Source organism: Anolis sagrei, chromosome 2, assembly GCF_037176765.1.
Source record: "Anolis sagrei isolate rAnoSag1 chromosome 2, rAnoSag1.mat, whole genome shotgun sequence".
NCBI classification, from domain to species: Eukaryota; Metazoa; Chordata; class Lepidosauria; order Squamata; family Dactyloidae; genus Anolis; species Anolis sagrei.
In genome coordinates this window covers 194704283-194848461 of record NC_090022.1, presented here as the reverse complement: position 1 = coordinate 194848461, position 144179 = coordinate 194704283, and the positions used below count along the sequence as shown (strand labels likewise).

Sequence of the window (144179 nt, the reverse complement as noted above, 5' to 3'; positions counted from 1 at the left end):
CAATGATGGATCTGGATCAAACTTGGCACGGATACTCAATATGCCCAAATGTGAACACTGGTGAAATTTGGGGAAAATAGACCTTGACATTTGGGAGTTGTAGTCGATGAGATTTCCAGTTCACCCACAATCAAAGAACATTTGGACCCCCCCCCCCCCCCCAAGATAGAAATGGGCCAAATTTCCCATCCAGAACCACCATGACCAAAAGAAAATACTGTGATTTCTGATTGTCTTTGGCGACCCATCTGACACCCTCTCGCCAACCCCCCAGGGGTCCCAACCCCCAGGTTGAGAAACACCGACTTAGACAGTATTCATGGGTTCAGTAATAATCAGCAGAATGAAGCAAGTGGAGAAGAAATGGTTTTGAGGGACAGGACTGATATGCTGATAACTGTGAACCATGTGTGTTTGAGACATTTCTTCTGGACTTTTCTTCTACCAATTATTCCATCTCAAGTCTGCTCCACAAAGCCAACTTTCTCTCTCATTTACTGAGTGTTCTGTATCTGGCTGGGTCAAAATATTTCAGCAGAAGAGCAAACAGAAGCAGCAGAGCACAGAAGGTGGGGATGCATTCAGAGCACAATTAACATTCCATGCCACTTCGGATGAACTGCATTTGGTTAGCTAACAGTGCAATCCCTCTGGAAATATCTATTTAGGAGGAGTACCGGTAAGTCTGAATACTGTAAAAGCACCAGATCCTGTCTGATCTCAGAAGCTAAACAGGGTTAGTCCTGGTTTGTACAGCTTGAGTATCCCTTATTTGGAATGCTTGGGACCAGAAGTGTTTTGGAGTTTGGATTCCGCCCACCAGCCCAGATTTTGAAATACTTGTATTTGCATATACATATATAGTGAGATATCTCAGAGATGGGACCAAACTCTCAATACAAAATTAACAAATTTTTGTTTTCTATGCACATATCCTGAAGATTAATTTATACACAATCTTTGCAATAATGTTGTGCATGAAACCAAGCTTGCGTGCATTGAGCCACCAGAAATCAAACGTGTCATTATCTCAGTCAGCCCATGTGCACAATTTTCAATTTTGGAGTATTTCAAATTTCAAGATTTTGAATAAGGGATGCTCAATCTGTAGCTGGAGAGGAGACCACCAAAAAATGTCACGTGCGATAGGCTATATTTCAGAGGAAGGAACTGGCAAAATAATTTCTGAGTATTCCTGCCCTAAGAAAAACTGTGAAATTCATGTAGTCACCATGAGTCAGCAGCTGATATGAAGGCACATGCCTCATTGAATTGATGAAACTGACCATTGACTTCTACAGCAAATCAAATCTGAACTCTCCCTAGAAATAAAAAATGAGTGAGCTTAACCTATCATATTTAGGATACACCATGAAACTACAATGTACATTGAAAAAGTCAATTGTGCTTGATAAAGTTGAAGGCAATAAGAAAACAGAAAGACTGCATTAAAAATGGCTATCCTAAGGCACCATTAGGCTACCCAGCAGTAAACTGTATTATTTGAGTCTACACTGACCACATAATGCAATTTCAACTACATTATATGGCAAGGCCTTAATTAAGAAAGCTATGGTCCTAAACAAAACCCTGAGCAGGCTGTTGTTGATTAGGGACCTCATCACATTGAGCCAAGAAGCCAGGGGACAGCGGGGGAAACCAAGGGGCAGAGTAATGCTGCGTTCCCTTACCATCATGGGATCCTTTCCCAAAATGATTCCCTGGCTTCCTTCTGCTTCCCCCATGGCTTCTTCTATGAGGAGTCAGGTCTACACCCTACTCTACTGGGCTCCGCTTCTCTGTGCTGCCAGCATGCTGCTGGCATGGAACCCAATGGAGCCACACTGGAAGTAGCCCTGCATCATCTGATGGGATCCGGGGGACTCTGTTGGCAGCACAGAGAGGTGTAGAGAAGATGTTTCTCAATCTCAGTGTGATGAGGTCCTAGGTCTCTAGTGGGTTTCACATTCATAGGGTCACCATAAGGTGAAGCTAAGGTGGTAGCAAATAACAACAACATATGTCTGAGATGTAATATCATCTAAGATGTGATATTATGCCTTCTTCATGCTCCAGCACAGAATAGTCTGCAAGTTTCTCGCCATTCTGATTTCCTGCACAATTTGTACTTGCAGGGAAGGATCATAGCAAGTTTCGACTCACCCAAAGAAGCCTATGTTCCCTGAACTCGACCTCGGAAATGCAAAATGGGTTGTGAAATTGGAATAAGTAAAAAAACAACAACATTGTCTTTTAAAGCTAATTTTGGGCCTGGAAAAATAACAGGAAAGTATATTAAAAATATCCTCTCGTCTTTAAATCCATAGTGCAGATCATGTTGATGTGATCCTGTCTAACTCTACACAATTTGGCATAGGAATGTTTCAGCAAGCTGTGCCTCACTCCAAAATGCTGGATGAGATCCTCTCCATCCCTACCTTTAGCCATCCCAGCAAACAAACCAGAAATAGAGATGGGGAGGGGCACCACTTACTTTTTTCTGAAGCTCATTATATTGAATTATTTGTGTCTGGAGCAGAGTTAGGCAGAATCATTTTTCGGGTGTACAATTCTATGAATCCCGGAAGCTTGCTGTTGCAGTTTAAAAATAGGAGTTTGGAGTTCCACTATTCGACAACTGGCACAGCTGTCGGCAAAGGAGAACTAGTAATGTGCTTCAGTTCCCATGTGTGTTGTGAGGTCAGCAATTCCCTTTGAGTGTATAAAGCGCCCTTTCCCATTATAGATTAGCACAAGATTCTTCCTTCTGCTATTAAATATGATGCCTTCCATGCTATGTGCCCTGTTTTATGAGCAACCATCTTCCTGGCAGGGGGTTGGACTGGATGGCCCATGAGGTCTCTTCCAGCTCTTTGATTCTATGATTCTATGGTGGGTCTGATCACTTAATTATGCCATAAGTTCTTTAATATATATATATATATTATATCTTTGTTATGAATGGTATATAATTCATGTAACTATGCAGTACTGCCTTCAGCCACTATATATGTTCCATTCAGGAACATATATAGTGGCTGTCAGTAGACCACTGTCAGTAGACCACTGTCAGTAGACCACTGTCAGTAGACCACTGTCAGTAGACCACTGTCAATAGACCACTGTCAGTAGACCACAGTATAACACACACACACACACATATACATATATATATTTACAAGCTCAATGTTTCCAGTTGCCAAACTATATGTGTGAATTAATAACATGTATTGTTTATAGACCCAACTACCTGATGAAGACCCCTGTGAGTCGAAACCGGTTGAATGTTGGAATCTACTCCTGTGTAATAAAGAAAATAGGACATTTGCTGTGCAAGGACTTGGAGTCTACTCGTCTGTAATAAAGACACAAGTACTATTTCCACACAAGTGAAGAAGATTTTTTTCATCTTTTCAAGAAAAGAACAAATTATTTCCGTTAAATGTGAATGTAACAATCCTATGTTTTACTGACATTTGTATTTGTATGTATACATCGAGCTTCTATGTGTTTAGATACATTTGCATTACTGCAATTAGTGGATCCTGGTCTTTTTAGTTCCAAGGGAACCCATTTTTCTTTTCACAATGTCTTTAATGTCATATTGATTTATCATTCATGCCAAGCCAGTTGAATCCCTTCCCATTTGAAGTCAACTGGAATTGTGACCAAATAAGCACTGAATGTACAGTATTTGACCAAACTTGATGTCCTTTGCAAGGCCATTGGCCTTTACTTGCCATTTGGGAATGCTTGTATTTTAATTACAAATAGGTAAATGTAAAGGTTTACCCCTGACATTAAGTCCAGTCGTGTCCTAATCTGGGGGTTGGTACTCATCTCTATTGCTAAGTTGAAGAGCCGGTGTTGTCCGTAGACACCTCCAAGGTCATGTGGCCAGCATGACTGCATGGTGCATCATTACCTTCCCACCAGAGCAGTACATATTGATCTACTCATATTTGCATGTTTTTGAACTACTAGGTTGGCAGAAGCTGGGGTTACAGCGGGAGCTCGCCCCTCTCCCTGGATTCGAACCAGATACTTTTTGGTCAGCAAACTCAGTAGCTCAGCAGTTTAACCCACGGTGCCACCAGGGGCTCCAATTACAAATAAACCCAGTGGGTTTGAGTATATTGAAAAGACATGACTCACTCAATAAAGCACTCAAGCTGGGTGAGGAAGAAGGTAGTAGGAAAAGAGGAAGACTGCATTCCAGATTGATAGACTCAATCAAGGCCCCGAGTCTGCCAGATCTGAACAGAACTGTTGATAATTGGGTGACTTGGAGGTCTCTCATTCTTGGGGTTTCCATAAATTGAAGTTGACTTGATGACAGTTAACAGCAACAATGGAGAGCAATCAGCCAGCTATCAGCTCTTATGGAAATACCTTACCCATGGTTTGTCTCACAAAAGAAAATACTAAGCCAGACCTGGCCAACTGGTTTGATCACTTCAGCAGTCTTTTATTCTGTTTAGATGATTATATCAGAATAGAAGGAAACTTTTTGTGTCATATCCGGGAATGCTAGTATGCAAAGGGATCTTGTAGTGCCTTTGAGACTGAGCAGTGCATTTGATAAAGTCTGAAAGATTATGCTATCTACAAGGTGTTGCAAGAAACCTTTGCATACTGATATTCCAGACTAACATGGTTCTGTCTTTGAATCCAGGAATATGTATAATCATGCTGCTAACAAGGGGGAGGGGGAGGCAATGGTTACTATTTAGATGGATACTGATTTTTTTTCTGTGTCAGGAGTGACTTGAAAAACTGCAAGTTGCTTTTGGTGTGAGAGAATTGGCTGTCTGCAAGGACATTGTCCAGGGCAGACACCTGGTTGTTTCTGATGTTTTACCATCCCTGTGGGAGGCTTCTCTCATGTCCCTGCATGGGGAGCTGGAGCTGACAGAGGGAGCTCATCCGTGCTCTCCTCGGATTCGAACCTGCGACCTGTCGGTCTTCAGTCCTGCAGGCACAAGGGTTTAACCCACTGTGCCACCAGGGGCTCCTGATGGATCAGTGGATACAGATTATGGTGGTATCCTTGAAGTGACTGGCTTGACCTTGAAGGAGCTGGGGGTGGTGACGGCTGACAGGGGGCTCTGGCATGGGCTGGTCCATGAGTTCACGAAGAGTTGGAAGCGACTGAACGAATGAACAACAACAACAACAATGAATATCAGGTGCTGGATGCTTTATTTCAGAGGAAGGAACTAATAAAACTGCCTGTGAGCATTCCTTGCCTAAGAAACGGCACATAATTTATGCATCGCCATACATCAACAAGCAACTTAGTGTTGTTGCTGTTGTTGTGTGCCTTCAGGCTGTTTTCAACTTAAGGCAAACCTAAGGTGAACCTATATCATGGGGTTTTCTGAGGCTGAGAGAGTATGACTCACTCCACGTGAGCCAGTGTGTTTCCATAACACAAGGGGAATCAAACTCAGGTCTCCAGAGCCATAATCCAACACTCAAACCACCATACCACACTGGGTTACACACACACACAACCTCTCTATCTGCTAGAACAGCTTCTCTGTTCCATCAGCATATAAGGAGTTGTTCCAGTGCTTTATTTTTCATGCAGCGAGATTTCTAAAAATTCCACTAGCGTAGTGAAGCTTTCACTAGAATCCCGTATCCTAGCATAACTGAGACATAGGATTGAACTCTGAAGCATTTCTCAATTTATTTTTGCTTGTGTTGAGATGTCAAAGAGGAAGGGAAGAAGAAAGGAAAAGGAGGAACGTTTGCTTAGTCAACACAGTTCATAACTTTCCAAATTCATTAATGCAGCAAGTTTGAGTGTGACAGTGTATGGTTACCAAGTTTATAATTGAACTTATGGATGCCTTCCAAATTAGATGCCCTTCCTCTGTCATTGTAATATGTCAAGGGCACATTCTCAGTGACAGTATCTCTTAGTCAGCAAAAATTGAGACAATTTGTTGCCATCCTAATTTTGGACTGAAAGACTCTCATTAGCTGCTAAAATCTGGAGGGGGTTCACACAGCTCATTCCACTGAAGAAAGGATTCATTGTTGATGCCACAGGACCAACAACTCCCCATGTTTCCTGCGAAGTAATTCCAGAAGCCGATCCTGATGAAGTTTGTGTTGTGGGAGACATGCGGAGCTCAGTCTGAAAGCAGGACAAATCTCTGTGAATATGATTCAGAAGTCTGAGGGCGCTTCCAGACAGCAGGGTTAAAGTAACCCATTTTTGCCTGCACTGCTGTCTGCACGGGCGCTAAAAAGAAGCGAGTTTTCCCATTGCTTGTTCCCGTTGCAGCACGGTAAAGATCATGCTGGAATGGGGACAACCCAAATCTTCCCACTACTAAAACTTTTAAAATAAAATAAAATTTTACCAGGCTACCATTATGCCTCTCTGGAGGCTCCTGGCATGTACCAATGTTGCATCAAGAAGTACCAGGGGAGCGATTTGCTCCCCCACTCCTCCTAGGGGGTGGAAAGACCCACTAGGCCAAGCTGAAACTAAGGGCCGTTCCACATAGACATATAACCCAGAATATCAATGCAGATAATCCTGGTGGCACAGTGGGTTGAACCACTGAGCTGCTGAACTTGTTGACCAAAAGGTCAGCGGTTCAAATCCAGGGAGCGGGTTGAACTCCCGCTGCTAGGTCCAGCTTCTACCAACCTAGCAGTTCGAAAACATGCAGATGTGAGTAGATCAATCTGCGGGAAGGTAACGGTGCTACATGCAGTCATGCTGGCCACATGACCTTGGAGGTGTCTATGAACAACGCCGGCTCTATGGCTTACAAATGGAGATGAGCACCACCCCACCAGAGTCGGACACAACTAGACTTAATGTCAGGGGAAACCTTTACCTTTACCTAATCCACAATATCTACTTTGAACTAGATTATCTGAGTCCACACTCAGATTTTATACAGCTGTGTGGAAGAGGCTTAAATTATAGGTGATGTATTAGAAGGCACGTGGGATAAATTTATTGCAATGGAAGTCATACTGGTGTGGGAACCTATTCCTATTCTTGCCATTCATTTCTGCTTCTCTTACCAAACTTTCTGTTAAAGAAATAATGTCCAGGAATACATCTTAACTGAGGAATATCTGTATAGGAAATACTATTTTTTTGCCATCGGAGAGGTTAAGAAGTGTGTCTCCTTATGCATTATGTTTTTCCAAGCACTTGGTCCCACATTCCTACTTTCTCCTTCTGTGTATTGCCACAAGCAGACAGCAGTCCATGGCATGTGTTTGGCAGTAGAAAGAGAGTGGGTGTTGAGAACCAGGAACAGTTGGACCCAGGGCTGGATTTATGGGTGCAGAAATCTGAGCAAATAAATAAACCAGCGTTCTGGATTTGAGACTGCACATAAAAACTAATATTAGGTCCCAGGGAATGAGAAACAGCTTCATTCAGAGGGCACTCAACAGATGCTCTATGGCTATGTCTTGCTCAAAAGAAGCTGCCAGAAATTTAATTGGTATGATCAACCCTTCTTTGGTCTCTGGGTGTGTAAGTTTGCACAAGCTGCAGAAGGAAAAAAAAGTTTTTGACTACTTTGGTAGCCGGAAGAAACAGATTCTGGCTTTATCTTGTTTGTTTGTTTGAGAAACTGCAAGTCGCTTCTGGTGTGAGAGAATTGGCCGCCTGCAAGGAAGTTTCCCAGGGGATGCCCGGATATTTAGATGTTTTGCCATCCTTGTGGGAGGCTTCTCTCATGTTCCCACATGGGGAGCTGGAGCTGACAGGGGGAGCTCATCCGCACTTTCCCTGGATTCAAACCTTTGACCTGAGGGACTTCAGTCCTGCCGGCACAAGGGTTGCACCACCAGGGCTTTTGACAGCAAAAGAGAACCAGACTGTATTTGGAAGCAAGCACATTTCAGACTTAACCATATGATACTATTTTAGTAAATTGAATCCCTTTTGTGTTTGTTTGTTTGTTTGCTTTTGTTTAGACTGTTAGGGGAGTTAGAGAAGAGCTCTTGGAAAAAGCAAATTCTATTTACATGTACTTTTATTCATTCCCATTACTGTGCATGAATGTGAAAAACATCACATGATCATTATAGCACTCAATATTATTTCCCTGTAATGCCAAAGTGATGGATGAAGCTCTTAATCATTTTGTAGGACCCATAATGCTAGGAAGGTCCAGCTCACTGGAAGCAACGATGGGCATTTAGTTAAATGCCGGTGTAGTAATGTAATCTGGAGAAGAAGAAAGTGGGCACGTGGAAGCCGAGCATGTGATGTTGGCATTCAGTGGTAATCTTACTCTCATTACTACTGCAACAGGTTTGCAGTGTCAGAAGGTCTGGCCTCCTGCGGTGAGAGGGCCGGAGGATAAGCCACTAACCAATTTTAGATTTGGTCTATTGAAAATTCCCGTCAGCCTATCTGTTATTCAACAACATTGCCTGGATACCAAGGGAACCTGTTCCCTTCACAAAGGGCAGCACTTGGCACCACTTGCTAGTCTGTTCCTTTTAACAGATGACCCAAAGAGAAAAGCCCCTTGAGTGGCAGATGCTTAAGGTTCTGGTAGTAATTTGAAACAATTATTGGGTGCGGGGGCGTGTAGCCCTCCAGATATTGTGTTGTCGATAGCTTTCATGGCCAAAATCACCGGGTTGCTGAGAGTTTTCCAGGCTACAGCTATGTTCAAGAAGCATTCTCTCCTGACGTTTCGCCCACATCTATAGCAGGCATCCTCAGAGGTTGTGAGGTCTGTTGGAAACTAGGAAAATTGGTTTTATATATCTGTGGAATGTCTAGGGTGGGAGAAAGAACTTTTGTCTGCTTGAGACAGGTGTGAATGTTGCAACTAACAACCTTGATTAGAATTTAATGGCTTTGCAGCTTCAAAGTCTGGCTGGTTGATGCCTGGGGGCATCCTTTGTTGAGAGGTGTTAGCTGGCTGTGATTGTTTCCTGTCTGGAATTCCCCTGCTTTTTTGAGGGTTGCTCTTTATTCGCTGTCCTGATTTTAGAGGTTTTTTTAATATTGGTACCCAGATTTTGTTCATTTTCATGGTTTCTTTCTTTCTGTTCAAAGGAAGAAACCATGCTAGTCATTCCTGCTAGGACTGTCTGCGAGACTGTTGAAAGGAAGAAACCAAATTGTCCATGTGCTTGTGAATTTCATATTATTTGAGAACACAGAAATGCTGGACCACTCTTAAAACTACCATGTCAGACTACACCGAGAAACCGCTGAAATCCATACGTCTGTGGACAACTTCAACAGAAAGGAGGAAACCATGAAAATGAACAAAACCTTTGAGGTCTCAGGTTATCTGAAAGTCCATAATTTCCTGCATGAGCCTAAGAGGGTCCTGAGATACTTGGTAGAGGCCCTTCTCTCAGGACTTCATCCCACGGTCTTTGGGTTGTGTTTTCATACACATGGGAAGTGGAGCTCCATGGGAGTATCCTGGAGGTCATCAGACAACGTAAGGACACTTCTGGTGGGACTCTGTGGTGCTCCCTTTCCCAAGAACATGGAAATAGAGTCTAAAGACTGCTATTGAGAGTCAGGTGTCAATTGACTCCTGATAGAGAAAGTGGAGGAAAGACGAGAGAAGACGGGAGAAGGTATTTTTTTTAATGCTGGTAGTTTAATGACATTTCAATGACATTCAATGACAGTTTAATGACATTTCAATGACAATCATGTGTACGTTTATATCTATTGTATATTGTGTTGCTTTTGTCTGCTATCTTGAGCCTTAATTCCAGTAGAAAAGTAGGATATAAATAGAGGGGAATCAACGACTGAACTGGAGCCCTTGGCGCTGCAGTGGGCTAAACCCTTGTACCGGCAAGGCTGAAGACCGACAGGTTTCAGATTCAAATCTGGGAAGAGCACGGATGAGTTCCCTCTGTCAGCTCCCACTCTCAATGTGGGGACATGAGAGAAGCCTCCCACAAGGATGGTAAAACATCAAAACAGCATCCGGGCGTCCCTTGGGCAACATCTTTGCAGACGGCCAATTCTGTCACACCAGAAGCGACTTGCAGTTTCTCAAGTCGCTCCTGACATGAAAAAAATGACTGAACTCTGTTCTAAACCACCTACATGGCACAATCTTGTCACACACTTCAAACCCTTCTTAAACCACATCTATTCCATTAAGCCTTTGACTTAAGCCCTTAGTCTTCTGCCTAGACAAAATGAAAGGATATGTTTGCACGCATTTATCCCATTATCCTTGTCTTTCACTTTCTAGTCCACAGGGCCAGGCCTTGTTACTAGATAACCATGTCACCTGTAAGGTGCAGGTGGAGATTTTCTGGCCCTCTACATGTCATTGGACTGTGACTCCCAGCATTTAATACCATTGGTGTCAGTATCTGGAAGCTCTTGGAAGAAAAGCAAGGTCACAAAGGACAATCTTTGGAAACAGATTTATTCCATCTTACCACAACCATAAGAAAGACAGTTCTAAAGGTTTCCCACCAAACACCACCAGAATCCAAGGAAGCCCCTTGGATACTAAACCAGTATCTGGCTGCTGTGACGATCTGGATAAGGACGAACAAGCTGAAGATGAATCCTGACAAGACAGAGGTCCTCCAGGTCAGTTGTACATCTGACCGGGGTATTGGGTGGCAACCTGTGCTTGATGGGGTTACACTCCCCCTGAAGTCAGAGGTCCGCAGCTTGGGGGTCCGCAGTTATAAACTGTCTTAATCTTCTTTCCTGTGAAGCTTAGGCTGGTTATAAGGTTCTGTTGTCCTTTGGACAGGTGACATAATAATATTGGTAAATGCAGAAGGTGCTAAGAATGCCTGTTTTGGATTGCAATGCCTAGGATACCAGACAACATCCAAGCCTCTAATTCACTGTTGCTCTGCTGTAGAAAAAAGGAGGAGTGCAGGGAAAAGGAACAGACCAACTAAGATTGTCCTCTGGCGGGATTTTAAGCTCCACCCAAAAACTAATACAAAAGAAGTTATCTACACTATTGGGAAGGCCTATAAACAAGGGGAACTAAAGCAGCCAAGACTTCACAGTAGATATGTGAATGCCAGAACAATATGAGGAAAAGTATTTGAGAGGGATTTAAAAGCAAAGTTTCCCTCAAAGTCTTCCAAATAATTACCAAAGAAAAGCATTTAACAATAGTTTCTTCTGTAAAATAATGGCCTTTTGATTACTGTAGTTAAGAGTTTGGATTGTCGCAGCTGATTGTCTCTTGCCTCAGCCTAGAACATTGGGTGACAGGTCGGATTAAGGAAAACTCAAACATCATAGTTGCAGACAGAGAGGGAGGAAGTCATTTAAAGCATTTCTACAGGCGAAATTGAGAAAAGTAGTTGTCCCACAGAGAGCATCACCGAGGGGCGTAATGCTCACCAAACATATAGAAAGGGGACACCTCTTTTGATCATGGAAGTTGCAGCAAACAGTTCCTGTTACCAAATAAAGCCCCGGAGGCCATGCCTGTCTCTTATGGAACCACAACCATGTTCAGTGTCTACAGAAATAAATGGGATTTTGAGTCCTAAAGGGAATGTGACAGTTCCTGTGAGTTATAGTAGTGTCAAGATTGCACAGGATCCTTTGAGTTAAGGCAGGGAGGAGGGCAAGGTTAAAATTCTTCTGTGGGGAGTGTCCTGGTAGGAGTTCCCTTTCCCTAAATCTTTATCCTGAAGGGGTTGAGAACCTTGTCATTTGACATCTAATCAAGTTTCTGTCTTTAATTATATCAGAAGCAAACCAAGGGTACAGTTGTAATGTATTTTAAAAACACAAAGTTTAAAAAACTTGGTATTATACTAAATATCCTTTGACCAGTAGCTGGCTACTTGGAATTCCTCTGGTGTGGCTGTAAGAAGGTCCTCCATTGTGCATGTGGCAGGTTGCATTGTAATAGGTGGTCTGTGGTTTGCTCTTCTCCACACTCGCATGTCGTGGATTCCACTTTGTAGCCCCATTTCTTAAGGTTGGCTCTGCATTTTGTGGTGCCAGAGAGCAGCCTGTTTACAAGTTTTCTGTGTGCCCAGGAGGGAGTCTTTCATTCGGTATCAGCCATGGCTTGAGATTCTGGGTTTTAGCCTGCCACTTTTGGACTCTCGCTTGCTGAGATGTTCCTGTGAGTATCTCTGTAGATCTTAGAAAACTATTTCTTGATTTAAGGCATTGGCGTTCTTACTGATATCCAAACAGAGCATCAGCTGGAGATGTCACTGCCTTGGTACTTTCATTATTGGCTGCTACTTCCCGGCGGATGTCAGGTGGTGCAATACTGGCTGAACAGTATAATTTAACCAGTGGTATAGGATGTAGACATCCTGTGATAAATGCAGCGTGTCTCATTAAGAGCCACATTCACTGTTTTAGTGTGGTGAAATGTGTTCCACACTGGGCATGCGTACTCAGCAGCAGAGTAACAAAGCACAAGGGCAGATGTCTTCATTGTATCTGGTTGTGAACCCCAGGTTGTGCCAGTCAGATTTTGTATGATATTGTTTCTAGCACCCATGTTTTGCATGATATTCAAGCAGTACTTCTTATAGGTCAGAGCACGGTCCAGGGTAACTCCCAGGTATTTGGGTGTGCTGCAGTGCTGCAGTGGGATTCTGTCTGGGGTCCTGCAATTAACATCTGGCTAGTGGCTACTTAGAAAGTCAACAGAAGCCATTTTTCTCCCATTAACTATAGTGGAGCCAGAATAGTGTAGTGATTTGAGTGCTGGGAGTCCTTCCACACAGCTGTATAAAATGAAGTTTCGAAAAGTTTTGAACATTTGTTTCTGTGAAAATCGGAATTGACTTTAGAATCAAACCACCAGCGCCCCCTACATCCAAAACGAGTTTTGAACCATTTTTTTAATCAACCTTTTTTTTATCAACCTAGCTACTATTGAGTGATGGACAGGATATGGTTGGCCAGCTCAACCTTTGCCTCAAATAAACTACTAGCCAGTCCCACTGACACAGGCATCATGACCCTGGTATGTCCCACTTGGATGTGGGCTGCTGGCAATTAGGGAATGAGTGAGTACCATCACAGCAGATAGATTTGGCTTGGTGGGCAGGAAGGAGTAGGTGCACGAAAATGCACTTTTCTGGAGCTTAAAAATGTCCGAGATTAATGAATGGAATTCAGAGTCCTGGGAGACAAAAGGGACTGTGACAGTTCCCATGAGTTATGAAGGTCTGGCATCCTTCCCAGTGTCCTAATGTTCGCACACCTCCTGGAATGAGCCGAAAGAAGACACGCAAGAGCCCATTTAACCTGGCTAGCTGCTGGTGAATGCGCTACAGAAGTATTTACTTGGCAGCAAAAACAATGGGCCTTAGCAAACCCACAGAAGCAGCAGAGTTCAGACTTGCTTATTATACTGCTGTTTTAATGACTTTGGGGCTCAAATAATTAAACCTCTTTGCTTTCCGCTGGAATGTTGACAAGCTTTGCCCCAGGAATCCCGTCTCAAAAGCCTCTTGTGGTTTTTTCTTCTTCTCAGTCATTGAACCTGGCTCCTAAAAAGCCACCAAGACCATTAAGTCACAGATCCCAGTGGCCACAGCCCATTGTTTGAGACTTAGCACAGACCCATTCAAACCAGCTTGGCGGTTGAGCACATTTTCCTTTGAGGGGAAATCAGTGGGGTTTAAGCATTTAAGTAGTCATTCGCTGAATAATCTGCATTTTGAATCTGAAAACAGTAATTTGAAGCAAGGAGGGAAATAATTAAACATAATTTGTACAAGTATTCCTCTATGTATTCTGTACTGTGCTTGACCAGGGACCACTTTGACTGGGGACCACTTTGACCGAGGACCACTTTGACCAGGGACCACTTAACCTGGGACCACTTAATCAGGGACCACTTAGCCAGGGACCACTTTGACCAGGGACCACTTTGACCAAGGACCACTTTGACCAGGGACCACTTTGACCAGGGACCGCTTAACCAGGGACCACTTTGAGCAAGGACCGCATCACCAGGGACTACTTTACCAGGGACCACATTGACCAGGGACCACTTTGACCAGGGATTATTCTCCAAGATTAAGGGTTACAAATCAGTTTTTTGGTCAAGTTGAGATTCGGTTTTGCTTATTTGGAATGCTGATTCAGAAAATTGTATTGGATAGACCACATCAGATCTAATTTCAGATACAGAAATACATATGCCATACAGGAGTTGCCATTTGCTCACCCTCAGAAAACCATATTTAATAATCTATCGCTGATGTGGTAGTAGTAATCTTTCGTGGGTAGTCAGCCCCTCCCCTCCCGACATCTCAGTTGCCTCGGCACTATAAGAGGGTTTGTGAGACCAGTCACTCTTGTTGCCACATGGTTTTGAGGCAACAGTGTAGTAATGGTGAGGCCGCAGACCATATTTTCATTCTTGCAGACCACTGGTGGTCCATGGACCACAGTTGGGAACCAATGATTTAGAGTTTAGTTTTTGTTATTTGCCATCACGTTGGCTTTTTTGACCTTTTGAATAAGAAATAGCCTTCAAGGCACCTACCTCGAGCCACGAGGAGAGGCAGGTAAGAAATAAAAGTATGTATTATTATTATTATTATTATTATTATTATTCTCAGAAATAAGCCTCTTGTTTCTAAAATGATAATATCTGGTAATTGCTGTCATATATATCTATCAGATTTTCACTAGTACGACTACATAAGCAACGAGATGCATCCCTAGTAGAAGTGATAGCTGGAATTCACTATTTTAGTTGCAAATACTTAACCTACCATAGTAGTCAAAATGATACTACATAGTAGTCAAAATGATACTAAAATGAGGTAGAATTTTAATTTTTTCCGTCCATAAATGCTACCATACATCTGAAATACCTTGCAAGCATTATCTATGCAATTTAATGTGTTACATAATTGGAAGCATCCTTTTACTTTAATCTTCAATTATGATAACCTCTTCCAATTAATTTCTTCTTTTGAAGTAGTATAGGTTGACCTTTTCTTATCTGAAATGCATGAGACCAAAAATGTTTGGGATGTTGGATTCCCCCCGTTCCCAGATTTTGGAATACCTATATTTATATAACAGGGGTCGTGGTGGCGCAGCGGCTTGAACTTGCTAAGGTGCTGAACTTGCTGATTGGAAGGTCGGCGGTTAGAATCCATGGGATGGGTTGAGCTCCTGTTGTTCGGCTCAGCTTCTGCCAACCTAGCAGTTCAAAAACATGCAAATGTGAGAAGATTAATAGGTATCGTTTCTGCAGGAAGGTAATGGCACTCCATGAATCATGCCAGCCACATGATCTCAGAGGCGTACACAGACAATGCCTGCTCTTTGGCCACAGCGTCGGTCTCAACTAGACTTAATGTTGAGGAGAAACCTTTGCCTTATATTTATATAATGAGGTATTTTGAAATTGGAACCCACATCTCACCATTAAATTAATTTGCATTTCATATTCCTTATATACACAGAGCCTGAAGGTAATTTTATGCAATATTTCAAAATGATTTTCTTCCTGAAGTAAAGTTTGTGTACACTGAACTATCAGAAATCAAAATTGTCACTATCTCAGCCACACTTTTGAACGATTTTGGATCATTTTGGCTTGCTTCTTTGATATGCCTATTCCTTAATTTTTTTTTTAAAAAAATGAATACATAGTAGCTCCCCCTTCATTTCAGCTAAGCTCAGAGAAAGGTTCCTGCAATGCAATTTCTCTCTCATGCTGGCATCCCTGAGGGAGCCCCCAGTCCGTCTTGTCTTCTGATTGGACCATTTCTGACACTGTAAAAAAACGAATCTTTGTAAACATCTTTGCGAGGAGAAAAGCAAACACTGAGGAGGGTGTGCACAAAAGGGAGACTTGGAATGTAAAGCCATTCTCAATCATTGCTTGCAAAGCAAATAGAAGAGGATGAAATTGTTGGCAGACAGACGGTTCAACCTGTTTGTCTTGTTAACACACACAGCAAGTGGTAGATCCATAATGCTTTATGTGGCAAAGTTCCTAGCAGCATTTTAAGACTCTCTCTCATATGAAGCACATAACACACTCACCCATGAGCATATATGTGCACATTTGCATCACAATGGTGTCTAGAATGAAGTCTAAACAAAGCAAAAAGTGTCCAGTTATGATTGTGTTCATGCCAAAAGCTTAGTGCCATTGCAGATGCATTGTAATGTACCAAGCAGACATTTTCTGGTGGGAACGAGAGACAGGGCCTTCTCAACGGTGGCCCCTTGGCTGTGGAACTCCCTTCCTAATTAGATCAGATCTGCCCCTTCTCTCATGACCTTCTGGAAGAATAATATTCTATAATTTATATATTCAACTGGTTCTCTTTTCTCCATGCCCTTGCATACAGATTTTGAATTTTATTGCACCAGTCTGTTTCGTCACAATCATGTTCTTTAAGAAGATGGGAACATACCATTGATATGATCACTTTACACTTCGTTCGTGCAAATTTCTGTTATAACAGGCTGTGTTTTTTTATTTAATTTTAGTTTGTTAAGTTATAATTCATGTTTATATGTTGGGTTGTTTAAATTTTGTTAGTATGGATGTATTGTTGTTGTATTCGGGCATTGAATGTTTGCCTTTTATGTTTGGAACCTGCCCTGAGTCCCTGGGGAGATAGAGTGGAATATAAATAAAGTTATCATCATCATCATCATCATCATCATCATCATCATCATCATCATCGTCAATCTTCTGCAGGTCCTCACTTCTTACTCATATTTTCCCAGGTATATTGTATTTTTTCTATTTCCCCTTTCTCACCTGTTTTGCTGCTATTGTGCAGTCACACAGCTTTAGGGTTCTCGTAAGATCTTACTTTGCTTTGAAATATGGGGACTGCAGTGGAAGGTCATTATCGCACAAGGAAGAGAGTAAAAACAATTACACTATTGGATTCATAGATGAGTTTTTCCTATCAATGAAAAGAAATAATCCACAATATCGAGCAGAAATCTCTATCCAGAGATGGAATTTATCCTGCTGTAATTGCACCATATCAGCTTCAAACATGTGATCCAGTCATTCACCACATTCCTTGTAAAAACTGTACCAGAAGTCTACAGAAGAATATGTGTTTATAGCGGGCATGGGCAAACTTCAGCCCTCCAGGTGTTTTGGACTTCAACTCCCACAATTCCTAACAGCCAGCTGTTAGGAATTGTGGGAGTTGAAGTCCAAAACACCTGGAGGCCTGAAGTTTGCCCATGCCTGGTCTATAGGTACAGAAATTGGAGTCTCCTAGATCAGTAATATCTGCTTTCCTACACTTGAGTGGCTAGCACCGCATAACTTTATCCTGTTGTGATTCAGGAAGGAGACACAGAAGATTGTGTAAGGCAGTTCTACAGGTGTGGAAAGGAATGAATCAGTCTTAACTAATCAGCTGCAAGTGGTTTTGTTTTCCGATATGCAAAGGACTGCCAAGATTTGAAAATCTAGATTTCATCACTTGGGAATTGCATGTGTATGTCACTGCAACAAGATATGCAACTGCAAGATTTGTAGAAACCCTGCCTTACTTGGGCAAGCAGAGTGCTAGTAAAGGCTACTTGATTGCTTCCACTTGAGTGGCTAAAAAAACCATGGGGATTCAAATCATGCAATACAAACAGACAGGAGCAACCCGTCTCTGAACAAATCATGCCAAGCAAAACCTATTGCCACAGGTCAGAAATAACTTGAAGTCACACAACAGGAGCCCCTGGTGGAGCAATGGGTTAAACCCTTGAGAGTACCAGATATTAACCATAATTCTCAAATCAGGATTAGACCTAATTTAGTAGGAAATTTTCCTTGTCACCATTGTGCCATATGTCCGCAATTTAGTCAAACTAAGGTTTTTCAAAATGCCCAAACTAAGAGTATTTATCAACTGCAACATTAAAATGGGCAACTTGGAAGTCCCTGAACAGGCTCAGAAGTGGAGTGGGCAGGACAAAAGACAACCTGGCAAAATGAATACCTAAAAGAATCCCACACCTTATGTGACTGTGGAGCAGAACAGACAACTCCGCATCTGTATGCTTGTCCACTATGCCCTGCCTCATGTACAGAGGAAGAATTGTTGGAGGCTACAGACAATGCCATTGCTGTTGCCCATTTTTGGTCAAAAGGTATTTAGCCACCTGCACTCCTATTTGCATTGGTTTTATACTAATTTATGCAATGCTTTTGATATGAAATAAATAAATAACTGCAACATTTTGCTACATGCATCACCAAAGGTGTCATTTATGTCATTATCTGTCCCTGCTCCCTGATGTATGACCTGATCATGGAAGACTATCCTACTCGTCCAACGAGGGATCGCCTAAGTAAGTAAGTACTTTGTACAAGCTGCTAGTACATTGAATGCTGGAGTACCATAGCATAGATATGATATACATCTTTATGATTATATAACTGTATTACTTTTTGGTGTCCAGTGGCCTTTTGCTCTTGGCCAATTCTCTCACACCAGAAGCAACTTGCAGTTTCTCAAGTCACTCCAGACATGAAAAAAAAAGCAACAACAGCACATAGAGAATCCATCATTTGCTTTAGGTTTGTGTTTTCAGATGACACAAACTATGGAGCGAAGTTTGTTGAGCAGGAAAGCTGAAGCACTGTATCAGGATTTCAGTCATTGCAACCAGTAAGGCAAGGTTTCTAAAAATCCTTACTTAATGTATTGTGTTAACCAAGTCTATATACTGAAAACAGAAAGAAAACCTTGCCTTCTCTTTCAGTTACGCAATAGCACCCCAAGCCATTATATTGTTATTGTGTCCCTTCATGTTTTTCCTGTCTTATGGCAACCCTGTTGCACAGTTTTCTGAACTTACAAGTATGAGACTTGCCACAGGGTCATTTATGACCTTATCACAAAGGCCCTTTCGACTGGCTTTGCTGACAAAAAGGAGGGGTAGCAGGGTGAATCCATCGCCCCACAAACAGGTCCCTCTTGGGAATACTTCCCCCATTACACGTGGGGAGCACTGTGCACCCAAGCACCAAGGATCCGCTCTGGCTCCATCGGAGCCGGCCCAACATGGGCAGGCTCCCGTGTAGGAAAGGATGCATCATACGGCACTTCCACTCCAGTTGTGGGTAAGGCCTCCTCCAGAAGTCCAGCGACATTGTGGGACGCACAGCATTCCCATCCATCATTGGACTTCCATGGAAGCATCCTAGGACACTTAAATTGCCCTCTCTGATGAGGTTGCAAATGCTTTTCATTGCTGTGCAGGGATTTCAACCTAACTGCAGCAGGGAAGAGCTCCTTGCCCCACCCCAGCCATTCCACAGACATATATAAACCCATTGTCCTAATTCCAACAGACCTCTACCTCTGAGGATGCTTGCCATAGATGCAGGCGAAACGTCAGGAGAAATGCCTCTAGAACATGGCTCTATAGCCCGAAAAAACCCACAAGAACCTAGATTTCAACCCTGTTCTTCAGAGTGAACAACATTCAAACCACTACACTAGAAGTCCCCATACTAAGGTCCGCCAAGGTCATTTACCTGGCCCCTGCCCTAAACTTTACACTTAAGATTGCCCTAAATCTGAAACTACCTGAAAGCACATAACAACAACAATCCTAATTAACTTGACTATCTCATCAACCAAAAGCAAGCCCACACTTCTAATTGAAATACTAGTAAGTTTGTGTTGGTTAAAACCGTTTTCAGCTGTGTTAAATCACTACTACTGAATGAGTTCGAAGCCAGTCCCGGTCAGAGTGAGTCCCAACCATTAATAGTCTAGCTTGCTGTTGACCTATGCAGCCTGAAAGATAGTTGCATCTATCCAGTAGGAAATTTAGGTATCACCTTATGCAGGGAGGCTAATTTAGCTAATTTGCAACGCCATAAAACCTTCCAGCAGTGTGTGTAAGAATGAGGAAGGACTCGGTGTCACAAGTGAATGGTAAAGCGGAAACTCCCCTATGACCAGAATCGAGTATACCCTCATGAAGCTGGAATGTTAAATTGCCTCTGTATCTGTCTATATATGTTGCATGTCTATGGCATTGAATGTTTGCCATGTGTATATGTGTATTGTAATCCGCCCTGAGTCCCCTGTGGGGTGAGAAGGGAGGAATATAAATACTGTAACTAAAAGTACATAAATAAATATTGCATTGTTCTTTCATGCTTTTTTGCACTACAAGTAAGACATGTGCAGTGTGCATAGGAATTATTCATGTTTTTTTTCCAGCTATAGTCTGGGCCATCAGCAGTCTGAGGAATCATAAACCGGTCTTCTTCTTTAAAAGTTTGAGGACTCTTGCACTACACCATGGGGTTGCATACTTTTAAATGCTTGATACCAAACAAATTACTTGCCTACAGTAGAGGCTGATTGCTTTCGTGTCAGTGGGATAGTGAATCTTCTCTGGTAAATGTAATGGTAAAAACTTTAAAAATTTCTCAAAAATCAGTGGATTGATGAAACACTCTGAAACTTGGCAGGCTTGCAATTGTATATGTGGCCTACAAGTAAGGTGAGTTTCATGTTGATATTCTTAAAAATAATGAAGAAAAAAGCCTCTACACTTTCCCCATTGACGCCAATGAACCAAATCTTACCGAAACAAAAACAGAACCCCACTCCCGATGTTGGGAATTTCCTGGTAAACAGAACAGGGGTGTAGCTAAAATCAGGACCAAAAATGGCACGGGTTTTTTCCAAGTTGCCCATCCCTAGTGCATATGCAGACTGTGGATCCCTAGCTCGAATTGCTAGAAGAGCCAGACAATTACTATTTACTATTTATTTACAACATTTGTATCCCGCCCATATCAGCCTGAGAGGGACTATGAAGCCTGAAGAAGCACAGCAGGTAAGAGAGTCAAATAATGTCACTGAAGTCATTTCTGACTTGGAGAAAAGAATGTCCCTAGCAGCGAATCAAATGACAATCTCACAGGTAGGAAGTGGGGTGGTGGTGGAATGAGATCAAGGTGATCAAGCAATACCAGAATAAAATATAAGTAAGAAGTTGTTCAGTGCCATACTACATCAAACAAAGTATTGCTTAAATAATTGCTTTGGTCCTTTCTTTGGTTTAAACCAGTGGTTCTCAACCTGTGGGTCCCCAGGTGTTTTGGCCTACAACTCCTAGAAATCCCAGCCAGTTTACCAGCTGTTAGGATTTCTGGGAGTTGAAGACCAAAACATCTGGGGACCCACAGGTTGAGAACCACTGGTTTACAAGAAAGGACTGAAAACATATTAGAAGATTGTTTATTTTTCTGTGTGGAGACTAATACAGGGGGAAAGAAAACAGTCTCATGGGCATCAGAGCACAACTGGATCAAGTTAAAAGGCCATCTGTTCCTTCTCTCTCACCCTTGCAATGGCCATGCAGATGCCTTTCGGCATATCATCAACTGAGCATTGGGGAACAACATGTCCATAATGAGAGATTTATTGCCACAAACCACAAAGGGCAATGGTCTAATTTAGCTATCAAAATGCCCCCAGAATTCTTCTCCATGCTGGATGTTAAGCAAAACGAGAAACAGATCCTACATGGTTTTGTGTTATACCGATGGCCATTACTTGACAATGAATTCTATTTCATTTATTCACTATGTCAAAATGTCTTTTTTACTTTTCCTGTAACCATTAATGATATAGGATACAAGACTGGCTCAAAGTGTTTTATCCCTACCTCATATATGTCTTAACTGTTCAGTGAAGAACATAACCATAAAAGGTAAAGATTTTCCTCTGACATTAAGTCCAGTCGTGTCCAATTCTGGGGTGGTGGTGTTCATTTTCTCCATTTCTAAGTTGAAGAGCCGGCGTTGTCCATAGACACCTCCAATATCATGTGGCCAGCATGACTGCATGGGGCACCATTACCTTCCCGCCAGAGTGGTACCTATTCATCTACCCACATTTGCATGTTTTTGAACTGCGAAGTTGGCAGAAGCTGGGGCTGACAGCGGAAGCTCACACAGCTCCCCGGATTCGAACCTGCGACCTTTCGGTCAACAAGTTTAGCAACTCAGCGGTTTAACCCATTGTGACACCGGGGGCACCATAGCAAACTGAACAATTAAATTGGGGCTACAATTTTCTCATTTGCATTATATTTTACTTCACTGTTTCGTATTCTTTGTGCCTGTGTTTATACTCTGGTGGGGATCAAGAGGCTTTGATCACGTTCTCTAGAAGACAAAATGTGTCGACCCAGCTGGCTTTGTGCAGCTCCTTCCCAAAGCACAAAGTCCATGTCAGTGTTTTCCCAAAACATTTACACAGTTGGAGAAGAATCCAGAAGTCCAAGAAGTCCATGAGGGCTTTAAAGGTCGAAACCAACACTTTGTACTTTGCCTGGAAACTAATTGGCAGCCAGTGGAATAACTTTAGGATAGGTGTGATATGTTCACTTCTGGATGTTCCTGTAACCAATTTGGCACCAGCAAGGCTTTGCCAGGCAGCTGCTTGTTCCTGGCAAAACAGGTGTGTCTCTTGACATGTGGATACTGGACTGGGCTAGATCCAACATGATCCAGTTGCCCACACCTCAAAAAATACTGGGATCACCCCAAGCTTCATAGAAACTCTAGAGTAAAGTGCAGTTCACCTTGCACCAGATTAATGGCTGGAACCACATTTCTGTTGAGAGACCAGCTGTATATCATGTGGACTCCCTGCAGCAATTACAAAGCCCATGTAGAAACAGTCCAAGGTAGTCAAGTAAATATCTAAGGATTTTTCTTATTGGTCAGTTACCTGAAGTGAAACCCCAGTGTTTATGAAGAAATTACCCTGAACACCTTAAAAAGCAAGTATTTGTGGAAAAAACCTTTCCAACCAGCTGAAAGTGTGATACCTTTTCCATATTGCCATGATGCTGAGGTTGTTTTATAATCCCACCATCCAAACTGCTGTATGTATGTTTTTGAGCTATTTTAACTGTTTTGTATTGATTATTGTTATTGCTTTTGTTTATTAATGTATTGTGGGCTTGGCCTCATGTAAGCCGCACCGAGTCCCTTGGGGAGTAGCGGGGTACAAATAAAGTTTTTTTAATTATTATTATTATTATTATTATTATTATTACATTAGAAACTGGAAACTTGAAAATCTCCTCTTCCTTTTAAGTATGGAAGAAATATTGAAGTTGTTTATTTACCTGCTTGGTGTTATGTTCCAGAGCAAACACTTGCCAAAGAAAAGGAAAAAGGCAATTCAGCGGAGTTCCTGAAAAATACACTATCTACAGTATATTACAACCACACATTTAGTTTGATCTTATTTGCAGACAGGATATAGGTAAGCCAACTATGCCAAATGCATCAAATGACTATTATATTCAGAAAGCTCTGTTAACAAGCACAAACTGGAGAACTGAATTGGGCTGCATTGCACGTTTCAGGAGATGATTTTAGGCCAAAGACTTGACATTTTACTGATGGACATGAGGATCAGAACATGTTAATGGTTACAGCTTATGTGTCTGTGGTCCTTTCTACATTGCCATATAATCAGTTTCGATTCTCTGGTCCCCAAGTGTATCAATTCTGCAATGTAGGTGAACCTTATAATATAGTCATCTATATTATGAGAGGACTATTTTTTAATTAATTTAGAATCACAGTCATTAGGAGAAACTAACTGGAGTTGCTGCAACTGTCCCTGAAAACCACAGGTCTGGGGGCAATACCCTGAAGATAATACATTTTTCCTCCCATTATAAGTCAATTTATTACAATAGCACAGACCAAGTCATGTTGCCCTGAGTCCTGAGTAGGATAGTAAAGGTAAATGTTTTCCCTTGACATTAAGTCCAGTTGTGTCCGATTCTGGGGGTTGGTGCTCATCTCCATTTCTAAGCTGAAGAGCCAGCATTGTCTGTAGACACCTCCAAGGTCATGTGGCCAGCATGACTGCATGGATCATTGTTACCTTCCTGCCGGAGCGGTACCTATTGATCTATTCACATTTGCATGTTTTTGAACTGCTAGATTGGCAGAAGCTGGGGCTAACAGTGGGAGCTCACACCACATTCTGAATTTGAACCTGTGACCTTTCGGTCAGCAAGTTCAGCAGGTCAGTGCTTTAACCCACTTCGCCACCTGAGGCTCCTTCCTGAGTAGGATAGACCCCATTAAATCAATTGGATTTATGTCATCCCACCAACATGAGTCAGGCAACAGTGCTATTATCTAATATATAATTACAAACATATGATTACAAATTAAGGCTGTTAGTCATAATGTTACATAATATTCCCTTTTTTCTGCCTCTCCCTTTCCTTCTCCTCACTCTTCTTATTCCTATTCTTCTTTTTTTGTTCTGCCGAAACACATCGCTACCTTTCTGAAATCTCTCCAGTTCTGTTGGCTTCAGAGACAAGAGCAGGAAAATACTCCCTTTGGAAAGGTAGCCTTTGATTTTTTCCTGAAAGTCCACGGTCCGTTCTGTTTCTGAGGGAAAGGTTGCAAAACTCTTCTCAGGAAGGAGTACTGACATTCATTATTTTCCTCCCAAAATATTTCTGGCCAGACTTTAATGCCCTTAGATTATATCTCCGAGAGGGAATGGAACCTGAGGCAGTTCTACTGAGAGGCAAACTGGACTAATAGATCAGAAAGGGAAGAAAATGGTAGTAAGGAGAAGTGTTCAACTTTCCTCCTGCCAGATCTGGACATTTCTGCAGATAGGGGAAGGCTAGCTGACATTTTCTTGGACTGTGCATTAGGGTCTGATGCCAGTCCTTTCAGCAGGTCCTTTGCCATAAACTTGCATGTCTGAAATAAAAAAGATATTATTTATTTATTTATTTTGGGTACTTCTATCCCGCCCTTCTCAACCCCCTAAGGGGGACTCAGGGCGGCTTCCAACCGGCATACGTTTGATGCCTACAATTCAACATAATAAAATACATAGTAATGATAATTATAAACAGTTAAAACATTACATTAATACAATAAAAAGCCAGCCTGGTGGCCATCGTTTTGCCAAGTCCGTAATTAATAAATTCATTCCGCTTATCATATTCCGTTTCCAAAGCTTTAGTCGTCATTGTCCTTGTCAGTCTGCCAGATTACCCAAAGTCCTGGTCCCATATCCATGTTTTTAATTTCCTTCTGAAAGAGAGGAGGGATGACGATGATCTAATTTCCCTGGGGAGTGAATTCCACAGGCGGGGGGCCACCACCGAGAAGGCCCTGTCCTTCATCCCCACCAATCTCATCTGTGACAAGGGCGGGGCCGAGAGCAGGGCCCCTCCAGAAGATCTTAAATTCCTAGGCGGGACGTAGAAGGAGATACATTCGGACAGGTGCCGTATAGGGTTTTATAGGTCAAGACCAGCACTTTGAATTGTGCTCGGAACTGAATCGGCAGCCAGTGGAGCTGACATAACAGAGGGGTGATATGCTGTCTGTATGATGCTCCAGTGAGAAGTCTAGGTGCCGCCCGTTGGACTAGTTTAAGTTTCCGAACAGTCTTCAAAGGCAACCCCATGTAGAGCGCGTTGCAGTAATCTATTCGGGATGTAACAAGAGTGTGCACCACTGTGGCCAGTTTGACACTATTTTAACTGACAGAGCTCAGTGCTTTAGAATAATGAGAAAAGTGGTTTTACAAGATCGTTTAGCCTTCTCTGCTAAATAGGAGAGACCCCCCCCCCCCCGCAGGATCATGACACATCTGGGCTTCCCTTGGGCAACGTCTTTGCAGACGGCCGATTCTTTCACACCAGAAGCGACTTGCAGCATGTAACCAACTCTTGTTCTGGTAGTTCTAGGTGAATGATATGCGGAGTGTGCTGGGTAACATGGATCACAGGACATGTCTTAGCGTGTGCAGGCAATGGTGACGAGTAATGGGTGTAGTCTTCAACAACATTGGAAGAGTCACTTCTGATGTAAAGAGTGTGTGTGATAAAAGTCAAACAAACCACAAATTATGGTTTACTTCTAGTTCAACATCTCATGTACAGGCCCATGTGCATATAAAGATGTATCCAGACAGATCAGTATGGTATACCTGCAACCAGTAATCTTCATGGAGATGTGCATCAAAATGATTGTCTCAAGGGTAATGTTTGTGAATTTCTTTCATAATGCTTGTTGATCTTTCATTGGTTCAATGTTTGCAAAATATTTTGAAAACTTAAGACAATGATGATAAAGAGAAAACAAAGTGTTTGATTTGGATCCCAAATCCCCCCACCGCAAAAAAACCCTTTAAAACAGATAAAATATAGCAAAAATATAAGTATACCTAAAATATACAAAAGGTTAACAGTAAATTATATGCTTTCAATCACATTAGAAACAATTTAAAACATTCAGTTAAAAATCTTAAGTAAAGTTTGACAACAGCACAGTTAAAAGCTGTACATGGTCCTATCAAAAACCCTTTCTTTAAAAATAGTGAGCTTTTGAAAGACTGTCACAATAAAAAAAAAATGCCTGCCAACACAAGAAGATCAAGAGTCATTTTAGCCTTCGGAGGGGCAGTCACTAAGGAGGACTTGCCTCATGTCCCTACCAGACATGCATGTGAGACTAAAATCCCTTTCCCGAAGATGTTAGGGCCTGGGCACATTCATATAGAAAGTGCAGTTTATTATACTGGGCTTAAACCATATGCAGCTTTGCAAATTATAACCAGCACAAACTAGTAGTCAATAGAGCTGCTATAGCAAGGAAGTTGTGCTCCCTGTAGTCAGACCTACATAACAATTTTGATATCAAGAAATTGAACCTTCAAATTATGAAATACTAGTTGTCCCCTGCCACGTGTTCCTGTGGCCATCTGGTGATCTGGAAATTAAAGTAATTAGAAAGAGTTAGTTTTTAATATATGTAATTTGTTTATGTTTGTGGGTAAACAGTATTTCTTGCTGTGTCTTTGTCAGTGTTGATGTGGAGATTGTCTGGTTTGCCTACCCTGGAACAGGCAACATGTAATTGTCCTTTTTTAGGGGTCCCTTTCAAATCTATGATACTATATCTGTGTGTGTGTGATTCATATCTATCTATCTATATCTATGGCTGAATGGCTCTTTGTCAGGAGGGCTTTGATTACGTTTTCTTGCCCTGGTGAAGGGAGGTGGAGTGAATGGCCTTAAGTATTTTCTGTTGGTCATGGGGATGCTGTGTGGGAAGTCCCCCCAATTCTGTTATTGGTGGGGTTCAGAATGCTCTTTGATTATAGGCAACTACAACTCCCAATTTTCAAGGTCTATTCCCCCCAAACTCCATCATGGAATATTTGTGGAATATTCGTGCCAAGTTTGGTCTAGATCCATCATTGTTTGAGTCCACAGTGTTTGAGTTCACAGTTGGCCATCGGAGTCCTGTATGCCACGTTTGGTTCAATTACATCATTGGTGGAGTTTAGAACGCTCATTAATTGTAGGTGAACTATAAATCCCAGCAACTACAACTCCCAAATGACAAAATCATTTTTTCCGTGATGGTAATTCCTTGGGTTAGTAGGTCTCTTGTGGCCAAATTTGGTGTCAATTCATCCAGTGGTTTTTGAGTTCTGTTAATCCCACAAACGCACATTACATTTTTATTTATATAGATATTATATGAAACAGAAACCCTGGTTCCGCAAAACCTAGTGAGCCTGTGCCTTTCACCTTAATCAGGTGTATAAGTTATCTCTAGAATGTTGTCTGGTCGCACCTAAACCTGTAATTTCCATAATCCAAAGACAATGGACGTATGTTTGAGTTCCCTAGGTTCATTTCCTGCTCCCATTGATAAGATTAGGGCTATCTGTGAGGAAGATCCAGCACCCATGCCCCAAGCCGATTTCACCCATTGAGATGGTCCATCTGCATATAACTATTGTGTACACTGGATAAAACCTATTGTATTTACCAGAGCTGATCCATTAAATCCATCAAAGACTTATTACAATATTGGCACACATTCCTTTGGGATCATATCCCTTTCGCAGACAATTAAATGGACTGACACTGCAAACGATCTAATGACAGTTTATTGAATTTCCCGCCATATGAAGAGGCAATCAGCAAAGTAAGTCAACAGACTCCTGAGCCACTTAGGACACAGATCCAGCCGGAACGTTTTTCAGCCAATCAGGAGCTTGGACAGGTTTTTAAAATACTTATCAAATGAAATAAAAATGCTATGTATTTGCAATTGCGGTATATCAGTACTTTGGATGCTTTCTTGGCTGACATCTTCTCTGGTCAGTGAGAATAAACCTCTGCTTTTGCCTTCTACCCCATTTAATTTGGCCTTCTGGATAGCAAGATATGCTGGGCTTCTGAAACCATGATTTTAGCAGGTTCAACAAATTGAGCAGATCTTTGATCCAACTAAAGTTTCTGTGAAATTTCCGAATACATCTCCACATGAAATGCACGATGATCCAAACAAGATGTGACTAAAACATGTGTTTCCATGGCTTGGTCTGACGTCTCCAGGACAGAGATGTCCATTTATTCAAAGTTGAAGGTTTTTATAATTTGTTTGTTTCACCTGAAAATGCATTTATGCCTGAATTCAATTACTAGTACTAGTAAAGTATATCTATTAACTCAATAGGTGAAAAAGTCAACAATTATATAAAAAATTTACTGTACTTGATGGATTTACTATAGCTGGGAATTGCAACTGGATTTGGAGCAATTTGCTCGCGCATCTTCTGCTGTAACCATAGGAATTTAAAACATGATTAACTGTGGCTAGATCCTAGCCCTTAAGATAGGTTTAGCAACTAGTTTAACAGATAAATCAAGGCAACCTTGGAGCAGGACTTTTTAAAGCCGTTATCATACATATAGCATGCAGGTGTCTGGTGGCACTCTGTTACCTGGAGTTCAACAGCCTGCTGCATGTGATTTTTACTACTACATGTGATTTTTAAAACAGCTGATTTGGTTTCATAAGACTATGTGCTACCCTGCTTCATTGAGTGTGTGTGTTTTCAGATCCCCTTTATGTAAGAATACAATGTCCAGAGGCTAAATCTGGGTTTCTCCAATGCAAAGATAATGGAGGAACATCAGAAAAGTCTCGCTCAGTCAGACAAAGGTTCAATCCAGATTAGCATCCTGCTGAAGTGGTGTTAAATTTGTGGCCCTCTAGGTGTTTTGGACTTCAGCTCCCAGCATCCCTGGCCATTGGACAAGCTGGCTAGGGCTTCTGGGAGTTTGAATCCCTAGCTAGCATGAGGGTGCAAGTTTGATACCTTTGCTTGTGATTAACCAAATGGTATGTGGTTTAATTCAGGTACCCTTAAGCTGTTTGGGCCCCCAACTCCCAGAATTCCTGACCATTGAACAAGTTGGCTAGGGCTTCTGGGAGTTGGGGGCCAAAACAGTTGGAGATCCATGGTTTGAGGACGCCTGGTGTAATTCTTATGTAAGTTGTAATTTAAATCATAGCTGTTTCTATCAGCATGTTTTCATAACAACTGTGTATTATCAGTACTGTGTGCTAGACTTGGGCCCGAATCACTGTTAATGAAAAGATTTGTAGTTTTCAGAGGGCTGTTTTTAATTTCCAAAAACAAAGGGGAAGAGAAAGACTAAAAGACCACCGAAACAGATTCAGAGAGATGAAATTTTCAGAAAGAGTTAAGTCCACAAAATACCTGGGGCAGGGGGATCTGCAGCATCTTTTTCTCTCCCTGGCACAAGAAGCCTTCTCCATTTTTTTTCTTGGAAAATTACCTCCTCCTCCAGAGATGGCCCCAGGAGGATTGAGCCTTTAAAGTTTCCCATTGTAGCCAATGGCTGAATCTTTGCCAAATGAAACTGAAAACACCTCTCCCCCTTCGGGTAACTTTTAGGTAAACAAAATGAGGGGTCAGACAAAAATGGACCCAAAAACAACACCGGGATTGTGGCGCAGCTGGCTGAGTGTCAACTGCATTAAGATCACTCTGACCAAAAGGTCATGAGTTCGAAGCCAGCCCAGGTTGGAGTGGGTTTCCAACCATTGTGTAGCCTGTTGTCGACCTTTGCAATCCGAAAGACAGTTGCATCTGTCAAGTAGGAAAATAAGGTACCATCTTAAAAGTGTGGGGAGGCTAAAATTAACTAATTTATGAGGCCATAAAGAAGCACTCCAGCGGGGAAGCATGCGAGGAATGCGGAGGTACTTCATCAGCGTCGCAGATGGACGATGAAAGCGACAGCTCCCCTGGTGGCCAGAAAAAGTTAAATAGCCTCTGTGTATGTCTGTATATGTTGTAAGTCAAAACTGGCATTGAATGTTTGCCATATATGTGTACACTGTAATCCGCCCTGAGTCCCCTGCGGGGTGAGAAGGGCAGAATATAAAAGCTGTAAATAAATGCAGAATATAAAAGCTGTAAATAAATAAATAAATAGTAAACGCCTTTTGGCCCAAATGCACATGCCTAGTGTGTGCCATGAGGTTGGGATGGAGGTGCAGAGAGACTGGAAATATGTACTAGACTAATTGGTGTTGTTACAGTAAAGGCTAAGACACACAAAGTGAAAACTATACTATATAAACCTGTAACCTGAAAACTGGCAAGAAGATGTACAAAGGAGATGGATTAGTGCAATAAATCAAAACATAAGCGGCTTCATTTTTTAGTTTAGGTTATAAAAATATGTTCACAACCAATTGGACAACTCAAATGAAATTATCTTAATATTCAGGACAAGATTCTATATTACATAGCGAAGCATAGAACAAATGTGACAGACATGGAAAATCTATGCTAAAATCAGTACTCAAACACAAAGCTCACTGGATGACTTGAGCCAACAACATGTTGTTTATCTCGCTCTCTAGATAAAATAGGGTTGGTCTAATCTAAGCAAAGGGGAAGAATAAAAATGTAATCAACGAATGAGTGCAAAAGGCTAAACCAACTGTTTACGAATACAAACAAATGCTATTCATTAAGATATTCAAATATTCCAAAATGTGACCTGAAACTTCAAAATAAGAGTTTACAGTCTCTTCCAATAATATGCTTATTTAAAATATACACATACACAAAAAAGAGTAAAAACTTATTTTGGTCATAGGAATGAGCTAATAAAATATTCACATCCAAGTCCAAGGTACATTGTCTACTAAATAATTAAGGAAATATGCCTAATCTCTTACATTTTTACAACAGAGGTAGAGTGGCCCTGAATAAGTCACACCACATCATGTGTGTTAGCTGAACTTAATGAGACAAAAAAGTGCCTAATTTTGGCTTGGCAGAACCCTAAAACAATTTTGGGGAAAAAACCCATGAAATGATGTTAATTGGGTTTAAGATGGACAAAGTAATCTGTGATGTTGCATCAAACAACAAACAAAGTTATTGAGTACTAAAAGATGGTAAGGCTCATTTTGTTTGGCAGTCAAGCATAAATGGTACATTTAAAAAGGGCACATGGTGCTTCATTTCTTAGTTTAGCTTATAAAAAATATCTTCACAACCACTTGGACAACTTACATTAGACTTATTATGACCAACAGAGAGAGGCATAAAAATGAACAAACATTAAAAATGCTGGTGGCAAATTTTTAAATTGATGGAAATAATCTTCCGAAGTCCTTGCTAGTTTTGGATAAGGTCCTTAATTGAGCATAACTCAGATATAGCCTATCGAAACCCAGGCATCTGTGGTACAGGAGCGCCCCCTATTGGAACAGAGGAAGGGACTGTCATCAGCTGTCCATCATACAATGTCTCATTCACTCTGAGCTCACATCCATCCTGGAGCATACGAATTGCTATTTGTGCAATGTTCCTAGAATCATCAAGTCCACTGTGAGGCCGGCCGTCATAGTCCATTCCAAGCTTCTCAAGCATGGTTGACAGTTTCGTTTGGTTTCTGGGAACCTGACAAAAAGAAACAAACCATTTTGAAGTAACCATTCTGAGAGGAGAATGGGCCTATATATGCACATAATTCGGTTGTCTCGCCTTAATAAAATGTAGGCTTATACAAAAATAGGTAGGAAATCGATCTCTAATACTGGACAGAAGGAAACTGATGCTGGAGTCACAGGTAAGACTTTACAACCTTTTATAGCATGTTGAATAATGGGGGTCCTCTATTTTAACTCGAGTCTCCATTGGAACAGAACATAGGAAATTACTGTAAGCTAACAATCTCTTGAAGATTCCTTCTCATTCTTCCTTCCTGGAATTGCAATGACCTCTCTTTGTGGGACTGATGAAGTTTTATGAGTGCCTGAAGGAGTTCTGATGGCATGGAATTTATAATTTAAATGGCTCAAAGTATTACTCAATAGTAATAATAACAATAACAACAATAATAATATTTAGTTATATCCCGCCACCATCTCCCCAAGGAGACTTGGGGCAGCTTACAAAGGCACTCCAGGGTGTAGAATATAACATAAATGGCACATCAGTATAAAACAATATCACATAGAAATGATAAAACAATCACTATAAATACATATAGCACAATTTTAAAACGCAGACCAACTGTAGGTAAAACTAGTTGCCATCAATTCACAACTAAAGTGCAGAGTGTCAACCTCATATGGACCCTTTTCAACCTACTCGAGGTTAAAAGCCTGCTTAAAAATATGAATTTTTAGGATGGATTGGAAAGATTCAAGGGTGGGGGCTAATCTAATCTCTTTTGGGAAAGTATTTCAGATACAGAGGTGAGGGGGTGTGGCTTGGGACTTAAGCAACAAACATAAGCTTGTGCTTGCTCCCAGATGGACTATCTAAGATTGTATTGCCTTGGCATCAGGCAAGACTTGAAAGCCTCCTCTTATTCTCTTTATGACCTTGCTTCTGTGCATAGGTTGAGGTGTGTTTTCTTGTGCTTCCCCCACTTTGACCTGAACTTGGTCTGTTGCAAGGTACTGCTTGTAGGTGAACCAAAAGCTTCTTTGGGCAGCAGGCACTGGAATAGAGGTAATGCTTCTAGTAAACTACATTAACAGAGCTGCAAGTAGACAGGCAGACATTACTTATAAGCTCTGGTGCCTACTTCTGAAAGACTGGTCTAAAAGGTTTTCATTCTCAGGCAGAGCTCCCGACCACACTAAGTTTTACCATCATTGAGCAGATATGTAAAGCTTTCATACATTTAGAAGGCACAGTGTGAGAGAAAATTCTGGTTATGTCTTAACTTATTTTACTACTTCACAAAATGCATTATGTGAAACTCACGACATAAAATTGTTTGTTATGATTAATAAATTAAAAATATAAGTGCTTCCTTTTGAAACAGTAATTAGAAATATATCCTGGACTGCAGAGAGGAACAAGCTACTTGTGTCAAAGACATATTGTTTTAAGCCAACTGGAAAAATAGATGGGGATAAGATTGGAAATAGAAATCATCCACAATGTTGTAAACAAAGTGTGTTTCTACTGCCAGCACTATGTAGTAACAGATAAAATTCAAAAGATCTGCATCATCAGTAATATGACAATGGGATAACTGTACATACTACAAGAAATGTTTAATCTTCCCAACTGTTTCAAACTCTTTGAACAACAAATCATGTGTTTATTATCATGCTAGTACTGAAACCTTGTTCTACCAGGTGTCTTGTTCTCAAATGCCTGTAGTCTTAGACAAAAGGTAAAGGTTTCCCCTTGACATTAAGTCTAGCCGTGTCTGTCTCGGGGTGTGTGTGTGCTCATCTCCAAGCCAAAAAGCCGGCATTGTCCTGAGATGTCTCCAAGGTCATCTGGCCAGCATGGCTTAATGGAGCACCGTTACTTTCCCACTGAAGTGGTACCTACTGCATTGATTTACTCACATTGGAATGTTTTTCAACTGCTAGGTTGGGAGAAGCTGGGGCTAAGAGTGGGAGCTCACCCTGCTCCCCAGATTCAATCCACCAACCTTTTGTTCAGCAAGTTCAGCAGCTCAGTGGTTTAACCCACTGAGCCAGTAGGGGCCCCCTGAAGTCTCAGACAGCATGCTCAATGATCAGGGAACCACTATGGCAATGCTGAAATTACTTGTCTTATATAATTATTAGAAACTATATGAGACAAGTAAAATTATAGAACATCTAAAACAATGTTTTAAACGCTGCCATTTCATTTTGTTTCTTATTCAGAAAGGTTCATAAGAAATGTCTCTCCTTCCAATTAGCAGTTATTCCACAAGAAAATTAAGGGGAAGAGAGTACAGTAAGGCACAGGTTCAGAAAGAAAGAAAAAACATCATTCCACTTCCTTCCCAAGACATGCCATCTGTCAAATGGGAGCTCTCTATATGAACAATACCAATTGTGGATAATACACAAAACAATTTGAAATAAGGTCAGGGGCACGACTTTTTTTACTTCTGTGCACTCTTAAGTAAGAGTTTTCTGTTTCATATCTAGTGACTACTACTCTGGAAATAAAGAGTATAATCAGAACTGAACTATTTATTTATTTATTTACTTTATTTATATACCGCTTTTGTCAGCCCTCAGGTGACTCAAAGCGATTAACAACAGCAAAATTCAATGCAAAACATCATAAAACGATTATGGGACAGTTAAAACAATAGCATCATCAACAATTAAACATCAAACTATGATATGCCTAATAAGTTAGGAATGCACAAAATTCATCCTCCGTATGTCTTAAACTTCTACAATCTCCAGCCTGCATGGCAAAAAAAGAATGCTGGAAATTAACAGGCTAAAACATTTACAAGGGCAACCAATCTATAAACTTGCAGTTAGGCTCTTTGCTCTGCCTAACAAGGAAAAGAAACTTAGTGGACTTTGACATTTTGCATATATTGAATGAAAAATAAGTGACCACGACACAAACCTTGTAGAAATTCCCATAGGATTTGCGAATATTAATCCACTTCTTAGCAAACGCAGGATATCTCAGACGGTTTACACGACACTGGATATTTAAAAATTTACTCATATCCCAAGACCTTTCAAAAGAAAAAGGGATATTTTAGATATTTAAAACAATGGAAATTTTAAAATTTACTTGTATTCAAAGAACTTCACTTGATAATGAGACATTCTTCCACTTTGTTGTATTTCTGCTATTTTAATCATCATACTTCTTTTGTACAATAATTTTATGTCTAATTAACTAGTAAGTGTGATTTAGCATGCTGCAATCTTGAAATCCACAAGCATGTGGATAATTTCAACAGAAAGGAGGAAACCATGAAAATGAACAAAACCTGGCCACCAATATTAAAAAACTCTAAAATCAGGACAGTAAATAAAGAGGAACACTGAGAAAACAGGGAAATTCCAGACAAGAAATAATCAGGGCCAGCTAACACCTCTCAACAAAGGATTCCCCCAGGCAGGAAGCAGCCAAGCTTTGAAGCTGTAAGGCCATTCAATGCTAATCAAGGTGGCTAATTGCAACATTCACATTTGCTTCCAATGGACAAGAGTTCCTTCTCCTACCCTGGACATCCCTTGTCTAGTTTCAAATATACCTCTCAATCTCTGAGGATGCCTGCCATAGATGTAGGTGAAATGTCAGGAGATAATATTTCTGGAACATAGCCATACAGCCTGGAAAACTCACAGCAACTCAGATACAATATGTTCTGTTCAAGAGAAGCACTGCATAGCAAGGACTGTATGGATGGGTGGGTTGATAGCATACAGCAAAATTTTGGGATTCCTTTTACTTAAGTATCACTTACAGAATCTTATATACTCCAAAACTGAAGAAACTGTCTGCGAGAAATTTTGTAATGCAATTTTGTAATATTTTTTAAAAATAAATAAATAAACAAGGTATCATCACTGAACATGTGTATAATGTTTTCATTACATACCCATCAGTTAATATGGCATAGCTATATCTGCTTCCTAGTTCTTTCTGTTTCATCCAATCTATGACTGACTGCAGAACCTTTGGGAATTCATCAGCTTTGTCTACACGTTCCTGTAAATATTTAATACAGCTGGTAAATGAAAATGCAGATATTATAGACTCAGAACCATTTAAAAAAAGATTGAGAGAAAAATACTTAGATGAAAGTAATACATTTCAGATACATTTCCAAAAACAAATAATCTCCATTCCTTTATTACATTCAGTGGGCAATATGTATTTTCAAAGACCCTCTGTATTGTGACAGACTAATTCTTCAAGAAAGATCTGCGTGCATTATCGAGTATTTGTTGAGCCAGAAGGGGACCTATACCTCTGTCAATGAGAACCATCTCTCCCACATTCTCCCTGCAGCTTCTCCTCTACAACCCACCTTAAAAGGAAATAATCTCAGATGTGTAAGCATTCCTATTTTTCCCTAAGTCTAGTTCTTATTTTTGGAGGGGGAAAATAAAGCTGGCGGGCAACACCTGATGACAAAGTGGACCCACATAGTATCAGGATTGGTGGTTTCCTAGCTATCTTGGGCAGGGAGGAAGTACACTCTGCTGCAGTTTCCTTTCCTAGTTTTATAAACATGTGTCCTTTATACTCAGGACAGTAGTCAAACGTGGATAATGTTACCTGAGAAATTCCTGTCAGATTAATGCAGAAATCTGAAAGCTGTGGATTAATCACTGGTTTCACATATTGCTGAAATGTATCTTCCTACAAGTTAAATAAGAAAGCATCACTTGACAGCCCTGCAGAAGCAACATGTAACATGTATCCCTTACATAACACAATGTTGCAATTTCCATGCAACTTTTAGAATAGAGAAGTCCTTACATACCTGTTTTATGGAGAAGAAATTCTTAAAGCTTACACCTTAGTTATCTTAGCTGGTTCAAATGCAGTCTCAAGATCTTGATTGTACTGCAGTCCTCAGGGGACCATCTATACCAGGCATGGGCAAACTCCAGCCCTCCAGGTGTTTTGGGCTCCAACTCCCACAATTCTTAACAGCCTACCGGATGTTAGGAATTGTGAGAGTTGAAGGCCAAAATAGCTGGAGGGTCAAAGTTTGTCTATGCCTGATCTTTACTTTCTCATGACCCCTGTGTGCTTGCATATCCAAATACATGTTTCCTGTCCACTGTCCAGAGCAAGCTATACAATGTACACAAACTATACATCATGAAGCTAAACCTTTTTGGAAAAAATTAGGCAAATCCTCAAGATGAACAGTTTGAACAGATGAGTGGCAGAATGGGGTAGTTAACGCTTCGCTATCTTCTTTTCAACACAAAAATGTTTCCCTTTTGTAAACTATTTTCTTCCAGTGGTGTTCCAGAAACCCCCTGCAAATTTACTCTTGTGGCTGAAGCAAGAATAACACTGTTGTTATCAGCTAGACAAAATTATTTTCAACTGAAAATGAATACAAATTAAACATTGTTTTCCTTTGAATGTAATTACATTTTGAAAAAGGTACATGCTGCTCATATGTTACTCTTGGTTCTTGATACCTAAAAGCAAAGGAACAGGATCACTTACTATTTCTAATGTCCGGGTGTTTATTAAGACGATAGGAAATTCAATTATTTCATGTGTAAAGTCAAGCTGATTTCCTTCTTCGCACGTTGCTTCAAAGTCAATAACACAAATGTAATCATAATAATTCTCTGCATTTGAAGGTTGCTTCTGCATTAATTTTTCTTTCTTATAGTGGTTTTTCAATCTCTTTTTCAATACATCCTTTTCTCCTCTGTCAAAGGAAACAAAAATATCAGTGCTTATGTCTGCATGCTATTTAAGAAACTGAGATAAAGTTAACTTGACAGTACTGAGTTAATGAAGGAAAATACTATTTACCATTTCATATACAGACAGTCCCCAAGCTACAAACAAGATAGGTTCTGTGTGTTTGTTATTAGGTTGAATTTGTTTGTAAGTTGATATATAGAGGGGGGGGGGGGTTAGCATTGGAAAGGGTTAACACCTTTGTGGTGTTCCCTGTTCAAAAGATTTCACTTCACTTTCTGTCCCTGGGACAATTGGATTTTGTAAAATTTGATTTGTGGAAACAAGGAATGATGATAAAGCTTCAGTGGAGACATCTTTTCCTCATAGCAACTTTTTCAGGAGTAAATTTCCCTTTCAAAGCCTATATTTCTCTCATTTCCTGTTGTCTTGCCCCCATTTGTATGAGCCGTTTGTAAGTCAGATGTTTGTAACTTGGGGACTGCCAGTACTGTGTGTCCCTTGAAAACTTTATTGTGGTTTTGATACATTTACCTAGAGAGAATTACCATAAACTTCTTGGATGTAAAAGCTCGTAAGTTGTCCCTAATATAAAATTTCTCCTGGGAAAGAAATTAGTCTTCAAAGAACACTGAAAACAACCATTTGATCCAAATAAATCTGATGAGGTCTAAGGGCAGAGAGTACACAATATAAATTACAGAAGTAATAGAAATAACATTAATAATATACCTTGGCAGGCTGACATTCTATTCAGAACCCGACTGGCATGTCAACCAGAGGGCCTTTTCATCAGACCAGTGGTGGTGAACAGATGGCACACATGCCAGAATGGGCATGCAGTGCCCTCTCCTGGCACGTGAGCCATCGCTTGCTACATGCCATCTCCTGCTGCATGGCCGTCCCCCAGTTTGGGCAACCCGTTTCTAACTGTGCAACCCATATACAGCGTAGTCAAGGAATAATAGATTATGTGAATATTGTATTATGCTAAGGATCCCAGAACACATCCCTTGTGTAGGAAACATGTAAGAAGGAGAGACCACATTACCCATAGCTGTCAGATAATTCAAATTCTTTATCTCTGAGAAAGACAATCTCAAATTCTTTATGTCCATAAAGCTTTTAGTGTTATTCTAATCATACTGTATTCATGGTAATTCCTAACTTCTACTCCAAATTGGAAATGCTTTTTTGAATTAGCCCCACACAGAAGATAACAATACTGGTCTCAGCTTTACATATGTAAATAAATTTATGTTCTCAAAAAAGGGACACCTGAGAAATACTCACCTAGTGTCAAGCTTGAATTCAGCAAGTTTAGCTCTAAGTTCAGGTCTGCTCATTCTATTGATGTGACCATTTGTCAGAGAAATCTCTTTGTAAACTGGGTCACTGAAGTCACTTGAACTCGACATGGATTTCTTGTGATTATCGTCTTGGCAATCCAATCTACATCGCTGCTTACGTTGGTAAAAAGGCTAGGCGATAGGATTTGGAGAGAGAAAAAACCCACAAAAAATGATCAAAATGGGTATGTTTCTTGCCTTCAAAAGCTTAAAATAATTTTACTGAAATCACATACTGATGTGTTGATACAAAAATAAATACAGTAAACCAAGAATATGCAGGTTCCCAATTCCAGAGGGTCATATAAATGATCCTGACTTTTCTAGAGTGTGTTTTTAGATGACTGGAAGGAATGACACATTGCCTTATGTCAGATTTCAGAATGCTTTGGTAGATTTTTGGTTACCTGGGGATGGAGAGCTCAACAAAATGTTTTTCAAAGTAATTTCCTAGTTATTGGGATGACAAGTGATATTTTCCAGACAAAAAAATGGTGTAGGGAGGTGTGTGGGTGCTAGGGCTTTGGGGGGTGGGGGGGGGGGTGGATGCTGCTGGTGAGTTTAAGTGGTTCCTAACCCTTTCTTGGCCCTACCTCACCTAAGCATCTCTAAAATCCTGATGCCCTTTCATCCCCCATGACATATAAATCTTATTATTCAAAAAGTGAAGTATTCATGTGAAGGAAGCCTAAAAGGCTATTAACTTGGTCTAAATAAGCTTCCATAGAACATGACATCCGTGAAAGAGAAAAATAAAAGAACAAATTTATTTGAGTCATTTAAATCCAATTCAGGGTAGCTTAAGTGTTCAACTTCATTGTGTATATTTGGAAAGAATATGAAGGAATGACATTCTTTTTTTGCGGCAGATAATATTTTTTTGCAAAAAATTGCATACAAAAATATTGGCTTACCTATGCAATTAATAATTGGGTTTTTCACAGATTTCTTGCTACATTCATATGCAGAACAAGAAGACATTGTTATATATTTTGTATAGCCCATAATGTTTAAAAAAAACACTGAGGAATGAAGGGTTTGGAATGAAAGTAGTGCTCATGCACTCTTTCCTTAATTCTATGCTCTCACCACTTCTTCCTTTCTATGAGTGGCTTCCTCCTCCATTGTCACCTGCTGAGTACCCTGTACATTCTGATTTTAATTTTTTTAAATGTATATGTCACAATATACTGTTGAGAGACTTCCAAGTTGCATTACCCCTGGAGGCAGACCATCATGAAAGGGGAGGGACAAGCAGCTGGGATTGCATGATTTTGCTGCTACAGGGATACTCCTCCTATTGCTGGGAGAACATTTAGAGGAGTGGTGGTTCTCATGAAACTTTTCCTTGATTTAAGTCTACTGGGAGGAGGCTGATAGCGATAGTGGGTGGCTTTCACAGTGTTCAACCTTATTTCTCTCACAATTGGTAGCAGCTTCCCATCGCACATCAGGAGGCCAATGCCAACTAGCTTATAAAGTCTATCAGCAAGTGTAGGTTTAAGGCATCCTGTGATTATTCTACATGTTTCATTCAGTGCTATCTTCACCTGCTTCACGTGGGCAGATTTATGCCAGACAGGGCATGAATACTCAGCTGAGTAAGACAAGGCCAGGGCTGATGCTCTTATTCTTATGTCTCTGATGATACTATAGACATGTATGGAACTAACTGAGGTGAAAGTATGATAGCTGGGTCCGGAAGCTCCGAGTGTTACGCACATTCTGCAACGGCGGTTGTGAATAAGAGAAGGGGAGAGCGGCATACTCAGGGTGGGAATATACTCGGTAGTTGCATTTGGTGGAAGAATAGAAAGGAGGGAAGGGTTAGGATACGGTTTAGGGTAAGGGTTAGGATTACGATTAGGGTTAGGATTAGAGGTTAGGTGGAGGAGGATTATTTTATTTTTCTACCCTGTCTCCATCTCCCTGAAGGGACTCGGGGCGGCTTACATGGAGCCAAGCCCAGGCAAAGTACAATTAAAAACAAACCAAAAGCAAAAACAATAACAATTTAAAACAGCAGACATTAATAAACAAGTATCAAGCAACAACAAGCTAATTATGGGGGGGGGGAGGGGAGAAGAGAGAAGGCCACTGTGTGAACTAATTCAAAGATAAGTGGTTCAATAAGGTGGATAGAAACATGTAACAGAATAGGAAATAGCATGGAACAGAGCAATTTAAAACTTAAATTTCAACTTAAAACTTGGAAAATGTACATAATAATGTGATATAGGAATTCAAGGACGGGTTCAGATCATGACTCAATCAAATGCACAAAGGAACATTCATGTTCTTAATTCCTTGCAGAATGTGGGTAGGGAGGGTACCAGCCTAATCTCCCTGGAGAGGGAGTACCAGAGATTAGGGGCCACCACTGAGAATGCCCTCTCTCTTGTCCCCACCAACTATGCCTGAGACGGTGGTGAGAGCTTAGGGTTAGGGAAAAGTTTAGGGTTTGGGTTAGGATAAGGGTTTTACCATTAAAGAACTCTTACATTCCATCTATAATATCTGTGTTCCGTTCTGCGCTGCACAAACAGCGCTCCCGAAGGAGCGAAGCAGAAACAGCATAACGCTCAGTTTCTGGACCCAGTCGGCTGTTAGGAATTGTGGGCGTTGTACTACAACCTCTGAGGATGCTTGCCATAGATGCAGGCGAAACGTCAGGAGAGAATGCTTCTAGAACATGGCCATACAGCCCGAAAAACCTACAACCACCCAGTGATTCCGGCCATGAAATCCTTCGACAATACAGTAAATAAATAAGGCTTATACATAAGCCAAGGCTAACCGACGGCTGGCTCTTCCACTGAGGGAACCTTCTCCTCTGAAGGGCGGCAAAAGCAAACCTTTCCTGCGTAAATCTCGCGATAGGTTCGCCTTGGGTTGGGAACAAAAGTGAAGGCACCAAAATGCGGCCGCCCAGCAGACAAGGGGCCAGGAGGGAAGGCCTATCGTTTGGAAGGGCGCCTGACTCACCGGCGACGCGCCCGAGCCAGCGCCTCCTTCGGACTCCTTCGTTTCTCCGGGAAACTCAACGTTTTCCTTCTGCTCCTCCATCCTTTTCTTCCGGGCGGAAAACTGAGCGCGCGCACTCCCCCACGACTTCCGGGTTCCCTCTCTCTCTCTCACACACTCACTCACCCGCAGCGGCGGTGGGCGGGGCCTTGAATGGAAACAGGAGGGAAGAGCGCATGCGCAAGGTTGCTCTCCTTCTTGCTTGCTCTCTCTCCAATCCTTTCCCTTTCAAGTTTAAGCCTGCCTTTTGGGACCGTTGGAAGCGCGCGCCCGTTCGCTGGGCGCCATTCCTTCTGCGGCCCCGCCCACTTTGCCTATCGTCCTGTCAATCTCCTGACACACAAATTCTCTCAGGAAGAAAACAATGCATTCTCAAGGCCCTTCCACACAGCCATATAACCCAGAATATCTGCTTTGAACTGGGTTATCTGAGTCCACACTGCCATATAGCAGAGAATGTGGGATTTTATTTAGTTTTATGGAAGGGGCCTGAGGCTTTCTTATCTAAGACTCAACCTGCAGCATTCCAACCACTTTAGGTCTCCAACTCCCAATATTCCTGGCCATTCAACAACCTGGCTAGGACTTCTGGGAGTTGGAGGCCCAAACAGCTGGAAGGCCCCAAATTTATTTATTTATTTACGACATTTATATGCCACCGTTCTCACCCCAAAGGGGACTCAGAGCAGCTTACAAGATATATATATATATATATATATATATATATATATATACATACACACACACACACACATATATACATACATATATATAATATTATTAGCATAGTGCAATATCAGTATTAAATATTACTATATTGTATTATACCATTGTATTGTAATATATTAGTAGTATTACATGTAATATAAATATATAATTATAATATATTATTGAGGATACCTGCTCTACACTGTCTAATTAATGCAATTCTAATCCTTCTGTTCAATGCTGTGGAGTCCTGGGAGTTTTAGTTTAGTGAGGCGCCAGCACACTTTGGCAGAGAAATGTAAAAGACCCAATAAAACTACAACTCCCATGATTCCATAGCATTGAGGCAAGCTGTCAAAGTAGTGTCAAAACTGCATTAATTCTACAGTGTTGACGCAGCCTTAGGTGTCTTTCAAAGAAAAGGATTAAGGCCTAGGTTTTTACTATTGTGGGACAATATACCGTACTTGCCCTAAATAAGTGAAGGTATGTTGGTAGTGAAGGTAGTGATGTGGGGTAATAATACAAGAGTTTTTATTCCCATCCTTCAACCCCTGTAGCTAACTGTCTCAAGTCACTTTCCACTTATGCCAACACGATCGAGACTCAGTTGCCTGGAAAGAGGTCTTCTGGATCATTGGGGCAGTGATAGCACTCCCAGGCTTGGGTCCCATCTCCATTGACATTATTATTATTTCATATCAAAAGCATTGCATAAATTAGAATAAAACTGATAAAAATAGAAGGAGCGCAGGCGGCTAAATATCTTTTGACCAAAAACAGGCAACAGCAATGGCATTGTCTGTAGCCTCCAACAATTCTTCCTCTGTACATGAGGCAGGGCATAGTGGACAAACAGATGCGGAGTTGTCTGTTGTGCTCCACAGTCATACAAGGTGTGGGATTCTTTTAGGTAGTGCCATTTTGCCAGGTTGTCTTTTGATCTGCCCACCCCGCTTCTAAGTCTGTTCAGGGACTTCCAAGTTGCCCATTCTTGGTTTGCTCCTGGAGGAAGACCCTCGTGGGGGGCCATCCAATTGGGATTTCCTGGTTTAGCTGCCCAGAGCTAATGATAAAGCAGATTGAACTGGATTATGTGGCAGTGTAAACTCGTATAATCCAGTTCAATGCATTATATGAGTTCAAACTGCATTATAGGGCAGGGTAGATAGAACCTTACTCTAACTTTTAAAGAAGCTCTCCAAGATGTTCAGCTTTATCTCCAAGCCAGGTTCAGCACCTTGGATAGCTCCTTTGTAGGCTGAAGCTTATATGAGTTCAATCTGCATTATCATGGCAGTGGGGATGGGGCCCAAGCCTTGGAGTGCAATCACTACCCCAGTGATCCAGACCTCTTTCCAGGCAACCATGATAGCCGCTTTCCCCCCTCTTTCTCCTGACTCCCAAATTTTGGTCTATAGCTGGAATCCAGCAGAAGTCTAACCTATTTTTTTAAGCTGCTGAAAACAGAAAAGCCAAAGACAGAGTATCAGGAGGCTGAAAATGTTTTCAACTGATGAGTTCCTAGGAAGGTGTCTACAGATGCTTTGATGTCAGGTCAAGTCACAGGAAAATTTACCAATGGTTGATGTTCACCATTGGCACCTCTTTGGCTAACTTTCATTGGGAAAACTTTTAAATGCATTTTTCTTGACTGGTTATGAAGTTCTAATATATCCTCCAGTTTTCCATAGAGATACTTATAGAACAATGCATAGAGATGATCTAGAAGCATCAGGTTTGTTTCTGCTATTTTTGTCTGTTGTCTTTATATTAGTAAGTAGTGCATTGTCTATAGCTGGAACAGTTGATCCATTTCCACTTTGGGATAGGGAATCTTCTTGCTGATTGTTCAGCACTGGTTTTCCATCTGCCAAATAAATAAAATAATTTGTTATGGTTTACTTGGTTTTATAGTCTCCACTGACTAGTTATCTATCCTTTATTTTTTTAAAACTGCCCTTTTTAAGACACTGAAAAAACATAGAAATTAAAAACTCAGAAGTTGCATTACCTGTTTAATGAAATGATTGGGTTTTTCATAATTGTTTGTTTGTTTATTATAATGTTTATTAATAAACTCTGCCAAAAGCCAGGGCAAGTTTGACAAATCAGTTCAGCCATTGAAAATCTGATAAGTATTTGGCCTCCCTACTAAAAGAATTTCATAAAAAGTGCCTATATGTGAACCACCAGCCTAACTTCTCTGGAGTGTGGGGTATATATAACTTTGGAAATAGTTCTAAAATATTAGCAACATGCAAAAGGACACAATCGTTTATGTCATTCCTACTCCCACAAAAACCATTTAAGCATCTTTAATTGGGCTGAAAAAGAAATTGAGGTCAAGTGAATTCGGTTCAAGACTAGTATTATACAATTTGTGAAATGCACAGAAGCCTAATCATGGCATTCGATTCCAGCTATAGTTCTCATATACTTTTCAAGGCAACCTGTTATCTGATTATAACAAGAAGTGCTTTTTTTGTGTCAGGAGCTACTTGAGAAACTGCAAGTCGCTTCTGGTGTGAGAGAATTGGCTGTCTGCAAGGACATTGCTCAGGGGAAATGTGGATATTTGATGTTTTACTATGCTTGTGGGAGGCTTCTCTTATGTCCCTGCATGGGGAGTTGGAGCTGACAGAGGGAGCTCATCTGTGCTCTCCCCAGATTCGAATCTCTGATCTGTCGGTCTTCAGTCCTGCTGATACAAGGGTTTAACCCATTACGCCACCAGGGGTTCCTATAAATGCTTAAGACATGGATCACTGTGGTCAGATGTCACTTCTCCAGAAAGGGATGGAATGGGAATGGGAGCTAAAGGCAGGCTTGCTTCCCAAAGCCACGTAACCTTTCGAGAGCAATGCTGGATCTGAGAGCACCCTACACAGGGTAATCTGATACTTTATCAAGGATAGACTACATTTCCACTCCAGGTTTAGTTTATTGGGATGGCTCCCAACATAAATAAATAAAATAAAAAAATAAAATAAAATAATTAATAACACATCCAACCCATATAAAAACAAACAAGATACAGCACAAACAAGTAAACAAAATTAACAGTAAAATTGATAAAACATTAGATTAAAAACCCAATCATTCCTATGAGTTGAAAGGGGCCTACTACTTGAGTTACTCAGCATTAATGTCTATCAGCTGTTTTGCAGTGATTTCCAAAAAATGGATAGTATTTTGTGTGTGGTATTTTGCTTTCTATGTTAAAAATGCTCACCTGTTTTAAATATTTTCTTTGGGGAAAGTGATTCATCATAGACAAGACTTGGCTTTGTAGTTTTGTGGTGGAAAACCTTAAATAAAACATCAAAGAAGTAGTAGCAAATACTTTTATGTTTATTTATATTATGTTACTTATATCATGCCTTTTTCACAATGCAAGACTAAAGTGGCTTACAAAGGCTAAAAAATAGCATGCAAAAGTCAAAACTGTAAAATAAGAATAACATTAAAAAGAGATCAAAAGCATAAGTGCTTAAGAAGAAAACAACAAAGAGAATAGCACATTCTGAAAGGCTTGCAGAGGGTATTGTTCTGCTTATGGAAATATAGCAAGGATGGTAACAGTCCAATCTTCTGGGAAGGGAGGCTCCAGAGACCGGGAGCAACCATTGAGACAGCCCTCTCCTTTGTTCCTACCAGGTGTATCTATGAGATTGTGGGACAGAGAGATGTTATTTTTAAGTATGGAAGATTTTGTTCCTTGTGGAAACAGGACGTGTGGATATTGTGCAAAATAGCTCGCCAATTATTGCACATTCTATGTAGAAACAGCATATTCTGCACAGATGATAGTGCAGTTGACAGACACATTCTGTGCAAAACAGCAATATATGAAATTTGCACAGAATGTGTCTATAAACTGTGAAGATTTTTATCAATCCAGGATTCTTCTCATTAAGGCTTCTCATCACTTGAAATGCATTTCAACCAGTTTTAATATTCTGTCCATGGCTATTTTGTAGCAGGTTCACTATATGCACAGAAAACACTGTAATGGACAACTTGTTTAGAGCAAAACCCGTCCCATATTTATAGTGACTTCATTTGTACATAATAGTTAACTGGATAGGTGTGGGAACCCTGGCTTAACAATCATGAAAGGCTTCAATAATGCCCATTTGGTCCTATAAGCAATAGGAATAGCTAAATAAGCCACGAAACGTATGAATTATCTTGTCACCCAAACCTGATAGTGATCAGCACTCTGGTTTGTTTGGAGATAAACAAACTTTCCTCTAAACAAGCCAGAGGGAGAACCCTGATTTGTTTGCAGGTTCTTTCTTTGGATTTTTGATGGGGAGTCAGATTCAGACAACACAATAAGCAAAAGTGCATTGCTTATTTATCTTCACAGATGTCATTTCTGCAGTTCTCTATATGATGATGATGATGATGATGATGATGATGATAAATAAGCAATGAAAACAGTACAAAGAGAAAAGCATATTTAAAACACATTAAAATATTGTTTAGAAACTCCCAAAAGCAGCCTAAAAGAATCCTAGAATCTAGGTTTGAAACACATAAAACAGGAATGCCAAGCAGAACAGTACTGTTGGATTGTTTCGGATTCTGGGGGTGGTGGTCATCTCCATTTCTAAGCCAAAGAGCTGGCGTACTCCATAGACACCTCCAAAGTCATGTGGCTGGCATGACTGCATGGAGTGCAGTTACCTTCCCGCAGAAGCAGTAACTATTGATCTCCTCACATTTGCATGTTTTCGAACTGCTAGGTTGACAGAAGCTGGGGCTAACAGTGGGAGTGCTCCCCAGATTCGAACCTGTGACCTTTCGATCAGCAAGTTCAGCAGCTCAGCAGTTCAACCCACTGCGCCACTGGGGGTGTTACCCATGTTTAAATGCAGTTGGCAGTGTGTTCACATCACTTCCTTGGATTCATGAAATGTTGTGCCCTGTTTACAGGTTTATATGTATTAAGCAAGGATAAAATGTTTAGATGGCCCAAAATGGCTGTGACATGCAAAATGTACACTCTTACAATGTGCAAATCTGAAAGAAAGCATCTCCCAGGACATTTTCTGTTGTTCTCCTTATTGCCACCAGGGGACAAGCAACACACTGGTGTATATACAATCAGACATCAGGATTCATAGATTCTGCACTCCGGCTTGAAAATATCCCTCTCCTCTCCAAAATAATTCAAAAAGCAACTTTATATAAGAAACTCATTTTGTTATGCCTTTGTATATAATGGGACTTGAGCATCCATGGATTTTGGTAATAGAAGGTGCTGGAACCAAAACCCAACAGATACCAAGGGACCACTGCATGTGCCTTCAACCCACGTGTCAATTTACAGCAATCCCATTAATTTCGTAGGGTTTTTTTTTAAAGCAAGAAATATTTAAATGTGATTTTGTAAGTTCTGTCTTTGAAAAAAAAATCCTATTACAGAGGATATTTATTGGCAATCTCCCATCCAAGTGCTAACCAGAACTGAACTTTCTTAGTTTCCAAGGTGAGGTGGGATCTGGTTCCTTTGGGATATTTAGTGGGTTTTGAAAAGTTGCAGTACATCCTGTCTTACATTTTTCAATCCAGTACCTCCTTAGTGCATTTATAATAAAAAATAAGTTTTATAAAATAACATTTTTTTCTTTGCAAAGAATGGCACTTACTTCTGAGTGTTTATCAAATAATCTGTTTTTAGCATCAGGATGGCAGTATAGATATCTGCATAAAAAGAAATACAAATTATACAGTTAGCCCTTTACAGCGATTAATAACCCATTTTCCCAGCAACGGTCTACACATTCTTGTGCTGATTTCAGAAATGGTGGAAAGTGCAATTTGGTCTTTGCTATTCGACAGAGCTTTGATTATTTATTTATTTATCTATCATGTCAGAAGCGAATTGAGTATACAGTTATAATGTATTAAACTACAAACAAGGTGAAAACTTGGCATTCTACCAAATTCCAGAAGCTGGCCACTTGGAATGGCTCTGGTGTCACTGTGAGAAGTTTCTCCATTGTGCATGTGGCAGGGCTCAGACTACATTGTAGTAAGTGGGCTACGATTTGCTCTTCTCCACACTCACATGTTGTGGACTCCACTTTGTAGCCCCATTTCTTAAGGTTGGCTCAGCATCTTGTGGTGCCAGAGCTCAGTCTGTTCAGCACCTTCCAAGTCGTCCAGTCTTCAGTGTCCCCAGGCGGGAGTTTCTCATCTGGTCTCAGCTGCTGATTGAGATTCTGGGTTTTAGCCTGCCACTTTTGGACTCTTGCTTGCTGAGGTGTTCTTGTGAGTATCTCTGTAGATCTTAGGAAGCAATTTCTTGATTTAAGACATTGGTGTGCTGGCTGATAAGATTTTAAGATGAGTACATGCCTGAATTTACTTACTTTCACTGTCCCCCTACTTTTCTTCTTAATTTTATATAATGTCTTATAGATCTTGAGCCTAGAGAGAAGCACCGTCATATCTTTGATAGTGTTCAGAAAACTACGTCTTTTGTAAGGGATTGAATAACCTTTGCAACTAAGCCCTTTTATACACTTTCTGCTGCTGACAAAATTATAAACCCCGGGATTCCATAGGATACAGCCTCGACAGTCAAAAAGGTAGGAAAGTGCTATGATACAGTGTAGAAGGGGGCAGACTCTGTTAGGAAGAAAAGCAATTTAAAGACACGGTTTAGGCAGGTCTAATTTATGTTTGGAGCTATGTGTTTCCAACATAAAAGCACTTACCTCTGGAAATAGGAATTCACCGTCAAAGGCAGAGGTAAGTAAAGTTTCTGCCCTCCTTTAGGGAGCCATCGTATAGATGTGTCCACTCCATATTCAACACGCCCTTGACCTCCTGAAGAAATTGGCATCACTTCCTCAATTAGAGAATGCTGCACAGGAGCGTATCAACCACATTTGTCCATTCCAAACATTTTGGGGCTATTCAGTTTTTGTTCTTAGTGGATGTACCAGACAGTATTCTGCCATCGAATTACAGAGTAGACATTCACTTTCTTCCAGTCCCACTGAAGTACTATTGTAGAGTTGTTTGTTGTGGTAGCTATGGAGGCAATGCCTGAGTGACTCATATTTCATTTGAAAAAGATTTGGCTACCAAGGAACTGAAAATCATATTAATCTTCAAAATTCCACTATTTGGAAGGAAAGCTGGGGTTTTATTTATAAGCTGTAAGCTTCAAGAAAAAAAAAACCACTCTACAAAAGCCAGAGTTATTTGGACTTCTGTTTGGTGATCAGAGTGAATCTGGTGGCAGCTCCCCAGGAAGAGAATAAATTTATTTGGACTAACTGCTCTGTCAGAACATCTGCATTCAATTATGAAATGGGAACACAAAACAAAATACATTCTTCATATTATAGGTGTAAGATGATCACTGTATCCTTAGCAACCGCTACTGTATAGGCAAGGTCATACTATAGTATTCTGTTTCAACGTGTTATTTGTTGGAGCATGTAAAAATCAGTTGGTGAGTGTGTTAACTGAAAAATGCAAAGCACAAAGCTGATTGGTTGGGCTAAACCCGAGAAGCTAGCTGAGCCTGGGAGTTTAGGCAACAGTTAGATTTTTAGGTTTTCTTTGCAGTAGCTTACCAAAACAGTTTGTATTTTTGCTTCTTGGCTGCTGGAAGATCGTTCACATGGACACCTAAGGATCATTTGAATCTCTCTCAAAGGATATTGTGTGAGTCAATGCAACTGTTCACATGATTGTATATATTAGGCATCCTCAAACGGCGGCCCTCCAGCTGTTTGGGCCTTCAAGTCCCAGAATTCCTGACAATTGAACAAGCTCATTAGGGCTTTTGGGAGTTGGATGCCCAAACAGCTGGAAGGCTACAGTTTGAGGATGCCTGGTATGTATGTTGGTCTGCATAACAAAGAGTAAACACCTTATTGTTTACTGATCATCAGCGTGGCATATCTTTTCTCTAGCAAGACAGTATGTGGAGTGGTAAAGACATGAACTATGCATGATTTCCATTCCGTCGCATTATTCAAATTTTTGTTGGGGTAATTTCAAAAAGGATAAAGCATTTCTAAAGTAAAGCAGCAGCAACAGCAGTAGTGGCAGTTTAGCAGATCAGAAACTTCTTGAGCCAGCAGTAGAGCAAATGAGCTTCAGCAATACAGAAGCAGAGTCAAGCTTTTAAAGTTATGAAATAACTTATTCAAACAACTACATTCCAAGATAGGAAAGTAAAGGCTCTATCTAACTACTCTCTGGAGGCATCTTGTCTCTCTCCATATTCAGGAACAAAACGGAGGACTCTGAGGCTTGCCATGCGCTCAGATATCTGTATACAAAGAGTCCCTAAGAAGTGTCAGTCTAACAAACAAGGTATAGGAGGAGAGTATAAAGAGGCATGCAGGCAGAGAGGGAATAGGGGAAGAGCTGCCATCTAACTCATCTATTTTCTTGATGCGGACTATAAAGGTCCTATTTTGGATCACATACTCTGATAGTGAATTATGTTGCTATTTGTGAGAGGTACTTTTGACTATTCGGTGCCTCATCATTAGGTGCCCAGAGTGTTCTAAGAGAGGAAGAAAGCCATGACAAGGTTTCCCTAAAGCAGGAAAATTGGAAAACAATCTCAATCTATTATACACAAAGTGGAAAGGATGGTAATTAAGGTTCTATCATAAAATCAGGGAAAAACTTTTTAAAACTGCAAAATTTTTGTTTTGTGGAACATCCAGCAGCACATTTTGTTATGATTTTTCAATGAATCTCTCACTGAGTCTCAACCAATTCAACATAAGTTTGTGGCCACAAAGTTTCGGGAGTGTAACAATTACTTTCAAATTAAGTTCTGCACAATTAAACAGGAAATAACACTTTTGAACCAGGAACAGATTTTTTTTTCAGATTTAATGGGCATGTTTGATTCTTGTTTCTATGAGAACTATGAGAACCATGTATCTTTATTTGATTTGGAAACTGTTTTATAAAGTTCATTTTTGTGATAATTATTACAGTGTTCTTTATTACACGGTTACCTTAAATCTGGCCTCTTTTAAGCTAAGCTTCCAGTAAGCTCAGCTCATTCTAAATAGACAAATCAGATGCAGGATTAACCTACATAATTATTATGTATGTGATGAAAAATTGTATGAGTGACAGCATAGACATATGCAGACCAGCTGGGATATGGGCATGGATGAAGCTGCCTTATTGCCTTGTCTATCATTTCCCTGAACAATGCAGGAGTTGATAGTCAACAGCAGATCTGCAGCTCTCTATCGAAAGCAAAAAAGGCCATCTGGTTAAGAGAGGCTGAACCAGGAAATACGGCACAAGGGCCTGCATTCACTTAGCAAAAGATATTGCTATTGGCCTCCTCTGCCAACGAGTTCACCAAACTACAAACCTCAGGATTCCATAGTTTTGAGTCATGGCAGTTGCTGTGGAGTCAAACTATATTAATTCTACAGTATAGATGCACTCAGAGCATTAACTACTTTGAATGGTTGAAACTGCGGTTCTGAAAAGATAACAATGAAATTCATGGTTTCCCTAGCAACTTGTTTTTCTTTACCTAGGCAACGAAGAATGCCGTTATCATTTGCTAAAACAACCTCACAAAGATCTGATAATTTTATAGCATTTACTGCCTAGTGCCAAAACAGATCCTACTTGTGAGACAAATAGAGAAAACCAGTTTATTAAAAAATAAAAATAAAAATAGAAGGAATCACTTGGAATGGTTTTGTGTGTGTATATAATATATAATGCAAAAGAATTATTATTTTCTGAAAGATTGCTGCTTGTAAGCATAATAGCTGTGTCTCATAATCTATTGACTAGAGAATTTAACATGTTAGATTAAAATTAAATTGGGGCTCAACATAAAAATACTTGTTTCCTTTGGAGAAAAGTGCACAAAGTTATGCCTTTCTGATGTGGAAGCAACTTAGAGAAAATTTAGAAAGGTAAACATCTAGCTAATTTGTGAATAACAATCAACTATCTACTTGTACTCAATTTATTTCCATATATGTCTAGAACTAGATCTTCCAAAAAGAAATACAAACAATCCATGAAATATTCATACCCTGGCTGCTCTTCCAGCAGTCACCAGCCAATCCCTCTCCAATGCCAGAAATACAGCTTAATGGTGTAACGTTAGAAAATGTTGACCATTTCTGCTATCTTGGCAGCCATTTCTCTAAAAAAAGTCAACATTGACATTGAAATACAACACTGAGCTCTGCGAGTGCAGCTTTCTTCTGAATGAAACACAGAATGCTTGAGGACCAGGACATTCGTAAGCATACCAAGGTGCTTGTTTATAAAGTTATTGTCCTTTCAACCTTGCTATATGCCTGTGAAATGTGGACTGTCTACAGACGTCACATGCAACTCCTGGAATGATTCCATCACCAAGAACTGTGAAGCCCTGGCCCTTGAACGCTCTAGCTGGAGGTCAGTTGCGACCAGCAGTGCTGTAGAACTTGAAGAGGCAATTTGCATTTTGAAAGACCCAGATAGCTGCCTCCAAAGTCATGTCGCCAGCATGACTGCATGGAGTGCCGTTACCTTCCCACAGAAGCAGTACTTATTGATTCACTCACATTTGCATGTTTTTGAACTGCTAGGATGGCGGAAGCTGGCCTAACAGCAGGAGCTGACTCTGCTCCCCAGATTTGAACCACCTTCGGTCAGCAAGTTCAACAGCTCAGCAGTTTAACCTGCTGTGCTACTAGGGGCCTTGGTGGTGCAGGCAATGCAAAGGCTGGCTTTGAACTGGTTCCAGGATCCACAGTATACTGGAACCATTATTTTAATTTTTCCCCTCCAGTATGCACATATATGCATCAGTGTAGTGCTCTGCCAATTTTGCCGTGTGATGTGGTTTATACTACAGCGTGCTGATGCACATCAAGGGCTTCATTTTTAACTTCCCCTGACTTTGCTTGTGTCGGATTTCTGTGCCTAAAATACGTTGCAGCGTGCTTTTGCAGTGTGTGTAGTCTTTCCTTTGCATTTTGAAGCTGCATTAAAAGGTCAGTGTAGATGGGTCCAAAGACAGTGAAGATCAGATGTATTTTTCCCCTAAACCTTTGTGTTTTAGAAACCAAAGCCAAAATTGATCCTTAAAAAAATGACACACACAATTGTGAGTAAATGAATGGACAGAAATGACTCAGATTTAAGATATTTTTTTATTCTCAGTGTATTGTTTGGGTTGATCATTTTTCTTTTTGTAAAAAAATGCCTGTGCTGTCATACGGTAACAGACCGCTGTTAAATATAGTGCCCCCGCTGCCCACTGCAGACCAACATCCTCCTCCATTTTTCTGTCCTCCCAGGAGTGAATCACCAAGGTGGGTCATAGTGGAACTTTTTGAGAAATAAAAACCGATAATGACACATGTTTAGTTTGGCAGCACTGTGATACAATTCTAGAAAACAGCTTTTCCTGTCATAGTAGCTAGGCTCAGGAAATGTGACTGCTTCCAAGGGCAAGTCTCCAGCAGTTAAGAGGAATGCCTGGAATGACGCTTCACTCAGCAAAATCTCACCCTCTCTTCCTGGAAGAACAGATAGAAATCCTTCATTGATTCTCTCACAACCGGGTCTTGCCAAGATGCACTGCCAGCCCAAATCTGCATGTCTGCCTGATGCATAGCAAATGAGAACTTTCTTGGAAAAATGTACTTGCTCTTAAAATTCACAACACAAGTAAAACAATTATTTGTGTTCAGTCTGTACATACAATGATACTGAGCATTCTTAGTTACTTTCCCAATAACAGAAGTCCATCTATTGTCGAAGGCTTTCACGGCTGGAATCATTGTTTTCCGGGCTGTATGGCCATGTTCCAGAAGCATTCTCTCCTGATGTTTTGCCTGCATCTATGGTAGGCATCCTCAGAGGTTGCGAGGTCCTTATTTCACCTGTTATTCCTCCATTTCGTATTTTAACAAGAATTTATATAACTTAGCAATTAAGTGGTCATCTCCAGAGTCAATCTCTGAGGATGCTTGCCATAGATGTAGGTGAAACGTCAGGAGAGAATGCTTCTGGAACATAGCCATACAGCCCAGAAAACTCACAGCAGCCCAAAAGCCCATTTGTTTGTGGGCTAATAGCAGGAAAGGTTCAATGTCCAATTACTTTTCCACTCCCATTGATTACACCAACTTTTCAAAGGGAAACTCAAACCATAGAAGCATTTTCTACAAAATCCAGTGCTCCATGGAAAGTTACATCAAAGATGGGATGCAATTAGACATCTCATCTTTAGTCACTATCTGCCAGTATTCAAATCCTGTAACCACACTTGTTAGCACTGCTGTTTTGGCACTTTACCACAGTATGATCCTGTTTACCGGAAACCGTTTAAGGCAAACTTAAACACTACAGTTCTGAATGTTAATCTATTTTACTTTTAAGTAATGTCAAAATCGACTTGTGAACTTTTCTTAGCCATCTGGAGTGTTAATCCGGCACTAGGTTTACTCCAATTAAATCAACCCTAGACCAGAGAGTGCCAGCAAGATCCATCATACAGAGAATTCCTGCAATGTCCCCAACTAAATGTTTTGTACAGAGAGCTGTCCATTGGACTACTCTAGAGAAAACACCATAGCCTTCAAAATAAACATGCACACCTGCACATACAGAAGTCACTGGCATTAGAAATTCACGCATGACACCAGACACAACACCGGCTGACACATATCCCCGCTTTCCATACTCTTTGTGATGTATAAATACAAAACGTAATCATTGTGTAAGTTTTCCTCTGAACCTCATATCTCAAAATTACATTTTAGAATTCAGGCAGAATTTTGCATATGATGTTAAACGTAATAGTGGAAGCTCCAAAACTATGGGATTTTTTTCTGAGCAAGGGACACTAGCTGCCTCCAAGTGGTTACTGTTCCCAAGGTATTCCAGCAAAACTACTGGACTATTGATACAGTTTAGGGCAGATAGTACTGCAAAGAATAACGTGCAATTTACACCTGCCCAGCCTGGCAGTTGTAGTATGTATCCAGCATATGATCTGTTTTGAGCTACTATTGGTACGGTTTAGGGCAGATTGTATTGCAAAGAATGACACATAATTAATTACACCTGCCCAGCCTGGCAGTTGTGGTATGTATCCAGCATACGATCTGTTTTAACCTGCTGAGCAGAATTTATTAACATCAGGGTAATAAAGCAGCAACCACTAAATGGGAGTAATTATGCTGCCTGTGTTAAAATAAACTGGGCTCCAACTAAATCTATTCCTTTGTTTTCCAAGCTGCAGTATACTGCAAAGCTTGCACCTATCATCTTCCCAAGTTTGATTGAGGTTTATTCAGAAGTTAATAATTACAGGAGGAAAAAACCTATATGGAACTGAGAAGGTTAAAAAATCCATTGCAAGATTGCATTGTTCTTAGCATTTAATGTTAGCACACTGAACGTAAACCAGTGCTGCTTTTACGTCACACAATTATAGCACTATGATCCCACTTTTACTGCAGTGATTCCTTCCTATGTAATCCTGGAACTTCCGTTTAGGGAGGAACATCTAGAATGATGTCCAAGGGATGTTGTGCCTCAACAGACTATAAAACCCAGGAGTTTACCAGCTGCAGCCATGGCATTAAAAGTGACCAAAGAGATGAAAGGAACAAGACTTCTCTACCAATAAAGGCCAATTGCTGTGATATGTTTCCACCAACAGTTGAAACACACTCTTGGGTTGGATCTACACTGACATATAATGCAGTTTCTGAATCCAGATGATCTGTTTTGAACTGAATTATATGAGTCTACACTGCTGTATAACCCAGATCATCTGGATTCACAACCTGGATTATATGACAGTACAGACGGGGCCTTAGACTCCAAGGTTTTACCATAATGAGCTCTGCTGCTTTCAAAGTATTGATATGTATCTTTCCTTGTGCACTTCCTTGCTTGATTGGTTTCCTGCCACTTTCCCTGACTTACCATTGTTTATGAATAAAGAATCCCTAGCTTGATTTTCTGCCATCCAACACGTTTTTAAAAATTTGAAACTACCTTCTCTCATCCCCCAAATATTCCTCCACTGCAAAGGAATTCCAAGAAGAATCTATGCTAGAATTTTAGGTGGGTTTATTATACTATGGAACTGCACCGTGAAACTGAAGTATATATTTGGTGTGTACATGTGACAAACGTTTTACGAGTGAGGATACAAACATGCATTATATTGATGACAAAACCATCAAACCAGCTGGACCCATGCAGAACTTTGCACCCAGTGTCAACTTAAGTCTAAACTGCATAGATAATTAAAAACTTACAAAAATAAATATAAACATTTTTTTCTTTTTTTAAAAAAAACACAAATTACTGAACAGCAGTGAACTTCAGCAGTGATCTCTCTTTTCACATTTGACAGACTTGGAAACGGAGTGCCCCCGATATTGCTGTCGTTGAACTGCAGCTGTGGCTTTGAAACTGCACACTAAACATAATCCCTGAGAAGCTTTTCAGCCCATTCTGTTGGCAAGCAGCTCTTTGCGAGAGAATGATCCTGAGGCTGAAGGGTCAAGCAATGAATCCTTTAGTCCCTCTTTCATCCGCAAGTTAATATATTACTTTTTAAACCAGGTCAGTTTGGAGTTTAAGTTATATTTCAGTCCCTGGGAAAAGTGTCCTTCAGAAGAGGTATTTTCCAGTTTTGTTTCTGCTTCCTTTTCCACAGCACATCACAGCCACAGAATTTTCCATTTCTTGAGGAAACTAAAAAGAAGAACAAAAAGTTGTTTACATACAAGGAGTAAACCACAAACACGTCCCAACCAACATTATCATAAGTGAAGTGCCACTTGTGAAGAGTGTGATATTTCACTGGTTCTGTTCTGAGAGATTGAGAGAGTCCAGGTGAGCATAAAATGAAGTATCTGAAAACAAAGCAGTTTAAATAATGTATCAGTAAGGCCTTCTTGCGGACCACCATAAGAATGGGGGGGGGGGGGGTGAAGCCCCTGAAGTCCCCCCCCCCCCCCCCCGGCTACATGCCTGGGGATGGTTAACTTTATTGGAAATAGCAACCTTCCAAGCCTTCACTATATATATATATATATATAGAGAGAGAGAGAGAGAGAGAGAGAGTGAGTGAAGGCCTGGAAGGTTGCTATTTCCAATAAAGTTAACCATACCCAGGCATGTAGCCCGGGGGGGGGGGGGGCTTGAGGGGCTTCACACCCCCCCCCCAATTCTTATGGTGGTCCGCGAGAAGGCCTTACTGATACATTATTTAAACTGCTTTGTTTATTCATATCATATATATATATTTGCTAACCTATATATTGATTTGCCAGTTTGACTGAGCTTTTTGGTGTGGGAGGGGCTACAGGCATGTGATTATACTGAGCATGTTCAAACTCAAGACTCCATTTTGTTATCAGTATGCTTTTGGACTTCAGTGGAAGCAGATTGCATTTTGGACTTATGCAGGGATAGTTTACTATACGTTTGCTTTGACAAGCAGTGAGTACAGTTATACAGTTTGGACTTTCATAAGATATGCAGAGTAACTGACATAGGAAAACGGAGCGACTAGACAATGAGTCCGGCGAATATTTTTAACAAGAGGACACTATGAATTTATATTTTATTGATTTGTTTAGTTTGTATTATATGTTATGTTTTTAATTGTATTTATGGCATTGTAAGCATTGAATTTTGCCCTGTTAACCGCCTTGAGTTGCCTATGGGCTGAGAAAGGCAGTATACAAATAAAGTAAAAATAATGCACACACACATACACATATACATACACACACACACACACACATACTTAAAGAATTTAAGTGGACTACTTATTCAAAACAATGTCCTGTATTCTCAACACAGAGAAACTACATCCTATTTATAAATGTGCCTGCATGCTGAATTAACACAAGATGTTTATGAGTGAACAAATTATGTTACTTTTTAAAGAAGACTTTGTTTTTTTGTCTATGAGTGCGTATTTTTAAACTAAGAAGTTTCAAAGGACAGTATATGTTTCAGACAACTGCAATTTCAACTTGAAATAAACTTTTCAAAACTCTCCTAGCTACGTATATTTTTTTGTATCAGTAGCATGTCTTTGTCCCTGGCAGTTCAAAGCAGTTTAACAGCTGAGTTACCTGTGTGCCATTACACAAATGATTGTGAACATTACTTTTTCAAAGGGTTGACTTCCAACAATGTGGTTTTCAAAAGGTGCTCTCCAGATGTTGATGGAGATCCACATTTGTCAAAAGGACATGACATGTTTTTTTTCTTTTCAAAAAGGTTATAAATGCAATTTCCCCCAAAAAAGTTCTATTACCCTATTAACAGGTGGTTTTCCAAAAGGTTCTGGAATATCAAAACAAATACTCAATCAGATATTGAGAAAACAGGTATGAAATCTGGATATGAGAAGGGGAGAACTATCCAGAACTTTCTCAGTATAGCTTCCCTATCCTTCCACTGACACTCACAACCACTAACCTAACATTGAGTGAAACTAGAATTGGCTATGCTCAGTTTTCATGCTGGCCACCGCCTTCATGCATTCTTTCCCCATGTATAACTGGGTATCTATCCATTGGGATGGTAGTTTTGCATGCTGCTAGCAACTAGCACTGTATTGTCTTGCAGGCCTGGAATCGCCATGCCCTTAATTGACTGGAAAGAGCAGACAGCATCTAGCCAAGTTTCTCTTCTTGCCCATAATGCTATCTTGGTGACCAACATTTTCTGGATTTCCACAGTTCAGCAGCCTCATTAGAGTCAAGCCATTACTGCAATTAATTCACGCATGCTCCTACAGACACCAATAATGGAAGCCTTAAGAACTAAACAAACCAACAGTAAAAATAGGAGAGGGGAGAGTGGCCTACCCATTGTTGCCTAGACTTTTCCAAAAGATTGCCAATATAAAGGAGCCAGTGCTGCGACATCCTTGATTATCTTTCTGGGGCTTCATCATGAAGTGTTACAAAAAGTGAGAAAGGAATTGCAAGAGAAGGAACTCTCTAAAGAAATAAAGCTGCCCCCCTCCCTCCTCTCCTTCAAAAAACAACTGGACCTACTTTTGCTCACTAGCGTATGGAGAGGAGGAGGAATAAATAGATGGTTGAGAGATCACTGCAGGGCCTCTGGTTGAGAACAATTTGTATTTGGGCTTTCCTGGTCCACGCCAGTCCAATGTTCTCATTTGACTACATAACCAACCCATACTGTTTTGTGAACCCTTGGTGGCTGTTGTACATAATGTGGTTGTTTTGTTTAGATTTATGTTATTATAGAATTTTGTCTGATTACGTGTATTTTAATTTATTGATGTCAGGTTTAATTTACTGATGTTAGGTCTTACTTTGATGTTAGGCTTTAATGTTATTTTATATGTGGGGTTTTTCTGAGATTTTATGTTAGTATCATGTGTTTTCAAGAAATAAAGCCTGACTGCTCATTGGAGGGAAGAATAGTAGAGGCCAAGATGAAGTACTTTGGACACATAATGAGAAGAAAGGAAAGCTTAGAGAAGACAATGATGCTGGGGAAAATGGAAGGAAAAAGGAAGAGGGGCCGACCAAGGGCAAGATGGATGGATGGATGGCATCCTAGAAGTGACTGGGTTGACCTTGAAGGAGCTGGGGGTGGTGACGACCGACAGGGAGCTCTGGCGTGGGCTGGTCCATGAAGTCACAAAGAGTCGGAAACAACTGAACGAATGAACAACAACAACATCATGTGTTTTATGTAGGCATTGAATGTTTGCCATTACCCCGTCCTATACTAAAAGCCATACTGTTTATTCTTTTTGGCTCCCCTCAATTATATATTTTCTTTCCTACCTCATCCAGGATTTTATCATTTTACCTTGTCCATTTGGCCTGCACATTCTGTTTGATTTTATAATGTGTTAATTTGCTTTATTTATTTTATTTTGCTACTGCACGTATTTTATTCTGATGTAATTTTTTTATTGTCTGCATTCTGTATTTTATTTTGCTGTATTGTATTTTTGGGCTTGGCCTCGTGTTAGCTGCCCCGAGTCCCCTTTGGGGAGATGGTGGCGGGGTATAAATAAAGTTTATTATATTATATTATGATGATGATGCTGGAATCTGCCCTGCGTCCCATTGGGGAGACAGGGCAGAAAACAAATAAAGTTATTATTGTTGGGTTGTTGTAGGTTTTTTCGGGCTATATGGCCATGGTCTAGAGGTATTCACTCCTGACGTTTCGCCTGCATCTATGCCAAGCATCCTCAGAGGTAGTGAAGTCTGTTGGAACTAGGAAAAAGGGTTGTTATTATTATTATTATTATTATTATTATTATTATTATTATTATTATTAAGAAGAGGAGAGAAAGGATTGCCGGGGAAGCATTTTTCTTGCTTCTTAGGCAAAAAAACAGAGCAAGTGTTTTCCTTTCCCAAAAGGAGCTCAAGGAGCTTTTACGAGCTTATAATCAATATCCAGCTGATCTCTAATCCAGGCTTTCTTAGTCAGATTTTGTGGTGTTATAACTCTGGTATGCCAGGATTTATCCAGCTCCTCTACCCCACCAACCCATTTCCAGTCTACTGAAGCAAACTGAGCTGGAGTCAAACTTCAACTTGATGTCAAAGCAAATCTACAAAATTGCCACCCCTTTTCAAGACAAATGAATAAATAAGAACATGGTTTATTAGGTAAAGGGGTCAGAATGTACTCAAAATTCAAGATGCCTGGGTAAGAAGAACTCTGAATCTCATAAACTATGAACAACATTTTGTGATGCTGCTCCCTTCTCTGGAGCAAGTTACTATTTATTGAATATGTTTGGGAAAAGAGTTGGCTGGCACCTTGCTAATGACATGCACTTGCATGTGTATTTTGATAATTGTAGAGTCTGGTATTATGTCCCCCTTCACAATAACCTATGCAGACCTTACTATTTCAATGTCTAGAGACACAAAAATTTCTCCCTCTTCGCTGCCTAAAGCCAAAGCACTAAATGTTTTGAATCATAGAAAAGCATGGAAAAGATGAGGAATGTAGGTCTGCATTCTCCCAGAAGCTTGTCTGTTCATTCTGTTTCCACCATTTCCAGGAAACATCTGATGGGAAAGTCGGACAAGGCCTTCTTGGTGCCTTCTTCAAAGCTCTAGGAGCATTGAATGGTGTTTTCCTTGCTGTCCTTTCATTCGCAGATAAAGACTTTAAAAATGTCAACAGACTTTTGGGAACCGATTGTTTTTCAAGTTTAGTCCTAAAGAGAGTGTTGACTTTCAAAAGAAAATACTTTTATTTTAAAGTATGTTTTAAATTGGTTTAATGTAATGTTATTACAGTCTGATGTATGTGTATTTTAATGTTCAAAGCCCATTTCTGGGAGAAAAAGTAGATTATAAATATCATTATTTCTTCTTCTTCACTCATTTGGAGAAGCTCCATTTTGAATATTACAGCCTTCAGCAATGAAGCCAGTTTCCCCCAGGAGTTGGACTCTCCTTGGTGAATTTATTACAAAATTATCTCCTGCACAAGTCCTACCAGCTATTCTATACTTGGTAATATTTTATTTTGCTTTTAATTTTGCTATGGGGTGATTTTTTTATCATGTTAGAAGCTAATTGAGAATATACTGCAAGTCGTTTCTGGTGTGAATGAATCAGCTGTCTACTGAGACATTGCCCAGGGGACACCCAGATGTGTTACCATCCTGTGGGAGGCTTCTCTCATGTCTCCACATGGGAAGCTGGGGCTGAAAGATGGGAGCTCACCCCATATCACGGATTTGAACTGCCAACCTCCAGGTCATCAGTTCAGCCAGCACAAGGGTTTAACCCACTGCACCACCATGGCTCCTTGCTGGGTGATAAGTGTGCTGGCTTTGCACTGAATTTAATTTAGCTAACTGTCCTTCTGTATTTTTATAAGACATGGGTGTCACATCTTTAAAAAGTGGAAGAAGCGCAGCCTGAATATATACTGTTTTATTCATTTTGTGCAAGTATGCAATCATAATAATCAGATGAATGTTCTTCCACTGACAATGACATCCTATATTTACTGTAGTCTACTGAACAGATGGCAAGCGTCATTTTATTAAGTAAGATTTTTTCCCACACTACCGTTCCCACACACAGACACACTTCCTATTAACTGTGATTTAAAAATGACATTTAAATTGTTCTCCAGGACAAAAAGATATTAATGTATGACTGCACTTAGCAAATGTTTCTAATCCCCAATCCTGAACAAAACCGAGATTTATGTTCACAAAAAATGAAGCTAGCACAAAACTACCAGATAAGACTCTGAACATCAGCAAGGGAACACAAAACCATCACAGAAGTAGCTGCCCTACAATTGTGTTTCATGTGAGCTCCTTCCTCTACATATTCTCTTTTTCTGATGATGCTAATTTGAAAATCAATGTCTTGATATTTCCACTATAATCACAAATGGACCCAAACAGTACTGTTTAGATTGACTTTGGGCAACATGTAAAGTTCTACCTGTGGTTCTGCTAACTGATGCCAGCTCTTTCATGCAGGCAAGACCATCTCATAGCGGTGGACATACATGTCTAAACCAATTGCACGCATACTTTCTGTACATCATTTGCAACTATGGTAAACACACCTATATCAGTATCCAACAAGGGTTGCGCACTTGGACTGGAACCCATAGAACATTTGCTACTATGGTAAACACACTATAGTTTATATCAGTACCCATCAAGAGTGGTGCACTTGGGCTGGAGCCCATAAGATACAGCGCAACCTTTAAACAGCTGTTCCCATGGCTCTCCTGAAGTTCCAGGGATTGACTGAGAGACTGAGGGCCCTTCCACACAGCCCTACATCCCAGAATATCCAGGCAGAAAATCTCACATTATCTGAGTGTGGACTCAGATAACCCAGTTCAAAGCAGATATTGTGGGATTTCTGCCTGGATATTCTGGGTTGCATGGCTGTGTGGAAGGGCTCTAAGAATCAACAAAGGGAACATGTTGGGTAGGTCTCTTGTCTGCAGAGGAAGCCAACTACAGTGCTCCAAGAAGTCCTAAAGTATACCTAAATATAGTGATGGATTCAAAACATACCTGCATGGGAACTTCCCACAGAATTAACAGTTTCTTTCCATCAGCTATTTCTTCAGGTACATCTGAATGGTAACCGTGGTGGGAAAAAAAATCTTACATTCATGAAAGGGTCCAAACAAGTACACAAGACAGGTCCAGAGAGTTCTCAGACTCAGTGCACTGCTGTGAACCAGCAACGCTCTTGTTTGGGTACTTGTGAAGCACTTTAAAACATCCAGAGCTTTCAGATCGTAGTGTGTCCAAGTTCAAAAGTAGATCGAAATGGGGTTACTGTGTTTCCTGCTTCAACGAGCCAATGCAGAGAGTTCTGAGGAACAAATGCTCAGTCCCAGCCGTGGTCAGGATCAATTTGGGCAGACTGCAGACTTGTGCTCAGCTTTCGACACATCTGCTTCCATTAATCTGCATGTTAAAAGAACACAGAACAGAAGCCTCTAAGATCACAATGGTTACAATTCCAAATATACATTATCTTATTAAACCCCAGAAGAAAAAAATATAGAAACATTAAGTTGGTAGATGAAGCATTTTATTTGCCATAGGAATACAAAACTAACCAGCATTCATGATTAGACTAAACATTTGGTTTCAAACAGTGGCTAACCATGTATTTATTTATTTGATTTATTGTATCAGAAGCAAACCAATGGTACAGTTGCAATATATTTTTAAAAAACACAAAGTTTAAAAACTTGTAATTATATTCATTGTAATAGGTGGTCTGTGGTTTGCTCTTCTCCACACTCGCACGTCGTGGACTCCACTTTGTGGCCCCATTTCTTAAGGTGGGCTCTGCATCTCGTGGTGCCAGAGCGCAACCTGTTCAGCGTCTTCCAAGTTGCACAGTCTTCTGTGTGCCCACGGGGGAGTCTCATTCAGTATCAGCCATCGGTTGAGGTTCTGGGTTTTAGCCTGCTGCTTTTGGACTCTCACTTGCTGAGGTGATCCTGCAAGTATCTCTGTAGATCTTAGAAAACTGTTTCTTGATTTAAGGTGTTAGCATTCTGGCTAATATCTGAACAGTGAATGGGGTGAAGATGTCACTGCCTTGGCCCTTTCATTATTGGCTGCTACTTCCCGGCAGATGTCAGGTGGTGCAATACTGGCCTAACAGTGTAATTTCTCCAGTGGTGTAAGACATAGATATCCTGTGATAATGCAGCATGCCTCATTAAGAGCAACATCCACTGTTTTAGCATGGTGAGATGTATTCCACACTGGGCATGCATACTCAGCAGCAGAGTAACAAAGCACGAGGGCAGATGTCTTCATTGTATCTGGTTGTGATCCCCAGGTTGTGCTAGTCAGATATTGTTTCTAGCACTTACATTTTGCTTGATATTCCAGCAGTGCTTCTGGTAGGTCAGAGCACTACCAGAAGCGACTAACCATTTAACCTGGGGAAATTTGTATGGGTGGTGATGGTCATCTTCCAAATCTCACAAATACCCAGCATCTATCATGGTAAATGCACTCACTGAGACTATTCTCCCATGAATCTCACTCAGGAGTGTCTACAAAACAACAAACCGATTTTGATTGTATCTATCAAAAACTCAAAATGCAGTTAGGAACATTCCTCACTGCTTGGCCACTGTGACCATTAAGAATGAATAAATGGTATTGCTTATTCATTCACTGATAATTTTATTAAAATAGTTTTAGGGGCTGGTGCCCCCAAAACAGTAATCATTAGTATGAACTCTGATGATTTTAGCAAATGACTGGTGAGAAATGTTTGATTTCATGAGTCAATGCTTTGGACTCAAAAGTCTTTAATCATAAATGAATATGCTTTAATATATATATGCTCAGTGTTACTGTTTCTTAGTACCACTTACATTTACTCAAGTCTAATGCACCATCGAAACGAATGTGCATCACAATTTTCAAAACTCTGAAACCAAAGAGAGAGAGAGCAAAGAATTTGTTGCTGAATGTAATGCAATTTGGCCACAAAGGTGCACTTTACAGTTGCTGCCTACATAGGTTTCTTTCTTTAAAAACAAAAGTGTTAGGATACCAAAGCTTCCAATGACAGAAAAGAAAACTTTGGGGTGCATCTATGCTGTAGAATGAATCCACTTTAATTGCCTTGGTTTAATGTTGTGGAATCCTAGGGGCTGTAGATTGAGAAGGCCTTGAGTCTTCTCTGCCAAAGAATGCAGATGCCTCACCAAACTACAAATCTCACGATTGCATAGCACTGAGTCCTGGCCATTTGGTTAAAGATAACATCCCTCAAAGAGGAGCTCCAGGTGCAACTCCTGAAGCATCTTCCCCCTTTGCTCTGGCTCAGAATTAGGATTACTGTATGACACGAATCCAATGCGCAACCCAATTTTGGCAAGAATATTTAACCAAAAAAGGTAAGCATCAGATTTGAGTAAATATGGTAATTTAGGGTTGTGTGTGTGTGTGTGTGTTTGGAGCGAAATTGCAAGTCGCTTCTGGTGTGAGAGAATTAGCCGTCTGCAAGGACGTTGCCCAAGGGATGCCTGGATGTTTTGATGTGTTACCATCCTTGTGGGAGGCTTCTCTCATGTCCCCGCATGGGAAGCCGGAGCTGACAGAGGGAGCTCACCTGCACTTTCCCTGGATTCGTACCTGCGACCTGTCGGTCTTCAGTCCTGCCGGCACAAGGGTTTAACCCATTGCGCCACTAGGTACATTTTAGTGGGATGCCACAGTTTGCTCATGGTTTCTTTGTGCGCATTGGGATATACTTCCTATGGAATTTAAGGAATGTGTGCAAAACAGAACCATGTTAGGAACAATGAATCATTCACCACTTAGGTACATCCTCTTCTGGCACCTACAATTTGCATCGAATATGATATGCAGGTGGAATTTCAAACCATATTCAAATCTGCTAAACATGCACATATCATTGCAGGACTACACTAAATGCTACATTAAAGTAGTCTATTTACATGTTGTGCTTTTATGGTGTAAATTCCATCAAAGATGACACAATATAAAATACTGACCCTCAATTTAGCTCCATCATAGAATCTAGCATAATACAGGGTGTTTCAAAAATTCAAAGCAGTGTATTTCACGATGGCAGCAAGTTACAATTACACAAAGGCCAGGCAACAGAGACTGGAGGCCATTGCTTACAATATCTATATCTCTCTCCTCTTATTTCCCTTAACAGTGTGTTTTCTTTTCCAGTCAAAAGGGAGGGACGGAGGGAAAGGAGATTTATTTCATGTCCTCCTTGTTTGTATGGCTCTCTTTCAAACCCACCCAATTTCTTGGCCTTTTTTGTGTGTATCTAAATATATTATGTGATATATAGAGCTTGCAAATATTGCAGGGGAAATGCGCGCGCACACACACACACATCTAGAAAGATATAAATATAGATATATAGGGCTTGCAAATAATGCAAGAGAGAAATGCACACACACATATATAGAGGATTTGCAAATGTTTCAGTGGGAAATGCATTATGTGAAAATAGTTTATATAATTATAGGTCTATATCTAGCTCTGCATTGTTTATATAGGCATCGAATGTTTGCCTGTTACTATGTTGGAAGCTAGCCTGAGTCCCATGGAGAGATAGGGCGGGGTACAAATGAAGATGTTGTTGTTATTATTATTATTAAGTTATTGTTGATAGCATATTATTTTTGTCAACCCTACTTTTCCACTTACAGAGCTAGTTTGCTGTTTTTATTTGAAATGTGGTAAATATTCAAAAACATTTAAACTACTGATGCCTCAATTGATGTAATTGTATTGGTATCTATTTTTATTTTGAAATTTACCATTAGCTGCTGCATTTCCCACCCTTGGCTTATTCTCTGGTCGATAAGTTTTCCCAGTTTTTTGTGGGAAAATTAGGTGCCTTGGCTTATATTCGGGTCGGCTTATACTCGAGTATATATGGTATATCTTTTAGCTTTGGATAGCATAGGAAAGGGTTAACACACCTGTGGTGTTTGTTTTGCTGTCTTTGTCCCTTTTCAGAAGACTTCACCTCACTTTCTGCCCCTGTGAGAATTGGAGTTTGAAATATTTGACTTGTTGTGGAAAGGCGGCTTGGTGGTAAAGCTTCAGTGGAGACACCTTTTCAGGGGTGAATTTTCCTTCTGAAGGGGTCGATTTATTCCAATTTCTGTTGTCTCACGCCGGCCCCCTTCTCAGGGACTGCCTGTATCACATTAGGCCTTATCTTGCAAATGGTTGTGGTGGGGGGGGGCTGGGGGCTAGGAGAGGTATCTGCTGAATTCCTTTGAAGTTCTATGCCCCACTTTTTCAAGGGGGAAGGGTTTCATTCACGGTCAGTTGTGCTTGTGAAGATATAGTGATTTCCAGTCGGGTCCATCTTTTTGAAACACTCTGTATAACAATACCCCATTGCAAATATTCACCATTCACAAGGGAAACAGCCTTACCGTACCTTTCTTTCCCAAGCTGTGATGTCCCGGTGCCACAAATCATCACAACCATCTCTGGGCTGCACATCTCCAAAAACGCTGCGCAAGGGCTTATTTGATTAAGGGGTGTTTGGTGTGTCCTTGTGGAAGGGCGAAGGCAGGAGTCCTCCAGAGGTCACTTGGAACAAGGGCTGATCACTGTTGGCGAAGGGGGGTAAACTAAAGCCACATTCACTCGCTCGTTCCCATTCCTTGGGCAAATGATCTCTGTCACTCCTTCTGGCCTCGGCTGACTCAGCAACTCTCCTGCAAGAAACAGGAGAAACACAGAGAGAAGATGTTAAAATGGTAATGGCACATTCAGCTTCAATAATAATAATAATAATACTTTATTTATACCCCACCACCATCTCCCCAAGGGGACTTGGGCGGCTTAAGTGAGGCCAAGCCCAATAGTACAGCCAAGCAAATATACAACATAAAATATAATGAAAATTTAAAAAAAAATACAGAAAACAATACAAATGAACACACCAAACAATATAATTGAATCACACACACACAAAACAAAACACAGTGGGCAGTGGGCAGGGCAAACTGCAAAGATTAAAAATTTAAAAACACTGGGTGAGCAGGCCATGTAATTAATCTAGACAGAGGATTAGAGGGACGAAAATGAGGTTTAATTGCACTAGAAGATGGGATAAAGTGCTTCTGAGGGCATTTTATGCAGGGCTTGGTCAAAGTCAGGGATTATTGTTCATTCATTAAAGGCACACTGGAATAGCCAAGTTTTCAGGCTCTTCCTAAAGACTCCCAGGGTGGAGGCTGGCCTAATTTCTCTGGGGAGCGAGTTCCAGAGTTGAGGGGCCACCATGGAGAAGACCCTCTCCCTCGTCCCCACAAGTTGCACTTGCAATGGGTCTTTATTTGCATGGAAAATACGTTCCCTGTTCATAGGGAGAAACCACAACTGAAGATGCTGTTAACTCTTTTTTTTCTTGTCAGGATCAACTTGAGAAACTCCAAGTTCTGGTGTGAGAGAATTGGCTGTCTGCAAGGACGTTGCCCAGGGGATGCCTGGATGTTTTGATGTTTTATCATCCTTGTGGAAGGTTTCTCTCATGTCGCTGTGTGGGGAGCTGGAGCTGACAGAGGGAGCTCATCCATGCTTTCCCCGGATTCGAACCTCTGACCTGTCAGTCTTCAGTTCTGATGGCATAAGGGTCTAACCCATTGCGCCACTGGGATATAAAGTACATACAAAAATGTCACCAGAAGCATGTTGGGAAGATTATAAACATGTCATTTGTTTTCTTCTTCCCATCATATGCACCTTTCAGACACAGACAGGCAGATGGACAGATACATTTTTTCCTAAATACGAAATATGTGTGATCCCGGAGTCTAATGAAAAAATGGCTAGCGGGGCAGAAGGAGATTGCAATCAAGAGTCAGGGCAGATGGGCCTGGAGGTTTATCATAGAAGCCTTTCAACAAAGGCTCGTATAAATAGGTTTAACTGCAGCTGTCAATAACAGAGCTGGAAAGAGTAGCAGGCAACATACACATATTTTTTAGGTCTGTCTAGAGGCAAACTTAGGATTGTTTAATACTTAAGGCATACATTTGATTGCACCTTTGCTTAACAATGTTGGCATCCTGTTAGATCATACCAAGAACACTTATCAGGATACAGTACAGCTTTCTTTGCAAATCCAAGCAAATGTTCAGCCTGTCAATGATAGCCCACGCTATTTGAATTATGATGTCAGTTTCATCATGTAGAAAATGCCTGGGGGGGGGGGGGGGGAGCATACAGAGTAACTGTCACATTGTGAAAGGGGTCAATGAAAATCTAATGGGAGGCATGAAACAAGCCCCACTTTTTAATTTATCTAGGACCCTTCCATACAGCCCTATATCCCAGAATATCAAGGCAGAAAATCCTACATTATCTGAGTGTGGACTCAGATAACCCAGTTCAAAGCAGATATTGTGGGATTGTCTGCCTTGTTATTCTGGGATATAGGGCTGTTTGGAAAGGCCCCTAGATGTGGGCACTTTCTAGCATAATTAAAAATGGTATATTCTGGGATATTGTTGTCCCAGGCTGGAACTCTCTCATTTTACACAGTAACTGGCACGTGTTTGCTAACTTATGTGATGCTTATATGATGCTCAAAGCATCAGTTGCCATCTTAGAACAAAGCCTGAGGGCCCTTCCATACAGCCATATAATCCAGAATATCAAAGCAGAAAATCCCACAATATCTGCTTTGAACTGGGTTGTCTGAGTCCACACTACCGTAATATTCCAGTGCAAAGCAGAAATTATGAGATTTTATTCAGCTTTGTGGAAGGAGCCCCAAGTCTGAAATCAGGAGTTCAGAGATTGTTGTGCATTTTTTTCCAGTTCCACTGAAGCAGTCACCAAGAACATCATAAATATAGAAGCACTATTTGAACACATAAAACACAGAAGTCACTTACACCAATCGGACCAGTAACCCATCCAGTCTCTAAAAATGACCACCAGTTATGGGGTTTTTTTTTGGGGGGGGGGGAATGTAATTAAATGACTTGTGTTCACCTTGGTGCACAGTCAGGTCTGATGGGACACAGCATCTCCTTAGTGAAACTATCATAAAATGAGTCATAGAACAAATGCCTATAGAACAACTGTCTACATATCCTAAAGGTGCCTATATCCTAAAGGCACATCGAACGAGTGACTATAGAGGTAAAGTAAAAGTAAAGGTTTTCCCCTGATTTTAAGTCCCGTCGTTTCTGACTCAGGAATGTGGTGCTCATCTCCATTTCTAAGCCAGCGTTGTCCGTAGACACCTCCACGGTCATGTGGCCAGCATGACTGCATGAGCACCGTTACCTTCCTGTAGAAGCAGTACCTATTGATCTATTCACATTTGCATGTTTCTGAACTGCTAGGTTGGCAGAAGCTGGGCCTAACAGTGGGAGCTCAACCTGATTTGAACCTGCGACATTTCGGTCAGCAAGTTCAGAAGCTCAGTGGTTTAACCTGCTACACCACCAGGGGGGCTATAAAATGAGTGCCTAAATTTCCTAAAGGCACCAGATCCTGTCTCATTTTGGAAAGCAAGAGGAGTCAGCTCTGGTTGGGAGACAACCAAAGAGTTTTCAGGTGTTGTGGGCAACATGTCAGGAATCTAAGAAATGGGCAAAACCAGCTCTAAGTATTCCTTGCCAAAGAAAACCTTATGAAATTAATGGGGCTGCCTTAACTCAACAAAGCACCTTTATTATGCACATTCAAAGAGCGTACATATCTAGCCTCCTTCCTAAATCTGTAGACTGCAGGAAAAGACCTATGGTTAGTTGTAGAGGGGAGTGGAGAAGCGTACTCTTTCTACCATTTCTTTCGTCCTCAGAGAAGCTTCCAAGACGTCCTAGGGTTCCTGGGTTCAAAAGCCACAGTTCCAAGCCCCCTTGAATCCCATCTTGGGAGAAAGCAGGGGTACACATTCAATAAATAAATGCATGCATATTACTCACACCCTTGACCATTTTACATTAGAATAACAGGTGTAGGGCAGTGAATTGTAACTGAGGTGGAGGACTTCAAGGTGAGATCACAGTGGTCACCAAGGATAGATTCTCGATATCAGTAGTTCAATTGGCACAATTTAGCTCAGTCCTGCTCAGACCGGGGTACCTAATTCAGTGGGCGGAAAGCATAGTATGCTGTAAATCTTCCCCAGTCACTTCCTGTGCTTTCCAGAGTTCCTATTATTTATTTTTATGTTGACATACCAGACTGTATCAAATGAGGTACAGGGCTAAAAACGAGTTCTCACTTGAAGATTTTCCTGCTTCACTCTATTTTGAAATTTAAATCCTATTCATTCATTTAATTTCTATGCTAAAATAGCTCTCTCATGCACAAAGCGGAACAGATTGTCAATTTCCTTAATCCAGTCTTGGTCTCCACCCTTGAAAATCACAATCTCACTTGGGTTTGTCAATGTCTCTCAGTTCAACCTTCCTCACAAATGATCCCATAGGAGAAAACTGAAGTGAGAGAGGAAAGGTAAGAAGGGTGAGACCACACTCAAAATGCTCTCCTGAGCTCTTTAGAGGAATACTGGGATAAAACTGTATTAAACAGACTTGTTTTTAAAACAGAAACCTTTCTTCTTCTGTATAGACCACAACGACAACGATGGCAGCATTGCCCTGAATGAAGAGTGATGTCACCCGAGTCTTGAATATTAAAAACAGAAATTGCCAGACAGTTTTATCTGATGGTCTATACACATTAGACAGGCGTCCTCCATAAATCTTGCATCTAGCCCACAACTTCCTGGCTGAACCAGTTAAGAAAACACTGAACAGCCATTTTAAGGATTTCAAAGGATGGAACATTGACAACACCTATCTATTTTTCCCTAGAAGGTAAATGTTAATTTGTCCAGGTTTTCCATAGGTTTTCATTTTGAGTCACAGTAATTATGTAGTTTTATTTATTTTATTTATTTTATTTATTTGCATTTTGACGCTTGGAATGAATCATACTGTTGTAACTCAGCAGTCACAACAGCTAGGGGCTGATGGGTTCAATGATGAGTTTCACTCAGAAGGGATTGTGTGCTTTCCTGGGATTCAAAGTGATACAGGCCAAGAAAATGTGATTGCCTCAGATAGCGATACAGGCCTAGAACGAGAGAATGCAATTCCCTCTGGGCTCCAAGGTCAATCACAAGAGAGAGAAACAACATCCCTGGATAAGGGCTCAGTGAAGACGAATTGGCAGAAAACTCTCACAGGACAACTCCTGGCAATACAGAACAAAGCAAAGAATTACGTTGCAGATTAGGACAGATAGTCAGCTTCGAAGATCAACAAGGCTTCGTGGGAAACAGATAGGGAAAGTTCGTGGCAGACGCAATGACTTCATATCTGTTTATGGTCAGTTTGTGTGAACCCAAGTTCAGTTCAGGAAACGTTGGCTTTCAAGCAAAAAGTCAGGCCTGGGTTTCCTAGTCAGTGTCAAGTTACTACAATGCGCTCTACAAGAGGTTGCTTTTGAAGACTGTTCGGAAGCTTCAAATAGTCCAACAGGCAGCAGCTAGATTTCTCACTGGAGCGGCATACCGGGAGCACACAACTTCACTGTTAAGCCAGCTCCACTGGCTGCCAGTCTGCCTCTGAGCACAATTCAAAGTGCAGGCTTTAGCCTACAAACCCCTAAAAGGTTCCAGCTCAGTTTACCTGTCCAAACGTATCTCACTCTATGAACCATCAAGGAGGTTAAGATCTTCTGGGGAGGCCCTGCTCTTAGTCCCACCTGTTTCACAAGTGCAGTTGGCGGACCCCATATATACAATATACACATTGCTTCATATAAACCATATGCACATTGCCTGAAGATATTGCATATATTTAGTATAAGCCGACCCGAATACAAGCCGAGGCACCTAATTTTACTACAAAAACTGGGGAAATGAACTGGCTCGAGTAAAAGTTGATGGTAAATTTCAAAATAAAAAATAGATACCAATAAAATTACATTGATTGAGGCATCAGTAGGTGAAATGTTTTGAATATTTACATAAAACTGTAATTTACGATAAGACTGTCCCAACTCTAATTAAATCATTATTCTAACCTTCTTCAGTGTAAATGTGCCTACATATCCTTCCAATAATCATAGTTTATTTTAACTATACATTTTGGGGAAAATGCTGTGCGTACATGAATAAGGAAAATTGGGAAAGACTGGTGCTGAGAGAGGAGGAGAGAAAGGTCCACGCTGCACCGAGAGAGGAGGAGAAGAGGAAGGCACATCCTGTGCGAGAAAGGAGGAGAGGAAGAAGAGCTGGGTTGCTGTGCGGAGAGGTGAGGGTCCTGGCACAAAGGCGTGGGGATGAAAGAAGCTCTGCTCTCGCTCCTGCCCCCCTCACAGGTGCAATTGGAGGGGACAAGGGAGAGGGCCTTCTGGAACTTACTCCCTAAGGATATCAGACAAGCCCCCACTTTGACAGGAGCTTGAAAATGTGGCTGTTCCAGTGTACTTTCCCTGAATAAAGGAAATAATGGCCCTGATCTGACCAATTTTCTACTATATGTCCTCTGAAGCACTTTCTTTTACTTGTTGGATTGATCTCCCTACATCATTCTCTTAAACCCCCTGTCTAGACTTACCCTACTCTGTGCATGCCCAGTGTTTTTAAAATTTTTAATCTATTACATCTGGCCCGGCCATAGTGTTTTAAATCTCTTGTGTGTTACTGCTTATATGCTAGTTATATTATTTGTATTGTTTTATTTGCTTACTTGCTTTGTTGTTGTACTGATGTATTCGTTGGGCTTGGCCTCATGTAAGCCGCCCTGAGTCCCTTTGGGGAGATGGTGGTGGGGTATAAATAAATTATTATTATTATTATTATTATTATTATTCTTTCAGCCCCATTCTTTCCTGTCAGGACCCTCACCCGAGTATAAGCCGAGGGGGACTTTTTCACCCTAAAAAAGGGGCTGAAACACTAGGCTTATACTTGAGTGTATACAGTAATTTTATACACAGTATTTTGAATAATGTTGAGTATGAAGCAGGTTTGGGTGCACTGAAGAATGCTCAATGTGAATCTGTCCCTGAAATTACTACAATCTATCTCACCATCATCACACATCTCTGTTTACCTGCTTCACTTCCCCCAGTAACCTTACAGGATATCTCTGGCCAAGACTCTGAGAAATGCCAGGACAGCAGCGTGGCCTGGGATGATCAACTGATCAGTGATTACATTTCCGAATAGCTTTCTGCAACCTCATTTGTTTCTCTCCCCCCACCTTCCCATGACAGTATCAAATCTACCACATGCCCAAGTAATCAGTGCCAAGCATTATATAAGCTCAGTCTGAAAATCAGAACGGGGAGGGGGGTGGGTCATTTTCCCTATCCATCCAAATTAAATCCCAGCAGAGTTCCTGTGGAATTAGTCATGCCTTGCAGATCACAGTCAGGAAGGTCGCAATGCCAGAGCAAACCCCCAGCTCTTCTTCCTCTCAAAGCAAAAAGAGGGGAAATGGAGAGGGAGATTTCAAAATCCTTTAGCTGACTCACTGCTAGTTAGACCTCTTTCAACCAGGACATGTTTGGATAAAGCATTCTTTCTGCGCCAGGTCACATGTCATGAGAAAATCCTCCTCTAGGCCTCAAGCCATTTCATAAAAATAAGAGATAATAAGTTAGTTGTGCTTTATTCCCGGAAAATATTTATTTTGAACAACACAGAAGCACTGCCTGCAAGCAAATATTGTTCTTCCAGTGCTAAGAGCATATGGTTCTACAGCTTTAAAGTGTGGAACTGTTTACAAAACCTCAAAGGCACCAGATATCATCTGATCTTGGAAGCTAATCAGGGTCAGCTCCAGTTAGCTAGGTGAGTTGGGCTACATTTCAGAGGGAAGAACTGGCAAAACCATCTCTGAAGATTCCTTGCCTAATGAATAATTTTTAAAAGTACAGAAACTTTTTGGAGAACCCTCGTATAACTTATTAATGCAGTAATAAACAACACACATGCACACCTACACACAACCGCATTTCACAACAAGTAAACACAGACAGAGCACACCAGGGGCAATCCTGCAGCCTCAAATCCTTCTGGCTTAGCCCAGCATGTTCAAAGTGCCTTCTCTCATCTAGCACTGCCAGAAAAGCTCTAGATTGGACATAGAGATAATTGCCAGGGCACACAATTACTAGAATTAACAATGTGCTATGTAAGTGCTTTAAAAGAGTACTGTGACACTTAATGCCAGCGCCTGAGAACATCCACCAGAAATCTTCCACTCACAGATACCTCTGTTCTGTTGTAATTTCCAAACAGAGAAAAAAAAAAAAAAACAGGGAGAGCTTAAGATTTGCATAGTTGTTGGTGTATGTTAGGATTAATTAACTTCTTAATCAGAGTATTGTTTTTTCTGGTGATTTTGTTGGTTGGGTCCTGTTTGTCTGATTTTTTCTTTGTGTTGTTCTGATTTCATGATCATCCTCTGAAGAGGCCAGCCACAGATGTAGGTGAAACAGCAGGAGAAAATGCTGCTGGAACATGGTCATACAGCCCGGAAACCACACAACATTCCAGTGACTTCGACAATACATTGAACAGAAAGGAACCTTATGAAAGATAAAACCACTGAAAACAGCAGTATTTCCAGATGATTTGGGAAAGCTACATAATCAGGAAGCCTTTCCTAGTGTCTTTTATTGAAACTTAGGGCCCTTCCAGACAGGCCTGATATTCCAGGATCAGATCCCAGGTTTTCTATTTATGCTAGATTATCTGGCAGTGCAGACTCATACAATACAGTTTAAAGCAGAAAACCTGGAATCGGATCCTGGGATATAGGGCGTGTCTGGAAGGGCCCATAGATGTATTTTGCCTACTCGTGTGCTACTATTGCACTCCAGGCCAGGAAACTATCTACTGGCTCATTAATTTTTGCAGCTGGCCCAGGTGTCGAGTCTTTCTCAGGCTCAAAGCCTTGGGAATTCTCTGATAGCAATTCAGGCCCAGGAAACAGACCATCATCCCCAAACCCTTCAGGAACATTCCCATCAGAAAAGCCACTTTGAACAGGAAGTCGTTCTCTGCATCTAGAGCAACCTCATCATTAGACACATGAATTGCATTGTCACCCCCAACATCCAAAGTACCCTGATCATTAGACACAATCACAGTCTGAACTCCAACAGCTACATACATACAAATTCGTTCAATCTTTTATTCCTATGTCTAAATCTCAGCCAAAACTGCTAATGGATTAACATGGGGGCACTACATAAGTAGACATCTCTGGGACACACACGAAAACCACAAACAAAATTTTAGTAATATTTGATTGAGACATACTTGAAGGACATGCATAAACCAGCAGGTGCTGAGCAAAGAAATACTTGTCAATGAGGAAGTGCAAGCCAGCAAGTTAACTAAATAATACAGATTTATTCCTGATATTGTTATGCAGCTTCACAGCCAAAAGATTTCCTTATGGTTTCCTCTGTTGGCAAGTCTTCCCAACCCCCTTGAAAGGGAAGCTGATGAAGAATGAATGGAATTTGGCCTTTGCCACGCTGGGTACAATCAGGAAGTCAGGTTGGTGAATCATGGATCTGACTGAGAGCCCTTCCATGCAGTCAAATAACCCAGAATATCAAGGTGGAAAATCCCACAATATCTGCTTTGAACTGGGTTATCTGAGTCCACACTGCCATATATTCGTGTGGTTGCCTTTGAAGACTGTTCAGAAGCTTCAAATAGTCCAACGAGAGGCAGCCAGGTTAATAATTGGAGTGGCACACAGGGAGCACACAACTCCCATGTTATGTCAGCTCCACTGGCTGCCTGTTTGCTACCGGGCACAATTCAAAGTGCTGGCTTTGGCCTATAAAGCCCTAGGTGACCAGTCCAGTTTTCCCGTTCCGAACGCATCTCCTTTTATGAACCACTGGAAAGACCCAGATCTTCTGGGGAAGCCCTGCTCTCGGTCCCGCCACTGTTACAGGCGTGTTTAGTGGGAACGAGAGATAAGGCCTTCTCAGTGATTGCCCCCCGGCTATGGAACTCTTTTCTTGGAGCCCCCTCCCTCCTGTCCTTCAGAAGGATGGTGAAGACCTGCCTTTGGGACCAAGTCTTTGGGGCAATGCAATGAGGTAATAATAGAATGGTGTCCTGAGATGGCCTTTAAGCAACTGATTTTAAAGTGTATATAAGTGATTTTAATGTGTCTGTATATTTATAGTTTTATGTCCTGGCATTGAATATTTGCCGTATATATGTTGTGCTCTGCTCTGAGTCCCCTGCAGGGTGAGAAGGGCAGAATATAAATGTTTCAAATAAAGAATAAATAAATATTCCAGTCCAAAGCAGAAAATGTGGGGTTTTATTCATCTGTGTGGAAGGGGGCTTAATTAAAAAGAAATGCATTTCTGTTTCATGTTCTGACAGCCAGGCTGCTATCTAAGTAGTATGTCTTTAGTGTGGTGGTTGCAGGACTTGGGACCTATGCTTCTAGAGAAGTTCAGTTCTTCTTGTCCTTGCATGCCTTTCAGAGACAGTCCAGCCTTTTAATTGCTTTGAACAGGCAGGATTATTTTTTATATATATACACATATAATTATTGTGGTAATTTTTATGTTGTTGTTGTTAATTTTATGTTTGTGTTGTTTACTCTGTATGTTTTGGTGATACTTGGAAACCGCTCTGAGTCCCCTTGGGGAGATAGAGCAGTATATAAATAAAGTTTTATTATTATTTATTATTATTTAATCACAAGTTAACAGTATTCTTGTTTCTTAAATTACAATAAATTATCACTGTCATTTGGCATTCTTTTTACATATTTAATAATATATAAAATGTACATGCTATGTCTTTATCCTAAGTTTTTTTCAATTTGAAGCCACTGTGGTTTAACATAAAAATGATGAATTTGAATATTTTAAATAAATTTGGTTATTGAAAATGGTGCAGTGTTGAAGATATGCTCCTTCCTTAAGGAAGCTGATATTATATAGAGATTCTCGTTTCATATTGCCTGATCTGCAGTTGGTAGCTTGCTTTATTATTGCAGTCTTCATCCAAGATAATTTATTCAGTAAGAATTTTCTTCTTTGCAATATTATTCTGATTAAGGTGCATCTGAATCCAAACCGAGGTTAGTGAAGTTTGTTAGGGCCCTTCCACACAGCCATATAACCCAGAATATCAAGGTAGATAATCCACAATATCTGTTTTGAACTAGATTGTCTGAGTCCACACTGCCACATACCCAGTTCAATGTGGATTTTATACAGCTGTGTGGAAGGGGCCCTAGAGGCATGACTATGTATTTCCTAATCTGAAACCATGATTCATCATGTGACAAAGCTTCAAGTAATGTAGAGAAAGGCCAGTGAAAATTAAGAGAGTGTATGTACGAGTAAAGACACCAGGATGGATACTAATAAATGACTAAGCAAGGCAAAGCTTGTATTTTAACTAGTTATAATGTGTTGGTCAAAGGCTTTCATGGCTGGAGTCACTGGGTTGTTGTGAGTTTTCTGGGCTGCATGGCCATGTTCCTGAAGCATTCGCTCCTGATGTTTTGCCCACATCTATGGCAGGCATCCTCAGAGGTTGTGAGGTCTGTTGGAAAAGAAGGCAAGTGGGGTTAATATATCTGTGGAATGTCCATGGTGAGAGAAAGAACTCTTGTCTGTTGGAGGCAAGTGTGAATGTTGCATTGGCCTGCTTGATTAGCACTGAATTGCCTTGTGGCTTCAAAGCCTGGCTGCTTCCTGCCTGCGAGAATCCTTTGTTGGAAGGTGTTAGCTGGCCCTGATTTGTCATGAAACAGAAGAGAGGTTGTAATTGCCATCTTCCTGTGTTTATCTCATGACACTCCTTCTTTGTCCTTTGTTTATTTATACATGGTAATCCCAGCCTACTTTTCGGGATAACTAACTAAAAGCTGTAAGATCCAATGGTACATATCAATCTACAAAGGTTAATAGCTTCTGGAAAAATGCCAAATTACAGTATAATTGTCCACCGTGCCTCTTTGCCTTATTTTTCAATTCAATTCCATTTTCTGCAACTGTTCTCAGATCACAAGGCCTTCAGGACAGGCAGAATTTCTCTACACCTTCTCTGAGCCTGGCTAGATAGAACATAAAAGACAGAATATGAGTTCTAGATCAGTGCTATTCAAAATTATTTCACCAAACCTAAATTCTTATGAAAGCATGTACGCCAACAAACCAAGTGGTTATTACTGAAGCTAGAGACACAATTGCTACATTTCTCCCAATTCCATGGAAAATGGCTCATGGCTCCAAATCTGACTTTACAACCGTGAAAAAAGTATCCGCAACAAGAAGTTGGGGAAGTCAAGAAAGTTTCTGCAAAATCAGCTCATAGCTGCATTTTAAAATTATGTCGCTATCACCCAGAGAGGTGTGTAAATTATACCACAGGAAAGAACAGGAATCACTTAGAATATGGTATAAGAGAGAGTAGAATTCATTTTTATATTACAATTTTACCTTTTTCTTTTTTAAGAAAAAAGGAAGATCCAAACCCTTATGTTTCTAAAGCATATCCTTCAAAATACATGAGCAAAGACTATTCAAAATCATAAGTTCAACCTGGTGACTGAATAAGATAAGTGATTTGGGGAAAAGAGAGCATCACTAGTTTTGCTCACTACCTTTCTCCTCCTCCTATTTATCAGAATAATTTATCCTAGAATTTTTGCCATTTGCGAATTTTACACTATGTAAGACATCATACAAATTTGCCATTTTTTTTTTAGAAACTAAAGAATTCAACTTTTTGTCTTGTGATGGTCTATACCAGTGGTTCCCAACCTGTGATCCATGGGCCACCAGTGGTCTGCAAGAATGAAAATATGGTCCATGGCTTCACCATTATACTGTTGCCTCGAAACCACGCAGCAACAAGAGCAACTGGTCTTGCAAAACCCTCTTACAGTGCCGAGGTAACGGGAATGTCAGGAGGGGAGAGGCTAACTACCCATGAAAGATCGCTACTACCACATCAGTTCTAGATTATTAAATATGGTTTTTTTGTGGGTGAGCAGATGGTGACTACTGGATGGCATATGTTCTGTATCAGAAACTAGAGCTGATGTGGTCTATCCAGTGCAAATCACTGAATCAGCACTCCAAATAACCAAACCGAATCTAAAGTTGACCAAACACTGATTTGTAACCCTTTGGGTACTAATGTAGGAGAGTGGTCCCTAGTCAAAGTGGTCCCTGGTCAAAAAAAAAAAAAAGGTTGGGAATACATAGAAGCTGCAGAAAACTGAGGTGGCAGGAAATTGTGCTGTATATCAATTTGGATTCTGTGCTGGAAGAAAGATGGGAAATTAATGCCGTTAATTGTATTGTCGAAGGCTTTCATGGCCGGAATCACTGAGTTGTTGTAGGTTTTTTCGGGCTATATGGCCATGGTCTAGAGGCATTCTCTCCTGGCATTTCGCCTGCATCTATGGCAAGCATCCTCAGACCATGGCTATATGGCCATGGTCTAGAGGCATTCTCTCCTGGCGTTTCGCCTGCATCTATGGCAAGCATCCTCACTACCTCTGAGGATGCTTGCCATAGATGCAGGCGGAACGCAAGGAGAGAATGCCTCTAGACCATGGCCATATAGCCTGAAAAAACCTACAATAACCCAATGCCATTAATTGATTAATTAATTAATTGTGCTGCTGTTTATGCAAAGGCAATTCAAATATATTCTGGCATCTGAGGTAGAGAAAGGAAAGCAGCACTTGTTCACAATAGCAAAACACATATACAATGTTCTCTTCTTTAAAGGGCACCCCCCCCCCCAAATTTGTGACTTGTGGCAGGTCCCTCCTTACTGTGCCTCATGGCACAGGTGGCTATGAATAGTTGAACAATGGAGACAAGAGGGAGAGGATGAAAATGCCTCTGTTATGATGTGGTTTTTTAAAGGTGGAGGCTTGTGAATGTGATCCCTCTGTAATCCTGAGCACATTAGCAGGAGAGACAAATCAGTGCTGTTATCTCTAGCACCAACATCATTGAAACAAGTATCATCTGAAAAGTAAATCAAAGTGTCAGAAAGGCCTTTGATGCCCAGAGACACAGCTGTCCCTTTCAGCTTTGGTCAGTTGAGGCAAGTATCATCAGAAGGACATCATTTATGACTTAAGTCTCACCACCCAGCTATCTTGTTATCACCGTAGGTAAACTGAAAAGGCACAATGATAGAGAGAACGATGATGCTAAATAAAACTGGCAGAACTTCTGGTTCTTAAGCAGTGGCAGCCGTCAAATGCAATGATGATTGGTGACTTGTAGTTGACCATAATTACTCAGACACATGCAAGGAGTAAAAATATCTGTCAGCATCAGGATTATGGGCACATATATACAAACTATATTAACAGAAGGCTATTTTGAAGCTATGGTTCTGCCACCATATACATATACATTATGTTCCAAGACCCCCTGCAGATACCTATAACCATAGATAATAGAAAATCTTATATTTTGCCTAAACATGGGTCAGAAGCATGCCACGGAATCTTACTTGAGGACCTAGAGAGACCCACAAACACTTCCAGAGGAAAAATATTTCTTTGGATTGTGGGTAAATGAAACCATGGATATCTTATCTGTGCAAAAAGGGAGTGTCATAATACATTTTAAGATCAATTTAGCAAAGACTCAATTTTATGCTTTCTATATAGTCACTAAGAACAGCATTACAAATCCTAAACTGCGCTTTCATATGGCTTCAAACAGAGGTAGGTCTTGCAAGGACATGCTCACATCAATAAAGATTTTGGAAACTATAGTTATAGAGGCAGGACTAGATATGGAAACTGTTCAATATTTTACCATAATTCGCTTGTTCAAATGTGTGGGATGATATATGGACCCTGATTTTCACAGTGGATGTCCATCTGTTTCTGAGATGGCGTTGGGGATGGAGAAGCTGTAAATATGAATCTGCCTGAAGTTTTCAGACAGAAACTAGTTTACTCCCTCAGTGGGAGCCTGCTAGGCTTTCAGATATTTCTATGTCTCAGTTTTTTAAAAATAATAACCATAGGTTCCTCAGAAAGCTACAGAGTTTCCACTTTCAGTAATAGCTTTATCATACCAGCTTCTAGCCTGTGGTTGTCAAACCATAAAGCTGTATTTGGGTGGAATGGAAAGTGATTACTATGATTTCCAAGCTGGTCGATTATCCCTTTTGTACGAGTAATGGGGAAGAGCACTTAACTCATGGGAAAATGTGGAAAGCCTTTAAGTGGCACCACAGTATTATCATACACATTTGGCTTGGCCTACAAAGCTAATGGAGCAGTGTAATGTGGCCTATTTCTGGGACAGAATGGCCTCACTTTATGCTGATGTTACTTAGAAGCTTCTATAGGTCCAAAGTAATTTATAAGTGGAATTGTGAGTGGTCCGGACTGCAAAGGTTCTCCAAAAGCAAATCAGCCCTAGTTGATAGGCAACATTTCTTATGGGCTTTTGCTTGAGTATTCTGCCATAAGACACAGAAGACTAGGAAGGGTCAGGGAATGAATGCAGACCCTTTTAATGGTATACAACGATAGTGCTGCGATTCCATTTTAACTGTATGTAGTGTTCTAGTTTGTTCTTTGGAATAAACAATGAACTGCAAAGTTGCAGTTCAACGAGGAGTGTTTAAAAGTGTCACCTGAAGAGTTGTAATGTTTTTCCCAACCATAAATGCCAGGATTCCATAGGATTTGTCATGACAATCAAACTAATGCCATAGCGCAATCATTGTGTGCAGTCATCCTGCTGCTTTTGCAGGTTCCACACTTGTGTTTTGGATTATTTGCAAGCTTGAACCACCACCACACTTTCCGAAGTTGAGGATGCCATGAGAACATTCCCATAGCAGCCCTCTCCTCAAGAGGTTGTTCATGAAGTGACCATGCTGCTTGTTCTGTTTTCCCTACTTCCTTATTTATTTATTTACTTACTTAAAGCATTTATTTACTTACTTACTTAAAGCACCTGTCCTTCTCAACCCCTGAGCGGGAACTTAGGGCGGCTTACAATGGCAACATTTTGATGCTAATACATACAAAAACACAATACAACATGATATAACAGAGTAGAAAAAAACATTAGGCTGAAATCCCTTTAATTATTATCAACCATATTGCCATATCTCAGACCGATTCAGCGACCAATGACCCAGTCCAAAGCCTGTCCACAGTCCGTTCTAAAACATTGTGATTGCTGTCAAGCCTGTTACCCAAATGCCTGGTCCCAAACTCATATTTTGGGCTTCTTCCTAAAGGAAAGGAGAAATGGAGCAGACCTAATTTCGCTGGGAAGCGTGTTCCACAGGAGAAGGGGCACCACCGAGAAGGCCCTGTCTCTTGTCCCCACCAAACACGTTTGCGAAGAAGGCAGGATCAAGAGCAGATCCTTCCCAGGATGATATTAAACGCCGAGGCAGGATGTAGAGGGAGATACGTTCAGACAAGTAAGCTGGGCCGGAACCATATAGGGCTTTACAGGCCAAGGCCAACACTTTGAATTGTGCTCGGAAGTAGACCAGCAGCCAGTAGAGCTGGCACAACCGCCGGGGGGGGGGGGGGGGGGATGTGTGCTTCCTGTATGTTGCTCCAGTGAGTAATCTGGCTGCCACTTGTTGGACTACCTTCTTTTCCTTGCCTGCAGGGAAGAGGAAGAACCGGCCCCACACACCACTTCATCTGGCTCCTCTTTTCGTGTTATATATATCTATTTTGTCCAGACAAAGGAAGGGGAATTATTGGAGGAATAGAAAAACACAGGACTCAGGAATAGGAAGAGGAGCTGGATACGCAAGGTGTGCTGTAGGCTGGCTCCTCGTCCTTTTGTCCATGGGCCATGGTTGGTACCTTCCCCAGGAACCAACCATATATCCCCCTGGAAATATTTGGAGTTTTCCCACTTTACATGGGCAGCTGTACTTCTAACTTCTGTGAAAGGTCTCAAGCAGATTTTCCAGGGTGTTTCATATTTCTCACTTTTAGACTGGTGTGATACATTCTTAGGGAAGCATAGTTGTTAGATTGTCTCTCATGTTAGATTGGCTCTCAAGTGCCAATAAACTATATAGTAACATGCTAGGCTGTGAAAGGTTAAGTAGAGGGAGAGTGTTGCAATATCACTGGTATACACGCCCTACACCACTGGAGAAATTACACTGTTTAGCTGGTATTGCACCACAAGTAGCAGCCAATAGTGAAAGGACCAAGGTAGTGACATCTCCAGCTCACCCCCTGTTTGGGTATCAGCCAGCATGTCAACGACTTAAATCAAGAAATTGTTTTCTAAGATCTACAGAGACACTCGCTGGAACGCCTCAGCAAGTGAGAGTCCAAAAGTGGCAGGCTCAAACTCAGAACCTCAACCAATGACTGATACCAAATGAGAAACTCCCCCCTGGGCACACAGAAAACTGGGCGACTTGGAAGGCGCTGAACAGACTGCATTCTGGCACCACGAGATGCAGAGCCAACCTCAAGAAATGGGGCTACAAAGTGGAATCCATGACAAGCGAGTGTGGAAAAGAGCAAACCACTGACCACCTGCTGCAATGTAATCTGAGCCCTGCCACATGCACAATGGAGGACCTTCTTGCGGCAACACCAGAGGCACTCCAAGCGGCCAGATACTGGTCAAAGGACATTTAATCAACTACCAAACTTGCAAACTTTGTGTTTTTTTATCTGTTTGTTTGTTCTGTTCTGTTAGAAATGTAATACAATGGTCTGGTTGCCCCTGACACGATAAATAAAAATATTTTAAAAAAACTGGTACACATTTATTTATTATTTATTTACTGCATTTATATCCCACCCTTCTCACCCCTAAGGGGACTCAGGGCGGCTCACAACAAAGGCACATTTCGATGCCTTGAGTACATATAAAAATAAAACAACATATACTTTAAAATCACATAATTAAAACAAATCACTTAGAACAATTACTTAAAATCACACAGTCCAAAAGCATATTCCAGGAGCCATTGCCATTGTCACTTGCATTATTCATTAGTACACTGAGAGATCATTGTTGCACTGGGAATCACTGTGTAAAGTCTTGATCCCACAACCATGTCTTCACTTTTTTCCTAAAGGTCAGAAGAAAAGGAGCTGATCAAAGAGCATAATTTAGCAACAGGAGAGAAGAGATGGCTAGGAGATAAGGATGCTTTGGAACTGACAGAAACTAGCACAGTATTCAGTAACAGCTCATGAATTCTCACACTAAACACATCTTTAAATTTTAATGGAACTGTTATTTAAGGACTGGTAAAATAATACCTGCTGTCACTTACAGCATTTCACCTTTTCCTCATGAAGCAGCTAGTTAATAAGATGTCCTTGTTCTCATTTGCAGTGACTATTAACATAGAAAAGCAGGGTGTAGTAGCTTGAGTGTTGAGCCAGGACACTGGGAGACCAAAGTTTGAAACCCCCCCCCCCCCCCCCCGCCATGGAAATCCACTGGGTAACCTTGGGCAAGCTACACTCTTTCAGCCTGAGAAGGCAAAGGCAAACTCCCTCCGAACAAATTTGATTAGGACAGTGGTTCTCAACCTGGGGTCCCCAGATGTTTTTGGCCTTACTTACTTACTTAGGCGATCCCTCGTTGGACGAGTAAGATGGTCTTCCATTATGGATTTCCCTGTGGGTCCGTATGTGGCTGTGGAGCCCTATTCTTCATCTGCATCTTCTTCCGCAGTGAGGGCATTGGTTTCCAGGTGGAAGGCGTTCCCGGTCGGGGTTGGCTTGACGCGCCTTCCTCCTGGCACGTTTCTCTCTTTCACCCTCCACTCGTGCCTCCTCGAATTCTGCAGCACTGCTGGTCACAGCTGTCCTCCAGCTGGAGCGCTCAAGGGCCAGGGCTTCCCAGTTCTCAGTGTCTATGCCAGAGTTTTTAAGGTTGGCTTTCAGCCCATCTTTAAATCTCTTTTCCTGTCCACCAACGTTCCGTTTTCCGTTCTTAAGTTCGGAGTAGAGCAACTGCTTTGGGAGACGGTGGTCAGGCATCCGGACAACGTGGCCGGCCCAGCGGAGTTGATGTTGGAGGACCATTGCTTCAATGCTGGTGGTCTTTGCTTCTTCCAGCACACTGACGTTTGTCCGCTTGTCTTCCCAGGAGATTTGCAGGATTTTCCGGAGGCAGCGCTGATGGAATCGTTCCAGGAGTTGCATATGACGTCTGTAGACTGTCCACGTCTCACAGGCATATAGCAGGGTTGGGAGGACAATGGCTTTATAGACAAGCACCTTGGTCTCCCTACGGATGTCCCGGTCCTCAAACACTCTCTGCTTCATTCTGGAAAATGCTGCACTTGCAGAGCTCAGGCGGTGTTGTATTTCGGCGTCGATGTTGACTTTGGTGGAGAGGTGGCTGCCAAGGTAGCGGAAATGGTCCACATTTTCTAATGTTACGCCATTAAGCTGTATTACTGGCATTGGAGAGGGATTGGCTGGCGACTGCTGGAACAGCACCTTGGTTTTCTCAATGTTCAGTGACAGGCCGAGCTTCTCGTATGCTTCTGCGAAGGTGTTGAGAGTGGCTTGTAGATCTTCTTCTGAATGCGCACAGACGACATTGTCATCAGCATACTGGAGTTCTATAACAGATGTTGTTGTAACCTTGGTTTTGGCTTTCAGTCTGCTGAGGTTGAATAGCTTGCCATCTGTCCGATAGATTATTTCCACTCCGGTGGGAAGCTTCCCATCAACAAGGTGAAGTATCATAGAGATGAAGATGGAGAATAGAGTTGGGGCGATAACACATCCCTGTTTGACACCGGATTCCACCTTAAATGGGTCACTTTGGGAGCCACTGCTGTCCAAAACTGTTGCCATCATGTCATCATGGAGGAGCCGCAGGATGTTCACAAATTTGTTAGGGCACCCGATTTTGTGGAGGATGGTCCAGAGAGCGCTGCGATTCACTGTGTCAAATGCCTTTGCAAGGTCGATGAATGCCATGTACAGGGGTTGGTTTTGTTCCCTGCATTTTTCTTGGAGTTGTCGTGCAGTGAAGATCATGTCCACGGTTCCTCTGGAGGGGCGGAAGCCGTTCTGGGATTCTGGGAGGGTGTCTTCTGAGAGGGGCAGGAGGCGGTTTGCAAGGATTCTTGCGAGGATTTTCCCAGCGGAGGTTAGAAGGGAGATACCTCGATAGTTTCCGCAGTCTGTTCTTTCCCCTTTTTTGAAGAGGGTGATGATGGTGGCGTCCTTGAAATCTGCTGGGATTTTCTCGGTCACCCACACTTTTTCTATGAGCTGGTGGAGTTGGTGTGTTAGCTCAGATCCTCCCTCTTTAAAGATTTCAGCAGGGATCCCATCTGGTCCACTGGCTTTGTTATTCTTCTGTTGGCTGATGGCATTGCTGACTTCTTCCAAACTAGGCAGTGCTGCAAGCTCGTCCCTGGTTTGTTGTTGTGGGATTTGTGAGAGGACTTCTTCGGCCACATTGGAGCTGCGGTTCAGGAGGCTTTGGTAGTGTTCTTTCCAACGTAGTGCAATTGAGTTTTGGTCCTTCAGGAGTTTGGTTCCATCTGATGAGCGTAGAGGCTGTATGCCATGGTTTCTTGGTCCATAGATTACCTTTGTGGCTTTGAAGAATCCCTGAGCATTATGGGTATCTGCCAGGTGTTGGATTTCTTCGGCCTTCTTTGTCCACCAGATGTTCTTGAGTTCTCTTGTCCTTCTTTGGACCTCAGCTTTTGCACTAGCATAGATCTTTTTCTTAGCAGCACAGTTGATGTCTCTCTGCCATGCTTGGAAGGCTTTCCTTTTCTTGTCAATTAGCTGTTGGATCTCGATGTCATTTTCATCAAACCAGTCTTGATGTTTCTTGGCTTGGTATCCAATAGTTTCTTCGCAGGCTTGGATGATGGAGGTCTTCAGTTTGTTCCAATGTTCCTCAACATTTTCGGGGTGTTCTATGGGTAGATGGTCCTTGAGTGCTGTTTGGAGATGGGCTCGTCTGGAGGGCTCCTGAAGGGCTTGGGTGTTTATTTTGCGCCTTGTCTTCCTTCCTTGGAGTCTGCGCTTGGGGGCGATCTTGATAGCCATCGAGGATCGAATTAGCCTGTGGTCAGTCCAGCAGTCGTCAGCACCTATCATGGCTCTTGTGAGGAGCACGTCACGGTGGTCTCTGGCGCGTGTGATTACATAGTCTAAGAGGTGCCAATGCTTTGACCGGGGGTGCTTCCATGATGTCTTGAACTTGTTTTTCTGGCGGAAGAGCGTGTTGGTGATGACCAGGTTGTGCTCCGCACATTTGGTGAGAAGCAGGATGCCATTTGAGTTGCTGTTTCCAACCCCGTCTTTTCCTATGGTCCCTGGCCACAGGTCGAAGTCTCGCCCGACTCTTGCATTGAAGTCCCCCAGGAGGATGATTTTGTCCTCCTTAGGTATCCCCGATAGGACGGTGTCCAGCTGACAGTAGAATTTCTCCTTGATGTCTTCGTCAGCATCTAGTGTTGGTGCATAGGCACTTATGATGGTTGCCCGTTGGTTTTTGGCAAGATCGATTCGGAGGGTTGAGAGACGTTCGTTGATGCCAGTGGGTGCTTCGGACAGATGTTTCACCAGATCATTTCTGATGGCGAAGCCAACTCCGTGCATTCTTTGGTCTTTTTCGGGCAGTCCCTTCCAGAAGAAGGTGTAGCCTCCTTTTTCTTCCTTCAGCTGTCCCTCTCCTGCTCTCCGGGTCTCCTGAAGGGCTGCTATGTCGATGTTGAAGCGTCCCAGCTCCCTTGCAATGATGGCAGTTCTGCGTTCGGGGCGTTCACTGCCACTGTTGTCCATCAGAGTCCGTACGTTCCACGTACCGAAGTTCATTTTTCTTTTTTGGCCGCAGGGTGGTGACCCCACTGGACGCGGCAGTCCAGTCAGGGATGAGTGAGGCAGACTATGTTTGGGGCACCTTTTCTAGCCCCCTCCCCATGTGGGGTGAGCAGAGTGGGTCCTCAATAGGGCTGCTCAGTCGCGGATACAGCTGCCGAACTACTCAACTGCCTCGGACCTTGAGGTAGAACGACTGAGTCCGTACCCACCGCCCATGTGCCAGTCTGTGACTAGGGGCTTCCAGATTTCACAGTCCTGCCCCCGTCGCCACTCGCTGATCGCCATGGGACTTTGGTTGGTTGGTTTTTATTTTCTTTGGAAGACGCCTGTGCGTGGATTTTTTTAATGTGTGGAGGTCAGTGCACAACTGATCAACACACAGACTTCACAGAGTGAGGTTCCACTGGTGATGTAGTTTAACACAATGACCGTGGCTTCTCAGTCTGTTGCAGCCTTCTTCCGCCTTCGCAGCCGTTGTAACATGTACCATGTTATCCTCCGCCTGCTCCGCCGTTGAGGTCTTTGGGTCTTCAGACTGTGCTTGGTCTGGAACCTCCCCCGCAGCCACTCCTGGGAGTGCACGACTCCAGTTGTTGTGCCTACAGGTTCATCGGAACACGCAAGCCCCCTCACCACGACAAGGTGACAGTCCATCGAGGGGGTTTGGCCTACAACTCCCAGAAATCCCAGCTAGTTTACCAGCTGTTAGGATTTCTGGGAGTTGAAGGCCAAAAACATCTGGGGACCTCAGGTTGAGAACCACTAGGTTAGGAAGATACCTTAAGGCAGTGGTTCTCAACTTGTGGGTCCCCAGGTGTTTTGGCCTACAACTCCCAGAAATCCCAGTCAGTTTACCAGCTGTTAGGATTGCTGGGAGTTGAGAGCCAAAACATCTGGGGACCCACAGGTTGAGAACCACCATCTTAAGGAAACCATAAGTCTGAAATGACTTGAAGGCACACAACAACAAGGGAAGAGATAGATTGTAGGTCCAGAAGGTAAGGCAGAGCACAGCTGCCCTTCTTCCAACTCCCAATGTCAAGGAAGAAGGATTCAAGAACTGTGTTTCCACATGACACGAAGAAGAGACAAAAAAAGACAGCCTTGAACAGAAGCAGACAGAATTACACCACAGGTTTGCTACAAGCACCTTTGAAACACAGCCAAGTGATGGGGAGAAACTTTGACCAGGGGGAAATGCCTGATCTAACCACACATTTTAGCTGGTTCTCAGGGCTAGCCAGCATTTCTAGGCCCTTGCAGATAGTTCTGAATGCATTTTAGAGAACATTCCCAATTTGTGCAGTCCATCCTCCTACAGGGGTTGAATGAAAAGTAATGCCTCGACCTTCATTACTTGTGTTTGGATGGGAATATTTTAATAAATTGAACACAGAAATAACCCTTAGAATGTGCTCTTTAACTACCACTTTTCATTTTTCCACATAATCACAAGACAATTAGATACATTTCTGCCAACGATGAACAAGTTTTCTGAAGCCATGATGGAAGAAGTCTGTGTGCTTTCATTTCAGGCGTCAGCATCTTGGGTACCCATTGTGCACAGATCTTCTGACAGCCAAGCAAAGCAATAATGTGACCCACACGTTCTTGCAAATTGCCAATTATGCTTGAAATTTCTCTCTGAGTGGTATGACAATTGTCCTGAATCAATTAAGTTGCACTGACCAAACGTCTGCGCAGGGTTCCATACTTCACACTTTAACAACACAATCGTTCAATGCTGAGGCTTCCCGACAAAATGGAACTGTAGAGGAGAGCCAGTACTTGCCGCATACCAGTACTGGCATCTGTTGAGGAGTTACAAAGGTGGAGGCGTTACTTTTCATTCAACTCTCGTATGATGTACCGAAAGACACACCCACCCAGGGTTCTCTGCAACACAGAGAGACTTGCATGCCAGACACTTCTTGGGTGTTCTGTCCATATGGGAAAATGCAAGTGTAGGAGAGTTCAAAGGACTCTAGTAGAGCAACCTCCTTCAGTTCTATGTACTTGATTTAAATCAGGGGTGGGCAACAGTGTGGAGGTTGGGTCCAATTTCACATAAACTAATTTTCTTCTCATTGGTCAATTCCTGTCACCATTTTGAGAGACACAACAGGGGAAATGGAGGGTGTGTGTGTGCAGGGGCAGTAAACGATTCTGAAATGCTTGTGGGCATGGTGTGCGGGTATTTTTTAGTGTTTTCAAAACACGCAAAGTGGGATCCATGAGTCACATGCACCCCTTCAAACATAAATAGGATAAAGATCGTCAAGACAGTAAAACATTGAATTAGCATGTTTCAAAAATAACATGTTAACAGAATAACAAATGAGTAGCTTCAAATAAATGCACAGGATGCAGTAATTATATCAAAATGTGGTGCAAAAGACAATTTTAAAAAAACCTGCTTCTAAATATATTTTCTCCTGTCTAGGATATTTTTATTCAACCTTGACTGGAAAAGAAGAAAAAAACAACCAATAGGGTTTTTGCTGTCAATCACTGAAAGCTAAAGGACATTTCGAAAAAGGGTTCCTTCATATGCCACTTCCTTCATATATTTTTTTAATGAATTTCAGTTCAAATAGGATCCTCCAAGGTAAATTTCAATTAACTTTCAATTTGAATCCAATTAAAAACTAGAGTCATATAATTTTTGGTCCAGAAACATCACCCACTTATTTCAGAAATTCATCACACTGCTTCTAAACAGCATATGCTGCCTTGAGAGCAGTAAGAGACACAATTCCCACATTATCTTTTAAAATGACTGACTGGCAGCATTCACACACAACAGTAAGCCAGGATCCTGACAAAAAATGACTTAATGTTCTCTCCAGATGTATTATTCCTCCTGCTGGCTAGCAGAAAGAGAAAGTGTCCCAGAAATAATAGAAAGCATATGATGATCCTTGTTTCTTGCTTACAAACAAGTTAATTGTTAAAAGAGACATGCTAGGATCCCATGTTTTGATTGACTAATGTGTCATTTTGATTTATAATTTGCTTAATCTAAGGGTGAGAAATGAAATGTATGAGGGTACATTATATCTCATGAAAAGCTTTCATTTATATATATTTTACTAGCTGTCCTCTGCCATGTGTTGCTGTGGCCCAGTCTGTGTAGATGAGTTTTGTGTGTGTATATATCTATATAAGTAAAAATGTAATGTTTGTTTGTGGGATTAACATAACTCAAAAACCACTGGACAAATTGTCACCAAATTTGGACACAATACATCTATCAGGCCAACAAGTGACCATCATTCATAAAAACACTGAAAAACACAGCAGAAGAGACTTAAAAGGCTAAAAAATAAAAATCACATTACAACATATGCACAAAACCACATATATATATGCATATATACAGATATACATACACAAACATATACACATATATACACACACAAAACACATATACAAAGCAACACGTAGCAGGGGATGGCTAGTATATATATGTATGTATATGTGTGTGTGTGTATGTGTGTGTGTGTGTGTATATATATATATATATATATGGTTTTGCACATGCATTGTAATGTATTTCTTTGGGGGGGGGGAGGCTTTTTAAGTCTCTTCTGCTGTGTTTTTCACTGTTTTTATGACTGATGGTCACTTGTTGGCCTGATAGGTGTCTTGTGTCCAAATTTGGTGTCAATACCCCCAGTGGTTTTTGAGTTCTGTGAATACCACAAACGAACATTGGCCGTCTGCAAGGACGTTGCCCAGGGGAAGTCCGGATGATTTGATGTTTTTATCATCCTTGTGGGAGACTTCATGTCCCTGCATGAGGAGCTGGAGCTCATAGAGGGAGCTCATCCGCCTCTTCCCCGGATTCGAACTTGTGACCTGTCGGTCTTCAGTCCTGCCAGCACAGGGGTTTAACCCACTGCGCCACCGGGGGCTCCTCACTGACTTAGGTTAAACAAAAGGATATAGTCAAATCTAGCATGGTTAGGTGGAATAAATAAAATTCAAAGGTGGAGAGAAGACTATAGAATTATAGTTTCACAATATACGTGGAAGGGCCCTTCCAGGCAGGCCCTATATCTCAGGTCTGATCCCAGTTTTTCTGCTTTAAACTGGATTATACACTGCAGATAATCTGGGATATAACAGAAAACCTGGGATTAGAACCTGGGATATAGAACCTGTTTGGAAGGGCCTCCAGTCTCTCTGATCAAACACATCATTTGGCTTGAGCATTTGGTTTTTAGTCAATACACCTCTCTCAAATGAAAACAGGTGATGTAGAAAGTCCATCAAGAGAAGCAAAATGACTAGAAACATTGACGCTTAAGAGCAATTTAAAAAATTAGGTTTATTTATACTGGCAAAGAAATGAGTAGGAGTGGAATTCCATAAAACTATAATTGTTGAGTGCCTTCAGGTCATTTCCAAGTTATGGCATTTTCTTTGCAAGATTTGTTTAGAGGGGGTTTGTCTCTGCTTTTCTCTGAGGCTAAGGAAATGTGACTCGCTCAAGGTGACCCAGTGGGTTTTCACAGCCAAGCGAGGAATAACAGCCTATTATCCAGATTCATGCTGCAAGTCGCATGATACCAGATGAGAAACTCCCCTCTAGGCACACAGAAAACTGGACGACTTGGAAGGCACTGAACAGACTGTGTGTGTTGGCACCACGAGATGCAGAGCTAACCTTAAGAAATGGGGCCACAAAGTGGAGTCCATGATATTCGAGTATGGAGAAGAACAAACCACAGGCCTCTTACTACAATGCGGTCTGAGCCCTACCACTTACACAATGGAGGACCTTCTCACAGACACACCAGAGGCACTCCAAGTGGCCAGCTTCCGGTCAAAGAACATTTAGTATAATGCCAAGTCTTAAACTTTGTTTGTGGTTTTTCTATACATTATAACTGTATTCTCAATTCGCTTCTGACACGATAAATAAATAAAATCCAGATGCATAGTCCAATGCTCAAACCATGGGAACATGCTATATAAAACTAATATAGTACACACCACTATTTTAGCTTTACAGGTATTCCACACATACTCCATGCAATATAGGAACCTTTCTGCACTATGAGGGCTTCTCAAAGTATCAATTACTCTTCTTCATATTTTTCCAGCTGAGATTCTTAACATACTCTTCGTAGAGGTTATCTTATCCCTTAAATTTAATTATGTTGATAAGTGCTTCACCCACACATACTAAATTCAGCAATGATCTTCATTTATTTATTTATTTATTTACTTCATTTATATACCGTCCCTCTCAGCCCACAGGCAACTCGGGACAGTTTACAGTTGGTACCAATACCATAAAATACAATTTCAATATAATAAAACAATCAAATAATAAAACCACAACAGAATCAATAAAATCAATAAAAACATGTATCATTAGGGTCTCCTCGTTAAAAAAAATTGTCCAATCACATCATCAAACCATTCCATTTTCCTATGTCTGATACACTGTATTTGCAAATGCCTGCTCAAAAAGCCAAGTTTTAGCTCTCTTCCGAAATGTTAAAAGAGAGGGGGCCGATCTGATGTCCTTAGGGAGGGTGTTCCATAGCCAAGCGGCCACCACTGAGAAGGCCCTGTCTCTCGTCCCCACCAGCCGTGCTTGTGATGAAGGCAGGACAGAGAGCAGGGCCTCCCCAGATGATCTTAAAGTCCTGGAAGGTTCATAAGGAGAGACATGTTTGGACAGGTAAGTTGGGCCAGAACCTATATTAGCATTTACCAACCTGGGATTGATGTCTCAAATATCTGAAGGAGCCCACATTGGGGAACGCTGAAAGGCAGCTGCACAAAGTTGTTTTTGTGTAACAAAGGGAGGAGAAAAAAGTATTCTCTGGTTCCTGTACACTATAAATTAGGTTATAGAACTAAAAAAACTACAATCATAAGAAACATGCTACAGCTAATTCTATAGCCAAATCAAAGCCATTAATTCTACTTACTAAGGAATGAGGAGTGGCCAGCCGTAACCATAAAACTACTTAGTAATGTGTTGTCAAAGGCTTTCATGGCCGGAATCAATGGGTTGCTGTGGGTTTTCCGGGCTGTACGGCCATGTTCCAGAAGCATTCTTTCGCCCACATCTATGGCAGACCTCCTCAGAGGCAAGTGAGGTTTATATATCTTTGGAATGTCCGGGGTGGGAGAAAGAACTCTTGTCTGCTTGAGGCAAGTGTGAATAGTGCATGTGGGCAATTTCAACAGAAAGGAGGAAGCCATGAAAATGAAAAAAATATGGTTACCAGTATTTAAAAAATAACTCTAAAATCAGGACAGTAAATAAAGAGCAACACTAAAATAAAAGCACAGGGGAATTCCAGACAAGAATCAATCTGGGCCAATTAACACCTCCCAACAAAGGATTCCCCCAGGCAGCAATCAGCCAGGCTTTGAAGCTGAAAGGCCATTCAATGCTAATCAAGCTGAGCAATTGCAACATTCACACTTGCCTCAAGCAGACAAGGATTCTTTCTCCCACCCTGGACATTCCACAGATATATAAACCTGATTTGCCTAATTTCCAAAAGACCTCACAACCTCTGAAGATACCTGCCATAGATGTGGGTGAAATGTCAGGAGAGGATGCTTCTGAACATGGCCATGCAGCCCGAAAAACTCACAGCAACCCATTACTTAGTAATGCCATATGATGTCAGTGCCCTGTTCACACATTTCCAGAAAGAGTAAAATGAATGAGGGGGGCATATAGGCATTCAACTGAAGATCTATCCTATATATGAATGCCCAAGTCCAGATATGTTAATTAACTTTCAGTTTATCTGTGGGTTATACATGAGGTCTACTTATACATGCATATATACAATATACAAATTTTATACAAATCAGGCTTCCCCATAATGTAGGATTTTACATTCAATTAAATTCAAATCTAATTCATCAGCATTACCTCACTAAGATGACTTCCGTAAGTCATTATTTCTCGGATTCAACCCTTGGCTGTTTTTGTAATAGAATATATTGAAATATGGTATGTGAAGTGTTTTGAATGCTAAATACATATTCAAATGTCAATTATTACTTCCTAAAAAGGCTACCAATTATATTTTAAACTTTTACTGATCCATTCATCTACTTATGAGTTAAACCCTTGTGCTGACAGGTTGCAGGTTTGAATCCGGGGAAAGTGTGGATGAGCTCCTTCTGTCAGCTCCAGCTTCCCATGCAGGGACATGAGAGAAGCCTCCCACAAGGATAGTAAAAACATAAATAAAGATCTGGGTGTCCCCTGGACAACGTCCTTTCAGACGGCCAATTCTGTCACACCAGAAGCGACTTTCAGTTTCTCAAGTCACTCCTGACACACACACACAAAATATTATTATTTTATAATAATATTATATACCATGGCTGCAATTTATACCTGTCCTTCTGTCATCCAAGCAAGCATGCTAAAATTAAAACAGGTTATGTCATTTCCAGAAAAAGCCAAGATCAGAACTTGGATAACCTCCAGAGAAGATCACTTGAGAACGAGGTAACAGCTACTGAGGAACATACGTACCTTTGGGATTTTTGAACTGAAAGGCACTTTTCTGAAAGGTGCCCTTGGCAGTCTGCTTGCAACAGAAAAAGAAGAGGTTTCTTCAGCATACACTAGGGCTGAGGAACCTTTCGGTGTGAAGGGCCACATCCCTCCAAGGTAATTTCTGGTTGAATGCTTGCTGCCAGAGTTTAAAGCCAAACATTACAATGAGCAGAATGTCTCTCTCCCATTTTACTCTCTTTCTAAAGACCCTTTGTTTTCCCATCCCAGATGAAGATCTCCTCGGGATAGAGCATCTCTTTCTCACTAGCGATCTGAATGTTTGATTTCTATACAATGTTTATAAATAGGCTGAAGGTGAGGGGTTGCCCATTCAGGTTTTTTAAAAATGACAGCACCAACAGCAGGGGTAGGGAAACTGTGTCCAGACAAGACAGAGGTACTCCTGGTCAGTTGCAAGGCCGAACAGGGCATAGGGTTACAGCCTACGTTGGAAGGGGTTACACCCCCCCCCCCCCCCGCCCGGAAGATGCAGATCGGAGCTTGGAGTGATCCTGGACTCATCGCTGACCTTGGAATCCCAGGTGTTGGCGGGAGGGGAGCATTTGCACAGTTTAAACTTGTGTGCCAGCTGCGCCCGTACCTTGGGAAGTCTGACTTCGCCATGGTGCTTCACACTCTGGTTACATCCTGTATAGACTACTGCAATGCACTCTACGTGGGGTTGCCTTTGAAGACTGTCCAGAAACTTCAAATGGTCCCGTGTGCAGCAGCCAAGTTACTAATGGGAGCTGTGCTCAGGGAACATACTACTCCACTGTTGCGCCAGCTCCACTGGATGCCAGTTTGCTACCGGGCACAATTCAAAGCGCTGGCTCTGGCCTATAAAGCCCTAAATCAGTGGTTCTCAACCTGTGGGTCCCCAGGTGTTTTGGCCTACAACTCCCAAAAATCCCAGCCAGTTTACCAGCTATTACGATTTATGGGAGTTGAAGGCCAAAACATCTGGGGACCCACAGGTTGAGAACCACTGCCCTAAGTGGTTCTGGTCCAGCTTATCTATTCGAACGCACCTCTCCCTATGAACCTTCTAAGAATTTAAGATCATCTTGAGGAGGCCTTGCTCTCGATCCTGCCTGCGTCACAGGCACGTCTGGTGGGGACGAGAGACAGGGTCTTCTTGGTGGAGTCCCCTCGGCTGTGGAACTCCCGCCCCAGGGACATTATATTGGCCCCCTCCCTCCTGACCTTTCGAAAAAAAGTGAAGACCTGGCTCTTTGAGCAGTCATTTGGAGCTTCAGCATGATCCGTTAAACACAAAATTGTAATACAAACACAGAACGGCTAAGACTATGTAAACGGATGAGGAATTTGGACTGGAAGACATTGGGGTTTTAAAATTAATTTTTACAGTTTTTATAGATTTTATGTATTATGATGTGTTTTGATTGCTTTTAACTGATATGTATTCATATATGGCATCTAATTGTTGCTGATTTGTGCGCCACCCTGAGTCGCCTTTGGGCTGAAATGGGTGGGATAAAAATGACGTAAATAAATAAAATAAATAATTTTTTCTTGCCAAGAAATCTCACCATGTTTTTTCTGAGCCATGTATCTTAAAAAATCATTCATTAAAAATCACAGAGATAACATATTATCCTCACAAAAACCTTGCATTGAATTTATTTGTATTTTCAGTCATAAATTACAGTTCAAATTCTAATCCAGACTGCTGCAATTGCACATAGGTTGCCTGCCACTTACTCTTGCTTTCAAACAGAAGAGCAAGCAATTTTTAGGTCTGTACTTCACCATCACCCTTCCCAGGTCATCCCTGTGCCATCACTAAGCTGTGATGTTCTGCTTGCAAAATGCCGAAAAGAGAAATGCATCAAACAAATCAAATTTCTTTCAAATTGAGTACTCATTAAGCCAGTCTTCAATCTACAGGTAATGGCAAATGGATTAATGATGTCATGCATTACACAAGCACAGCCACAGCAATACAGAAAACAATTCAGAGGCAAGTTAACATGATCTCTCATCTCTTAACTGCATTCCCTTCAAATAATGCAGATGATGGAAAGTGGTATCACATGACATGCTCAGATCCAGCCTCCTTTGGAAACTGCAATAATGACATATTTATGGGATGTTAACTAAAGCTTAGACTGACCTACAGAAAGCGTTGGTAAAGCACAGGCCTCTAGACAGCAATACCCATCACTTCTCAATTTTTGAGTTCAACTCTCAACGTGAAACAGCATTTCTGTAATCAATGTTGCAGGATATTTTTTCAGCATTTCTCCAATAAGTCACCAGAAAGACCTTAAGATAGAGGTAAAGGTTTTCCCCTGACATTAAGTCCAGTCATGTCCGACTCTGGGGTTGGTACTCATCTCCATTTCTAAGCCGAAGAGCTGGCATTGTCCATAGATACTTCCAAGATCATATGGCCAGCATAACTGCATGGAGAGCTGTTACCTTCCCGCCGGAGTTGTACCTATTGATCTTCTCACATTTGCATGTTTTTGAACTTTTAGGTTGGCAGAAGCTGGGGCTAGCAGTGGGAGCTCATGCCGCTCCCTGGATTCAAACCTGCAACATTTTGGTCAGCAAGTTCAGCAGCTCAGAGCTTTAACCCACTGTGCCACCGGGGCAGACCTTACTTTCATCTAAACAACCAAAAAATGGAGGAAAATAGGCCAGTGTGTTAGAATTAAAAGACATTATATTACTTTTTAAAACGTCCATTACTTTTATGCCTCAAATAATGACAAGTTAATTGCTGTTGAGGATACCAAATTTAGAATTACATTGTAATCCACAGTTCTGTGTTAAAGTAGCCCCAATGCAACATTTTCAAATATACTTGTGTGAAATAGACTTTCTTCCTCCAGCACCGCAAGGCTGCTCTGCAGCATGGATCTGCTTCGATGGGATAAGCCCATCTTCACAGTTGATCAAAGTCAAGGCACTCAAAGGTAAACACAGAGCTAAAGCACTTTTGCCAGGAAGCAACTCATAAGCTTCTGTGTCAAATACAAAAGGTTTCTGAGTTAGAGGGATATGTTCCAGATTAACATGGACTATCTCCTATTTACCATGAGAGCTTCTGCCAGACGAGGACTCGCCGCACACACTGATCACTAGTTTCCATTCTACGCAATGAAAAAAGGGAAACGTGCCTCTACATTTTGTGAGCATATTATGGCCCTGTACTGTTTGGAGAATTTGCAATCAAATAATTATTTGTTTTAAATCACCAGATTTAAAATAACTTGCAATCAGATCTCAAATGCATCAAATAACATTTACTGCTCCAGTCAGTGTATGATGATAATAGACTCGGGAGAATGGAGAAATGTATTTTTAGTCCCTTTCAGAGTATCCAAAATAGAACAACATGGAAAACTGGTGAATCAATGTTTGCACTAGATTCATGCCTCGCCACTTGATAAACAGTCATAGCAAGCTCACAGAATGCTGCAGGATTAGGGTTTTCACAGAATTGATGGATTCTAGGAGTAATCTAGGATCAAACTCACAAATTTCTTCACCTGAACTGCTTTCACAACCACAAGGAGCATGGGATCACCTATGTCTATTTCTACTTTCCCTATCAGGATACTGTAATTTACCCTTCCAAATCCAAGGGCTTATGACTTGGGACTCATTCCAGCTTTCCCAAATTAAACAGCTTACCAGGTTTCTTGCCCCTAAGTAAGATGAGATTATAAACATTATCTTTCTGATTCCCTTGGACTGAAGAGATGCAAAAAAGAAACTTCCCAACCAACCGCTCAACATCCATTGTGGAATTACAAAAGAAAAGAAGCCCATTTTTTGCAGGCCTCTTAGTCTCTAGTAAAGCTAGTCTCTAGTAAAGTTCATCTTTAGGGCTTTGTAGCTTGTGAAGTGCTATTCTACAGGACTGAAGAAAGGGACAGGAACATATCTAGGGTTCTTCCGGACAAGATATGCTCTTATTTAAAAAGCAAATTTTCAGCCCTTTTGACTAAGAAGATAGACTTGAAAACACACAGGCGATTTCAGAGGTAGGGTCAGAGACTGGGTCAAGGTAAAGCTCCAATGCCTTACAAAGTTCCTATTTCATGACAATTAACTACCATATATACTCAAGTATAAGCCAACTCGAATATAAGTTGAGGCACCACACACAAATTTTACCACACACAAAAATTGGGAAAACATATTGATTCGAATATAAGCCGAGGGTGGGAAATGCAGCAGCTACTGGTAAATTTCAACAATAAAAGTAGATACCAATAAAATTACATTAATTGAGCCATCAGTAAGTTAATGTTTTTGAATATTTACATAAAACTGTAATTTAAGATAAGACTGTCCAACTCTGATTAAATCATTATTCTAACCTTCTTCAATGTAAATATGCTTATCTATCCTTCCAATAATCACCATAGTTTATTTATACATTTTGGGGGAAATGCTGTGTGTATATGAATAAGGAAAAATGGGAAAGACTGGGGTCAGAAGGGAGTGAGAAAAAAGGACTGGAAACGTAAAAGGTTGGAATGGGAAGGAGTAGTTGAAAAGGTGGGAAAAAGAGGTGAAAGGGGGTGGCTGGAAGAGTAGAACGGATTGGGGTGGGAAGGGGGCAACTGCGGAAGGGGAAATTACTGAGGTGTGAAAGGGGGGCTGGAAATTGGGAAGGGTTGGGAGTGAAAGGGGGACTGGAAAAGACCCCAGTCTACGGGGGATTTCTTTCTTTCCCTCCTTTTTCTCCCTTTCTTTCCTTATCTTCCATTCCTTCTTTCCCATCTTTCCTTTCCCCCTAACTTCCCTCCCACCTCCTTTTCTCCCTTTTCTCCGGTTCCGGTCATGGCGGGCAGCAGCAACAACACGGAGCTGCGCCCCAAAGAAAAGTAATCCAGGGGAATCCCTGGAGTACTCACCCCCTACGACCACCAAAACAGGGGGAGCGTGAAGGCCAGCACATCCTTAAGCCAAGAAGACCGGAGGTCTGGAGATCGGAGCACAAGGGAAGGCAGACCAGGAAGCGGAGGCGGGGGCGGGCGGGCGAGCGCTGTGAACGCCGCCGCCGCCATTATAACACCCGAGACGCGGAGCCGCGGAACTCAACAGCTTGGCTGGGAGCTCTGGCCGCTGGGGAGCGGCGAGTGTCGTTGCTCGGCCGTTGCTGCCTCCGGCTGCCTCCGGACTGAGCTGCCGCTTCGCCGCTTTTACCGCTGCCGCCTTCCTTGCTGCTGCGGCCGCCATCTTGGAGTCCACTGTCGGGCCGCTCGCCGCCGCTGCGGAGGCCGCCAGAAGGAGCAGGATAGCTTCCTTGGGCCCACCGCCGCTGCTGTGGAGCAGAGGAGAGGTCAGCTTCCTTACAGAAGGAGCAGGGGAGAGGACAGCTTCCTTGGACCACCTTCCTTGGGCCCACCGCTGTTGCCGCCGCCGCCGCCGCCGCCGCGGCCATCTGGCTCGTGCCACCACTGCGGCCACTGCTGGAGGCTCTCTGGGCTGTCTGCCGGCTCGCCGCCCACCGCCCGCCGCCGTTGCCGCCACCACCGCGATTGACCCCGTGGTGAGTTGTCCAGCCGCCTGGTCGTTTGAGGCGCTGAATCGCGGCTGAACTGCCGGGCCGGGCTGCCTGGTGTCCGGCTTGGTGGGCTTGCTGCTGCGGCCTTGTTTGACCGGGTCGCCTCTTCGGCCTAGGCGTGGTCCGTTGCGGCTGCCACTGCTGCCAGGCCTCTTGGGGCCTTGTCGGGCTTGGGCGTCCGCCTCTCCCTCACCATTGCCCTCCTGCAGCCGGGCCATCCCTCACCATTGCCCTTCTGCAACTGGACCATCGCAGAGCTGCTGGACTGAGCCACCTGCTGCAGCTCCCCAGACGCCTCGCCTCTCCATCGCGACTGTCGCCTTATTACCATCCCTGCAGCGACCGGGGTGACCTCGCCAGTGCGGCCGCCCTCCATCGCGGCTATTGCCAACTGACTTGCCGCCTGCCACAACTTTGTGGCTCATTATTGTGCAGACCTTTGTGCGAAGATTGTGTAGTTCTAATATTGTGTAGACCTGTGTAACCACCTAGACCTTTGTGCTAAGATTGTGTAGCCCTAATATTGTGTAGACCTATGTAAACACCTGGCGCTGGCCTAATATTGTGTGGTCCTTGCGCTAATATTGTGTAGACCTAATACTGCGTAGACCTCGAGTTGGCCCCTGTAGGTTTTTGGGCCCAGCCTCCTCCGCATTAGTACCAACTAACTGGTCGGAAGGAGAGACCGAGGGCTCTACTGAGCAAGTGTGAATAACCACCTATGCTGCCCACTCCCGAGATATCAACTCCGGAAGCGTATCCGCTGATTTTCCAACCGTCTAAGCCCTTGGGGTCATAGCAATTTTAGTTAATTACCACCATTATCGCAGACGGGTAGTTATATAATTATCAACTAATACTGTCCGGTAGTCCTGTTGTCATTGCTATCATTGTAATAAGAACGATTTAGAACATCTAGGCGCCGGCTCCCTGCTGCTAGATTGCATTAGCACTTTCACCCCTTCCCGATCCCTCTGTGCCGCACTTTACCGTTAAGTAGAGCACTTTAGATCTAGCACTCATCACGTGTGTCGAACGTTGAGTGTGTGTTGCTGCTAAGAACTTACGATCATTCTTGATTACTGACGGACTGTTCCCGGAATTTTTGCACTTTAAGAACTTTAAGAACTGGCACTTTAAGACCTGGCGATATCTTGCACTTTAAGAACTAACTATACCGATACCACCATCCGAATCGCCGCTACTCATGTGGCCCCCTGCCCCCTTTTGGATACTGCTTACGCTGCTCTGGTGTGGTGGTGGGGGCGGAAGAAGAGGTGGCCTGGAGCCTGGGATTGAGAGTGTGGTGGGGAGGGGGGAGGAGGGGGAGAGGGGATGCTGGCAAGAACGAATAAGGTTAACAACAAGCATAGGAGAAAATACTCTTATGGCTCAGAACTGCGGCATGGAGGGGGGGAGATGTTCCACTAGCCGAGGGGCCCCCATAGAGGTCGTGGTGGGAAGGAGGAGATGCGGGAGAAGGAGACCACGAATTCGGCCTAATTCGGTCCGCTTTCCCAAATTCACTATTCCAAATAGGTCTCCTAAGGGAATTTGGTGTAACCAGGTGAGCGGGCCCTCTGGCTTGAAGGTGGTGTTGTTGAACGCCAGGTCTGTCAACGGAAAAACAACTTGGATTCAGGACTTAATCCTGGAGGAGCGGGCAGATCTGGCGTGCATCACGGAGACCTGGCTGGATGAAGCGGGGGGCGTAAATCTCTCCCAGCTTTGTCCTCCAGGCTTCTCCGTGCAACACCAACCTAGAGCCGGAGGACGGGGAGGCGGGGTCGCAGTGGTCTACAGAGATTCCATCCATCTAACCAGGAACCCCATCCCGCAGACCACAAATTTCGAATGCGTCCACCTGAGGGTGGGTGACCGGGACAGAATAGGGATTCTGCTAGTGTACCGTCCACCTCGCTGCACTACAGTCTCCCTTCCTGAGCTAGCGGGGGTGGTCTCGAGCCTGGCTGTGGAGTCCCAACGGCTTCTTGTGCTGGGGGACTTCAACATCCATGCCGAGGCAACCCTCACAGGTGCGGCTCAGGACTTCATGTCTGCCATGGCAACCATGGGGCTGTCCCAACAAATAACTGGCCCCACCCACTGCGCTGGACATACATTGGACTTGGTTTTCTGTCAGGGATGGGAGCAGGGTGGCGGTGTGGAGGAGCTGTCCATCTCTCCGTTGCCATGGACCGACCACTTCCTGATTAGATTTAGGCTCACTGCGCCCCCTACCCTCCGCAAGGGTGGAGGACCCATTAAGATGGTCCGCCCCAGGAGGCTTATGGATCCGGACGGATTCCTGACGGCTCTTGGGGAGTTTCCCGCCACCGCGGTAGGTGATAATGTCGAGGCCTTGGTCGCTCTCTGGAATGGGGAGATGACCAGGGCTATTGACATGATCGCTCCGGAACGTCCCCTCTCAAGTAACCGAGCTAAACCAGCTCCTTGGTTCACTGAGGAGCTGGCAGCGATGAAGCGAAAGAAGAGGGTTCTAGAGAGCGTGTGGCGATCGGTCCCAAACGAGTCAAACCGAACACGGTTTGTGTCCTTCCTGAGGGCATATGCCGCGGCAATAAAGGCCGCAAAGAAAACTTTCTTTGCGGCCACTATTGCGTCTGCAAAAAACCGTCCGGCGGAGTTGTTCCGGGTTGTCAGAGGTCTTTTAACTCCTCCCACGGGTGGGAGCCCTGACAACTCGGCAGCGCGCTGTGAAGCATTTGCTCGGTTCTTTGCAGACAAAGTCGCTTTGATCCGCTCTGAGCTGGACGCCACATTAGATGCAGTCTCTGTGGATGTGACACAAGCACCTGCTTGTCAGTTTTTGTTGGATTCTTTTCAGTTTGTGAAACCCGAGGATGTGGACAAGATACTTGGAGGAATGAAGCCCACCACGTCCATCCTAGACCCCTGCCCATCCTGGCTTCTTAAGGAGGCCAGAGGGGGATTGGCCGAGTGGGTAACGGTGGTGGTTAATGCCTCCCTTCGGGAGGGCAAGATTCCAGCGAGCCTAAAACAGGCTATTATAAAGCCGCTGTTGAAGAAACCATCACTTGACCCCACCAAATTGGACAACTTTCGGCCTGTTTCCAATCTTCCCTTTTTGGGCAAAGTCATGGAAAGCGTGGTGGCCTCACAACTCCAGGTATTCTTGGGAGACACGGATTATCTGGATCCGGCACAGTCTGGTTTCAGACCGGGACATGGTACCGAGACGGTCTTGGTCGCCTTAGTGGATGATCTGCGCCGGGAGCTAGACAGGGGGAGTGTGTCCCTGTTGGTGCTCCTGGACCTCTCAGCGGCCTTCGATACCGTCGACCACGGTATTCTTCTGGGGCGCCTTGCAGGGATGGGCCTTGGGGGCACTGCTCTGCAGTGGCTCCGGTCATTCCTGGAGGGTCGTACTCAGAAGGTGTTATTGGGGGACTCCTGTTCAACGCCACAGCCGTTGACCTGTGGCGTTCCTCAGGGCTCCATCTTGTCCCCCTTGTTGTTTAACATCTACATGAAGCCGCTGGGTGAGATCATCCGGAGTTTCGGGGTGCGGTGTCACCTGTACGCAGATGACGTCCAACTCTGTCACTCCTTCCCACCTGCTACTAAGGAGGCTGTCGAAGTCCTGAACCGGTGCCTGGCCGCTGTAATGGTCTGGATGAGGGCGAACAAACTGAAATTAAATCCAGACAAGACAGAGGTACTCCTGGTCAGTCACAAGGCCGAACAGGGTATAGGGTTACAGCCTGTGCTGGACGGGGTCGCACTCCCCTTGAAGGCGCAGGTTCGCAGCTTGGGTGTGACCCTGGACTCATCGCTGAGCCTGGAGCCCCAGGTTTCAGCGGTGACCAGGGGAGCATTTGCACAGCTCAGGCTCGTGCGCCAGCTGCGCCCGTATCTTGGGAAGTCTGACTTGGCCACGGTGGTACACGCTTTGGTCACATCCCGCCTTGACTACTGCAACGCTCTCTACGTGGGGCTGCCCTTGAAGACGGCCCGGAAGCTTCAGCTAGTCCAGCGCGCGGCAGCCATGTTGTTAACGGGAGCTGGACGCAGAGAGCACACAACGCCTCTGCTGTCCCAGCTCCACTGGCTGCCGATCTGCTACCGGGCCCAATTTAAGGTGCTGGTGCTTTCCTACAAAGCCCTAAACGGTTCCGGCCCAAAATACCTTGCAGACCGCATCTCGGCCTACGAGCCCACGAGGGCCTTGAGATCATCCGGGGAGGCCCTTCTCTCGGTCCCGCCTGCCTCACAGGCACGTCTGGCGGGGACGAGGGAGCGGGCCTTCTCGGTGGTGGCCCCCCGGCTATGGAACACTCTCCCGATTGAGGTTAGACAGGCGCCCTCCTTGATGGCCTTCCGTAGGGGCCTAAAAACATGGCTCTTTGAGCAGGCCTTCAACTAAGTATAGTTAATTGACACTGGAATGGATTAGGACTGCGATTTTTGGCTATGACCCCAGGACCTGACGAAGCGGATTTTTAGTATAAGTGTATGTCTGTCTGTTTGTATGTCTAGACCTGCTGTACACTGTCTTTTTGTGTTGTTCACCGCCCCGAGTCGCCTCCGGGCTGAGAGGGGCGGTCAATAAATGAAATAAATAAATAAAATAAATAAATTATCTCGCTCCTTCTCTCCCTCTCTTTTCCATCCTTCCTTCTCCCATTCCTTTCTTCTTTCTCACCTTCTACCACCAACACTCCATACATTGTGCTTTGGAATCAATAGGGAGATGCCACTTCTGAGGAGCAACCACCTTTGCAAAGGAGAAGGGTGATGTGCCCCTTTCTCTCCCACTCGGGGGCCAGGGCCACTGAGAGAGAGAGAGAAAGAGGAGAGGAAGGAAGGCATGTGAGAGAGGGTGAGAAGAATGGAGGCAAGTGTGAGAGAAAGGGGAAGAGGAAGGCAAGCGCCCAAGAGAAGAGAGCGCTGGGTTGCTGTGCAGAGAGGTGAGGGTTCTTGCGATAAGGCGTGAGACTGAAAGGGGGGCTTTTTTCAGCCCCATGCCTTCCCGCCAGGACTCTCACTCAAGTATAAGCTGAGGATGACTTTTTCAACCCTAAAAAGGGATGAAAAACTAGGCTTATACTTGAGTATATATAGTAAATATTTGCTGACTAACGAATATTATGCATAGTTGCTGTCCTGAATTTGCATACCATGTAGAATTCACATAATCTACTACACATACATAATACAGGCATCCCTCAGTTAACACGACAGTTAATAAAAAGGCTAGTCTTTAATGTCTTAACTTCAGGCTGAGTTTTGTTTTAAATAACTGTGGTCCTGAATGCATCATGTGCTCTGCGCTCAGTACCATTTGGGCACTTCTCCTATTGCTCAAAATTATATTTATGGGGACTGGTCATTGAGATTTTGCTTTTGTTTGTTTGTTTAGTCTCTATAAAGATCCTTGCACGAAAGGCAGCAAAATATTTTCAGACAATGAGTCTTGCTGTATTTCCTAGGCTATCCTGAAAAGCAGTAACAGGATTCCTGTCTTCTGAAGCTGAGCTAAACTATTCAGTACAAACAAACAACAACAAAACTTCATTGACTCTTTTCATTTAGAAGAAAACAAATGTAGTTCCTCATAAAGATGCAGCTCTTCATTAAAAAAGACAAATCCAACAAATAAAACAAGCAGCTTCACAAATGCTTCTTCTGTCTTTCTTTGATTGCTTTCAGCATGTAAACAGATTATGAGCACAAAGCTCCAATTCTGAGACATCACTACAGACACCGGTGATATACAGTTGGCCCACTATATCCACGGATTCTGCATCCATGGACTCAGCCATCGATGGCATGAACATATTTCTAAAACTGTAAAAAAAACAAACCTTGGTTTTGCCATTTTATATAAAGGATACCATTTTATGAGTAACCATGGATTTTGGTATCCATAGGATGCCCTGGAACCAAACTCCAGCAGATACCATGTGCCCTAGCCAGCTAAAATTCTTTTATTTTGTATACTGTTTCTATAAATGTAGCTGCATTTAAAATGAAACAAACAAAAATAGCTCGCATTTGGAGAACTATTACAGCAGGGCAAAGAAGACTTTTCTGTGGCTTTCTGAAAACTATGCATGATTCATCACTCTGCTTAGATTTGGGTCCCACCTCCAAGATAGCTCATTAGGTATGCGTATGCAAATACAAGTATTTCAAAATATAAAACACTCTATACTCCCAAACACTTCTGGTCCTAAGAATTTTGGATAAGGAATACTCAACCTGCCTTGTCCTTCTTCCATCTCTTGTCGGCCTTAACTAGAGTCCAATATTTTATATGCGTCAGCACAAAGCACAACTAATGTACATCATGGTTCCCTCAAAAACCAGAAATGCATATGGTTATGTTTTCACACTATATCCATTGTGCCTCAACACAGGTTATCTAACTTGATTTTATCTTATGGCAATTTTTCTAGCTTGGCTCAAGCCAACCATTCAGCCCTCAAGTCAACATAATAATTAAACTCTGCAAAACCTTATGACTAACATAAAAGAGAGCTGAACATGTTGAAAAGTGAGGCCAAGGCCTTTAAGACAGAAAGGAGAAAACCCCATAAGGCTGGGGTGGGGTTGAATATTTTTCTGCTGCAATTTTCCCACCTCAGGATCCCAGCACCTGTCTGCAATAGTAAACACAAAACCAGAAAGAACGGATTAATAGACCTGCATCGCTCCACTTAAAAATGCCCCCAAATTTCACTGCCAAGATGCCATTATTTTTCATTTCTCTCTTGCAAGGCTCCCAGTCTTCATTATAAACAAACTGCGCACAATGCAAATTTAAACCACACTCTGAAACATATTTCTCCTCTTCTTATGGAGGAAAAAGTAAACATGCTGCAGGAAGCAAATATCCCCTTCTCTCACACACTAAATGAACTACTTTGTCCTCAACCACATGTCCCAGCACTTTAGTTTTTTTAGGACTTCACTAATCTCTTCCCAGGAAGAAATTCCCTCTATTGGTAATCCAATGATGAAGGTAGCCTGAAAATAGCAGAGCCTTTAATCAGTAACCTCTGGGCTCAGAGGGCTTGCCATGTCCTTGAATGAGTTCAGCTTGAGTCCAGTTGTCCGTATGTGTGTTTGTGTGCCTATCCTGAAACCAAGATAATAATCTTCTATTAGACACAAGTGGCCAAAAGCAAGATTTCATTATTGTGCGCCTTTTGAATTATTTCAGTCTTAGGTCAACCCTATTAAGGGCAACAGAGAGAACGTGACCCATGATCACCCAATGGGGTCCCTTTTTTCATGTCAGGAGTGAGACTTGAGAAACTGCAAGTTGTTTCTGGTGTGAGAGAATTTGCAATCTGCAAGGATGTTGCCCATGGGATGCCCAGATGTTTTGCCATCCTGTGGGAGGCTTCTCTCATGTTCCTGCATGAGAAGCTGGAGCTGACAGATGGGAGCTCACCCCATTCCCAGGAATCGAGCCGCCAACTTTTTGGGCAGTAGTCCTGCTGGCACAAGGGTTTAACCCATTGCACCACCGGGGGCTCTAATGGGTTCCCATGACTGAGCAGAGATTTGAACCCTTGTCTCCAGAATTGTCCAAAGATCATGTTGGCTCTCCAGCAAGATTTCATGCCTACCAACAAATAGGTGGATGGAAGGGCTAGAACAGTCGTTCTTCAGTTTGTTGTCACTAATTTCTGCAGTAAACTTCTGAGTATTTTTGCAACATCCTTCCAGGTCAAAGGATAGACTGTACATTCTATGGGTAGAAGAGATCATCTTTTTGCCCTTAGGCCACTCTAAAAAGCAATTGCTATACTATACTGATGGTGCTATATAAGTAACAAGAGATGTACCGAGACAAGAACAAAGTCCACCAGATACTAGGTACATTCTCTGAGACAGTGTTATCTGCTGCTCCTGTACACTTATGTACACAAAGAGCAACCAGTAATTTGATTACAGGTAAGTAAACAAATCCTATGTTAATGTGAAAACGCACCATATCACAAAACTGCTTTCGAGGATACTGGAAAATCCCAGGTGCCACTTTCTGTAAACATGAATAGGATGGCTGTATTTCATACTCTGTGCTCCAGTTTATGCAGCAACCAGTCATGGGAATATTTAGTTATTAAATGGGATACATCCCAGAGGGAAAATGTCTGTTTCCATAAAGTCTGGCACATTAGCAAACCAGGATCCTGATCTTGGTATGTCTGCAAGAGAAAACTCAATGTATTAACCTAATCCTGCATAATAGGAGGAGCTTGTGACATTAATGCTTATTATGAACAGGATCACTGAGTTCTCTGAAGGTACTTGCACGTTGTTTACTTCCAAGTACCTACTTACTAGTTTTAGAATTACTAGCAGTATCAAGCTGGGTCAAAAGAATACAGCCTAAGTAAATACCTCACTAGTTAAAAAACTAATCTACAGTTTGGATAGGAGTGAAATCTGCTCAACTCTCTCCCAATCCAACTTTTCAGAACACTACTTGAGACAGTTGAAAGAAAAGTCCCATTGCTTATTAAGGTCAGGAGTTTGACTTGATTTTATGCCAACAGTACGCTCTGCTTGCCAACAACACTCTGCCATTCTGACTCAACCCTGCATTACAAAGGCATGCAAGTATCAGCCAGTTACATACAAGCAATGAATTCAAAATAAAACTGCATCAAGAATAATGTCTGCTACAATAGTCATCATCTCTTTGGGGTGGTTTATTCTCTTCCTTATTCCCATCACTAAATCTTGGCTGGAAATTGGCAATATTTGCAATTTCCCATAGTGACTTGGGGTCACATTTCAGTGGTACTCGGAGGGGAGGGCACAATGTTGCACAAAGCCCTCACACCTTAGGAAAATATTATCCCAGTAAGCTAATGCACTTGAAAAGGAAATAAATATGTTCCCCATTCTCTAGGTGAGATCCAGTGTGGCATAGTGAGTAGTAGGTTTATACTTGGAGAGAGCTGAGTTCAAATCTCTGATTGGCCATGTAACCTGATGGATGACCTTGGGCAATTCACACACTCGTAGCTTCAGGGGGAGGTACTAGCCACCCTGTCCCTGAACAACTCTTGCCAAGAAAATCCTATGATAGGGGGTCACACAACAACATTCTTAAAGCCAGAATCTTAAGCTCCATCACAAGGAGAAAACACAGCAGGATTGTGGCGATAGGGACCCCAATTCAGATGACACAGGGCCCTTCTATATTGCCATATAAAATCCAGATTATCAGCTTTGAACTGGACTCATATAATCCAGTTCAAGGCATATAATGTGGATTATCTGATTTGATAATCTGGATTATATGGTAGTGTAGAAGGGGCCACAGTCATTTACCCAACCACCCAAAATCCTGATTCCTTACTTGCCTTAATTTTTGCTACATCATGGCTGCCACCTTCTTCTCCAGGAAATTCAGTGCTGTAATTGTAGATATGGCACCATAGTTCCAGAGGTTCTCAACCTGTGGGTCCCCAGATGTTTTGGCCTTCAACTCTCAGAAATCCTGACAGCTGGTAAACCACCTGGGATTTCTGGGAGTTGTAGGCCAAAATACCTGGGGACCCACAGGATGAGAACTAATGGGTTAGAGCAGTAGTTCTCAACCTGGGGTCCCTAGATGTTTTTGGCCTACAACTCCCAGAAATCCCAGCCAGTTTACCAGCTGTTAGGATTTCTGGAAGTTGTAGGCCAAAAACATCTAGGGACCCACAGGATGATAACTAATAGGTTAGAGGGAAGCAGCCAATTCACACTGATAGGAAGCCTAGGTAGATGATCATCCTGCCATATGCTGGCACCTAAAATGAGGTAAACCATTCAAAACGTGCGGTAGAATGATATGGAGGAACAAGGCACATGAGGACATGTACTTAATCTTAAATGGGCTCAAGGTCACCATGGAAAGTGCAAGGCACACTTGGGCTTAATTATGGACAGAAACTTTTTTTTAAGGGTAGAAATGTGCCAATGTGCACACATCGATATTCTAAAGAAAGAAAAGAAAAACAGCTCCATGTCTGGTCCTCCATAAAATCTACAGAAACTGATTACCAGAAGTGAGATACATATACATCCCATAGGCAGAAAAACATAGTTCAAACAGGTTTGGGCTTGGTAGAATTATCTCCTTGTTAGGTCATGATTTCAACAAGGTGAAAAATCTGATAACATACATGTTTGTACATCTTTTTCTGTACCTTATGAAAACCATTATATATTTTTAAGATCCCCTTAGGACATTTTGTTTGAAGAGCACATAAAAACATTACAAATACAGTCAGCTCTCTGTTTTCATGAAATTGTACTCTACAAATCCAACCAGCCTCTGCTTGAAAATACCCCCTTTCCCAAAATTTCAAAAATCAAGCCTTGATTTTGCCACTTCATAGGCAGGAGGACACTATTTTACTATACCATCATTTGTAATGGGATTTCCGTATCCACAGAGTTTGATATCCACAGGGGTTCCTGGAACCACACCCCAAGGATACCGAGGACCTAGTGTACATTCACATGGCAGCCAACAGGCCTTTGCAACTTGTGAGTAACCAAGCTGGACAGCCTTGTGTTTTGGTATGCCAAGCATCCTTGTTTTTCAAGGCTCGGGAAATAACAAGAGGGGTTGAGGGAGAAGGTGCCACCATTTGGCAGACCAAAATACATGGCAGATAACACTGCAACTTTTGCAGGCCCCTTAAGATTGAAAGAGATAACATTGTGAGCACACCTACATTGAGTTAAATGTTGTAAAAGCATCTAAGGCTCGTCAGCACAAACACACAGTTCTAATAGAGATAATAATGAACTGTGTGCATGGAAACATGCAGAGGAGCCTGCACAGCTAAACAAAGACACACCCAGTCATTCTACTTCTTTCATACATCAATATGTGCTACAGCAGCACAAAAGATACAGATTAGCTCAAAACACTTCCTACTGAACAGCAAAAAATGATTTAAATACTAACAAGCAATAAAGTCCCTCAGTCTGCAGATAATTGTTTCAAAAAGATGATCAAATTATCCCAGAGTATCACAGTTCTCTGGGGCAAAAGATTGACAGCCATTTTCTAGCACAGGCTAGCCAATACCTGCATCCAATGTGCAGGAGAAGCCCCTCTTGGCAGAATAACACTGATGACCAAGCTTTGCTTTCAAGAAATCCTGCCTGATTTGAATTGTTACTTAAATGAGAATTTTACTACATATCTAGTGCAGGCGAAATCGTAAAATGACCTGGCATAGTAGTAAGAAGAACTGTACCCCATCTCTACACCTGATCAAAAACTTGGTGAACCCAGAAGTGCCCATCACAACCAATGACCAGATTGCTCTTCTTGGGGTAAATTTTCCGATTGTCAGCTTGAGATTGTTTAAATAATTTTGCCAAATAGGATGTTACAACACCTGTGGTGTAGAAAAATGGTTGGCTATATTCACCTGCCCACCATTTTATGAGGCACTTGCATATACATGAGGGAAGCTACCCCAGTTCCTTATGCATCTGTATTCCTTGTCCACCCAGTTACAAACAAACACACTATAGCTAACTAATAAAGGTTCCTTACCCGGAAAGGTGTGCGGGCGGGGTGACCCTCTTTTAAGGCACTTGGAACAGAGGACATGCACAGTATAGTACAGGCCTGGCCACTCTTGAAGCAGTACATTCAGTTCTTCCACTAGTGGGGTTATGGCTTGCCAAGCTGTCCATATATTTGGTAGCGATGCATGACTAGCAATCGACAGAGTTTCTGGCTGCTGGGTGCCTTTGGCTGGCCTGTAACTCACCACCACAGGCACCTTTCCCCGGTAGGCATAAATCTGGTATTTCCCATCCGACCGCTGGACCACGTGGCTGTTAATCTGGACACTGTAGCGGGCAAAGAGCCCAGGTGGGAAAATGAAAGGAAAGCTGTACTCAATCTCTAGTTGCTCAGCCACAAAGGACTGTCCACCCAGGTTGGTCCCATTAATCCAGGCCTCTGCATGGGGCATCTCATTCTTCACATAGCAGGGGAACTTGTACCACGCGGTGGCTCCATTCAAGGGTTTGGACTTGGGCTTATTGACACAGTAGCAAAGTCCCATCTTTTCCAACAGTTCGAGGATGAGCTGCAGGTCCTCTCTGCTCTGGATGTGGGGCTTGAGAAGCAAGCGGATAACGTGGGCCGGGAGGAGTCCATGGAGCAAGAATCCTTCCACGTAGTGGTGGAGTTGGTTAGCCTTCAGTTCATCTACGTGTGTATTGCTGAGCAGCTTCTGGAGCAAGACTGTGGCATCACGTTGGCAGAAGACATTGAGGATGTCGATGAGCCGGGGCAAGTTGTGGAAGACGTACTCTCGCAGGGTGAGATGCTCCTCGAAGTACAACAGCTTGCCACTCTCGTGCAAATAGGAGAGGGCACTCTGGAGACGGTCCTCCGTCAGGCCCGCCTGCAGGCCCAGCCGAGCCGAGTCCCACCAGGTCAACCACAGCTGCTGAGCCCGCGGCTGGAAGTGCAGCTCCTCCAGCACCTGCCAGGACCTTGGCAGCACCCGGTGCAGGTTGGGAAAGATATCCCGGTGCTCGGCCACCGAGAGGAGCTTCTCTCGCAAGCGGCGGACCTGGCAGCAATCCCAGCAGCTCACAGGCAGCACCGGGGAGAGGATCTGAGGCCGGTGGTTGAGCAGGTACTGGAACTGAGCTTTCTTGCGCCGGAGGTTCTTGTCCGACACCCCATAGAAGGCAACGTGGGGGCTGGAGCAGCGAAAGTCAAAATCTTGCCCCAGGGCTTCGTCCACTTGCTGGGCCAAAACCTGAAGGCCCTCATAGTCGCACTTCTCCTGCCAGGCAATCTGGCGGTGGATGTCCAAGCACTTTTCTTCCACCTCCCGCTCAGCACATAGGTCCGCGTGGGTGCCCACCATGCACACCACCGCATGGGGCACCTTGGCCCCCAGCCAGTGCAGGAAGTGGCCCACCGAAGGATAAAAACATTGGGGCATGTAGGTGCTCAGGTTCACAGCCAGCACATAAAGGGCTCCAGGGGAGAGGAAAAAGGGCTGGATGACGTCGTAGCTGGGGTCTCCTGCCAGCTCGTACACAATGAAAGTCAGGCCCCGCTTAGCATCGGCTGTCCAATCCGCCACCTCGATGCCCTTGCTGCCTTTTGGCGGCCCGGCTGCATGCGGAACTGGGGGTGCGAGGGGCTGTGGCAGAGGGTAGCGCCCTAAGCACATGTCCCCATTCATTTTGGGGGACGGGCACCGTGGGGCGTCATCCTGCTGCTCAGCAGCAGGGCCACCCCCCTGCCTCTGCCCAGAGAGTACATCCCACTGCTCAGCGGAGAGAAGACATTTAGGGGACAACGAGGGCAGAGGTGACGGCTCTGGCTGCTCCACAATGGGGTGGTGGTTCAGCTGTGCTTTGGGGGGCAGAGGCTGGGGCGGGTCTCTCAGAGAGGGCATGAAGCAGCCCCTGCCTTTCCCGGAAGCATCCCTCCCGGCTGCGGAGAGGGCACAAGCCCTGTGCTGTCCCAGCTCCTCGCCCTCCTCTTCCTCCATGAGGCACTTCCGGAGCAGGGTTTTCCCGGCGTTCTTGAGGCCCATGAGGACCAGCTTGAGCCGGGGCTTCAGGGCCGGACGAGAGTGGGCCAGCTCCTTCTGGTAGGCCGCAATGTAGGGGATGCCCTTCATGCACACCTCATAGGGTGGCTGGATCAAGGGGTTGTCCTTGATCTTCCAGAGGCTGACCCGGCTTAGTTGCCCAAATCCCTCGGGCAGGATGGCAATCTGGTTGCCCTGCAGCACCAGCTCCTCCAGCTGCCTCAGCTGGACTACAGCGTCCGGCAGGAAACGGAGGCGGTTGTTATCCAGCCACAGGGTGCGCAGTTGCCGCAGCTGGCTGACTCCACTGGGCAGCAGGGAGAGCTGGTTGCGGCTCAGGTAGAGCTCCTCCAAACCTGGGAGGGCCAGGACGGCGGCGGGGAAGTCGGACAACACATTGGAAGAGAGGTTGAGCATCTTGAGTCGTTGGAGGCCGCCGAAGCCAGCCGGGAGGGCGGCTAAGCGGTTCCCGTCCAGCATGAGGCTCTCCAGGGCGGAGAGGCGGCAGAGGCCTTCGGGGAGGGCTTCCAAGCCGGTGCCGCTGAGCCAGAGCACCTTGAGGCGGGTCAAGGCGGAGATGCCTTCGGGCAAAGCGCGGAGGAGGCGGTTGCCGGAGCAGTCGAGCTCCTCGAGGGCGGCCAAGGCGAGCAGGGCGGGGGGGAAGGCGCCCAGCTGGTTGTGGTCGACGTCGAGGACGCGGAGGCGCTGGAGGGGCGCCAGGGCCTGGTCGGGGAGGCGCCGGAGGCGGTTGAAGCTGAGGTCGAGCTCCTCGAGGCGGCGCAGGTGGGCCAGGCCGGCCGGGAGCGCGCCCTCCTCCTCGCCGCCCTCGGCGCCCAGCTGGTTGTGGCTGAGGCTCAGCTTGCGCAGCTGCCCGCCCAGCAAGGCCAGCGCCCGGCCCTCGTCGCGCAGGCCCCGCAGGCGGTTGTGGCTCAGGTCCAGCTCGGAGAGGCGCGAAAGGTGGCGGAGCGTGGACGGCGGCGGCAGCTGCGAGAGCCGGTTGCGCCGAAGCGAGAGCGCGCTCAGCCCGCTGCCCACCGCCGCGCACAGGCCCTCCGGCAGCTCCTCCAGGCCGCGCCCCACCAGCGCCAAAGAGGCCAGCCGGGACGCAGCCTCCTCCGACGGACGCGGAGAGCACTTCCCCGCCGCCACCACCTCCTCCGGAGCAGCCTCCTCCTGCTCCTGCTGCAGCTTCCTGGCGCGCAGAGCCGACTCCTCTCGCCAGAGTCCGCCACCACCGCCGGCCTCCTCCGGGCGCTCCGTCTGGGCCATGGCAACGCCGCCGCATCAGTCCGAGGGAGGAGGAGGAGGAGGAGAAGGGGGGAGGAGGGGAGGGGGCCCGCCAACGCCGGGCGTCTCTCTGGCCAAGGGCTCAGTCGCCATGAGGGGAAGAGGCCCTCCTCGCCTTCCCGTCCCGAGAGGAGAAAGAGGGCCCGTCCTCCTCCTCCTCACCTCCGCCGAGCATCCTTCCTTTCTCCGGGGCGGCTCCGCGGGTGGGGGCGGGGGCAGAGGGAGGGAGAGTGAGTGGACGAGGCTGCAGCGGAGGGGAGAAGCCCCGCCCCCCTGACACGTCACCGCGCCTGCCTGGACACGCCCCTTCAGCCAGCAAAGAGGGAGGGCACTCTGAGGCAAGCCTCTCCCCGCCCCGAAGGGCTCCGCGGGGGAAAGGGCGGCTCAGCGGGGAAAGCGAGCAGGCACGGGCAAACTTCGGCCCTCCAGGGGTTTGGACTTCAACGCCCACAAGTCTTCACAGCCTACCGGACTGCAAGCTGCAGCCAGGAAATCAGAAGGCGTTTCCTTCTTGAGAGGAGAGAGAGCAATGACCAATCTCGACAAAATAGTGAAGAGTAGAGACATCACTCTGGCAATGAAGATCTGCATAGTCAAAGCAATGGTATTCCCTAGTGCAGTAGTTCTCAACCTGGGCTCCCCAGATGTTTTTGGCCTACAACTCCCAGAAATCCCAGCTAGTGTACCAGCTGTTAGGATTTCTGGGAGTTGAAGGCCAAAAACATCTGGGGAGTCCAGGTTGAGAACCACTGCCCTATAGTAACAGATGGTTGGAGCCCCTGGTAGCGCAGTGGGTTAAACCGCTGAGTTGCTGGTTCAAATTCAGGGAGCGGCGTGAGCTTCGGCTGTCAGCCCCAGCTTCTGCCAACCTCGCAGTTTGAAAACATGCAAATGTGCGTAGATCAATAGGTACCGCTCTGGCAGTAAGGTAACAGTGCTCCATGCAGTCATGCCGGCCATATGACCTTGGAGGTGTATACGGACAACGCCGACTCTTTGACTTAGAAATGGAGATGAGCACCACACTATCAGGGATGCTTTGATTGGGAATCCCTGCCTGGCTAAATGGGGTTGGACTAGGTGGCCCTTGGGGCTCTTCCAACTCTAGGATTCTAGACATCACGAGGCTAAAGCCGTTGTAAAACTACAACCTCCCACGAGGCCATAGCACAGAAGTGGTGTCAACCTGCATTAATTCTACAGCAAGCATGGGCAAACTTTGAACCTCCAGATATTTTGGACTTCAACTTCCACAATTTCTAACAGTCAGTAAGCTGGCTGGGATTTCTTGGAGTTGAAGTCCAAAATATCTGGAGGACCAAAGTTTGCCTATGCCTTTTCTACAGATACACCCCAAATGTCATTCTTTCTGGGAGGGGCCTGGAGAGCCACCTGCTTATGTGAATGGGGCTTAGGCCATGGGGAAGTTCTAAATAATGTTGGAATGAACAGAAGCAGGAAAACTACTGTGTTCAGTTTAGGATCTCACATTATATTTCCATTATAGGCGATGGTATAGTAAAATTATAAATGCTATATGAAATGGCAAAATCGGGGTTTGCTGTTTGGATTTTTGGGAATGTCTTGTGTATCAAGAATGGTTGAATGCATGGGTGCATAATCCATGGATACAGAAACAACTGTACTAAGAAACCGGACATGCTAGAGTTTGGAGCCTAACTATGGAGAGACTATGATGTCTTCCAGTTGTCTGCGGTATCTCTCCAGCCCAACCAGTATGGATAACAGTCTAGGATTATGGGAGCCTGAGAAACAAATACATGGAGAAGTATCCATCATTAGGATGGTTGATGTACAGATCAGAAGCATGAATCAGGCCGCCTCCAGGAATTTTTGAACTGAATTTCCCAGACTTTTCTCCCCGTTGACTTGGTTGGACCATGGGACTTCAAGTCCAATATCTGAAAATTTGTAGTTCCCACCCCAGTAGAAGTTAATGCTCCCAAATTCTGAATCTAGCTAATCTCCTTGCCCAGGATTGGCCAAGACTAGGACATAATGGGAGGGATTTTCATTTCCTATTTCTATCAGAAGGAAGCAGCTGACAGAACTCCAAGGAAATAACATGAGCAATATGATATGTTTTAGTTAACAATGTTTTCTGCATTTTCATCCAGACTGGGAGTCTGAAGATGGGTAAATGTATGGTGAACTGAACGAGATCTAACGGATAAGAGAACAAGCTTGACTCAGCAGGGTGGGTGGGGAGTACAAAATATGGCCAGTTTACAGGCACGGTACTTATAAATAAGTATTTCAACATTCATGTCCAAGCCAGTTAGTTTTAAAGGTGCTGCCATGTTTCATTTTCTTTCCCCCATGCCTCCCTCCCTTTCTGGATAATCCTTACTTACCTACTTACTTAGGCGATCCCTTGTAGTTTGAGAATGATGGTCTTCCACATGTAGTATCTTGGCAGTGGGTCCATAGGTAGCTCTGGAGTCCTATTCTTGATCCAAGTGTTCTCCTGCAGTGAGAACATTGGTTTCCAGACAGAAGACGGTTCTGGTCAGGGTTAGCATGTTTCTCCCTTTCGCCCTCCAATCGTGCCTCTTCAAATTCTGCAGTACTGCTGGTCACAGCTGACCTCCAGCTAGACCGCTCAAGGGCCAGGGCTTCTCAGTTCTCGGTGTCTATGCCACAGTTTTTAAGGCTGGCTTTGAGCCCATCTTTAAATCTCTTTTCCTGTCCTCCAAAATTCCATTTCCTGTTCTTGATTTCGGAGTAGAGCAACTGCTTTGGGAGACGGTGATCAGGCATTCAGACAATGTGGCCAGTCCAGCGAAGTTGGTGGCAAAGGATCATCGCTCCAGTGAGCAATCTGGTGCCGCCCATTGGACTAATTGAAGCTTCCGATCAGTCTTCAAAGGCAACCGTATGTAGAGCGCGTTGCAGTAATCTGTTTGGGATGTAACAAGAGCATGGACCATCATGGCCAAGTCAGACTTCCCAAGGTACAGGCACAGCTGGCGCACATTATTGCTGTGATGATACCTCTTTCCCCAAAGTTAGAAAAATCAAAGTGCAGTATTCTCTCTCTCTCTGTTTGTGTGTGTGTGTGTGTGTGTGGTTTCTGGATTAAGATCTTTGCCAGACCAAAATAACTGGTCTTCCAGCAAGCAAAGGCCTTTCCCTTGTATTTGTATAAGTAAAGAATATGTCCTTCATCAAAACCATCGCTTACCATTCCTACCGCCACTTAACAATCTTATTTTGGTCAAGCAAGCAACATGCTTGGAAATGTTAAACATGCCTGTGCAGTCCAAGGCACACATTTAGACATGATGAAAAAGTAGATACTGTTCAGTCACTCCCTCGAACTGGAAGTGAAGACCTTAACAGGATTAGAAGCAGTGTTTCAATTCAAACCTGATTCTAGGTTGTCTCTTTATTTTTGCTTTCAGAGATTACAAGAATTCCGATCATGGAGATTAGAAATAAATTTTAAACAAAACCAGTTTGTTTTCAAGCTAAAAGACTGTGCCTTGAATTTTTGATTTGAGTGAGCAGATGACAATTATGTAATATTTGCAATAAAATTAGTATTTGTGAAGCTTTTTTCTCCTTATACAGCTGCACTTCCAACAAAACCTCATTATAGAATACAATTGCATTTCATCATCTAATATCTTGATTATATTTGCCCCAATCCCACGGCCTCAGTGGAACTGTAAATTCAGCATTGGTCCCACATTCACTCATTAATACAATCTATACAACAAAAAGGTCGAATTCCTCTTCTTGGATGTATGTAAGAGTACAGTAGATTACTTTTCAGTCTGGCCTTAGTCTTCTGATGAGACGTGGAGCTGAACAGTAGTAAACTGGATCTGTGTGTCTGTCTATATATGTTGTGTATCTATGGCATTGAATGTTTGCCATGTATATGTACATTGTAATCCACCCTGAGTCCCCTGCGGGGTGAGAAGGGCAGAATATGAATACTGTTAATAATAATAATAGTAATAATAATAATAATAATAGTGTTCAACTTGTGATTTTGTGATATGAAATCCAGCATATAGCTCCCGTTTGCTGTGACATACTGTGCTTTTGTGTGATGATGATGATGATGATGATGATGATGATGATGATCTTACAGACTTGCTCCCTAGGAGGTGTGCTGCTTTGAACAGGGCCATAGCTTCATGATAAGATGCCTGCATGCTTTCTAGGCAGAAGTTCTCAGGTTCAAGGCCTGGAATCTTAAGGGAATGCTTAAACCCATCTTTTCAGCCAGTAGTTTTCAGTACTGGCTGAACTAGATGGATCATCTGTCCAATCTAATGTAGGACAATTCTTGACATGTTCCAGTGCTTAGGAGTATGTTTCTGGAGACAGAGTGGCATAAATAGAATAGAATAACTTTATTGTCATTGTGCAACTTGTACAACAAAATCAAATGCTTTCCAACACACCCATCCCTCCACATTCGATCCACCACTGCACAACCCCCAATTCCACACCAGTGCGAAACCATGGAATTCAATATAGTTACAGCTCTAGGATAAAAGCTATGTCTTGGTCTGTTTGTCCTCGTCTTTGTCACCCTGTACCATCTGCCAGATGGTAATAATTCTAAAAAATACATGTGGGGCGAGATGGATCCTTAAGAATGCTTTGAGCTTTCTTAAGGCTGTGGGACTTATACAGTTTTTCAAAGAGGGGAGAAGTCAACCAATGATTCTCTGTGCAGAAGTGGTGACCCTTTGGAGCACCTTCCTATCTGCCACTGCACCATTACCAAACCATGCTCAGATGCAGTAGATTAGGACACACTCTATAGCACAGTGGTAGAAAGTCACCAGCAGTTTTTCATTCAGTTGGTTCCTTAGAAATCTCAGGTAGTACAGTCTCTGCTGAGCACTCTTAACCAACACTGCCATATGGGTGCCCCAGGTCAGATCCTCCTTAACAGTGACACCCAGAAACTTAAAACTTGCCACCTGCTCTACTTGGTCTCCATTTATGACCAAGAGCTGGATTTCTAGTCTGTTCTTCCTGTAGTCCATTATCAGCTCCTTAGTCTTGTTAATGTTAAGAACCAGGTTATTATCCCTACACCTCAAGAGCAGCCAATCCACCTCATCCTGATAGGCAGATTCATCCCCTTTCCCTTCATTTGGAGGTACTTCCTCCTGCTTAAGTATTATATAGGTCTAGAGCATTAGACCTACAGAGAAGTAATAAGAGCACTAGTATTCCATTGTTCAGCCTAGAAAAGCTTGTATTATCTGGTTTATTTTTGTGTGACCAATTTGTTTCTGACTTATGACAATCTTAAGGCAAACCTATCATCTTCCCCTGAGGCTGAAAGCATGTTGTTTGCTTGAGAGCATCTTATGGGTTCCCGTGACCAAGCTAGGATTTGGACCCTGATCTCCACAGTTGTAGTCCAACCCTCAAATCAGCATGCTAGGTCTCATTACATGGTTTCCCGCTCCAAATAAGCTGTTTAGAGAACAGATTTCAATCTGAATCCATGTTGGATGATCATTAGGGCCAACACAATCCACTAATCCGTATGATTGGATGTCACAGGGGAAAGTGGATTAAAATCCAAAGCAGCCTCCCTGAGATCCTCAGATATAGGGTAGGAAACAAACATTTTAAATAAGTAAATAGACAGGTGGTACCTTTCATTCTTCCTGTAGGGTGCAAAAGAAAGGGGGAAGATGAATAGGAACCCTGTGCAGTTTACGTGATACGGCAGTGGGAAAAAGTCCAACATTGCCAGAATGCATTTTCTTACCCTGGTATCCTAAGGATGTTTTCCCTTTTGTCTGGACCAGATCATCCGCTCTATGTGATGCATTGCTTCCCAGATGTATGTTGTTCTTGAAAAGTCAAGATGGACCCAGTACTTTTGAAAGATTAAGAGGAGGTCCTTGTTTACAAAGGGGCTCAGTCACGTTTACCACTAACACTCAACTCATGACAAGAAAAGATTCAGCCTATAGCATTAAATCATCATTTACATGGATGAAAAAGGGGAGTATTTTATAAACTGTAAAACAACTTACGCATCTGTTTTTCATGCAGGGCATTGTAAAGATATGAACGTGTCCCTTGTAAAGATAGGTAAACAAACTAGTAACTTGCATGTTTTTATTTGCATTGTAAGCATAAAGGACAGCTGTAAAAGCTCGTTTTGCAAGATCTAGCAGCAACACATTTATTTGTTTTAACTGCTATGTTTTTTATCCTCGGACATCAAAGTCCAGAGGGATGACTGTAATAGGTTTTTTTTCTGTGTCAAGAGCAACTTGAAAAACTGCAGGCTGCTTCTGTCTGCAAGGACATTTCCCAGGGGATGTCCAGATGTGTTACCATCCTGTGAGAAGTTTCTCTCATGTTCCTGCATGAGAAGCTGGAGCTGAAAGACGGGAGCTCACCCCATTCCCCAAATTCAAACCACCAACCTTTCAGTCAGCAGTCCTGCCGGCACAAGGGTTTAACCCTCTGTGCCACCAGGGGCTGAAGTAGTTGAAGAAAAAACCAAGAAAGGCATATATTCGTAATGTCATCATTAACACATTTATTTTTTGCCTTCGATCTCTGTTTTAAATTGTGTTAGATTCGAGTTTGTTTCTTGTAAGCCGCTCCGAGCCCTAGGGGAGTGGCAGCATATAAGTTTGAATGATAAATAAATAAATAAATTGTGGCATTCGTTTTCATGGGTCAGTGTCTGAGGGCCCTTCCACACAGTCATATAACCTAGAACATCAAAGAAGAAAATCCCACAATATCTGCTTTGAACTAGGTTATTTGAGTCCACACTGCCATATATTCCAGTTCAAAGCAGATAATGTAGGATTTTTTCCCCACACGCTTCTAAAACAGTTCACAGATGAAGCAGCATGGGCGAGAGGTGGAAGTCCCCTTGTGTCATATGATGCGATCCATGTTGCTTCACCTACGAACTGTTTTAGAAGTGTGTGGAAATGTGGGCGTGAGGGTGGACTTGCATGTGATGAGGTCCTAAGTCTATACACCTGTAGTGTTTCCTACTACCTACCACTTTACCAAAGGAGCCTCCGGTGGTGCAATGGGTTAAACCCTTGTGCCGGCAAGGGTACTGACTGAAAGGTCAGTGGTTCGAATCTGGGAAGCAGGGTGAGCTACTATCTGTCAGCTCCAGCTTTCCGTGCAGGAACATGAGCGAAGCCTCCCACAGGATGGTAAAACATTCAGACATCCCCTAGGCAATGTCCTTGCAGACAGCCAATTCTCTCACACCAGAAGCGACTTGCAGTTTCTCAAGTTGCTCCTGGCATGAAAAAAAAATCCACTTTACCTAGAGTTACCATGTTTTCCATGAATCACATCTCATTATATGTCCAAAGGCTTCTAGGGGCAGGTTTGTTTTGGAACTCATTCATTTGTCATTTTAACAGTCAGCGGTATCTGTAGACCACTCTGCTGGCACCACATTTTAAATGATTTGATCTCTATTGCTCACTTGTGTTTACTGTCAAGCTTTCACAACTACACATCAAAATCACAAATATGGCACGGATGAGTCTGACTTTGATATTTAATTATCTGTCTTTATGCCTAAGGAAACTCACACACGTGCATGCCTTTCTATCCATTTGGTCTAAGAGGGCATATTTTCAGCGAAGCTAAAATGAAAGATGCAGTGCATACAAAAGCAACCTAAAGTCTGCAATGATTTTCCATTTCTTCACACCAACTGGGAGTGGCTTCAATTAACGCAACTCTCAGACTCTGGAGCAATGATGGATTTGGCAAGGTAGCCTGGGAACAGCTGCCTCAGTAACACCTCCAATGTAAATAGTCATCACTGTTATCTGAACTCGCAATGGCACCCAAGCGCTGTTACAATAAATGGTGCATGTGCTAATATAAACTGATATCGTTACAACGGTGGAGCATTTCTCTCTTTTTCTAATGCGCCAACAGTTCAGTCCCAGGGCACCAGTAGGATTTCCTCTCTTCCCCCTCCTTCCCTTGGGAGTCTGCTGAGTGCAGCTGAATGGAGACAGCCCTGGATATATTATTCATGCTTCTCTGAAAGACAAAGGTAGGAGTAGAGCGCTTGTACAGAAGACATACGCCGAGGATCCCTTGGTTTTTGTTTTGCTTTGTTGTACCCAGGAATGGAAGGGATTTCTGGACATGTTGGGACAGTGCTTCATTCTAGACTGTCTGTAACAAAGCAAACTAGTAATAATATAAACCTTTTTTCCCTTTTGCTCCGCTGAAGCAAATTAATTGTGTTTTCTCCCATTCAACCATTGTGATCCATGCCTCACATTTTCCTATTTTTATGCTCCCTCTCTCTTCTGTTGCACATACTGCTGGAATTTCACTGGGTAGTTCTGTGGGACAGGAAACTGATATCCCTTAGCTATGATGACTCCATAAAACAATAATATACGGTACATGCATAAACTAGTGTCAATCCTTAACATTCTCTGATAAGTACTAATAAAGGTAAAGGTTTTGCTTTGACATTAAGTCCAGTCATGTCCGACTCTGGGGCATGGTACTCATCTCCATTTCTAAGCCAAAGAGTCGGTGTTGTCCGTAGACACCTCCAAGATCATGACTGCATGGAGTGCCGTTATCTTCTCGCCGGAGCAGTACCTATTGATCTACACACATTTGCATGTTTTCGAACTGCTAGGTTGGCAGAAGCTGGGGCTGACAGCAGAAGCTCACACCACTCCCTGAATTCGAACCTGTGACCTCTCGGTCAACAAGCTCAGCAGCTTAGCGGTTTAACCCACTGCACCACCAGGGGCTCCCCTTGAAATGGCAGCAAGAAGGTTTGAGGAAAAGAGACAAAAGAGAGTTCCTGAGGTCTGTAAAAGCACGGTTTATTCTCGGTTGGCGCCAACTGGATATGGACCCTGCTGGTAGTCCAGGAAATAGAGTGCTGAACAAAAGGAGGACTAAAGTTTGGGAACCATTGATCTATAGCAGTAGTTCCCAACCTTTGGGCCTCCAGGTGCTTTGGACTTAAACTCCCAGAAATCCCAACTAGCTTACCAGCTATGAGGAACTATGGGAGCTGAAGTCCAAAACACCTGGAGGCCCAAAGGTTGGGAACAACTGATCTATAGTGTAGAATGAGTGCAGTTTGGCATCTCTTTAACTGCCATTGCTCAGTGCTATGGAATCATGGGAGATTTTAGCCTTTTCTCCTGAAGAGTGCTAACGCCTCACCAAATTACAACTCCCATGGTTCCATAATTAATAATAATAATAATAATAATAATAATAATAATAATACATTTTATTTATACCCCGCCACCATCTCCCCAATGGGGACTCGGAGTGGCTTACACAAGGCCAAGCCCAAACAACGAAATACAATAAAATACAACCGAAAACGCACACTGAAAACGCAAACAAAGCAAAACACAACATCATAATTAAATAAAACATGTGAATAAATAATGATATAAAACTGCAACAACACAATCACATTGACAGTGGGTGGGCTACATGTAATGATTAAAAGCATAGAACAGGGGTCCTCAAACTTTTTAAGCCAAGGGCCGGATCAAAGTACCTCAGATTATTGGGGGGCTGGACTATAGTTTGAAAAAAATATCAGCAAATATTGCACATATCTTATTTGTAGTGCAAAAAAAATATGAAAGAACAAAACAATATTTAAAATTATGAACAATAGTAACCAACTGAAATGTACCAGTATTTCAGTGGGAAGTGTGAGCCTGCTTTGGGCTAATAATAATAATAATAATAATAATAATAATTCTTACCTGCCTCTCCTTGTAGCTTGAAGTGGGTTGCAGAATAATTAAAACATGTGCACTTTGAAAAATACTACAAATACACATATAAAAATGTATTTCTATAAAAGCGAGAGAGTCAAGTTAACACAGATTGTTGTTGTTGTTTGCCTTCAAGTCCTTTTGGGCTTACGGCAATCCTAAATCTAAAGTTGAGGGTGGGGGCTGGGTAAATAACCTTGGAGAGCCACATCTTGCCCATGGGCCTTAGTTTGGGCTAAGAGCCATGGTAAATAAAGTGGTGTAAAATTACATTAATTTTACACTGTGGGTTCACCTCTTCTTTCCTTCCTTTCTTGGCATGACAATGGCAATGAACAAAGAGAGATTTTTTCCCAGATACACTGTACTGTACTAAGAAGTAGATAAGAAATGAGTGGGCAGTTGTGTTAATCCTAGAACTATGCATGATATGTTGAGAAATACAGTTGCATCCCAACCCAGATGCATCAGAACTGCTATGTAGCCTGGGGCCAAGGCAAGTTCAGATACATTCTACACCACTTTAAAAGGACGATTATCAAATGTTGCCTGGGAATCCACCCCGATACTAAACCCAGAATATTGAAGCAAACTGCATTATGTCTACATCGTAGATCAGGCATGGGCAAACTTTGGCTCTCTAGGTGTTTTGGACTTTCACTCTCACAATTCCTAACAGCCTACCAGCTATTAGGTGGAGGACCAAAGTTTGCCCATGCCTGGTGTAGATGCACGTTTGGCTGTTTTGTCAGCCTAGGGATTGTAATATGTACCATATTTATTCATACATCACACACACATACCATCGATTTGTCTTCCTTTCCAAGTGGCTTTTTTCCAGTCATTTCTCATCAAGCAGAGGTGTTCATGATGACCCCACCTGTAATATTGTGTCCAATTCTGGGCAGCACAATTTAAGGCTTCTTCCACCCTGCCATATAATCAAGATTATCAAAGCAGATAATCCACATTATCTGCTTTGAACTGGATTATATGAGTCTATACTGCCATATAATCCAGCTCAAAGCAGATAATCTAGATTTTATATGGCAACTAGCTGTGCCCTGCCACGCGTTGCTGTGGCCTATAGTAAAACTTATCAAAGTTGAGGTGGATATCTGGACTATAGATGAAAGAGAGGTACCTACCTATTCCTTCCCCCTTTTCCTCCCCCTTTCTCTCCTTTCTTCCTTCTCTACCTCTTTCTTTCTTTCACTACTTGGTTTCATCCTTCTCTCTTTCCTTCATTCCCTCCCCCTTTCTTCCTTTGCCTTTCTTCCCTCCCTGTTTGCTTCCTTCTTTCACTTTTTATTTCCTTTTATTTTACCACCATCATAACAATAACAATAATGCAATGCATTGCCTCCGGGACCTGACACCTCTCCCATTCCCCCTAAAAGGGTCTCAGAGGAACAATAGCATAATAATAATAATAATAATAATAATAATAATAATAGAAATAACAACCTTTGTGAGTGTGTTGTTGTGTTGTTTTTCATTTTGAGTAGATATGTTTGTACCTTGTGGGTTGTGTTATGGGCATGGGAATTTTGGTTAAGTTTCGTTGGGGGGTTTTTGAGTTTTGTTTTTTTGCTGTTTTGAGTGTGTTGTTGTGTTGTTTTTCATTTTGAGTAGATATGTTTGTACCTTGTGGGTTGTGTTATGGGCATGGGAATTTTGGTAAAGTTTCGTTGGGGGATTTTTGAGTTTTATTCTTTTGCCGTTTTGTAAGTGTGTTGTTGTGTTGTTTTTCATTTTGAGTAGATATGTTTGTACTTTGTGGGTTGTGTTATGGGCATGGGAATTTTGGTTAAGTTTCGTTGGGGGATTTTTGAGTTTTGTTGTTTTGTCATTTTGTGAGTGTGTTGTGTTGTTTTTCATTTTGAGTAGATATGTTTGTACCTTGTGGGTTGTGTTATGGGCATGGGAATTTTGGTTAAGTTTCGTTGGGGGGTTTTTGAGTTTTGTTTTTTTGCTGTTTTGAGTGTGTTGTTGTGTTGTTTTTCATTTTGAGTAGATATGTTTGTACCTTGTGGGTTGTGTTATGGGCATGGGAATTTTGGTAAAGTTTCGTTGGGGGATTTTTGAGTTTTATTCTTTTGCCGTTTTGTAAGTGTGTTGTTGTGTTGTTTTTCATTTTGAGTAGATATGTTTGTACTTTGTGGGTTGTGTTATGGGCATGGGAATTTTGGTTAAGTTTCGTTGGGGGATTTTTGAGTTTTGTTGTTTTGTCATTTTGTGAGTGTGTTGTGTTGTTTTTCATTTTGAGTAGATATGTTTGTACCTTGTGGGTTGTGTTATGGGCATGGGAATTTTGGTTAAGTTTCGTTGGGGGTTTTTTGAGTTTTGTTTTTTTGCTGTTTTGAGTGTGTTGTTGTGTTGTTTTTCATTTTGAGTAGATATGTTTGTACCTTGTGGGTTGTGTTATGGGCATGGGAATTTTGGTAAAGTTTCGTTGGGGGATTTTTGAGTTTTATTCTTTTGCCGTTTTGTGAGTGTGTTGTTGTGTTGTTTTTCATTTTGAGTAGATATGTTTGTACCTTGTGGGTTGTGTTATGGGCATGGGAATTTTGGTAAAGTTTTGTTGGGGGATTTTTGAGTTTTATTCTTTTGCCGTTTTGTGAGTGTGTTGTTGTGTTGTCTTTCATTTTGAGTAGATATGTTTGTACCTTGTGGGTTGTGTTATGGGCATGGGAATTTTGGTTAAGTTTCGTTGGGGGGTTTTTGAGTTTTGTTTTTTTGCCGTTTTGAGTGTGTTGTTGTGTTGTTTTTCATTTTGAGTAGATATGTTTGTACCTTGTGGGTTGTGTTATGAGCATGGGAATTTTGGTTAAGTTTCGTTGGGGGTTTTTTGAGTTTTATTCTTTTGCCGTTTTGTGAGTGTGTTGTGTTGTTTTTCATTTTGAGTAGATATGTTTGTACCTTGTGGGTTGTGTTATGGGCATGGGAATTTTGGTTAAGTTTCGTTGGGGGATTTTTGAGTTTTGTTGTTTTGTCGTTTTGTGAGTGTGTTGTTGTGTTGTTTTTCATTTTGAGTAGATATGTTTGTACCTTGTGGGTTGTGTTATGGGCATGGGAATTTTGGTTAAGTTTCGTTGGGGGATTTTTGAGTTTTGTTGTTTTGTGAGTGTGTTGTGTTGTTTTTCAATTTGAGTAGATATGTTTGTACCTTGTGGGTTGTGTTATGGGCATGGGAATTTTGGTTAAGTTTCGTTGGGGTTTTTTTGAGTTTTATTCTTTTGCCGTTTTGTGAGTGTGTTGTTGTGTTGTTTTTCATTTTGAGTAGATATGTTTGTACCTTGTGGGTTGTGTTATGGGCATGGGAATTTTGGTTAAGTTTCGTTGGGGGATTTTTGAGTTTTGTTGTTTTGTCGTTTTGTGAGTGTGTTGTTGTGTTGTTTTTCATTTTGAGTAGATATGTTTGTACCTTGTGGGTTGTGTTATGGGCATGGGAATTTTGGTTAAGTTTCGTTGGGGGATTTTTGAGTTTTGTTGTTTTGTTGTTTTGTGAGTGTGTTGTTGTGTTGTTTTTCAATTTGAGTAGATATGTTTGTACCTTGTGGGTTGTGTTATGGGCATGGGAATTTTGGTTAAGTTTCGTTGGGGTTTTTTTGAGTTTTATTCTTTTGCCGTTTTGTGAGTGTGTTGTTGTGTTGTTTTTCATTTTGAGTAGATATGTTTGTACCTTGTGGGTTGTGTTATGGGCATGGGAATTTTGGTTAAGTTTCGTTGGGGGATTTTTGAGTTTTGTTGTTTTGTCGTTTTGTGAGTGTGTTGTTGTGTTGTTTTTCAATTTGAGTAGATATGTTTGTACCTTGTGGGTTGTGTTATGGGCATGGGAATTTTGGTTAAGTTTCGTTGGGGGGTTTTTGAGTTTTGTTTCCTCGTTGGATGCCCCTAACAAATTTATATATATAGATGTAGAAGAGGCCCAGGATTCGGAGCAATGGGTTAATAGAAAAGGAGATTCCATCTGAACATTAGGGAAACTTCCTGACCATAAAAGCCATTCAACAGTGGAACTCTGCCTCAGAGGGTGATGGAGGCTCCTTCTTCAGGGGCTTTTAAATAGCGGCTGGATGGCCATCTGTCAGGGGTACTTTGTGCTTTTCTTGCATAGCAGGGAATTGAGCTAGATGGCCCATCTGGTCTCTTCCAATGCCATGATTCTATGATAATCTGGGTGTTCTAAGGCTGGATCGACACTGCCATGTATTATCAAAGCAGATAATAATAATAATAATAATAATTATTATTATTATTATTATTATTATTTTCCACTCTATTTCCCCAAGGGGACTCAGAGCTGTTTACAACATACACAGATAGGCAAACATTCGATGCCTTTAATACAATGGAATAACAATGACACACAAACACACAGAACAAAGGGAAAGGTTTCTCTTTTCATCTCATGCTTTCTGAAGGTGGTGCTCAGCTTTGGCCATGGGGAGGTGCTCTTGTTCAATTTCCAAGCCGAGGAGCCTGTTGTCCGTACACGTCCTGGTCATCTGGACAGCATGGCTGCATGGGACCCTTTATTGCCTTCCTGCTGAAGTGGTACCTATTGATCTACTCATATTTGTATGTTTCGAACTGCTAGGTTGGCAGGAGCTAGGGCTAACAGTCGGGAGCTCACCCCGACCCGCGGATTCAAACTGCCAAACTTTAGGTCAGCAAATTCAACAGTTCAATGATTTAACCCATTGTGCCACCGCAGCCCCTAATCCACATGGACTGCTTTGAACTGAGTCTACACTGCCATATAATCCAGTTCAAAGCAATTAATCTGGATTTTATATTGTAGTGTAAATCCATCCTAAGACGAAGTGGATTTAATGTCCCAGCTGAGGGATCCACTGTACCCGCATTTCCTGGCGCTAGTGCATGTTTAATATGGGAAGGGTTTCTGGGTCCTATGTGATGAATAGCATGAACTTGCTGGGTGGGCTAAATGCTTCTAAGTATGGAAGAAGTCCAGACTGAAACACTTTCCAGAGTGTATCTTTCAGAACAGTGAATCTGTGCTCAAAACATTTATACACTTGGAATGTGTTACAGCTATTGTCATGGTGTCAAATGATCTTCATGACTAACACCGTGGTTGAAACGACAATGTGCTTTTGTCATTTTAGCGATACTTGACATCAGCGTTCAGATTTGTGTTAAAGTAGCAGTCTTTGAACTGGTCTTAATTACTTATTAGCTAAGATATCAGAGATGAGTAATTGTTCTGGGTAGATGAAGACTCAGATGCACATTTGCCTTGGAGGCTGCTGGTTTACATTTCTGGGCATGCTGCCGTCTGTACATCATCAATAGCTAATGTTTAAACAGTTCCTTCTGTTTAGTCTAACTCATCTGGGTGTTGCCTGAAAAGCATTCCTCCATAATGTAATTTGCTGTTAAGATGTGACCCTTCATACTGAACTCAGACCAGATTTTGTGACTGGTTCTGGAAATTCAGGAGAGGAAGAGGAAAGCCATTTCCTTGTGTGTAGGTCCTGTATACTAGAAATACGGGAACTGAGTGTGTCAGCATCCATTTCTAACCCCGCCCCAGATCCCATACATATGGAGGGCAGACCACTGTTCTGATCACATTTGAAGCTTTATAGAAGATTCGAGTGCATGCAGAGGGATCAAAAATGATGTAATTTTATTATCTGGAAAAATTGCTTTTTTGGTACTTAGATTCAAAATAACAAGACACTGACAGGTCTATTGATTCAAGCCTAGCAAGAATGCCACACTGCTGTTTCATCCAACAAATTCAAAATGATACTGTGAGTTTTCCAGATTGTATGGCCATGTTCCAGAAGCATTCTCTCCTGACATTTTGCTCACTTCTATGACAGGCATCCTCAGAGGTTGTAATGTCTCTTGGAAACTAGGCAAGTGGGGTTTATATATTCGTGCTATGTCCAGGGTGGGAGAAAGAACTCTTGTCTGCTTGAGGCAAGTGTGAATGCTGCAATTGGCCACCTTGATTAGCATCGAATGGTTTTGCAGCTTCAAATCCTGGCTGATTGCTGCCTGGGAGAATCCTTTGTTGGGAGGTGTTAGCTGGCCCTGATTTATTCTTGTTTGGAATTCCCCTCTTTTTTTAGTGTTTTTAAGTGTGAATGTTGCAATTGGCCACCTTGATTAGCATTTAATGACCTTCAACAACACATTAAAATGATACCTTGGATGGAGAATGAACTCTAGTCAACAAACTCAGATTTGATACTCTGGTGAAAAGTTGGCCAAGATTCACTGAAGAGGTAAATATTCCCTCAGTCAGAAGGAGCATGGCATATCTGGATGCTCCACCATATTCTTACATTCTTCCCAATTAAAAACTTGGTGTCAAAAAACCTAGAACAGTGGTTTCCACCCTTTTTTTTAAGACCATGGACCACTTTGACCAAGGACTACTCTCCAAAAGGGCTACGAATCAGTTTTTGGTCAACTTTAGATTTGGTTTGTGGTGCTGATTCAAAAAATTGCATTGGATCACATCAGCTCTAGTTTCTGATACAGAACATATCCCACCCAGTAGTCATCATCTGCTCACCCACAGAAAAGCATATGTAATAATCTAGAGTGATGTGGTCTATCCAATGCAATTTTCTGAATATGCACCCCAAATAACCCCAGGAACAGGCCTAAAAACAAAGATACCAAGGCACCCCTGCTTCCAAGGCAGCACATGGAATGGCTCTGCTCAGGGAGAGGGAGGAGGAGGGGAAGCAGCAGTCAGAATGCTTGTTGTCAGGCCTTTCGTGATTAGATAGCCTTTCCCCTCCCAAAGTCCTCGTTGCTTCGGCACTATAAAAGGGTTTCGTGAGACCAGTCACTCTTGTTGCAACTGTGAGATCGCGGACCATATTTCAGTTCTTGGGGACCACTGGTGGTCCACGGATCACAGGTTGTGAACCACTGAGCTATAAGCTTCCTCACCATGTGCAGGGATTTTATCACTTAAGGTACGGAATCAATTCATTGCAGGACGCAAACATTAAGTAACACTTTTGGGATCACAAAGGCTCATGGAATAAGCCCATTGGGCCCCACAACATATTCTTTCACGATCCCATTTTTCCTAGGCAGTCAAGAAAAAAGCCAAGAGAGAAGAATTGGGCAATTCAGAGTAATTCCAGTTAGGAAGATAGACAAGAACTTCACTGTCTCTTTTTAGCACTGGAAACCCTTGACTCCATCCAAACCAGGGATAAAAATCATGCATTCCTTTGGGTGTTGATGACTACAGATACCAGCATTTTTCACAATTGCCTAGGCTGGCTATGACTTCTGGGAGATGCAGCCCAACAACATCCTGGCTACAAAATTCCCACCCCTGGTCTAATAGGGGCAAGGGCTTTGTAAATCGATAAGATATTTTTGTTGGCTGTCAATAAATATTGCCAAGGGCAAGCTTATAAATGAATTGATATGTCAATGACAATTAAGCAGAAATGCTTGTACCATAGACTGAGTCACTGGTTGATTGGCTGGCTGGTGTATACAAAGTGACCTGTTTCCCTACCATCACCACTTAGCATACAATGCAGGCTTCTCCAGTGAGGAAGGGTGTGCCTATAATGTAGTGAAATGGATGTATCTATAGGCTAATATCGATTTAACAGTATCACGAGGACCGCACAATGTATAAAACTGTATAGCGTTCCAAAGCAGAAGAGAAATGTTTTTCTCTTTAATATCTGAGTAAAAGAGAGGGCATCGGCAAGTGCACTCAGTTGCATATTAAAATCCAAATTGATGATGCTAAGCTCCTGCCATCTTTTCCTTAAGAGCCCTTTACCTAGACATTCAGGCATAGCAGCCCTTTAGATATTGGTGGACTACAACTCCCTACAGCCATTGATGATGCAGTTTGTGGCGAGGAAGGCTGGGAGATGCAACCCAGCAATCTCTGAAGGTCTCTACTTTGCTTACCCCCTTATAAACTACCAGTTTACAGAATTTTTATTTCATTTACTCATTATCTGTCTTCTGGAGTGAAACACAAGATGGCAATAAAGAAAAAAATGAGCTTAATAAACTTACACAAACATTATATGATTTAAACACAATCACATTAAAACCAGGTTTTTTTTTTGTTGTGTCAGGAGTGACTTGAGAAACTGCAAGTCACTTCTGGTGTGAGAGAATTGGCTATCTGCAAGGACATTGCCCAGGGGACACCCAGATGTTTTGATGTTTTATCATCCTTGTGGGAGGTTTCTCTCATGTCCCCCAATGCTGTAACAGAATAAATGTTAAAAATACAACCGCACACCGAAGAGTCAAATATCCCTCAATTCAAGTAGTAATAACAGGCTAGATCATTTTAGTGACTTGAGGTGTCCTTACTCATTGTCTAAGGAGCCACAGTAGTGCAATGCGTTAAACCCTTGTGCCAACTGAACTGCTGACCTGAAGACTGGTGGTTCAAATTTGGGGAGCGGGGTGAGCTCCCATCTATCAACTCAACCTTCGCTTGTGGGGACATGAGAGAAGCCTCCCACAGGATGGTAAAACATCTGGGCGTACCCTGGGCAACGTCCTTGCAGACAGCCAATTCTTTCACCCCAGAAGCGACTTGCAGTTTTTCAAGATGCTTTCTGACATGATTATTAAAAAACCTCATTGTCTACCTCTCCTGGCCCCTCTGTGATGCAAACTGATACTCTTAAGGATGTTTTTCCACATTTTACTACCAGTTCTCTCTCAACTCTTCCCTAGATGAACATAGCTTAGACCAGCACTCTTATAAAACTTTCCTATCTTAGGGCCCTTCTACACCACTCTATATTCCAGAATATCAAGGCAGAATATCCCACAATATCTTCTTTGAACGAGGTTATCTGAGTCCACACTCAGATAATGTGGGATTTTCTACCTTGATTTTCTGGGATATAGGGCTGTGTGGAAGGGCCCTTAAAACAGAGTTCCTATTATAAAGCGTCTAGACCAGGGGTCCTCAAACTAAGGCCGGATATGGCCCTCCAAGGTCATTTAGCTGGCCCCCAGGGTCAACCTAAGCCTGAAACGACTTGAAAGCACACAACAACAACAACAACAACAACAACAACAACAATCCTATCTCATCAGCCAAAAGCAGGCCCACACTTCCCATTGAAATACTAATAAATTTATATTTGTTAAATTTTTCTTCATTTTAATTATTGCATTGTTTTAAACTGTTTTTTGCACTACAAATAAAATATGTGCAGTGTGCTTAGGAATTCATTCATGTTTTTTTCAAGTTATAATCTGGCCCTCCAACAGTTGAAAAAAACGGGGAAAGGATGTGGGATAGCTGACCATCCCAGAAGACAGACCTCTGAGGTAGGGAACAAGGTAAAAAGGTTCCTCCCATTTCTCCCCGCTTTCCCCTCATTTTCTCCTCGCTTGTGGGATAAAGTCCTTAGTCAACTGTAATTTTAAGAAATCGTATACAATTATAGCACCACAAGATACAAGGGTTGAATAAAAAGTAATGTCTCCACTTTCGTAACTCCTCAACAGATGGCAGTATTGGTATGCGGCAGGTACTGGCTTCTTCAGTATTCTCTCCTCTACAGTTTCATTTTGGCGGGAAGCCTTAGCATTGAGCGGTTGTGCTGTTAAAGTGCAAAGCATGGAACCCTGCACAGATGGCCTACCCCACTTATTCTTTTTGGGTACCCCTCAATCACATATTTTCTTTCCTACCTCATCCAGGATTTTATCATTTCACCTTGTCCATTTGGCCTGCCCATTCTGTTCGATTTTATATTGTATTTATTTTATTTTATTTATCTTATTTTGCTACTGTACATATTTTATTTTGATGTAATTTTTGTTGTCTGCATTCTGTACTTTATTTTGTTGTAGAGGAGAGTCTACTGAGCAAGCCATTATCTGCCGCATACCAGTACTGCCATCTGTTGAGGAGTTACCTAGGTGGAGGCATTACTTTTCATTCAACTCTCGTACAAGCTAGAAGACAAGTACAATATGGGATAGAAGGTTGGATAAAAAAGCCCTATTCCCCAAATGGAGTGAAAACTACTTACCCTCTCTGGTTGGGAGCTAAGCCAATGAAATCAAAACAACAGGTTTGTACCCATTACAGTGCAGTCTTGCTTATCCAACCTTCGCTCATCCAATGTTCTGCATTATCCAACACAGTCTACTTCATGCCCAGATTCACAGCTGTTTGTCTAAGCAGTTGATGTTTTCAATACATTGCAATGTTTTGGTGCTTAATTTGTAAAATCATAACGTAATTTGGGGTTTAATGGGCTTTTCCTTAATCCCTCCTTATTATCCAAAAAATTCACTTATCTAATGTTCTGCTGGCCCATTTTGTTGGATAAACGAAACTCTACTTCAATTAGAAGTTCCTACCACTATTCCTGGGGTCAAAACAGAAGCACACAGTCACCTAGGAAAGTGCTACATCCTGAAGACAGCTGACTCACCCACTCAGTGGCACCCAGGACTACAAATCAGCTAAATGGTATGTTGTGTGATTTTGTTATTTGTTAGGGCCAGCACAGTTCAGTCAGTGCTACTATACTAAGGCATGCACAAGCATTTTTACAAAACTGCCTTGAATTGAATGTTTTGCCTTGTGCTGGGCAAAGAACCGGTTGTCCTGTGCCAGATGATTTCAAAATTATCCCACAATAATCTCTGGCAGTCAAGAGGCTGGAAAATTTGATTTTCAGAATCAATATGGTATTCGTGAAGTTGCCGCAAGTATGGATTTGGCATCACATCAAAACACTCAAGTAGAATGGACTTTATAAAATATTCAAATGGATTATGAAAGATGGAAGTGAAAACCAAAATGGCTCATAAGTACAACCTCGTGCTTTGCAAATGGCATGCAGTAGAAAGAGTTTGGAAGTGTGTGGTTTGTGGAAATTCATTTCCGGGGCTTTGTTGATGGCATCTTACATCTTGAAAAGAAAAGAAATCCTTTTGAAGAATAAAATTCAACCCATTCAGGTTTTATCTGTTAAGAAGCAATCCAATCCAATTAATGCTGCTTCTACAATGTGCATATTTTGGAAATGTTCAATTCCTAGCTAAAAGTTCATCAACTTTGATAGAAGTGGGGGGAATACTGGAGCTTCCTTGTTCTATTCCCTTTAATCCAGCCACCTTATTTCCTACTGTTTCCTACTTTTACTGATGAGACAGCGGCTTCAAGCTGACTCCGCACTGTAGAATTAATGCAGTTTAAGACCACTTTAATTGCCTTGGCTCTATGCTATGTAAATCTGGGATTCCATAGCATAGCCCCAGCACTCTTAAGCAGAAAAGGCTAAAGGTTTTGTAAAACTACAAATACCACAATTCTATAGTATTGAGCCAATGCAGATAAAGTAGTATCAAGCTACATTAATTCTATAATACAGATGTACTCTCAGGCAGAGCATGCTAAAAGCCTTTTCGTTCCCAGTACACAATATTTCCTCTTGGTGGAACTGGAGGAAAAGAAAGAACTAGAATTTGCTACATGCAGCTCGGGAACAGAAGACATACTACTAGAGCTGCTTCAAACTAGAGATAGAATCTACTCTAGTTCCAAACAAAATTTATCAACAAATACTGAAAACAAAGTAATGAACCACAAAGTAAAGACTCATAGGTTTCAATTCGCAAGAAAGGGGACATCAAGAAATGTTATAACCACATGCCTACAGCATTAATTTTCCATGCAAACAAAGTGATGATGAAAGTTTTACAACGTAGACTTTTACCATGTATGGAGCAATAAAAATCACATGTCCAAGCTAGGTTCAGGAAAGGAAGAGACACTATGGATTATATTGCAAACATATAGAATCATAGAATCAAAGAGTTGGAAGAGACCTCATGGGCCATCCAGTCCAACCCTCTGCCAAGAAGCAGGAATATTGCATTCAAATCACCCCTGACAGATGGACATCCAGCCTCTGTTTAAAAGCTTCCAAAGAAGGAGCCTCCACCACACTCCGGGGCAGAGAGTTCCACTGCTGAACGGCTCTCACAGTCAGGAAGTTCTTCCTCATGTACAGATGGAATCTCCTTTCTTGTAGTTTGAAGCCATTGTTTCGTGTCCTAGTCTCCAGGGAAGCAGAAAACAAGCTTGCTCCCTCCTCCCTGTGGCTTCCTCTCACATAGTTATACATGGCTATCATATCTCCTCTCAGCCTTCTATATGTTAGATAATGAAGCACACTAAAGAATTTCAGAACAAAAATTAGTCTGCGCTTTATAAATTATAACAAAGCTTTTGATTATTACAATATTCCATCAATTTGGGAATGGGAGATCACGCACACACCAAAGACACAAAAAAAGAGTCATTTATGTAGCCCAGATGTTCTCTCCTCTACACCATGGGCTCCCTCCATATCTCACCCAGTCATAATTCCCTGTGGTCATTGTGGACTATAGTCCAACAGGAGCCCCTATTAGGTTCCTAACATTAAAATTCACACATGATGAAAATTCAGAAAAATGCTATTTTCCTTCTGCTTTCAAAAGTTCTGGAAACTTTCCATGTCTATGCATGCTGCAACTAAGACGGAGTGTGGGAAACTGCAACAGGCAAGAACCACCACACACAAGATGGAGGACAAAAGACAAAACAACTAGGCTTGGCCCAAGGCGAGGCCATGAGGGAATCAGAACACACACACACTCACATGCACAAAGCCAGACAATGGGAAGCCACCACTGTATATTACATTTTACACCCAAACAGGATGTTTTAGACCTTCTGATTCTCCCTTCCTCCTACAGCACTCTAAACGCTATAGAGGCCTGTAACTATTATCCTCAAATAGGTAACTATCATATAGCAAACATTTCCCAATACTCTTACTTCCTTCAAAACTCCTAACCCTACTTCTTCCACATCAAACTCCTAACTGAACTTAAATGGGCTGCTTCAGCTGCTTTTTTCCCCCTCTGGCTGCACCCATCTCTAGTTATCAAGCTTTCCCCTCCAATTTCATCAGTCAATCAGACTGTACTTCTGGCTAAGAGGCTGCCTGATTGCTCCACTCGTCAGCTCTACATAGCTTTTACAAGTTGGGCCTGCCTTCTGCCTTTTACACCAACCCTTTAAGGATGGCCAATCTGTTACGCACACAAAACACGCACATACACCAGAAACACTACGTTATGACAGATAAATAGGACAGGGTAGTGGGAGAAGAAGGGCTGTTGAGACAAACCTTTCTCACCCATTCTCTCCCCCCACTACTTGATTGTGTGCAAACTGTTTTTACACTTTTAACTTGGTTTGCGAGAACTGGAGCAAGCCCAGGAAAAAGTGGGAAAGACAGAGGAGCAGCAAGAAACTATGAAATTTTATACACAGGTGAAAAAGTGGAAATTAATTGAGAGGATTGAGATTGTCTGCATGAGATCAACAGTTGAAGGGTACACCTCTCCACATTTCCTCCACAGATGGAAGCCTGCAGATTTGTGGGTTCAGCAAACAGCTTGGAAAAGTTGAATTTAGGTCGCCTATTACTCGATTTACATCTATCTCCTCCTTGCCATCTGCCTCCACTGTTTGAAGTTTTGGCTCCTACCTCAAGTGGCATATACAACTGTTACACAGAAAAAGCCATGGTGGAAAACCCAACTAGTGCAGTGGAAATAATTTCCCAGCCCAGACTCACTATTAATGTGGAGTCAGCATGTATAGCATGCTGTTGTTTATTAGTTCAGTTGCTTCTGACTTTTCGTGACCTCATGGACCAGCCCACACCAGAGCTCCCTGTTGGCCGTCACGACCCCCAGCTCCTTCAGAGTCAAGCCAGTCACTTCAAGGATACCATCAATCTTGCCCTTGGTCGCCCCCTCTTCCTTTTTCCTTCCATTTTCCCCAGCAGCATTGTCTTCTCTAAGCTTTCCTGTCTTCTCATGATGTTGGGGGGGGGGGGGGGGGACACAAAAAGAGCCTCCTCAAAGACTGAGTAAATACAGCCGGGCGTCCCCTGGGCAAAATTTCTTGTAAATGGCTAATCTTTCCAAACCCCAAAGCATTGTTTTTAATGATATGGCGAAAGTACTTCATCTTTGCCTCTAAGATCCTTCCCTCCAATGAGCAGTCAGGCTTTATTTCCTGAAGTATGGTCTGGTTGGATCTTCTCACGGTTCAAGGCACTCTCAGAATTTTCCTCCACATCAAAATGCACAAAGTGTCTTTCCTGTACTGGCTGACTTTCTCAGTTAGGAGGTTTTCCTCAGTGGCAGAAGCCATGCAATGGGAAACATAGCTCTCAAACAAGCATCTGTTGTTCTGGGAAATGGGGACAACCATATGGACAGTGACTTTGTTGCCCTCCAACACCAGCTGTCTCACTTGCCTAATGGTGATGCCAGGTTTGTGTGTTTATTGAATATATATCCCATTTTTCTACCAAACTGGTATTCAAGGGGTTTACATTAACTGTAAAAAGAGACAGCTAAACCTTAATTACAAAATGAATTTAATATTGCAATTATTCAAACATGGTTAAAGACAACTAAAACATACATTTCAAACAGCACAGTACTGTTATTATATTATACATATTATAATTATTATAATATGTAAAATATTATAATTCTGTCATTAACATTCACTCTTCAAAGACTACCTAAATAAAAATGTCCTCCACTGCCAGTGAAAAGAGGACAGAGGGGGTTCGAGTATCTGGAAGTAGCCATAGGGAAGAGACTATCCAAATCCTCACCAGGCATGCCTGTGACCATGGTGGGATTGAGATATTGCATATACCCACTGATCCTAACATTCACACTGGTTTATGTAAGCAGATATGGTCTTTCAGCTAGTTGAGACCCAAGACTTTTAGAGCTTAAAAAGTCAAAACCAGCACTTTTAATTGTGCGTGGAAATGCACTGGAAGTCAATGCATCTGTTTCAACAAGAAAGTTACATGGTTCCTATAGCTATCATTGGTCAGTGGTCAACAGCCTGGCAATGGCATTTTGGACCCACTGGAGTTTCTGAACAGTTTCCAAAGGCAGCCTCAGATGGTACATTACATTAGTTCAGATGGAATAGAATTAAGGCATGTGTCACTGTACCCAGATCTTACTTCTGAAGGAATAGATGCAGATGGCGAAGCTCAAATCTGGGCATCCAAGATAAGATCTGAGTCAGGGGCTCATCCAAGTTGTGAAACTGTTACTTGGGGGTGGGGAGTAGAACTTCCACGCTATTCCTTACCTATCCCAAATCTCACCTATCCCAAACCAAGTTCAATATAAGAATAGTGGTGTGTTCTCATTTTATTTCCTTAACAGGAGAAAGAGAGGAAGAAGGGGGACTGCTGATCTCATTTCATGCATAGTCTGATTATTATGGAGCATAGCCAAGCTTTTCTTGGCTATACTTTAGCTTTAGAATGATTTCTAATATTGGTGTTTCACGGTTATTGAAATATCACATCCACTGATAAAACAATCCTGGGCTTCTGGGGCTCTCTGCAATAAAATACTGCATGACCTAATTAAACCAAACTTGGAGTGTAATTTTTGAACTGCACTATTTTTGATAAGTACTTTATAGATATAAATATGATATAAGATTTGCAAGGCTAGGCTTAAACATTTCACACACCATAAAGGGATACAAATTAAAGCAGTTATTTAATCCTGTTGAGAATTGAATAAGATTGAATTACAGATGCTGTGCCAAGTCAGCTGCCCGTCGCAGCTGGCAGAGTGGAGAACCAGATCTCCAGAAGTGGTCGTGAGGGGTCACCGGAGCCAGAGTGACATTCTGAATTTGCAGCAGTCTATTCCACTGGACAGGAGATGCTTACTTCTTGGGAGGAGAGCAATGACCAATCTTGATAAAATATTGAAGAGTAGAGACATCACACAAAGATCCGCATAGTTAAAGCAATGGTGTTCCCCATAGTCACCTATGGATGTGAGAGCTGGACCTTAGGGAAGGCTCAGTGAAGGAAGATAGATGCTTTTGAACTGTGGTGCTGGAGGAAAGTTCTGAGAGTGCCTTGGACAGCAAGAAGATCCAACCAGTCCATACTTCAAGAAATAAAGCCTGACTGCTCATTGGAGGGAAGAATAGTAGAGGCCAAGATGAAGTACTTTGGCCACATCATGAGAAGAGGAGGAGCTTGGAGAGGACGGTGATGCTGGGGGAAATGGAAGGAAAAAGGAAGAGGGGCTGACCAAGGGCAAGATGGATGGATGGTATCCTTGAAGTGATTGGCTTGACCTTGAAGGGGCTGGGGGTGGTGACAACTGACAGGGAGCTCTGGCGTGGACTGGTCCATGAAGCCACGAAGAGTCGGAAACAACTGAACGAATGAACAACAACAGCATTCCACTGGAAAGAGAAAATGGGGTAGATTCAATCATGTGAAGAGCAGGGTCAACACAGCACATTATACTTTTACAGAGTATTAAAGCAGTTGGGTATGTTATTATTCAAACTATAACTTCTGAAGTCCCCCTGTATGACCAAAAAAATTTAACATTTCCATGCTCTGGAACTGTGGATCACCAGCAATGGGTTTCAGTTTCAGATCAGCTGGAAATGAACGCTTCTGTTTTGTACATATCTTCCCCCCAAATGAATCCTATGGGGCTCACAAGAACTGATTTCTGGGTAGACATTCATACATGGAACAGCAGGCCTTTGGACATAGTCATTAGGTTCAGTACCCAGTCTCTTGAAATCTCTTTGCCACCAGGAAGATGTTGACAAGCTGGAATGTGTCCAGAGGCAACAACTAAAATGATCAACAGTCTGGAGAACAAGCCCCATGAGGAGTGACTTAAAGAGCTGGGCATGTTTAACCTGCATAAGAGAAGGCTAAGAGGAGACATGATGGCCATGTATAAATA

The 144179-nt window shown here is 42.4% G+C and overlaps 2 protein-coding genes across 4 annotated transcripts; both read right to left on the bottom strand.

Moving 5' to 3' along the window:
• Positions 1-27942: 27942 nt before the first annotated feature.
• On the bottom strand, positions 27943-42126 carry ERI1 (exoribonuclease 1). 3 transcript variants are annotated; one of them, XM_060762714.2, is made up of 7 exons: positions 42033-42126; positions 38827-39014; positions 37327-37537; positions 36415-36498; positions 35732-35841; positions 34741-34855; positions 27943-31809 (listed from the first exon to the last, which is right to left on the bottom strand). In XM_060762714.2, exons 2-7 carry the CDS (start codon positions 38949-38951, stop codon positions 31570-31572), a joined length of 885 nt encoding a protein of 294 aa, XP_060618697.2. In that variant the 5' UTR covers positions 38952-39014; positions 42033-42126; the 3' UTR covers positions 27943-31569. The 3 variants fall into 3 exon arrangements, with proteins under 3 accessions (XP_060618697.2, XP_060618696.2, XP_067320412.1); XM_060762713.2 differs by lacking the exon at positions 42033-42126 and adding an exon at positions 41868-42026; XM_067464311.1 differs by lacking the exon at positions 42033-42126 and adding an exon at positions 41384-41738.
• Positions 42127-53775: 11649 nt separating this feature from the next.
• MFHAS1 (multifunctional ROCO family signaling regulator 1) lies at positions 53776-117786 on the bottom strand. The gene is made up of 4 exons (XM_060762715.2): positions 114219-117786; positions 68117-68399; positions 63703-64104; positions 53776-57365 (listed from the first exon to the last, which is right to left on the bottom strand). Exons 1-2 carry the CDS (start codon positions 117502-117504, stop codon positions 68269-68271), a joined length of 3417 nt encoding a protein of 1138 aa, XP_060618698.2. The 5' UTR covers positions 117505-117786; the 3' UTR covers positions 53776-57365; positions 63703-64104; positions 68117-68268.
• Between the last annotated feature and the right edge of the window lie 26393 nt (positions 117787-144179).

Excerpts from the sequence above, each read along its gene's own strand:
- ERI1 (XM_060762713.2), bottom strand. The coding sequence starts at position 41,948 with ATGGAGGAGCAGAAGGAAAACGTTGAGTTTCCCGGAGAAACGAAGGAG. Across the intron at positions 37,538-38,826 it reads GAATTCAAGCTTGACACTAG|AGGAGAAAAGGATGTATTGA; the intron begins GTGAGTATTTCT and ends TTCCTTTGACAG. Across the intron at positions 34,856-35,731 it reads TATGCCATATTAACTGATGG|GTCTTGGGATATGAGTAAAT; the intron begins GTATGTAATGAA and ends TTCTTTTGAAAG.
- MFHAS1 (XM_060762715.2), bottom strand. The coding sequence starts at position 117,504 with ATGGCCCAGACGGAGCGCCCGGAGGAGGCCGGCGGTGGTGGCGGACTC. Across the intron at positions 68,400-114,218 it reads CCGCCCGCACACCTTTCCGG|GAGAGTTGCTGAGTCAGCCG; the intron begins GTAAGGAACCTT and ends TGTTTCTTGCAG.